General features: G+C 54.5%; 8 protein-coding genes, 1 long non-coding RNA gene and 1 pseudogene across 15 annotated transcripts in view; 6 read left to right on the plus strand and 4 right to left on the minus strand.

Moving 5' to 3' along the window:
• Positions 1-354: 354 nt before the first annotated feature.
• TFR2 (transferrin receptor 2) lies at positions 355-13,738 on the minus strand. Its single transcript, XM_082644865.1, has 19 exons — positions 13,390-13,738; positions 12,812-12,872; positions 12,317-12,569; positions 12,030-12,216; positions 9,010-9,150; positions 8,819-8,930; positions 8,594-8,716; positions 8,082-8,198; positions 7,814-7,953; positions 7,283-7,446; positions 6,475-6,594; positions 5,970-6,052; positions 5,827-5,890; positions 5,671-5,738; positions 5,512-5,588; positions 5,332-5,416; positions 5,016-5,243; positions 4,523-4,663; positions 355-1,113 (listed from the first exon to the last, which is right to left on the minus strand). The coding sequence occupies exons 1-19, from the start codon at positions 13,407-13,409 to the stop codon at positions 832-834; spliced, it is 2,466 nt and encodes an 821-aa protein (XP_082500991.1). The 5' UTR covers positions 13,410-13,738; the 3' UTR covers positions 355-831.
• A 478-nt stretch (positions 13,739-14,216) lies between these two features.
• On the plus strand, positions 14,217-16,216 carry LOC309816947. Its single transcript, XR_014296077.1, has 3 exons — positions 14,217-14,293; positions 14,402-14,483; positions 16,175-16,216. It is a non-coding gene; the product is annotated as an uncharacterized lncRNA (long non-coding RNA).
• On the minus strand, positions 14,287-26,894 carry ACTL6B (actin like 6B; the record flags this gene model as incomplete). Its single annotated transcript, XM_082644785.1, has 14 exons — positions 14,287-14,643; positions 17,720-17,806; positions 18,016-18,111; positions 18,207-18,287; positions 18,385-18,499; positions 18,618-18,679; positions 18,832-18,921; positions 19,610-19,716; positions 19,782-19,876; positions 20,539-20,636; positions 25,581-25,681; positions 25,986-26,151; positions 26,346-26,422; positions 26,870-26,894. 14 exons carry the CDS (start codon positions 26,892-26,894, stop codon positions 14,563-14,565), a joined length of 1,281 nt encoding a protein of 426 aa, XP_082500911.1. The 3' UTR covers positions 14,287-14,562.
• A 7,917-nt stretch (positions 26,895-34,811) lies between these two features.
• GNB2 (G protein subunit beta 2) lies at positions 34,812-40,045 on the plus strand. The gene is made up of 10 exons (XM_082645594.1): positions 34,812-34,967; positions 37,224-37,369; positions 37,584-37,622; positions 37,739-37,845; positions 38,156-38,219; positions 38,303-38,465; positions 38,560-38,626; positions 38,967-39,168; positions 39,271-39,487; positions 39,567-40,045. Exons 2-10 carry the CDS (start codon positions 37,313-37,315, stop codon positions 39,671-39,673), a joined length of 1,023 nt encoding a protein of 340 aa, XP_082501720.1. The 5' UTR covers positions 34,812-34,967; positions 37,224-37,312; the 3' UTR covers positions 39,674-40,045.
• Positions 40,046-40,178: 133 nt separating this feature from the next.
• On the minus strand, positions 40,179-56,008 carry GIGYF1 (GRB10 interacting GYF protein 1). Of its 4 annotated transcripts, none has more exons than XM_082645593.1 (28): positions 55,920-56,008; positions 52,242-52,375; positions 51,220-51,315; positions 49,681-50,805; positions 49,326-49,435; positions 49,103-49,232; positions 48,907-49,002; positions 48,654-48,765; positions 48,433-48,541; positions 48,048-48,088; positions 47,660-47,830; positions 47,173-47,426; positions 46,935-47,043; positions 46,331-46,468; positions 46,021-46,121; positions 45,634-45,805; positions 45,350-45,516; positions 45,131-45,231; positions 44,931-45,047; positions 44,697-44,797; positions 44,484-44,566; positions 44,241-44,390; positions 43,935-44,162; positions 43,507-43,688; positions 43,250-43,410; positions 43,001-43,164; positions 42,784-42,913; positions 40,179-42,694 (listed from the first exon to the last, which is right to left on the minus strand). In XM_082645593.1, exons 5-28 carry the CDS (start codon positions 49,358-49,360, stop codon positions 42,642-42,644), a joined length of 3,105 nt encoding a protein of 1,034 aa, XP_082501719.1. In that variant the 5' UTR covers positions 49,361-49,435; positions 49,681-50,805; positions 51,220-51,315; positions 52,242-52,375; positions 55,920-56,008; the 3' UTR covers positions 40,179-42,641. The 4 variants fall into 4 exon arrangements, with proteins under 4 accessions (XP_082501719.1, XP_082501718.1, XP_082501717.1 ...); XM_082645592.1 differs by having other exon boundaries at positions 43,507-43,691; XM_082645591.1 differs by having other exon boundaries at positions 42,784-43,164.
• Positions 56,009-56,270: 262 nt separating this feature from the next.
• POP7 (POP7 homolog, ribonuclease P/MRP subunit) lies at positions 56,271-66,416 on the plus strand. 3 transcript variants are annotated; one of them, XM_082645597.1, is made up of 2 exons: positions 56,271-56,470; positions 65,734-66,416. In XM_082645597.1, the coding sequence occupies exon 2, from the start codon at positions 65,744-65,746 to the stop codon at positions 66,164-66,166; it is 423 nt and encodes a 140-aa protein (XP_082501723.1). In that variant the 5' UTR covers positions 56,271-56,470; positions 65,734-65,743; the 3' UTR covers positions 66,167-66,416. The 3 variants fall into 3 exon arrangements, with proteins under 3 accessions (XP_082501723.1, XP_082501722.1, XP_082501721.1); XM_082645596.1 differs by lacking the exon at positions 56,271-56,470 and adding an exon at positions 65,266-65,483; XM_082645595.1 differs by lacking the exon at positions 56,271-56,470 and adding an exon at positions 65,266-65,479.
• On the plus strand, positions 57,875-61,717 carry LOC309817355 (small ribosomal subunit protein uS2-like; annotated as a pseudogene). The gene is made up of 2 exons (XR_014296211.1): positions 57,875-58,383; positions 60,740-61,717. The product of XR_014296211.1 is annotated as a small ribosomal subunit protein uS2-like (transcript).
• Positions 66,417-76,044: 9,628 nt separating the features above from the next.
• Positions 76,045-77,811, plus strand: EPO (erythropoietin; the record flags this gene model as incomplete). The annotated part of the gene is made up of 5 exons (XM_082644512.1): positions 76,045-76,057; positions 76,608-76,750; positions 76,989-77,075; positions 77,324-77,503; positions 77,653-77,811. 5 exons carry the CDS (start codon positions 76,045-76,047, stop codon positions 77,809-77,811), a joined length of 582 nt encoding a protein of 193 aa, XP_082500638.1.
• An 11,476-nt stretch (positions 77,812-89,287) lies between these two features.
• On the plus strand, positions 89,288-120,521 carry ZAN (zonadhesin; the record flags this gene model as incomplete). The annotated part of the gene is given in 51 exon segments (XM_082644513.1): positions 89,288-89,462; positions 89,940-90,086; positions 90,228-90,499; positions 90,678-90,765; positions 91,547-91,699; positions 93,838-94,002; positions 94,338-94,429; positions 94,613-94,691; positions 94,784-94,920; positions 94,922-94,931; positions 95,466-95,737; positions 96,047-96,098; positions 96,323-96,367; positions 96,842-97,265; positions 98,164-98,344; positions 100,603-100,744; positions 100,906-101,022; positions 101,507-101,631; positions 101,827-101,972; positions 102,630-102,773; positions 103,148-103,255; positions 103,371-103,540; positions 104,396-104,598; positions 105,823-105,964; positions 106,258-106,505; positions 106,707-106,887; positions 107,157-107,268; positions 107,575-107,626; positions 107,628-107,670; positions 107,967-108,143; positions 109,282-109,490; positions 109,756-109,900; positions 110,210-110,434; positions 110,437-110,453; positions 110,541-110,705; positions 110,847-110,971; positions 111,316-111,611; positions 114,389-114,600; positions 115,115-115,276; positions 115,597-115,842; positions 116,361-116,490; positions 116,684-116,727; positions 116,731-116,858; positions 117,170-117,343; positions 117,638-117,774; positions 118,178-118,377; positions 118,483-118,621; positions 119,151-119,291; positions 120,149-120,248; positions 120,352-120,389; positions 120,481-120,521. Coding segments are annotated over 51 exon segments (7,476 nt in total).
• Positions 120,522-122,759: 2,238 nt separating this feature from the next.
• Positions 122,760-136,778, minus strand: part of EPHB4 (EPH receptor B4) — a 16,390-nt gene continuing 2,371 nt past the window's right edge. The window contains exons 2-17 of the mRNA XM_082600654.1: positions 135,851-135,921; positions 135,309-135,596; positions 134,218-134,614; positions 133,036-133,191; positions 132,520-132,852; positions 132,042-132,166; positions 131,368-131,533; positions 129,971-130,073; positions 129,711-129,775; positions 129,490-129,603; positions 129,119-129,366; positions 126,330-126,545; positions 125,869-126,018; positions 125,262-125,455; positions 124,913-125,068; positions 122,760-123,819 (exon numbers count right to left, since the gene is read on the minus strand). Coding sequence (XP_082456780.1) covers positions 123,690-123,819; positions 124,913-125,068; positions 125,262-125,455; positions 125,869-126,018; positions 126,330-126,545; positions 129,119-129,366; positions 129,490-129,603; positions 129,711-129,775; positions 129,971-130,073; positions 131,368-131,533; positions 132,042-132,166; positions 132,520-132,852; positions 133,036-133,191; positions 134,218-134,614; positions 135,309-135,596; positions 135,851-135,921 — 2,912 coding nt within the window. The 3' untranslated portion in view covers positions 122,760-123,689. The remainder of the gene's footprint in view (positions 123,820-124,912; positions 125,069-125,261; positions 125,456-125,868; positions 126,019-126,329; positions 126,546-129,118; positions 129,367-129,489; positions 129,604-129,710; positions 129,776-129,970; positions 130,074-131,367; positions 131,534-132,041; positions 132,167-132,519; positions 132,853-133,035; positions 133,192-134,217; positions 134,615-135,308; positions 135,597-135,850; positions 135,922-136,778) is intronic.

A 136,778-nucleotide genomic window follows, 5' to 3' on the forward strand; every position in this document is an offset into this window, starting at 1 on the left:
GGACCACCAGGGAAATCTTGCTTTTTGAACAAGAGGCCCCACATTTTCATTTCGTACCAGGCCTTGCAAATTATGTAGCCGTCCCTGGTCCCAGGAGAAGGTACAGAGCCAGCCCCCCCCGCCCCCCCCGCCCCCCCCCGCCCCGCCGTGGTGGTCTTTGGAGAAGGGCCTTCCTTATTTCCTCAGGCAGTTTTCTTAGTTCCTTAGGTAACAGGAACAGCTCCTTTCCCCATGGAGACAGCATTCCCACTTGCATCCTCTCTGGCCCCTTCTGCCTAACCCTTCCCTAGCTCTCAAGGGAGGGATGACTGGGTGAGGTGAGGGTGAGGAAGATGCATAAAAGTGCCTGTAAACAACAGATGCCACAGGTGGTTTATTGAGGTTCAAACACCAGCCCCTCCCACTGCAGGACATGGGTTGGCCATAAAGTTATGGTCCCAGCGGATCTTTCCCACCAAGAAGGCTGGCCAGGTTCCAGGGCCTAGGAAACCTTCCAGAGTGGTCTCTAGCTGTAGAGGGGGGACCCTGCTCCCGAAGAGGAAGGGGCTGTGATTGACAGAGCAGATGCTGCTCCCTGATTACCTGACAGTATGACCATCCCATTATGGAAGGCACTGCTCACCTACTCCTACGTTGCAGGGCCTGGGGTGTGTGGGTGTCTGCGTTGGCGTCATTACTGGGGCCCTTGGAGGTACGGTAAGGGCTAAAAATGAGTCAGTAATGGGAGGTGGTGCACAGGCATCTCGGTCACCCAGAAATCACTCGAAGGGAGAGCAGGCGCTCTCGGCAGGGGGCAGGGGCATGTGCCCCGCCCCCACCAGCCCACGGGCCTCAGAAGTTGTTATCGATGTTCCAGACGTCCCCGCTCAGCGCGTTGGCTGCCCCCTGCAGCGTCCAGGTGAGCAGGGCCAGCTGGCGCCGGAAGCGGCTCTCCTGGAAGCCCAGGCCCCGCGCCACCTGGGCCTCCTCCCCAAGGGCCCCGGGGCCACTCGAGCGCAGCAGCCGCACGTGGTCCAGCAGGGCACCCAGCGTGTGGTCTCCGCGACCCAGGAAGATGTGGCGGAACGGTGAGTCGGCCGCCGACACGTACTGGGACAGGAAGTAGAACTCCACCTGCGCCGAGAAGGGGATCAGGTTGGAGCCCGAACAGCAGTTCCAGACCAACCTTGGGACCTCATGCGCGCTTAATAAATATTGTTGGGCAGCCTCTTTAAGTCCCACCTCCCTTCGGCTACCCAATCAGGAATGGTCGTTCTGTAACGTCATCGGTAGTCAGGTAGGATGCGTCCTCCCACTGTGTTTTGGGTTGGATCCCTTTCTTTCTACCCCTTGAGCTTCCAAGCCTGCATCTTTCTTCTTCACCCATTCGCTTCCCTGCCCAAAGCCTCAAAGAACCGTCTATCGTCCTGCTGTTCCTCACCTCCCCATACCCCAGTCATTCCTGCCCACCTGCGTGAATGCCCACAACCCAGAGTCAAACGACAAGGGGACAGGCCAGCCCTAATGAAGTGCCTGACTCTGGGTCCTCACCCTCTTGACTCAGATGCTGTTGGTCTTTCCCGAGATGGCCGCGCTCCTAGCCCAGTTCTCCCACCTCTCTGCCAGCCTCTCCGGTTCCTTCTGCTCCCACCTGTGGGCAGGCCCAGGGTTCGACCTCTACTTTCTCCTCTTCTCATTACCTACAATCCAATAGTTTTCAACCCTGGCTGCACATTAGAATCACTTGAGGAAGATTTTTAAATTACCATTGCATGGGTGCCACCCCAGCAGAATCAGAATCTCTAGGGGTGGTCTCACACACTCATGTCTTCTTAAGTCCTCCACCTTTCACTTAGAGAGCTCATCCACGCCCCTGGCTTCAACTGGGACCTCATGGGGACAATTGCCAAGTCTACTCCACAAATCATCGCCTGGAATCCTGTCCCCCAGTCTGCTGGACCTCCCCACTGGGGTAGGGGGTACCCAGCCACAGCCTCACACACATGTGGACACCAACTTCTTCCAAAAACTTGACCTTCGCACCCACTTTCCCTCATGAGCACCATGGCGTACCCCAAGTGCCAGGCTCTCAACCTCAAAGGTGAATAAGAGTTGGGTGTGGGCTTCCCTGGTGGGGCAGTGGTAGAGAGTCCGCCTGCCGATGCAGGGCACACGGGTTCGTGCCCTGGTCCAGGAAGATCCCACATGCCGCGGAGCGGCTGGGCCCGTGAGCCATGGTCGCTGAGCCATGGCTGCTGAGCCTGAGCGTCCGGAGCCTGTGCTCCTCAACAGAAGAGGCCACAACAGTGAGAGGCCTGCGTACCGCAAAAAAAAAAAAAAAAAAAAAAAGAGTTGGGTGGACACAGGGGCAGACTTTGGTTTCCAGTTTCTCTTTGGGGTCAGACTGCCTGGTCCTTAATTTCAGCTTCGCCACTTACTGTGTGATTTTGAATAAGTCACTTAGCCTCTCTGAGCCTCAGTTACTGTGTACAATAATAGCAAACTCACAGGATTTGGAGGAGTCCTACGGGAGAAAGTGAAGTAAAGCCTTAGCACGTGATAGCCCTCAATAAATGGCAGCTGCTATTATTCTTCTTCTCTTCCCTCAACACCCAGTCTGTCCATTTTTCCTTCCAAATGTCTCACATCAGTTCAATCCCCTCACCCACCCAGAGCTCAGCTATCACTAACTTTGTTCCCTTTTCAAGCTATTTACACTCTGGCCAAGTATTTCCTAAAATTCCACTTTGCCCACATCACCGGCCTGCTCAGAAACCTTCCAAATTTCCTTGATACACAGACCCCCAAAACCCAAACATCCTTTTATTTTTTTTTTTGCCTTGCCATGTGGCATGCAGGGATCTTAGTTCCCTGACCAGGGATCGAACCTGTGCCCCCTGCAGTGGAAGCGAGGAGTCTTAACCACTGGACCACCAGGGAAGCCCCAGAACCCAAAGTTCTTATACTGGCATTCAAGTCTCCCCATAGTTGATCCCTAACCCACTCCCCTCCGCTCCTCCACAGGGTTTCTGTTCTGGCTCTGCTGGTCTACACACTACTCCCAAGGAAAGCCAGGCCTACTGCACTGCCATGCCCTTATTCTTGGTGTCTCCATCCTGAAACATGCTCTTTTTGCGCCAACCCAAGTTCTGTCTGTTCCTCAAGACCCACATTATAGTCTAAAGCAGGGGTCAGCAAACATTTTTTGGAAAAAGCCAGATCGTAACTATTTTAGGCTTTGCAGGCCACACTGTTTCTGTTGCAACTACTCAACTTTGCTGCTGTAGCACACAAGCAGCCCCACAATAGGAAAATCAACGAGCATGGCTGTGTTAAAATAAAACTTCATTTACGAAAGCAGGTGGCAAGCCAAATTTGGCCTGCTGGCTAGTTTACCAGCCCCTGGGTTAGAACCACAAAGTTCCCTGGGTCTGGCGCAGCCCTGTTTGAGGTTCTGAAGCCCTGCATCTTTTACTCTCCAGCCCTGAGTCTGAATCGTGTCCCTTACACACAGATGCCCTTTATCCCTTGGGGGTCACATTGCAACTTCAGGGATAGGGTGAGGGGGGTGTCTTTTTTTGTCTCTAGAGTTTGGCACAGCAGGGGTTAAAGCAAGATCTGGGAATGAGAATGAATCGCCCATTCCAGGAGAAAGGAGCCAGGGCCAAAGAGCAAGATGGGTGGGCTTATGAACAGAAAGACGGTATGAATGATGCCAAGGGAAGCAGGCAGGGACACAACAGGAAAAAGGAGGGGGGAGAAAGAACAAGACCTTGCAAGGGCCAGACATATCATCCCGAAACTGCGCATGTGTACACTGCCAGGTCCCGGTTCACCCCACACTCACTGAGGATGGCCCTGCTTATCATTTTGCCCTATAGACTTTTCCCCTAGCCTACAGTCCCTACCCACCCATTTCCAGAGATCAAAGGGCTGCAGGGTTGAGTTCTTGGGGTAAGGAAATGGAAGGAAGAGGATGGGTTGGAACTGGAGCTGGGGTGCAGGTTGCAAAGTATTCAAAGCTAAGCAGGAGGGAATAATAATCTTGTATAACTTTCACATGTCACCTCCTCCAGGCAGCCTTTCTGGGTTTCATCCATCTCACCAGAAGTAAGAGAGCTCTCTACGCTCTGAATTGTTTACACCATTTGCACCTCCCAAGCCATAATCCTGTGCCTCTTAGACCATGGACCACCGTGGACATGCTTCTTCTCTCCAGAAGGGAGAGGAGGCGGTGGGGAACCGGAGGGGGCGCGGTTGTCCCAGTTCTGCCATTAGGTGGCCGGGAGACTGTGGCTAAGGGGCTGACCCTCCCTGTCTCATCACTTTTCGGGCCCGCCTCTGTGGTCGCTCCAGCTTGGCGGGTCTGTGAGCAAAGCACTGTGAGTCCAGGACTGGGAACGCCCCGAGGACAGGGACAAACGAAAGCGGAACGAGGGTAGGACAGCGCACTGGCGGAGAGCCGAGAGGAGGGGGGGCCCCGCCCCGCCGGAAGAGGGCGGGGCGGGGCGGCCGGCGACGGCCGGGCTGGGCGGGGCCTCACCCTCATAATGCGCACGTTGTACATGCGCGTCAGCCTCTCGTCGCTCTCCTCCGAGCTGTAGATCTCCTTCCGCAGCTTCTCGGCCGCCCGGATGTAGTCCCCCCGCGCCGAGTACACCCACTGGAGGGTCAGCCCGCGGGCCTGAGGGCGAAGGCGCGGGCTGGGGCCGGCGGCAGGGGCCATGACCCTGGCCTAGGGTGGGGGTCCAGGTGCTGGGGGACGGAGCTGGGACCCCGGGCCTGGCAGGAGTGAGGAGGTATAGGGGGACAGAATGCTTGGGGCAGAATGAAGGGAGAGAGAAGACATGTGCGGTTGGGCGGGTACCAGCTGGGTCCTAGGGCCTTAGTGACTGGGGCAGGAGTAAAGGGGCCAGGTTGCCAGAGGGGCCCTAGACCAAGGGGAGAGGGGCCAGATCCCCGGGTCCGGGCAGCACTTTAATGGAATATAGCACCCCCCACCGCCAGAAGCCGGGAGCAGGGTTGGCGTCTTGGACCTTGAGGTCCCCGGAGAACTCATTGAGGCTGCCGATGTGCCTGAGGACCACATCCCCATAGCGGCCGAAGTCGAGGGGCAGCAGGTGATCGTGGCTGAGCCGGATGAGGAGCTGCCCGGCGAGCTGGGCCACAGCCTGGGCCACGGCAGGCAGGCGGCCCCGCAGTACCCTGTGCAGGTTCTCATAGGTGTCGTCCTTCGTATGCAGGAACGGGTACACCGGGCCATCCTGCCGGGACAGGGCGGAGGCTGGCACGCGGGCACAGTGCAAACAGGCCCAGGGGCTGCTGCTCTGGGGCAGGGCCCGGAAGTCTCACCTCCATGAAGGAGAACTCAACGGCAGGGACCCCTGCAAAGGCCGTGAAGGAATAGGCACTGCTGTCCATGGGCAGCGGCCGGATCCTGGGGATGGGCAGGTTGGAGCGCTGTGTGGGTTCAGGGTCCCCCCACATATCCCCCCCCCCAGCTCTCTTCCCTCTCCTCCCTGCCCAACTTACACCTCAGCTTCCCAGCTGTGATTGTTGAACACCACCTGCTCGAAGAGGGTCTGCCCACTGCGGTTAGGAGAGTCCACCTGGGGGCAGGTTGGGGGGCACCAGTCAGGCTCTGGCGGCCACCAGCTTCCCTTCATCCCCCACTCCTGGCCAGGCTCTTGCCTGCTTTAGGATGTTCTCAATGAGGCTGATCAGAAGGGGGCTGGTCTTGGCGTGGAACTTGTCATCCCCTGCGGAGAGGGATGCCGGGCTCAAGGCTTGGCCCGGAGGGCAGGGTGCACCGGAGGGGGCCCAGGTGGTGGCACTGCCCCTGCTCACCCAGCACTGCGTTGTCCAGGCTCACATAGACTACGGCTTTGAGGTGCAGCACGCTGAGGTAGCCCTGTGGGTGAGGGATGTGGAGTATGAAATCCCCCTGCCTCTCCCCACTGCCTGACTACCTGCCCAGGACCCCAGGTTACCTCCAGCCACTCCATGGAGCCCACACTCCCAAAGTCACCACCATCCCAGCTGATGAAGAGAAGACTTCTGCGGGGCCGGAAGCCTGGGGGCGGGGGGGGGGTGGGGGAAGGAGGGAGGATGGGCTTGGCTGGGGGCCAGGCAAAGACCCACCTTTTGTCTTCCTCTGTCCTGGTCCCCTGGGGTCTCTCCTTCCCTCCCATCAAGCCACCATCCCAGCCCATCTCACCTGGGTCTGCCCTGACTCAGCTGTATCAGTGATGGGGATTGCTTACATAGGGAATCTCCTGCTTAATCTTCACTCAGACATGGACTTTCATGTTTAAATGAGGAAATGGAGGTGAAGTGACTTGCCCAGGGCCACACAGCCAGGACATGGAGGAGCCAGGTTTGGAGCCCAGGTCTCAGTGGCCACCCTCCAGCCTGTGCTCGTAACTGCCTCTCTGCCCTGTCCTAGCTCAGACCACAACCCCAGCTGCCCGGCCCAGGCCCAGGCCCTGACCTTACCATTGCTCACCATGGAGGAAAAGGTCCGCACCAGCTCCAGCAGTATGGCGGTCCCCACGGCGGACTTGGCTGCTCCTGGGCCCCATGCATCCCTCTGGGCCCCAATGACAACATAGTGATCTGGGGGAGGGGATGTTGGGGCCCACCTCTTACATGGGCAGAACCCAGAGGCTTCTCCCTCGACCCTGGGAGGGTCCATTTCTCCAGGACCCTCACATCTCTGCAGCCTCAGCCCTGCAATCCCTGCTGCCCCTAAAGAGAGCGCCTCTCCTCCCCTTGGCCCTTCCTGGGTGTGCTGCTCCCTCTTCACATTGCCTGGGGTCATTCTGGGCTCCATTACCTCCCTGATTGGGGTGCTCCCTCTGTTCACCAAGTCCTGACAGGTTTCAAATCTCTCTCTAACCCTTCCCACTCACACTCCCACCACCAGCATCCTCATGTGAGCCTCATCACAGGCCTCCCTGTGCCTCTTCCTTCAGCGCTTCTAGGTACCACACTCTTTGGCTCAAGAACCCACTTTGATTCCCCACTGTTATCCACAACAAGTTATGCTTGAAAGGCTCATCTATCTAGTCTGACCTCCCTTTCATGCTGTAACATCACCCAACTTACGCTTGCTCACCTCTGGTGCTAGGGGACTCACTACTGTGCAGAACTGCCCATTCTGTGTTGGGACAGCTTCAACCGTGAGGTCTCCTCACTGCCACCCCCCTCAGTTCCAGCCCATCCCCAACTTGCCAGCCTCCCTCCCTGCTAACCCCAGCTCCCCCGCTGCAGGGTGTGGGTGATGCTGGATAAGCAAGCACACCTGGCTCTGAGCGGCCCTCGATGCAGCCAAAGATGTTGCTGATGGGGGTGGAGGCCCTGTGGTTGTTGACCCCTAGGTGCAGGCCTGGCCCAGGGCCCAGGCGATAGGGGGAGACTGGGAGGTGCCCCTGCCATTCCTGGGGGGCCACAGGGCCTTCAAGCTTCCTGGGGAGGGGTAGAGCAGAAAGGGTTAGAAGTGGCAGAGAGTCCCAGGCTATGGAAGAGTCCAAAGCCCCCGCTTCACTCTTTCTCTCCCTCCCACCCTCTGGCTCCAGCTCTCTGCATCTGTACTCTGCCTGAGGGGCCAGTGCAGCCAGGCCTGCCTTGGACAGTTGTGCAGGTTGTGTCCTGCTCAAGAGTGCCCAGCAGAGGTGGGTGTGATATACAGCTGGAGCTCCACTCACCAAATGGCAAGAGGCCATGCCCACCCAGAAGAGCCACCTTGTTCTAGTTCACCCAAAGGCACCTTATGGGCTAGCTGCAGCCAACCTCTCCCTGCCTCCTCCCCTCCTGGTCCCCACATGGCCCCCACCTCAGTAGGAGGGAGGCAGTGTCCGCGCTGATGGGCTGGGCTGGGATGGTGGGGAGGCCCGAGGACTGGACCGGAGGGAACTGGGTTTGATTGAAGGAAGGGAAGCCAGGTGTGTAGGGGTCTCCCGTTCCCAGGTGCACCTGTGGGGAGAGGGTTGCCCACGCTGAAACTGTGAGCCGGACTCCCCAGAATAGGGCGCCAGCCTCATCCTAGGCAGGTCTGCAGCCCTGGGACCACAGGAAGGCACTACTGGCTCCCCGAGACTCACATGTCCATACACAGCCCGGTGGCTGGACAGGCTGAGCTTGTGTGGGCCCTGGGAGAAGTCTGCTGGGTCCGGGTATATGAGCACTCCTTGGGCCCCAAAGTCCTGGGCACTGGCCACCTGGGGAAGGGAGGTGGCTAAAGGACCCCTTCTCCCAGAGCAAACGGATTTATAAAGGCTGAAGGAGCAAGTAAAAGTGGAATGGCACGGCCTCTGATCTGCAGCTGTGGATCCACAGAGAGGCTGGGGGCACCCCCTGGACCTCGCCTTCTGCCCTCCCGCAGTGCCTCGGCAGCCCCCAAACCTCACTGTACCCCACATTCCCTCCCGTTTCTGTTCCCCACCCCAACCTCCTGATTTTGTTCCCTGCCCACGGTTTCTTACGACCCATTTGGTTCTTCCTTTTCTCTCTGTGACCGCCTCCTAGACGCTTCCTATTTGCTGCCAGCCGATCCCCGGACTCCCCAGCCGGCACCCTCCCCGCTCCGCCCCAACCCGCATCCAGGGACCCTCACCTTCTGGGCAAAGTTGATCACCCCCAAGCGCACCAGCAGGAGGCGCCCCTTCGGCTCCACGCCCCGGGCCCGCAGGTCCTGCAGGTCCTCCGGCCGCCCGTAGTGGGCGTACACCAGCTCTCCCTGGGGAGGGGAGGATGGGGAGGACAGTGAGGCGCGCCCCTGCCCCACCGCCAGGGAAAGCGTACGCTGCCCCATCCTGGGGAGCGGGCAGAAGGTGCTCACCGTGGCGTTACCCGTGGCGCTGTAGGGGCAGTAAACGTCCGGGTCCTCCAGTGGCAGCTGCTCCCCATGCTTCCCGGCGGCATCCACCCAGTGCAGGGCATTGGGGTGAGCCCTGAGGAGCGGGGGTGGTGAGCGACCCACCCACAGGCCGCCCACCCCTCTCGCCCCCCAACCCCACCCCCTGCACTCACGGGTCCGGGAACTGCAGCCCCACGTAGTGTGTGTCCATCCACACGTGGTCCAGCTTCTGGCGCAAGAGCACTGCGCGGAGGTCCTGAACCAGGGCTGCCATCCCGGCCGAGCCGGCTACCCTTTCCCGAAGGCTGGTTTGCCTGCGCAGGGAGAGGGGGGATGGGGGCGCGGGAGGAGAGAGGGGCAGGGACTTCTGGGGACCTGGAGGAGAGGGCGGGACGGGGAAGGATGCCAGAGGTGTGGGGTGGCCCCAGCTCCGGGCAGTGAGGGGCTCTTAAGGCTCTCCTGCCATCACTACCAGAGTTGTGCTGGAGGGTCTCCAGGGCCTCCTTCTGCTTAAACCTCAGCTTCTGATAGCCAGGGGTCCTGTCCACTGCCCCTTAGGTTCTTCACAGGTCAGGCCAAAGTCATCAGTCTACCTACTGTCCCCTCCACACATACACTGGCCTGTGCTTTGCCCCAGGCATGAAAACACTTTTCTTCCAGAGGGCTAGCTAGGCAGAGGTGAGGGGCCCTGCATCTCTCTCATCCTCCAGCTGGGCCTAATGGAGACACCTTACACCAAGGTTGCCGGTGGAATCTGGGGTCACTTGTCTGGTTGGAGACTTCACCCTGTCTTCTTCCACAGTCACCACCTAACTAGCCAGCCTGCTGTCACTGGAACTCTCCCTGATCTTCCATCTCACCTGTGCCAGCATGGCCCCTGCATGGCCTCTCTCTCAACCAGCTCCACCTGTGCTCTTTCCATGGCAAATAAACTTCCCTTCTCAGCATCATCACCGAATACCCCTTCTACCTTTTGCCTTGGCAGAAACCTGGCTGTCCCTTGGGAGGCTAGGTCTCCTTTGGGACATGTGAAAAAGGCAGCTCAGGCTCTCATACCACCCAGGCCCAGAGAGAAGGTGTGATTCTGGTTCCACTGTTCACATTTCTGACCATGAAACTCTCTTCCGTCAAAGTCCGTGTCATCCAGCAGTCCCACCCTCTGTCCTTCCTCGCTGCTGTTATCTTTTAGCCAATTGGTCACTTATCCACTTTCAGTGAAGACTTTGGCACCTGGCCAGCCACTTCCCAGGCCACATCCTGGATCTTGTCCCCAGAACTCCATCTCTGGAATACTGATCCAATTTACTGAACACCTAAGTGCTAGGCATGGTGGTAGGTGCTGGAGACTGCAAGATAAATAGGACACAGTTTATCATATAAATCTTAAAAGTTCCAGAATCTCACTCCCTGACCAGAGCTTTTCATGTTGGAACTCACTCCCTTAGGCTCACTATACCTGTTCTTCAACCCCACGGAGCACTCCACACTGTCCAATTTCTCCATGTCTATCAGCTCCTCCCTGGTTTCCCTTCCTTCCCCAACCAACCTAGAGTCATACATCACGTCATTGCCCGCTCCCTCTCACTGCTCCCGTCTTGCCTCCCTGCCCTTTGATGGCATCCACAGTGCCACCCCCCACCCCCTAGATCTGTCAAACCATCCACTTGCTCAGGCTGTACCCAGACTACTAAGTGTTGCTCAACGGAAAAAACAACACAACAAAGAACACCATGCATGTAGGGACTTCCCTGGTGGTGCAGTGATTGGGAATCCACCTGCCAATGCAGGGGACACGGGTTCAAGCCCTGGTCCAGGAAGATTCCACATGCCGCAGAGCAACTGAGCCCATGCGTCACAGCTACTGAGCCCACACGCCACAACTACTGAAGCCCATGTGCCTAGAGCCTGTGCTCCACAACAAGAGAAGCCACTGCAATGAGAAGCCCGCGCACCACAATGAAGAGTAGCCCCTGCTCGCTGCAACTAGAGAAAGCCCACGCGCAGCAATGAAGACCCAACGCAGCCAAAAATAAACAAATTAATTAATTTAAAAACCAAACCAAAACAAAAAAACATGTTGTTGATGCCACAGATTCAAGCAAAATGGATCCAGCAGTGTATCAACAAATAATAATACACTTCGATCAAGTTTATGTTGATCTCATCAAGACAAGGAAATCTATTAATACAAATGACTACATAAACGTTAAAGAAGAAAAATCATGTGATCATATCAATACATTCTGGAAAAATATTTGAAAAAAAATTGATTCTTGTTCCTCCTTTCCTGATCATTAAAAAGAAAGGGAAAAAGTCTCAGTAAGTTAGGAATAGAAGGAAACTTCCTTAATTTGCTTTTAAAAACCTAACTGGGGGAATTCCCTGGCGGTCACTGCTGAGGGCCTGGGTTCAAAAAAAAAAAAAAGCAACAATGCGACAATGACAAAGTATTAGAAAAACATTCCTATGAAAGTTAGGAACTAGGCAAGGATATTTACTATCTCATTACCTAAATTCATGTCCTCTCCAATGCAATATGAAATGAAAAAGACATAAAAGATATATGCATTGGAAAAGAAGCTGTGCGTCTCACTAAATATAGGTTATATAATTTTCTACTTAGGAAACCCAGGAAAATCCACTGAAGAAATGATTCCTGACCTCTTCTCTGGACCTACCCGGGCAGCTCCATCCCAGTAGGAAAAGGTGACCTCAGCAGGACAAAAGAAACGCTAGCCTGCTCACGCTGGGCTGGCAGACCCCCCAGATTGGGGGATGGTCTTTGCCCACACATGCATTTGCTTCTTTTTCTGATTCCCTAAGTCCCCCCTTCTCAGAGCCCCCCAGAGCTCCCCACTGCCACAGGTCACAACCCCAGCTCCAAAAAAAAAAAAAAATACAAACCCCAGCTCCTCAATGTGGCATTCAAGCCTTTTCTGGGTCCGTCCCACTTCATATGTGGACGCTGGAGCCCTCTGTGCTCAACCAGGCAGCTCCCCCAGCTTCCAAACGTGTCATCTGCTGCCCTCCCTCCCCTCAGCCCCAAATGCCTTCTATCCTTCCCAGGACCACTGAACAGGGAGGCCAGGGCGGCAGGTGGAAGGACTCAGGGTCCCGGGTGAAGAGGAAGGGAGGCTGAGTCTGAGCAGATGATGGGTTTTGAGGGCCTGGAATGGGACCGGCGGATCCTCACCTGATGGTATCTTCCAGACGCCCCTCCCCCAGGTGTCGCAGAAACATGGCCTGGAGGTCGCTCCAGTACAATGTGCCCTGGTGGGAGTCCGGGCCCAGCTCATGGTTCATGTCCTCGCTGACCACCATCACGTCATCCCCACATGCCTGGCAGGACCCCCGGAAGACCACGTAGCCCAGGAGAAAGGCTGGCGGGTGGCAAGATGGAGATTCTCCTTGTGCCCCTCTCTGGACCCCAGATATCCCCCCCAGCCCACACCCTCCACTGGGGGTGGGGATGCCTCTCACCCCCAGTGAAGATCAGTAGGGCTGTCAGGACCAGGTAGAGGGTGGCTCTTCGTCCTGCTGCTGCCCAGAGTCTGGGGTTTTGCCGAGCTGGTCGAGAGCCCAGGGGCTCGGGGCCCCTCAGCTCCATGGGGAAGAAGTGGGCTGGTGGCTCGGTCCCCTCCTCCCTGTCTTCCTCTTCCTCCTCCAGGGGCCCCTGCTGGGGGCCCTCCACACGCTTGTAGATGGTCTGAGAGGGTCCTGGGGACAACCTTTGCTGTAGGGGCGTGGTGGACATGAAATAGGGGAAAGAGGCCTGGAGGATGGGGAAGAATCTGGCAATAACAGGGTCAGTGACTTCGGGGTGCTATGAGCACAAGGCAGGGGAGAGGGTCCCAAGAAGCAGGCTGGAGGGGAGAGTAGGAGGTAGGGAAGGGGAGGGGCCAGCCTTGGGGTTTGGGAGGGGACTGAGGACCTGGAGAGAAAGCCTAAGGGTCTCCCAACCCCACTCTATCTTACCGCTCTCTGGAGTAGACCCCAAAGCCGCTCCATGCTCGTGCCCCCTCCTGAGCCCTGCAGTCTGTCCCCCACCCCCAGTGATAAACCGTTTGTGGGAGCCCCAAGAGGCCCCTTATCAGCCCTGGCAGGCGGCCTGAGCCCAGGCCCTTCTCTGCCTCCCCCGTCCCAGGGTGGGGGCACAGTCCGGGCTTCAGTTCAGCCTTCCAGACACAGCCCCCAGCCCAGGCTAGAGGATGAGGGGCTGTGCCCTCCCCTGCCAATCCCTCCGCAGTCCCACTCCTGCCCTCTTCTTGCAAAACAATCAATTTTTTGGCCTTGGGGCAGACTTTGGCCTCTAGTTCCCGTCAAGGCTGGGGGAGGAGGGCTGATGGCTGGGGAAGGCGGAGATATGGATGCCCCCTCCACCCTCCTGCTTCCTCCCCTCCCAATGTCCTTGGGGACCCCTTCCTAAGCTCCCAACCATGAACACCTCTGCCCCTTCGTCATCTGGCTTGCAGGCTCCCCAATACCCAAGCCCTGTAACACATTAGCTGCCCTCCCAGTGGGATCCCTAGCTGAAGGGGCCACAGTGGTATGACCTGGGGTTTGGTCTGGCCATGTGGGTGTCTGTCCCATTGGAATCAGGCTGCAAGGGGGGTCCAGGCTCCTGCTGGCTGCTGGGGAGGGAGGTGTATGGGTGGGAGCACAAGGTCAGGCAGGACCGGTGAGTGCTCCAGGATGGGGATCCTGCCTGAAGTCAGGGATCTGTGGGTCAAGGCCCACCAGGCATCAGTGGAAAGAATCCTGGCCAAGGCATGGGCAGAGCTAGGTAATGTTGGACAAGTCATGCTCCTCCCTAGGCACCTGTGCCTCTTTGGTTACCAAAGGACTTGGACCACACGGGTTTCTATCTCTTTGGGGTCTGGGGACCTCAGAACACAGGCACAAACTACTAAGTTTTACCTACAGTTTCAGGCCGGGGGCAAGGAGCTCTGGAATGGAAGGGCTCAAGGGCCCGGTGTCGGGGTCTTCCTGGGAGACCTCAGTTCCTACCCAAGTTGGGAGAGAAGTTCTGAGCTGCTGGGGCGTACCGGTGCCACATTCCCTGCCCCACTCTTGTCACCGCCTAGCGCCCCGGAAAAGACAGCGCAGTCCCGGCTCACCTGAGCTGTGGGTCCAGGGGTGCTTAAGTGCGGCCTCTCGGGCGGCCCGAGGCCCCGCCCACCCAAGGTCCCACCTCCGGCCCCGCCCAGGCCCCGCCTCTGGGGCGGCTCCTCGGCTCCGCCCCGCCCCTACCGCCGCATCCTCTCTCCGGCTCCCACTTCCCGCCGCAACTCAGCTCCTCGCTGGGCGCCTAATTGAGCCACTCTTCCGAGTTCTCGCTGCGTGATCCTCCCTGGATTGCGGCCCCTTTGAAGCCTGAGGCATCCGTGGCTCCTACGGCTCTGCCCCCGCCCGCAGACCTTGCCCTGGCGTCCACCGTGCGATTCCGAATGGGTATAGGTGTGGTCCTCCCTTCTCCTCTCTCCAGACCCCTGCCCCCACTGCCCACCCCCAAAGAGGCCAACTTTTTTTTTTTTTCTTAAAACATTTTTACTCCTTTCAACCCAGAAACATCGAGGACGAGTGGGGAAGGGAAGAAAAGCGGGCGCTGGGAGCGTTGGGGGCTTCGATCTGCGCTGGCGGAGCAGAGGTGGGGGAAACCATCTCCTTGCTTTCGCGTTCCCTCCCCCACCGCTGCAGGCGGGCCTGTGGACGGGGAGCGGGCGCCCTCAGGGGCACTTCCGCTCCACACACTGCTTCCCGCCCTCCTCATATTCCTGCTTGGAGATCCACATTTGCTGGAAAGTGCCCTGGGTCGGAGTGGGGCGACATCGGCGGTCAGGGAAGCCCTGGAGAGAGGAAGAAGCGCCTCCCCACACGCCTCCCGCGCAGGCTCGACCCCTCGGAACCTCCTCCTCTCAAGCCCACAGCCCTCCCGCAGCCACCAACTTGCCCCATCTTCCTGTCCCCTCCTTCGTATTCAGAGGGCGAATACCCGCTTCATATCGTTCAATCCACGATTCATTCATTCAACAAGTATTTATTGAGCACCAGTCTGCCCGGGGCCCAGCGCTGTTCTCGAGCTGGGAGGTGGAGCTTACAGCCCCAGGCCAGCCAACCGGCGCCCCAACACTCCACATCCCTTCTCCACCAGATACCCTATCACTCTGTCAGGCCTTCCAAACACGCCAAGTCGCCCTCCTTCCCCCCAAAAATCTTTCCTCCTCCCTCCCCACCATTCCGACACCACCTAACATCAGGATATCAGGATATTAGGATGTCGTCACTTTGGCGCCCCACCTCCACCCTCCCGCTGAAACAAGCGCCTTGAGGGTCTCCAGCCCTGGCATTTCAGACTGCACCCTCTCTGTGGTTGTCCTGCCTCTGCCTGAAAGTTAGTATGTGTGTCCCTGCTTCTGTCCCTTGGCGTGTCCAGGAAGAACACACCTTCCTGGACCAGGTCATTCCCCTCCCTTCTGCTCACGTGCCAAAGCCCCACCCTTCCCACCATCTCTGGTTTCCAGTGCAGATCTCCGCGCTGAGTTCCAGACCCAAATACAGTAAGCCCCCTACATACCAACGAGTTTCCTTCTGAGAGCATGTTCTTAAGTCCAATTTGTTCCTAAGTCTAACAAAGTTAGCCTAGGTACCCAACTAACACAATCGGCTATGTAGTACTGTACTTTAATAGGTTTATAATACTTTCCCCACAAGTATATTATGTCTGCTGAAATAAATATAGGTACTAGAGATCCAAAGAAATCATAAAGACCACACACAATACTGAACGCAGTTTTAACAAATGTGGTCACAGTGAAGTAACTGGATTAAAAAAGATGATATCTGATTTTTATCTATCATTCTAGTATCTATAATATCTAATGTACATTCCCATTCAAAATTCTTCAGAGTGAAATTATTTTATGGGCTTGAAATATAATTTTTAAAGAAATGTTTTATTCTAAGGTTGCATATTCTAAGAAGTTCTGCACTGGTACCAATGAAATGAACACTTCTATTTTTTACTAGTACTGTACTACTGTACTCTATACAGTACTGTAAACTGCACAAAAGCAAATCACTTGTGGAGGATGCACGCATGTGACAATGTACGCCAGACACGTGAACTAACTATGTGATTGGACATGCGAACATTCGCATCTTTGAAAGTTCAAAACCCGAAGGTTCGTAAGTAGGGGACTTACTGTACTCAGCTGTCTTTGGACACCTCCTCCTCAGTGTCCCCTGGGACCTCACCCTCAACATGTCCACAACTGTGTTCACTATCTTCGCCCACACCTGCCCCAAACTTGCTTCTCTGGTCTTTCTCACCTTCTACAGTTGCCCTGTCCAAATCCAGTGGCCATTCGCTACATGGAACACTTGAAATGGAGCTATTGAGCACTCGAAATGTGGCTAGTCCGAAATGAGATATGCTCCACATGTCGAATATATACCGGATACTGAAGACTAAATCCAGAGAAAAGAATGTAAAACATCTTAACTTTTATATTGATGACATATTGAAATGATAATACTTTGGATATATTGCATTAAATACGATATATTCTTAAAACTTAATTTCACGTGTTTCTTTGGACTCTTTTTAAATATGGCTACTAAAAATTTTTTAATGACATATGTGGCTCACATTACATTCCTCTTGGACAGCACTGCCAGGAGCTAGCATCCTGGGCCTCGTCCTTGAACCGGTTCCCTCTTACCTCGCGTATCCAAACAGTGTCCACATTCTGTCAGTCAGACCTCTGATAAGCTTTCAATTCCACCCCCTGATATCTGCTCCGCCATCAAACGCAGGTCACAGTGGAGACCACAGCAGCCCTCTCCAATCCACTCTCTGCTCTGCAGCCCAAGTGAGCTCACTCAACTCAGATCTCACAGCATCTGCCCACTGCCTTTGGCCTTGCCTGGCTCCCCCCAGGAGCCAAGCACCCTCTCTCCCACTTTGCCTCATATGTCCTCACTCACTCTTTCATCTCAGCTTGAGTGCCCCTTAGAGGCCCTTCATGACCCCTGAACGAGATCAAGTCTTCCTTTGAAGGAACACCCCACACTTTGTGATGACCTCCTGTTTAATCGTCTCGGCTTCCACACTGTTCCCATGCACAGAGGCGGGGTCTAGGTCAGGCTGTCTGTCCACTTCAGGTGCACTGGAGGCCCTCAACAACTGTGTGACTGACACACTCTCAGCCCTGAGCTAACTTCAGGGGTTCAGTCTCCTGTCACTCTGACCATTGTTACTGTCTCCTTGGGGGCACCCACTCTAGTGGATATCTTCCTTGTCCTGTCATGGCCCTGCTGTCCCCCTCTGTGTGGCTGACACCTGCCCCCCCAGATGCAGTTTGCATCTTCACCTCTCGCTCAGCGTCTTGCCTCTACCCCAGCAGCTGGTCCAGACTGAACTCCCCACCTACCGCCCCAGAACCAACCTGCCAGCCTCCTTCTGTTTGCCCCTTGCTCACCACCCCATCCCCACCGCTACCCATTCCACGACTCCAGGACAATAGGAAGAACCTCCTGGCAAGGTCCCCTCACATCCAGCTCATACCCTGATCCCCAAAGACTCATGTCTGACATAACCTTCCCAAGCATGCCTGTGGCCATCACATCACCTTGCCCCAAACCTTCAGGGTCTCACCCCGGCACACAGGACCACCACAATCTCATCCCAGCCAACCTCTCCGGCTTCCTGTCCTCCACTCCCTGATTTGTGTCCTGATATAGGATCCACCTTTCTGGGAGCACTGACTGCCCTTTCATAAATGTTTGTTGAATGAATGAATGAGGAGGCAGGCAAGGCGATGGGGGCTGTCTGGATCTGCCCTTCCCCACATTCAGCGCTAGGCCAGGCCCCTCCCCTCTCACCAGTGAGGCCAGGATGGAGCCCCCGATCCAGGGGCTGAACTTGCGCTCCATGGTGCTGTTGCTGGCGATGAGCTTCAGTCTCATGCTCTGGGGAGAAAGAGGGGCTGCGGGAAGCAGACACCTGGCTTCTGGGAAGGGGCAGGGCTGGGGGTAGGGAAGACTGGGAAGCCACAGCAGGAAGGGGCCACTCTGGCGGCCAGAATGTTTGCTTGATGTGTGGGAAGGAGGAAGGACTTGGTCCTGAAGGGCTGAGCCAGGACTGGAGTCCAGGGCCCTGGCCAGGGGTGGGTTCCTACCGGTGGAGTCTTCTGGGAAAGCTCTCGATTGAGCCTGTCAGTGAAGCCCTGGAGCAGCGTGTTCCCACCAGTGACAATGACACTGCCGTACAGGCCCTGAGAGCAGGGAGGAGGCGTGAGCAGTCACGGGACAGTGCCCCCCCACCAGCTTCTCCTGGGCCCCTCTGCCAAGACTCAGGCTTGGGCCTCACCGGGCGAATGTCAATGTCGCACATGCCGATGCTGGTGGTCACCACGTGGCCCACACCTAACATGGTGTTCCCCGAAAGGCCCTGCAGAGAAAGGTGACTGGTCCCCTCTCCCAGACCTTTGTGATCCTTCCCAGCTTCTCCCACACCCCAGGATCCAGGGCCCTCCACCCAGCCCCACCTTGACATTGGAAGGATCAAACAGGCCCTCAGGGATGCGGAGTCGCTCCGCACCATAGTCTGTGTTGTAGCCATTGGGCATCTCGTAGTGCACTGTGGGCATCTGCGCAGCCACCCTGCCCAGGAAGGAGCAAGACTCTGCTTGGGGGTGCTCCCAAAAGACCAGAGGTCCCCCCTGAGCTCCAGGCCTGCCCCCTTTCCCCACCCCCACCCCCAGCCATGAGCTGCACTTACTGCTCATCGTAGGGAGAGTCTGAGACCTGCAGCACGGAGGCCTGGAAGTCCTGGATCACCTCCTGAGAACCCAGGGAGGTGGTGAGGGCTGGGTTCCCACCTCAGGCCCCACCCCACCCTGCCTGCAGGGCCTCTGTCCCTCCCCGCGGCTCGTGGCAGGGGACTAGGAGGTGGGGGGGTGCGGGGGTTTTGCGGGATTTCTCCAGCGCCTCACATTGCACATGTAGTTATGCCAGGACTTGGAAACCTGGGGTAACTTCTCCTTCTTCTTCCAGTTTGGGGGGGCGCCCTCCCGTACGGGCTCCTGTGGGGACACAGCCTGTGAGCACCCTACCCCATCCCACACTGGCCCAGCCCACCCTGACCACACCTGCCAGCTCTGCAGCTAACGGGCACTGGGTTCTCTGCTCTGTTGCCCAGAAAAGGTGTTTCTCCCCCTTCCCTGTTAGAGGAGAGAGAACGGGGAGAGCCCATCCCCACAGATGCCATGTGTGCAGCGGGTACAGCTGATCTGAAAGGCTTTGGTCAGAGAACATTGAGGGCCTGGGGAATCCAGTAGGCGGCCAGACCTTAAGGAAACAGCCTTTTACGGATCCATGTTCCACGTGGGGGTCCCTTGCATGCAGTGTCTCATTTAACACTCACGGCAGCCCTACGTGCTGTTATTCCATTTTACAGGGGAGGAAACTGAGGCTTGGGAGCTTCAGTCTCATGCTCTAGGTCACACAGCTCTTCTGTGGCAGAAGCAGACCTTGAACCTGGGTCTACTGGACACCAGAACCCACCACACTGACCCTCACATACGCATTCTGCTGGCAGTTGGCTGTGGGACCTCGGCCATATCCCTCAGCCTGTCCAGATCTCTGATGCCTCAACTGCAAACTGAGGGCTGAGGGTCCTTCTGGGGCCTGGCTGCTCCCCACCCTGATATCTGATGGGTCAGTGGGTCGACAGTCATAGGGTCAGTGCCCAGGACATCCCAGAGGCTCCACCTTGGCTGCGATCATGTAAGGCGGGATGATGTCAATTGCCATTTCCTGGAAGAGCTCTCGGCACTGCATGGAGATGAAGTCCCCTGCCAGGGGCGACTTGACAATGCCTGGAAAGGAGGGGGTGTCAGGGCCTGGTCCCTCAAGGCACCCCCGACCCCTGCCGAGGCCCCACCTTGCTGCAGGACGTAGCCATCGTGCACTGGAATGGCCGTGGTGTGGGTGGCCCCACTGTCCAGCACCAGACCTGTGGAGCGTCCATTTGCAAAGCTGGTGTGGGATGGGTAGGTCAAAGAGACAGCAGCAGCACGAGGGGGCTGGGGCCCGAGTCTGGCCTGGTCACTCTGTTCTTTCCCGGATCCAGCCATTCCCAGTCTGCAAATCTCTCCTTCTAGTTTGTGACCCATCTGCTAGAGAAAGGCAGCTGAGACCCTTGTCACTTTTTTCTTGTCTGAATCACACTCTCTTCCTCTCTTCCTTCGTTTTGAGCTCCCAGCCTCTCTTTAGGTTTAGTTCTATGTCCCATGGGCTCTCTGAAATTAGGGGCTATATCGCCCCACTGCCTAGCATAGGGTTCAATGCAAGGCAGATCCTTAAATAAAATAAATGCTGATTGGCTGTTTGGGAAGGGAACAAACACCTCAGTGTCATATACCCTTCCCTCCTCCCTCCAGCCCCAGCCCCTGCTGTCTACTTGTCCCTACTCTCAATGCTCAGCCTGATCCAAGGAATGGGAAAGGGCCACTGAGCTGGCCACCCCAAGGTCCAAGGCACTTAGCCCCCAGGGGCCCTCTGTACTAATGGGGCTCAGGGGGCTGTCTGCCCATCCAGGATATTACTCTCCATAGAATTAGGCCCAGCCTCCAGCTCAGAACGCCACACACCCCACCCTGACCCTCCACTCTGGCAGAGTAGCTTAACCCAGTGGATACGCAGTAAGCACAGCTGTCTTGCACAAGAAGAAGGCAGGAATGTTGTACTGCTCGAACATCAGCTCTGTCAGCTTCTCCCGCTTGGCCCGTGTGTTCCACTGAGGAGAAAGTGCAAGAGGGGAAGATTCAGGAAGGGAAAAGCACCGATCCATGTACATACCCGCCACCCCAACACGTATCTTGCGCTGAGGACAGAGGTCAGGTCCCCTGACCCTCATAGGTCTTCAGAATGTGAGAACTATAAAGAACTTTAAAGATCACAATTCAAACTCAACTGAAGAAAACAAAACTCAGAGAGGGAAACTGGCCAAGATCACACAGAAAGCTCTTGGTAGAGCTGGGTCTAGAGTCACAGTCTCTTGACTCGTAGCCCAGTGCTCTTCATTGTGCAATACACACTTCAGCACCCCCACCCCCAGCCGCCAGTACATCCCTCTTCCTCACTCTAATCATCTCAGAGGCAAGAAAGCTGAGGAAGAAGATTGCTGGGTAAAAATGTTGGACTGAATACAAACATCTACTTTTATTCCCTCCCAAGATCCCAGCAAAACTATAATAGAGGGAGGAATTAATTTAAAAAACAGCAATAAAAAAACCCCAAACTCACAAAAGCCAACAGGCACATAAAAAGATGCTCAGGGCTTCCCTGGTGGCGCAGTGGTTGAGAGTCCGCCTGCCGATGCAGGGGACACGGGTTTGTGCCCCGGTCCGGGAAGATCCCACATGCCGCGGAGCGGCTAGGCCCGTGAGCCATGGACACTAAGCCTGCACATCTGGAGCCTGTGCTCCACAACAGGAGAGGCCACAACAGTGAGAGGCCCGCGTACTGCAAAAAAATAATAATAATAAAAATTTAAAAGATGGTCAATATTTTTGGCCATTAGGGAAATGCAAATCAAAAGTACAATGAGATTCCACTTCACACCCACTAGGGTGGTGATAATAATTTAAAAACAAGACAAAACGACAAAACAGAAAATAACAAGTGTTGGAAAGGATGTGGAGAAATCAGAACCCTTGTCCATTGCTGTTGGGAAGGTTATATGGCTCAGCTGTAGAAAATGGTTGGCAGTTCCTCAAAAAATTAACACAGAATTATCACATGCCCCAGCAATTTCACTCCTAGTTATATACCCAATGGAATTGCAAACAGGTACTCAAACAAATCCCTGTACACAGCTGCCCACAGCAGCACTATTCACAACAGCCAAGGTGGAAATAACTCAAATGTCCATCAGCAGATGAACGGAAAAACAAATTGTGGTATATCCATACAATGGATTATCACTCAGTCAGCTACAACATAAATTAACCTCGAAAGCATTATGCTAAGTGAAATAATACAGACATAAAAAGTCACATACTGTATGATTCCATTTATATGAATGATCCAGAATAGATCTATCCATAGAGACAGAAAGCCAATTGATGGTTGCCAAGGGCTGGGGGCAGGGGGAGTGGAGAGAAACTGCTAAATGAAAATGGGTTTTCTTTGGGGGTGATGAAAATGTTTTGAAACTAGATAGAGGTGATGGTTGCAGAATATTGTGAATGTATTAAATGCCACTGAATTTTTAACTTAAAAAAGGTTAATTTTATGTCATGTGAATTTTACCTGAGAGAGAGACAGAGAGGCATAAACCCTTAAAGCTTGAGAAGAATAAGAAATGAGAAAACAGCAACAAATTTTTGAAGGTTGGAAATCAGTTAGGTGAGCAGTAACTGACTTAACAGATTCAAGAATGCTGACTCCTAAACTGGTAGTGGAAAAAGCCAACAACAGCCTGTGTTAAATGGCAGAATCCTCACAGGGATTGGGAATTGGTAGTTTCAGGTACCTCTGGAAGTGGAAGGAAAGGGGAAATAAAATAAGATTGCTTAAAGCTATTCAAGTAACAGATCCCTAAACTCTCATCCTAATTCCATGTCACTAGGCTATTGCCCACTCCAACCTCAGCAGAAGAGTGGAAGTTTATTCTCTGGAGAGAGTAGAACTGAGGGTCTCTGAACTGGTGGGACACTTGTCACTGTTGGGAGTGAGGACACTATACTTAAAAGAGGGGAATTAAGTGATGTCATGCATATTGAATGCTGATAACATCAGCCCTATTTGCTCACTTGGCTTCCAAAAAGGGGTTGGGCAGTCCTGTCTTCAGGTTGGAAGTCTTCCCTGTGAGTTACATCAAAGATCTAAAGATGCAACATCCCAGTCAGACCATCCTATAATAAAGACTGCAGTCAGCAAGTCCCCCTGCGCAATCAGCTTTTTAGTCCCCCATTCCTAAACAGATGCAGACAAGCAAGGATTTGTGGAAATCTGAGAAAAACCTAGGAAATGAGATAAAGACTCCCAAGAAAGGGCAGGGAAAAAAAGCAACTTGGAAGAATAAGTATACAAGGAGATGAAAACTTCCAAAGACAAAACTAATAATATCCCTATGAGGTAACAAGTAATATTGTACCCATGAAATAAGAATAGGATGCTCTAAAAAGTAACATTCATGCAATAATAAAGACCTCCCGGGAAATAAAAATACAGGAGCAGGAATGAATTAAAAACTCAACAGAAGAGGTGAAAAACAAATTGAGGGAATATCTTGGAAATTACAGGAAAAAGATAAAGAGATGGAAAATATAACAGAAAAGATGAGAACATTAGGAGACCAGTTCAGGAGGTACAAAATCCAAATAACAGGACTTCTCAAAAGAGAGAACAGAGAAAATTGAAAGAAATAAATCATCAAATAAGTAATTAAAATTTTTTCACTGAGTTGAAAGACATAGGTTTCCAAAATAAAGCGACACATTGGGTGTCCAGAGCCACAGACAAAAATAAACCCATATAATATTGTGAAATTGTAAAACACTGAGGACAAAGTGAAAATTTTATAAACTCTAAGAAACAAAAATAAGTTATACCAAAGGATCAGGAAATAAATGTTTTTGGCCTTCTTGATGGTAACAGTAGATGCTAGAAGACACTGGAGAAGTGCCTTCAAGATTACAAAGAAAAATGATTTCCAACCTGGAGTGTTATACCTTGCTAAACTATCAATCCAAGGTTAGACATGCAAGGTCTCAAAAATGTTACTTCTTATGACCTTTCTAAGGCAGTTAGTGGAAGATGTACCCCATGAAAACAAGGAAGAAAATCAAGAAAAGGAGTCATGGGATACAGGAAACAGGACTTCTAATACAGGAGAGGGGCAAAGTGTTTCCTTAAGATGATGGTGAAGGGAGATGTCAGGATGATAGCTACATCTTCTGCGTAGAAGGTAACTAGTCCAAAGCAGAGCAGGTCAGTGGGCTCCTGAGGAGACTTCTTGAAGATGAAATTGATAGAACACCTTAAGGAATTAATGTCTTGAGAAAAGATACAGATAACTGATGAATAATTTAGGGCCACATTATTAAGTAGATAGAAAAACTAAGGAAAACAGAACCAAGACAATTTTCAGTGCTAGAGAAAACAAAAAGTTGCACAGGAAAGGAAAATAAACCACAGTTTATTGCCTGGTTCAGGTCTGATTAGCATACATAATAATAAGAGTGTAAATACTGAATATTGATCTTTAAAAAAACCCAAAACCCTAAACTACAACTGTACTTTAGGTAAGAAATAAGAAATGTGTGTGGTGTGGGCTGGGGAGGAAAGAGAGCCAAATGCTCATTTTCTATAGTGGGAAATCCACAGATAATGTTTAAAGCTTAAAAATTCACAATCAGGGCTTCCCTGGTGGCGCAGTGGTTGAGAGTCCGCCTGCCGATGCAGGGGACACGGGTTCGTGCCCCAGTCCGGGAAGATCCCACATGCTGTGGAGCAGCTGGGCCCGTGAGCCATGGCCGCTGAGCCTGTGCGTCCGGAGCCTGTGCTCCGCAATGGGAGAGGCCACAGCAGTGAGAGGCCCGCGTACCGCAAAAAAAAAAAAAAAAATTCACAATCAGCCATTTAAGTGTGATATTTAGAGATATGAAAGGTAATGATGGGACTTCCTGGTGGTCCAGTGGTAAAGAATCTGCCTTACAATGCAGGGCACATGGGGTCGATCCCTGGTCTTGGAACGAAGATCCCACATGCTGCAGGGCAACCAAGCACACGCACCTCAACTAGAGAGCCCATGCACCCTGGAGCCTGCATGCTACAACGAGAGAGAAAAAATACGCACACCACAACTAGAGAGAACCTGTGGGCCACAACGAAGAGCCCGTGCCGCAATGAAAGATCCAGCATGCCGCAACTAAGATCTGACGCAGCCAAAAAAATAAATAAATAAAATAAACAGGGGCTTCCCTGATGGCACAGTGGTTAAGAATCCGCCTGCCAATGCAGGGGACACAGGTTCAAGCCCTGGTCCGGGAAGATCCCACATGCCACGGAGCAACTAAGCCCGTGCGCCACAACTACTGAGCCTGCACTCTAGAACCCACGAGCCACAACTACTGAGCCCACGCACCTAGAGCCTACACTCTGCAACAAGAAAAGTCACCGCCAGAAGCCTGAGCACAGCAACAGAGAGTAGCCCTCACTCACTGCAACTAGAGAAAGCCTGCGCGCAGCAACAAAGACCCAACGCAGCCATAAATAAATTAATTAATTAATTAATTAAGAAATAATAATAAATAAATATTTTTTAAAAAGGTAATAGCAAAAAAAAAAAAGCTAAAAGAGAGAAGAGCAATTGCTTCTGGAAAAGGGGCAATAGAAGGAGGAGGCTATGAATGGCATTTTTTTTCTTAACATACTTTATAAAACAAATTGATTCTTTACATGTATATATAATATTGACAAAGAATGTAAGTAAAAGGTCATAAAAGGACTTGGGGTGGTGGGGCAGTGTATAAGGTTGACTGGGGGAAGGGCAAGTGGATAGAGCTGGAGGAAAGAGGGAGGCATGGAGACTAAACCAGGGAGGAAGGAAAGTGGTTGAAGATGATGGAGTTGGAAGGAAAGTTTGAAAAGCAAAGTGGAGTGAGTGATGGCTTGAGGAGAGAGGTGAATGGTGGGCCCCAGGGCTTGACTAGCAGCTGGATGAGGCACTTACCGGGGCCTCGGACATGAGCACTGGGTGCAGATTTGGCTCAGACTTGACGTGTTTGCTGTAGGTGTGATCCAGGATCGCACGGAAGCACTCCCAGTCCTCGACTGGGGCCAGGAGACCAGTGGAGAGATGAGGGTGGGCAGGCAGGAGTCCAGGGACAGGAAGGAAAGGAAGGAGGGAAGGAAAATCCGGGAGAGGGGAAATAAGACAAGCTCCAGTGGAAGTCCCCCCTTCCCAGGAATCTGGCGGCCCCTGGTTAGGAACCAGGCAGCTGTGGGAAGAAGTGAGGGCATCCCTGGGACTTGGGCCGCTGCAAGGAAGACTCTATGGATGTGGGGTGCTGTGCCCCAGGTTGTTGGGTGTGGGCTCTGAGTCTGTGTCAGGAGGCAGTGGGTGGGGGCCCCGTACTCATGCCATTCTTGAGGGGTGACATGACCTCCGCTCCATCCCGAGGCACGTGGAGGGCATTGGTGTCGATGTGAAAGATCTTCCCTTTCTTCTCCTTCTCCCCCTCCAACTCCAGCCCGCCCCCTTCCTCCGCGGCCAGCAGCCCCACTGTGGTGGGGAAGTCAGCCTGGAGGGGGGCATGGGTGGAGAGAAATCAATCTCTTGCCCCGTTCCAGGCCCATGGCAGGGCCCTCAGCCCACCCCTGGGTTTACTCCCTCATTCCCACTCAGCAAAGCTTCTCTCTGGGCTCCGAGAGCCCTGGATCACTGAGAACCCTGGAGGGGAGCACTAGGTTTTGGGGAGGGGGCTGGAAGGCTCACCTTGGGGCAGTCCTCCCCAGCGTACCCAGCGCGGACTGAGAAGGAGCCAATGTCAAAGACCAGCGCCCCCACCTCATCTGTGCGGGGAGACAGACTTGTGAGGGGATCTCTCCCAAACTCTCTCCTCTTGGATTGTTCCGAAAGGAGGTCAGGGCAGAGCCACCTTCAACGTCGGATGGTGCGGGTGGGAGCTCGGCCAACAGTTTAGGGTCCTGAGAGTGGGGGTCGAGACTCCAAAGTCCCTTTCTGCTCAGTGGCCGTTTTCAGGCCACTCTCCTTGCTGGGCTGGGGGCCGGGCGGTGGTGGGTTGAATGGTAGAGAGGTTGGGCCCGGTGCGCGCGAACGTCCGGGGGCGGGGGTCGAAGGTGGGAGTGGCGCAGGACACAAACCAGGGGCTAGACCTGCTCGAGCGCCGAGGTGCCAGGCCCCAGGGTGCCCAGAGCTTGGGTCTCGCGGGTTCGGGGCGCTGGGATTCGGGCGAGGCCGCGCCAGGCTGGAGAGCCCGAAGCCCGAGGCTCGCTCACCTCCGCCGTAGACGCCCCCGCTCATAGTGCCCTCTCAGCGCTGCTCGCGGCCCGTGGGCGGCGGCGGGATCAGCACCGAGGCTGCCGGACAGCTCCCGGGACCCCGGGAGGGGCGGGGCGCGGGGCGGCCAATCGGGAGGCCAGGTTCCCCGCCCCCAACGGCGCCGCCGATAGGCTGAGAAGCCAGACAATAACCCGTCAGGGGGCCGCTGCTTTAAAGGGGCAGACACCTCAACCTTAGGCGCCGGGGAGGGGATTAGCAAGGACCTCGAGGCCGGCCCTAAGGGATAGGCTGGCAGAGAGCAGGAGTACGCAAGAGATGGAGACCTTGTCCATTCGGAGACTGTAGGGTGACTGACGGGGCCCCTGCTCCCTTACTTTTTAAAATGGGGTCTAGAAAAGGGCGCCATCGTCTCCGAGACGCGTCCATTCTCAGGCTCCTGAGCAAGGTTCTGCCATACCCAGGACTGCATGAAATCACTGGGAGAGGAAGGGAAGGGAAGGAGAGGGAGAGGTACGGGAAGGGGTTGTCTCCATTTTCTCCCTGTTTCTTGCCACCCTTGTCTTTCTGATGGTCCCTCTTTTCCTCACTGGTCCTCTGGTGCCTGGGCCTTATACATACACACGTTTATGCACATGTACACACGTTCACACATGGCACTCAGCTAACCCAGCTTTTGTTTCCTTTCCCTCTCCCTCTCTTTTCATCTGTTCTTCTCAGGAGTTATTTATCAAGCAAGTAGATTTTCCCCTCATAGGCTCCTAGGTCCTTCTTGGCTCCTGGCATGAGGCCATCTCCACAGCAGTTTTGAAAGAGAAGGTGAAGGAGTGGCTCTGACAGCCTGGCTCAGCTGAGAGACTCTTATGTGAGCATATGGGTAGGTGTGTGCCTGTACGTATGTGAGTGTGTCAGCATTCGTGTGCATATGCTTATGTGCATGTGTTGGGGGCACTCCCACCTACTTGTTTAGGGGTGGGGGGCAATAAGACCAGAGATAGCATTGGAAGAGGGTTCTGTGTGATGGCCGGCCGAATGCCCCTGAAGGTTCTCAGCTCATCAGATACTCATTCTGTAAGGGACTCCACCCTTCCTTAGCCAAAGGACAGATGGTTTGAGCTGGCTCATCCGTTACCCACTGGCGACAGTGGCATTTCACATGCCCAGGGTTGGTTCTGAGCCCAGGCCTGGCTCCCCAGACTGGAGGCTTCAGTGGGAGGGGTGAGCTGATTCAGGAGTTGGGAAACAGAAATATCCCAGAGTGAGCCTAGGTCAGTCATTGTCCTCTATAAATTGAGGCCTGGATGAATTGGAACAGCCCCTTAACCTCTCAGCACCTCATTTCTTCATCTTTCAAAATGCTGAGGTGAGAATTAAAGGAGAACACTGGAGGGGAAAGTGATTCTGTTCACGGTCTGCACCTCTCCTTTTTGTGGACATTGAATAATGTTGCTTCACTTCCCTTGTAAATTCACCTTGCCAATTCCCACTATCCCCTCCCCCATCCCAGTCAGGATCTCAGATTCAGAAACTACCCCAGTCAGGGGAAACCTTACTGATCACAGATACAACTCCTAGATTTTATAGGGATTTCCCCAGATAGAGGCAGGGCCCTGTCTTGGGTCACACAGCCCACAGGGGCAGAGCCAGGACTAGAACTCACATCTCTCATCAGCCAGTTGACAGATGACCTTGTTTCATAACACCTCTGTGTCCCTCTGCAAGCTTCACTGTCCCCATTTGTAGGACAGCTGGTGGTGAGGACTCAATCTGATGCCAGAATCAAGTTCCTGGCTAAGAGCTGGGCACACAGGGCTATTCAGCAAACACTGGGTCTTAAGAAAATCCCTAGGGCATTTTTGAGGCTTTAATATTATTATCCATTTATTCATAGAAATCTGTAGTCTATCTGATAAAATGACTTTTCCACTCATGGTTGGTAGAAAAGCTAAAGTCAGCAAACTACCAACTAGACCTGATTTACCGCCCAGTCAACTGTGGCCAATTTCCATTTGTCATAGGATCTGACATGATATTCTATTGCATGATGGAAGTGGTTAAGGTAAAGTTTATTAATATATTTCATTCATCCATTCATTGATTCAACAAACATCTTTTATGCCTACGGTGTGCCAGGCATTGTACAAGGTATGGGAATACTAAGGTGCATAAGATATATCCCTGCTGTCAAGGAGTCTTGGTGCAGTGGGGAGCTCAGACATGCATGAAAGTGGGATGAAATGGAGGCCCAGAGGAGGAAGGGGCTACCTGTCTCTGAGAGTCCAGGGAGGCTTCTAAAAGTGAAGTTTGAATTGTGAAGGATAAATAGGGGTCACTGGTGAACAAGGTGGGAAAGGTCTTCCACCGAGAGAACAGTGTGAGCAAAGGTCCATACGTGGAAATAGGAGAGTTGGAGATGAGCTGGTGGCAGAGACCGGCGTCAGAGGAAGATGAAACTAGAAAAATAGTCAAAGACTGACTCGTTGGGCTTCCCTGGTGGTGCAGTGGTTGAGAGTCTGCCTGCCGATGCAGGGGACACAGGTTGGTGCCCCCATCCGGGAAGATCCCACATGCCGCGGAGTGGCTGAGCCCTGTGAGCCATGGCCGCTGAGCCTGCACGTCCGGAGCCTGTGCTCCGCAATGGGAGAGGCCACAACAGTGAGAGGCCCGTGTACCGCAAAAAAAAAAAAAAAAAAAGACTGACTCATTTATGCCTGAACGCTGTTTTTACTTAGCAAACATCTGCTATGTGCCAGGCACTGTATAAATGCTTTACAAATATTAAGTAATTTAGTCCTCATAATGACCTGATCATCATCCCCATTTTGCAAGGGAAACAGAAGCATGGAGAGGTAAATGACTGGCCCAAGTTCACTCAGCTGGTAAGGGACAGCTGAGATTTGAACTGTGGCATGTGAAGAGTATTGGTCCTGGGGAAAATGTTGCCATACTTCTATTCATTTCATAGATGTTCTCCAGGTGCCTGATAGGCATTGGGAATAAAATGGCTCATATAACTTGATGTGACTCTCACTGAGTTTAATGTCTATTTTAGAAGATGGATGATTAAACAATTAGCTCAATAAAGTCATCTGGAGGTTCTCACACTGGCCAAACCTGAGCACCTGGTTATGACATTGAAGGTGGTAAGACCATGACCCCCAGACCCCACACCTTGGATAGGATTTGGCATCTTGTTTGGGTCTATTCATTGCTTGGTGAGCTCTCACCCAGACCTCTTCCAGACAAGCCAAGTGCCCTGGCTTCCCAGGGAGCCCCTAGTGCAGGTGGCAAGTGCCCAGAAAGAAAGCCCAGTAAAGACTGCAACAGGCACGGAGCCAGCACTGCAGTGGGGCACAAACAGTGATGTAGTTAGGGAAGCAATATTTAAACTAAGACTGAGAAAATGAAAAATTTCCCAGCTGACAGGAAGTAGAATTGGAATGTGGGGGTGGAAGGCATTCTTAATAGAGGGGAAAAGACCCAGCCTCTGTGTCTTGCAAAGAAGTTTGGCCCTTCTCATGGAGTCAGTGGGGAACTCCTGCATGGTTTTGAACAGCAAAGTTATACGATCCAACTTGCATTTTAGAAAGATACCTTCTGGCAGCTATTTGGTAGGTTGATTAGAGAGGGACTATCCTGAAAGACCAGGAAATAGGCAAGAACCAAGGTAATAGCAGCTGGCGTACAGTAGAACGGATAGATTTAAGCAATATTGGAGAGGTAGCACTGACAAGATGTATTCACTGATGACGTAGACTGCTAGCCTTACATCAATAGCCATCTCCCTCCTTTCTTTTCTTTTTTTTTAAATAAGTTTATTTTATTTATTTTTGGCTGCATTGGGTTTTTGTTGCTGCGCACGGGCTTTCTCTAGTTGTGGCGAGTGGGGGCTACTCTTCATTGTGGTGCGCGGACTTCTCATTGCAGTGGCTTCTCTTACTGTGGAGCAGGGGCCCTAGGCGCGTAGGCTTCAGTAGTTGTGGCTCGCAGGCTCTACAGCACAGGCTCAGTAGTTGCAGCGCACAGGCTTAGTTGCTCCGCGGCATGTGGGATCTTCCCAGACCAGGGACTGAACCTACGTCCCCTGCATTGGCAGCAGATTCTTAACCACTGTACCACCAGGGAAGTCCCCCTTCTTTCTTTATGAGCAATGTTTTAACTGGGTATATGGCTACAGACTACATTTCCCAGCCTTCCTTGCATCTGGCCAACTTCTGAATAGAAGTTAGTGGTGTCCTTAAACAGGAAAGAACTTGTGCTTCCATGCCACACCCCCTCCCAAGTGATGGATTCAGATACAATAGTGGGAAATACCTGGGCCACACTGGACACAGAGATGGAAGCCACAGGTTGAGGATGGCTGAGATGCCCCACAGTCCTGGAGGATCTATTCTGGGGTTGTCACTTAAGCCACTGAATTTTGGGGACTCTTTGTTCTAGCAGCTTGGACTATAGCCTAACTAACTGACCATCTTTTGGATATGGGGAATGAGGGGGTGAGAAGCTCCTGGGCAGATCGTGGTGCTGTTAACTGGGCCAAAAGATTCAGAGGAGAAGTAGGGTTGGGTAGGATGGGGTGGGGTGGAAGAGGATTACTTTAATTTTGAATATGTTGAATGTGAGACATCTGTAAACAGTGATGTGCAGTCACTGTTTTAACAACTCTTCGGGGAAGGGGAATTTCGATCTGAAGCATTTGCTGACTTCCATGGTGTAAATACTCTCACCACAACGATTACAAGTTACTACTATCAACATGACATCATTGAACAAGGAGTTGGGAAGAGAGGTATACAGTGGCCTCTTGTGAGCTGGTCCAAGCTAGCACGAGCTGACTCCAGTGCACCACTGTCCATGAACATCCAGGTGGAGATGTTCAGTCTGAAGTTGGACAGACACCAAGTCTGCACATGGAGACAGAGATCTGAGAGTGATGAGCAATTAAGGGGTAATAAAAGTCCCAGTAGTGATTGGAGTCACCAGTGAATAACATGAAGAGTGAGAGGAGGAGGCTAAAGCTGGGATCCTGAGAAAATCAGTGTTTACAGAGTGTCCTGAAGAGGAGGAGAAGGCTGAGGAGAAGCCTGAGAAAGAACAGTCAGAGGGAGGAGGAAGTGTCCCATGACCCACCAGGGCCAGGTTTTCCACATGTGCTCCAGGGCTTCTGCCTTTTCAGAGAGATTGTTCATCCTCTGGTCATCCCCTCCCTGTCTCTATCTTCACCTCTCTCTCCTCTCTGTCCTTCTCATTATTATCTTTTTTAAAAAATAAACAAGGTTTTAATTTTTTTAAATAAATTTATTTATTTATTTTTGGCTGCATTGGGTTTTTGTTGCTGCACGCGGGCTTTCTCTAGTTGTGGCGAGTGGGGGCTACTCTTAGTTGTGGTGTGTGGGCTTCTCATTGCAGTGGCTTCTCTTGTTGCGGAGCACGGGCTCTAGGCACAGGGTCTCAGCAGTTGTGGCTCACGGGCTCTAGAGCACAGGCTCAGTAGTTGTGCCGCGTGGGTTTAGTTGCTCCACGGCATGTGGGATCTTCCCAGACCAGGGCTTGAACCCGTGTCCCCTGCATTGGCAGGCAGATTCTTAACCACTGTGCCACCAGGGAAGCCCTTCTCATTGTTATCTAAACAAGCTCCAGGAGCTCCCATCAAAACACAAATTTCTTTACTCCACAGTCTCCTCCCATTGCCTCCCCACCTTTCTATACCCCCTCCCAGCCAAGATTCCCAAAGCCTTGACCACCTTGGTCGTCTCCACCACCTCATTTCTCACTTGCCCTCAGCCCACTGCAAGCAAAGCATCCATTGCAAATGCTCCAGACCAAGCCAGCAGCAGCCTCCACGGTAGTCAATCCTATGCCCTCTTTCCAGTCCAGCCTTGTTGCACCTCTCTGCAGCATTCAGCAGAGTTTACCATTCCTTTTTTGGAACAGAATTTTCCAAAAATTCTGTTGGGTTCCAGAATTCCATGTTCTCCTGATTTTCTTCTTAGCTCTCTGGCTTCTCCTTTGGCAGCCTGTTCTCCTCTGCCTGACCTTTAAATGTTGGAGTTCCTCAGGGCTTGGTCTTAGGCCATCTTGTCTTTTCCCTGAACCTCTTTATGATTTCATCTGCTCTAAAATGCCACTCATTCTCAAGGCTCTATTCCAACCCAGACTCGTGCTGAACCCCAGACCTGCTTCGACAGCCACTACTGAGCATTCTGCCTTGAACCTCTCCTAGGCACCTCAAGCTTAACACGTCCCAACTTAAAACTCTTGATCTTCTTCCCCAAATATATCCCCTTCCAACTGCTCTGCTCTCAGTAAATGGCACTTCCAAGCTTCCAGTACTAATAGTTATTTCCATGGTTGTCTACCATCTGTCTCCTCTGTAGATTGTAAGCTCCCTGCAGCCAGAGGAGGGTGCACAAATTCGAGGTTGTATCACCAGGGCCTATGACAGTGCCTGATACATCTTTGGGACTCAATAAATATTTGCTGATTGAGTTAAAACAAGGAAGCATATTAGCACAGAACCCAAGTGAGAGGAAGCAGTGTCAGATGCCCTATAGAGATTAACAAAATTAGGTTCTAGTCATCGGCTGCTAGTTTTCTAAATGACTTTAGGGAAGTCACTTCGTCCATCTGTAGATTGAAACTGAAGTAAATATAAGGTCCCTTCCAAATCCTAATTGACATCTCTTATCTACTGTTAATATATCACTGAATTGGTGAGTGCACATACATGGAATTTGTGCTTAAGTAAGAATGACTTTTTTTCTTATTTTCTTTAAAAATTGGTGCTTTGACGGGAATTCCCTGGCGGTCCAGTGGGTTAGGACTCAGTGCTTTCACTGCTGGGGCTCGGGTTTAATTCCTGGTTGGGGAACTAAGATCTGCACCACCCCCCCAAAAAATTGGTGCTTTGAAAACTATTTGTAATGCCTTCAACAGAGGTTACATGAAAAGTGTCTGTTTTGATACTTTTACTTTTAAATTTCATGAGGACTCAAAGGCTATTCATTGACTTGAACTTACCAAAACATTTTCACTATCTGTGGGGATCTCATAACAATCCAAGGTGACTTGCAGGGCAGTTAGCTATCAACAGTCTCATTTTGTAAATGTGGAAGCTGAGGCTTATACTTACATTCTCATCCCTTTAGAGGGACGGTCCAGGGGTTCATCAAGATGCTAGCACTGCACACAGTAAAGTCGATAAAGCTGCCCTGGTTCATATCTTAACTCTGCAGTCCTAGGAATCTGTTTCCACTACTATAAAATGGGAACAGTGCCAGTACTTAACTTCATAATATTGTCGTGAGCATTAAATAAGTATGGAAATCAATAAATATGAGTTGTTATTACGGTGTCATGCAGCCCTGTAAAGAGTTCTACAAAAGCCCACTGAGCAACGTGGGGGCACTGACTGGGCAGGACTTTTCTCACAGCACACCTGAGTTCCCAGGGGCCGGAGCTGCCCCCACTCCTTCCTGCTCGCGTACCTTCGGCATCGCTGCCCTTTCCTCTACAGCGCTGAGGCCTGCGGGCTAGCCCTGCGCGGGTCAGGATCTCTCTAACTCCGCCCCCTAAGTCGGGGCGTGGCCTCACATGCAGGGGGCGGAGCCAGGACGAGAACTGGGGCGTCGAACTCCCCTTCCCAGTCTGGAGCCGCCCAATCCGGGAGGGTAGGTCACGTGATCATCCAGCGGTTTCACCCTCCCCTATGCCGGTACCATCTCTGCCAGTCCCGGGGGAGATGTCTTGCGCCTTTTGGGGAAGCAAAGCATCTGTTTTGGTCCGTTTTGCGTGGAAATAGTGTGGAGTAATATCTTTGATATGACAGGGTCAATATTTGCCCCTTAGGTGGTATTTTCCCTTCCGGGCTCCCCCCACTAAGTAGTTGGTATCGCCCAGCCGGGCCCTGGGCGCGGCGGCGACGGCCGCGTCACTGGCGGGCGAGATCCCTCCGCTCTAGGGAGAGCAGAGCTGGACGGTGAGTTGCGGAGACTGAGGAAATCCATCCGCGTCGCCGCCGCTGCCGCCTCCGCCGCGGAGGAAGACAGGACCTCCCGCGCTCCTCTAGCGACCCTTCGCAGAGTCCCACCGCCACAGGTACCTCCGCTGATAAAAGGAGTCCTCATCCCCCCCAGCCCCAAATTCCCATGGGGGAACCTCTCTTCTGTCTGTCTCCCCGGTCTGGCCTCTCGGGAGCGGACGTAACTCTCCAGACCTCCCCTCCCTTTTTCTGGTCCCGTCGCTCCCAAACCCGGAAGGGAAACTGGGGGACCCTCGCCTCCAATAACGCACGCTCTCGCTGCACCATCGGGGTTATTTTGCCTGACCCCAGATCCCAGGCCAGCCCCACCTACCTCTTGTTCCCTGAGAAGTTGGGGGTCTAAATTCGGGGATTCCTCTAGGCCCCGCCCCGCCCCCTTTCCCCACCTCTACCACCCCCTTGCCTGCCCCTGGGTAGCACCCCTCGTGTCCTCCCATTTCGCACCCCCGCCGGCATTCGCCTTGCAAAACTCCAGAATCCTCAGAGAGGCAGGCAGGGCCGCGAGGCTACCTTTCTCCTCGTCTCCACCTCGATTTGGGGTCTGCCCGTGTTTTCTGGCCCCATTACCCTAGACCGGAGACCTCGGCACCCTATTCCCTTTAGTACTCCTAACCCCACGCTTAGCTCCCCTGCGCCCCCCCCCCCCGCCTAGCTTTCATTTGGGCAAAATGGAGGTCGTGGGGGCCGGAGGACCAGGCCCACTGCGCTTCGCAGCGCGGCACCGGCCCGCGCCATCCAGCTGCCAGATCCGGGAACCCTCCCTTGTCCCTTCCCCTTCTCCCCGCTAGACCCGCGGAGGTGGTTGCACCCTCATTTCTCCGTGATACCCCCGGCTGCTGTATGCCCAGAACCCGGGGCCGCCTAGGGGGCCGTGGAGAGTGATGGGGATTGAGGTCTGGGAGCGTCGCCCCCGCCCCCAGCGGCTTCCTCCCGGCCTGCTTCCTTCTGCCCCGGGCGTCTGGCGTTGCCGCCCCGCCTGGGCTGCCGGCAGCTGGAAGGAAGGGGCTTTGTCCGGAGCTGGGGAAGTGGGGTGGGGGGCTTTGCCCCCTCCCTTTTTTGGAGGGGCGTCCTCTGGCACTGGCGTAGAAAAGCTGAACAGGGGGGAAATGTCAGTGGGGAAAAGGAACGCCCAGGGTACGGGGGAAGTGGGAGCAGGATGGGGGACGCCTGGGTGGGCAGAGTGCATTGTGCATGGCCAGATCACACAGGTGTCTAAAGGGGAGGGGGGGCAGGACTCCGGGCCCTGGAGCGGAGCCAGCCAGGCCCCTGGGGCCCCGGCGCGGAGCCCGCGGGCTGAGCTCTTGGGGAGCCGGGCCGCCTGGGGCCGCCCGCTCGCCCGCCCGCCGGCACCTGGGAGACAGCAGCTCCGCGCCTCGGGGCCCGGGACCTCTCTTTGGAGCCCTAATTACTCGAGAGCGGCTCCCACGGGCTTCCTGCGGGCGCGCCGGAGCGGGCGGCCTAGCCGCTGGAGGAAGCAGCGGCTTGGGACTGGCTACCTCGCCACCCTCGCCTCCACCCGCCGCGGGCGGCTAATGGGGCGCAGCCGTCCCAGGGATAATCCGGGGTGAGCCGTCCCGAACCTATTAGTGCCCAATCGGCTTTTCCCAAATCCTGTAAACAGCCACCCTGGCTGGTTCTGGGGAGGGGCGGGAGGCTGGGTCGGGCGGGGGCGATGGGGCCGGGGGTGGGGTCATCCACCCTACAGGTCTCAGCCGTGGATGCGGTTGCCTCGGCAACCGGGCTAGGGTGGGGGCACTTCACCAATGAGGTGCTCTCAGTCCGGGTGACGGTTGCCTAGGCAACCCCACGAACAGCCCAGCTTTCCCCTCTGGTCTCCCCCACCCCCACTCGAAGCTGGGGATGTGTGTGTGGAGGGTGTGCGGTGTATGGGGGTGAATTTAAAGAGGCACCGTCCCTTTTAAAATTAGGTGCTAGGAGGGCGGTGTCTCTGCGGGCCGGGGAGGACGCCCGGTCTGTTTTCGAAGGGACTCTCCCCGCCCCTTCCCGCACCCCAGTTCCTGCCGCGGGTGTCCCGCCCGGGCTGCTGTCCGAGGGAGGAGTTTCCCCTGCGCTTCCTCTTGAGCTTCCCGCTCCGTTTCCGGGGGGCGGGAGGAAGATTGGGGAAGTCAGCTGTTCCCCGGCTACGTCTCTCCCGTGCCAGAGGCCCGTGCTCTGTCCGGGGGACCGCGGCCACCGCTGGCGCCCCCTCCCCCTCCGACCGGTACTTACCCCTTCCGGGCCGCGCGTCAACCCCGCCTTCCCCCCTTCTTCCCCGGCGGCCTTGGGCCTGACGTCAGCCCTGCATCCCCCAGGCCTCGGGCCAGCGGCGAGGAGCTGCCTCCCCCAGCCCCCGTCCCGCGGCCCCCAGCCGCCCCCAACCCCGCCCCACGGGCCCGGCGCCATGAGTGAGCTGGAGCAACTGAGACAGGAGGCTGAGCAGCTCCGGAACCAGATCCGGGTGAGGGCCTGGCTGCCGGGCTGGGGCGGCTGAGCGGGCAGGGCCGGGTGGCTTGTGTGCACCGGGCCAGGGGAGGGGTTTGTGTGTGGGTGGTGGTGGGGTACCCTAATATCCTCCTGTCTCATCCTCTCCATTCCCCTGTTTCCTGTTGTCTTTCTTCTCCTCCTGTCTTCTCTTCGTGTTTCTCTCTGAATGGCTCTGCCGTCTCTTATAGGATGCCCGAAAAGCATGTGGGGATTCAACACTGACCCAGGTGAGATGAATCCAGGGCTGGACTTGGGTTTAGGGAAGGAGCACGGGTTGGAAGCATACTTCTCAGAGGGCCCTGCCGCCTGAACCTTCCTGAGCCCATTCTGCCTCCACCTCCAGATCACAGCTGGGCTGGACCCAGTGGGGAGAATCCAAATGAGGACACGGAGGACCCTCCGTGGGCACCTGGCAAAAATCTACGCCATGCACTGGGGGACAGACTCAAGGTGGGTGCGGCTGGGGCTGTGTGCTGAGCTGTCGTGTTTGCTTTGGGCTGAGTTTATGGCAGGTAGGGTGGGCAGGGGTAGCCTTGCACATCTGGTGCCAGAAACAGGATGCCCCTGTTGCCAAGTCTGTTTGGGAAGCCCATGACTCCCAGACATCCCCAGGGGATGGGAAACAGGGCCATACTGACAGGAACTTCTCAGCTGCTGCCGGGAGTTGTCTCCCACCGGATGGGAGAGGGGGAAGGGTGTCCTGCCTCCAGAGGGGGCTTCCCACCCTGACCCCTCTGCATCTCCATCCACTCTCCGACAGGCTGCTGGTCAGTGCCTCCCAGGACGGGAAGCTCATCATCTGGGACAGCTACACCACCAACAAGGTAGAGGTGGCACCTGAGGCCGGACGGGGCTGGGCTGCAGGCCCTGGCTGGCTCTGACCCTGGGCACTGCCCCTCATCCATAGGTCCATGCCATCCCGCTGCGCTCCTCCTGGGTCATGACCTGTGCCTACGCACCCTCAGGAAACTTTGTGGCCTGTGGGGGATTGGACAACATCTGCTCCATCTACAGCCTCAAGACCCGTGAGGGCAATGTCAGGGTCAGCCGGGAGCTGCCTGGCCACACTGGTGAGAGGCGCCTGGCAAGGCACAGGCACTGTTGCGGGGTGAGGGGCTGCACTGCCCTCCCTTAAAGACCCGGCTGACCAGCCCCTTTCCCCAGGGTACCTGTCATGCTGCCGCTTCCTGGATGACAACCAAATCATCACCAGCTCTGGGGACACCACCTGGTGAGGCCCTGCCAGGGCTAGGCAGTTGGGACTCACCTACACTTCCTGCCAGGGGAGGGAGCACCGCCTCAGTGCTCAGGGGGTAGTCCCCACCCTGCACAAGCACCGGCAGAGCCCCTGTTCTGAACACTCAGCCTTTTGCTCTGGTGGCAGGAAGGAGGGGGAAGTGGGGGACCCCTCCTCACCTGGGACAGGAGCAGGCTTCTGTCACCCAGCGGCTCCCGGTGCCCCTTGTGTGGAGGCTTCACTGGGCCTGGGCTCACAGGGTGGAGGGGGAGGGGAGAGGGAGTCTGTCCTGCACCCGTCTCTGATCCATTCTTTCTTCCTGTCACCCCTCCAGTGCCCTGTGGGACATTGAGACAGGCCAGCAGACAGTGGGTTTTGCTGGACACAGTGGGGATGTGATGTCCCTGTCACTGGCCCCCGATGGCCGCACCTTTGTGTCAGGTGCCTGTGACGCCTCCATCAAGTTGTGGGACGTGCGGGATTCTATGTGCCGACAGACCTTCATCGGCCACGAATCCGACATCAATGCCGTGGCTGTAAGTTCTGGGGCGAGCTGGGCTGGCCCATCTTCGCCAGGCTCCCGGCCTGGCCCTGCCCTGCCCTGCCCCCTCATCCCACTCTGGTCTTGTGTCCTGCAGTTCTTCCCCAACGGCTATGCCTTCACCACGGGCTCTGACGACGCCACGTGCCGCCTCTTTGACCTGCGGGCCGACCAGGAGCTCCTCATGTATTCCCATGACAACATCATCTGCGGCATCACCTCTGTTGCCTTCTCGCGCAGCGGCAGGCTGTTGCTCGCTGGCTACGACGACTTCAATTGCAACATCTGGGATGCCATGAAGGGCGACCGTGCAGGTGAGAGCTGGGAGCTGAGCAGGGGGTGGGCGGGGACAGGGAAACGAGGCTGGAGTTCTGACGTCCCCCTCCGTCCCAGGTGTCCTCGCAGGCCACGACAACCGAGTGAGCTGCCTTGGGGTCACTGACGATGGCATGGCTGTGGCCACAGGCTCCTGGGACTCCTTCCTCAAGATCTGGAACTAACAGCCCCGACCCCAGCTGGGCCCAGGCTAGGAGGGGCCCTGCCCATGCCCACACTACAGGTCGGGAGCTCGGGGGCTGGGTGCACACCGAGCCTCCCTCCTCGGGCCGCGGGGCCTCGGGTCCCTGCTCCCCTACCCAGGTTTGGTTCCTCCCGGGGCCCCCACTGTGGAGATTAAGATGGGAATAGAATGGGGGAAGAGGAGGGGCAGAAAGCCCTCATCCTTTTGCTGCCCTGGGGTCAGGGCCTCATCCCTCTGGAGGGCCAGAGGCAGGAGGTGGAAACTCCAGGGGCTGGCTTTTTTAAAACTGGTTTTATTTTAATTTTTATTATATTTTCAGTTTTTCCATAAAGGAACCAATTCCAACTCTGTACCTGGTCTCTACCCTTGCTTGTGTCTTCCTCGCTCTGGATATCTGTCCCCAGCGGCAGACTGGCTGGGGGGACGTGGGGCTCCAAGTAGTGGGGTGGGGACTACCACTCCTCCTCGGCCGGAAGCGGAGTCACAGGTGGGAGGACCTTCTCTGGCCCGCAGGTCGCAGGTGTTCCACACACACAGCCCTCCCATTTCTAGCCTGGCCTGGTTAGGCTGGCTGACCACAGCCGCCCCCTGCCTGTGGCTCTTTCAGTTCCCAACATCCCTTCCCCAAGAAACAACTCGGACGCAGAAGGGGAGAACACACACCAAGTTTTATTGGGGGGAAGCGGAGTATTTACAGAGGCAGGTAGACGAGAAGGGAGTCACACAGGTTGGGGAGATGGTGGGTACAAGGCAGACAAGGATACAGAATGACCCCTGCACCCACCCTAACCCCAGGAAGGGCGGGGGAGCAGCTGGGGCCCAGGAAGACGGGCTGGGAAAGGACAGCAAGGGGCCTGAGTCCCTGGGCTGGGGGGCTCAGGGGCTTGTAAACATTGACCACTCTCAGAAGGGGATGGGGGTGGGAGAGGGCTCCCCCTACACTTCCTCACAGGGTTAAGGCCTCTCCAGGCTCAAGGGCCCCCTAAATTCAAAGTCTCTTTAGCTGGGGGGGGTAGGGGAAGGAAGAGACGGGGAAGAGTGTCATCCCCCCTCCCCCTGCATTGGCTGCGGCAGGGGTGGGGGCAGTTACATTCAGTCACAACAGTACTCCCCCAACACCTCTAATGCCGCCAAATACTGGCTCGAGGAAAGGGGGAGCTGGGGGGCCAGCAGCAGCAAGACATTTCCCCCTGGCCCATCACCCCCTTATTGCTTTAGAGAGAATATTGTCTTTTCACGGACGCTAACACTGTTGAAACCAGGGAGAAGCAGGTGGAGGGGGCCACTCCACCCCCGAGGCCAGCTTTATCCCCCAACACTGACCCAGTTGCCACTTTGGTGCAAAAAAAAAAAAAAAAAAAAAAAAAAAAGTTAAAAAAATCATCTCTCTGGGGATAGATGGGGAAAGAAAACTGGGGCCACTCCCCATTTCCCCAGGGCAGGAAGGATAAATACATTCATGGAGGGGAGGCAGTGGCAGAATCTTGCCCTAATACTGCACTCTGAGCAATGAGGTCCACGGGAGAAGTTAAATGAGAAATCCAAAAGATACAACTTTAAAAAAAAAAAACAAAAAAAAACCCAAATGGAGACAAACCCAGGTAGGTGATTGGGAATAAGTTGGTGAAGGGCAGCCTACCCCCGACCCAGGAGAGACAGACACTCCCATTCTTGACACCCCACCCTACCCAACATTTAAAAACATGAAGGGAGCAGGGAGGGGAGAGGCCGCTTGCTCCTCTCCCATTTGGTCAATGGAGGGGTCAGGGCCGAGCTGGGTGGTCCATATCCCACACAGCTGGCTGCAGGTGGGGGGCTCCCTTCTAACAGCCCCGCACTGCAACCAGAAGCCCCAAGCGGCCCACTCCCGTGGCCTCCTCGGCCCCTCGCCTACCCCCTTCACAGGAGGAGCAACAGTCATTAAGTGGCGCCTCTCTCCAGCTCCTGGAGGAACTGCTCCGCCCCCACCTCTCTCTCTCTCGGGTTGAGGCAGCGGGCGCAGCAGGGGCTCGTGGCCCAGAGAATACATTCATGTGGCAAGGCAGGGAGCTGGGACTTTCAGCTTCACACCCAGGCCGGCCCCGCGAATGGCAGCGGAGGGAGAAGCCCCTCACCAGGGCCAGAATGGAAGTTCTGCCGGTCTGACAGCCAGATGAGGTTGGCACTGCCGGCCCTCTCCCATCCACCCTGTCAGCTGGCGCAGGGTGGCAGCCTGGGGCACTGAGGCGGCCTGGCCCATTTGTGCAACTTTCCCCAGAAGCAGCAAAGCCAAGGGGCTACTTTGGCCCCCACCTCAGACGCCTCTGCCACAGTCACAGCAACAAGGGAGCCGTTCACAGCGGGTCCGGCCGGCGGGGCTGAGGGGGCCTCGCTGTGCAAACTGCTGGCACCCCAGCTTCCAGTTACCCCAGTGGCCCACCGTGTGGGGCAGGGAGGGTAAGTGCAGCCTCGGGGGCCAGGCAGGACAGGTCCGTGGGGCCTGTGTCCCCACTGCCCCAAAATAACAGTGTGTTTTTAATTTCAGTCTCCTAACCATTTTTTTTGTTTGTTTTTCTTTTTTCTTAAAAAAAAAAAAGAAAAAAAAAAAAAACGAAACAAAAACCTCTGTGGATCTTCCACTGTTGCTCCCCCTATCCCCAAAAGGGAAAGGGAGTGCTTAGAGTCTACTTCTTAACAATTTTTTTTTGTCTCTCCTAATGTTTTCTTCAATGTTGTTTAAAATTAAAAACAAAAACAAAACAAAACAAAAAAACCCTTCCCCCCAATCTGTAAAGTGCCTCGTGGTGGGTGAGTTAAGGTGCATCGTGTGGTTTGTAACAAGTGCTGGGGACCCTGCCCCTGCTTCCTCCTATGCTCCTCGTGGGGAGCCTGCAGGCCGGGGACCCAGGGGTCCAAGCCACTGCTGCTGCCCCTGGCCTATAGCCCAGGGTGCTGGTGGGACGGGCTGGTCAGTAGTCATCCACGCTCTCGATCTCACCAGAAGGTCCATGCAGGGAGTACCCTGAAGCCAGGGGAAGCTGGGTTTGAGCTCACCCACCCAGGCTCCTGCCCAGTGCTGAGCAAGGAGCCTCCTCCCCACTCCAAACTCACCCAAGATGCTGGGGTCCGAGTGCAGCATCAGCGCCCGCCTCTTGGCCTTGCTGCCCTCCCCAGAGCCGAGTTTGGTGCTGTGGTTGGTCTGAAAGGCTGTCTGCAGGGAGCCACTGCTTAGCCATGCCTCCTGCAAAGCAGCGGAGAGGGAGGGAGGGCGGTCAGGGGAGCACTGGGCACCCTCACTGCCTCTGGCCAGGGCTCTGTGAAACCTCACCTGCTGCTGCTGCCGCTGCTGGCTGGCCTTCTGCTTAGCCCTCCGCTCCAGGAATTGTTTGGCAAATTCTTTGGCTTCCAGCGTGTCCCCCAGGCAGGAACGGATATAGTCATGGACGTCGTAGGGGGATTCCACCTCCTTGAGGATCGCTACAGCCATGGGCACTGAGGGGCAGGATGGGGCTGTCAGAGCCCACCTGATGTGTGTCTGGAACCCCCAGCCCGGCCTCCCGGGGAAAGCCGCCTGTACCGTCCAGGCTGCCCGTGGTGCTCAGCGTGTGCAGCATCTGCTCACACCACTGGGTGAAGCCATCCTGGGGCCGAGGGATGCCCTGGAGCAGCTTCAGCAGCTTCTCTTCCTCCTCCGTCTTTTTGCGCACAGGCCGACCTGACAGGTGGCTGTACGAGTCACTGAGTAGGACGGAGGTGAATCAGAGACAAAGACAGCAATGGGCTCAGGGGTCCCGCATCCTTCCACCCCCCAGGCCCGCAGGCCCCAGTACCCACCTGAGAGAGGGGCTGCTGCGGCTGTTCTTCAGGCCCAGGCTGCGGGCCAGGCTCCCGCTGCTCTTGAGGGTGTCCTCCCAGAGCCCCAGGCCGCTGCTGCCCCCACTCTTGTCGGGCCCGCCCCACAGCGGCCCAGCCTCAGACACCCACTGGTTCAGGGGGGTGGCGCCCAGGCCCCCGAGCTGCTACAGAGGGCAGTAAGTCAGGGCGGCCCAGGCCGGGACACACACACTCAAGAACGCTGAGTGGGAGGTTCGTTCAGGTGGCAGGGGGGGCGGGTGAGGTGAGGGCCTCACAGAAGAGAGCGCCTCCAGGGTCACATGGGGACCGGTGTGCCCTCCACCCCGGGTCACCCCGGGAGCTGACCGGATGGGGTTCCCGAGGGCCCCAAGGTGCCAGCCAGCAGGGGCCAGGGGCAGCCTGCTCACCACACGGTGGTTGGGAGCCTGGGCCCGCGAAGACTCCCGAGGCGGGGGCTGCTTATGCATCTGCCGCTCGCCCTCCAGCTGCAGCTCCAGCAGCGTCTTCATGGACAGGCCCTGCTTGGCCAGGCCGGCCCACAGCGGGGGCGGGGAACTGGGCGCAGGAGGCACGGGGACGGCAGCCACCGCCTGCTGCTGCTGGAGCAGCTTCAGCAGGAGCTCCTGCTGCCGCACCTGAGGCAGAGACGCGGTGAGGGCCGGCGGGCACCCCCGCGTGGCCCGGGCAGGACGCGCGCTCGGCCGGGCCCCCACCTGCTTGCGCCGAAACAGCTCCTCTTCTTCCTGCCGCCGCTTCTGCTCCTCCTGCTGCTGCTGCTGCTGCTGGCGGCGCTTCTCCTCTCGGCGCTTGCGCTCCTCCTCCTCCCGCTTCGCCCTGAGCTCCACTTCTCTGCGCTCCTGGAACTGCAGCGGTCGACATCGGACCTGACGTCAGGCCTTCCCTGCCATGGCCTGGTCCCCGACACCAGAGGATTCCAGCCCCAGATGCCCACTCACTTTATGCTGCAGCTGGAGATGTTCTAGAATTGGACCCTGAGTCGAAGAGTTAATTGGTATGTCCCAAAGACTGGCCTCACCGCCTGCAGGGAGCAAGGGCAGCTGCAGGAGGGAGCTCAGGCCTCAGGGTACCCACCCGCCTGCGACTGTTGGGGACAGGGAGGGGACTTCAGGACTCAGGACGGGCTGGGCGGGCAGTGGCTGGCCACACACCTGACTGTGATGAGGCTGAGGTATGTATGTCCCAGAGGGGGCCCGAGTCTGGCACTGACAGGGACCGGTTCATCGTCGGGAGCAAGTTCTGGTCCCCACCCCTGGGGAGCGAAGCACCAACGCTCAGCACCCTACAGCCATCTCCAGCCCGCACACACCCCGCCCCCCGCCACGACCCGAGGGCTGTGCGCGCAGCCACGGGAAGACAGAGCGAGGACGGAGCATCCCACACACCTGGGGGGCTTGAGAGCTTGGAGCTGCTGCAGAAATGCGGTGAGCTGCTGCTGCGGCGGCGGCGGCAGGTCCCCCAGAGCCGCCTTTTCCCGGAGCGCACACTGCGGGAGCTGGCGGCTGCCGAGAGTGCGCGGGCATGAGGTGGGCCGGCCACAGGGCCAGCACGGCCCTACTGACAAGCCCTGCCAGGCCCCCCATACCTGCCGACCAGCTGCAGAAACTGCTGGTGCTGCAGCTGCTGGTACAGGGCGGCTGCCGCCAGCTCCTGCTGCTTCTTCAGCCGCTCCTGGTCCATGTTTCCCTGAGTGAGGGCCAGAGAGTTCCGGCGGCTCTGACCTTGGCTTGCTCTGCAGCACCCACTGCCATCCGCCAGGCTCCCACCTCCCGTCCCTGCTCTGTGCAAAGGGGGGTATGCTCACCAGCAGTGGGGGTGGTGAGGGCCCAGGGGCAAAGGGCACACGACCCCACATCTTGATCACCTCACCCAACGGCTGGAAGCCCTCATCACAGCCCCGCTTCACAAGCAGGGCCATGGAGAAATAGCCCGCCTGGAACCACTCTGCCATCTCCTGTGTCGTGAAGGGGCCTGGGCCAAGGGAAGGGGGCTGCGGTCAGAAAGGTGCGCCAGAGGAGCCCTTGATGAGAATGGTGCTGTCCCCACGCCCCAGCAGCCCCTCCTGCATGCCCTGCTTCCCACGGACACCTTGGATCTCCCCCTGCGGGTCCTTGTAGAACCACTTCCGGGCCGCGCCATGGCTGAGGGGGAGGGCGGTGGCAGCTGCAGAGTGGCGCAGGCCCTGGGCCTGGATGGCCGCTGTGAACTGCTCCTCCTCCAGGGAGCTGTCCTGCAGGGAGGCCACGAGCTTCTCCGCCTCCTGGGAACCCAGGGAGAGAGGGGAAGGCTCAACCGGCCAAGCCCAGCAACATCAGACGGGGCTGGGGCTAAGGTGGGGTGGGGTCAAGAGAGCAGGTCCTAACACAGCAGGACCGATGGGGAAAAGTCTGGAACCGGGGCAACAACAGACGGAATAAAGACTCTCTGTCCCCCCAGAGGGGAGGATCCCCAGAGCCTTCTCAGGCCCCCTCACACCTGCTGCAGGTGCTTCAAGCCTTCATCATCTTCCAGATCTCCAGGTGGGCCAGGGGGTGAACCCACCCCAGGACTCAGCTGCACTGCCCTCATATCGTCTCCTAGAAGGAGCAAAGAAGGGAAGGTGGAATGGGTGAGTCCAGAGAAGGGGGCAAGACAGTCCCCCTTCTACCACCCTTATTCCAGAAAAGTCAGCGCTAACTCTGGCCCCCCCACAAACACTCCTTGCACCTCCTTCCCACAGGGAAGGGGAGCATCTTCCCCACCAGCCCCAGGCTCCAGGGAAAGGGTGGCCCTGCCCTCTGGCTACCTTCAGCTGCTGGCAGGTCTTTCTCCATAGCATCATCGCCTTCCCCGTTACCTCCCCAGAGTGGGCCCAAGCTGGGCAGTGGGGATGGGGAGCTGGACTTCTCCTCCTGAGGAGGCAGTGGGGTCAGCTCCTTCCCACCTGAAAGGGAAGGGTAATTACCAGAATTCAAAACCAAAGAGCCAGAAGGCCTTAAAAATGGTTTAGGACAAACCCTCCATTTGTGGCCAGAAGGGCCTCTGGGTATTGAGTCCACCCACGTATCTTTGGTCAACACAACTAAGGTTCGGTGAACTGACACCACAAACCCCACTTTGCACACTTCCTCTTTTGCCCCTTCGGTAATGGACACGCATCCATATCACCGTCCAGGGCTGTACACACAATACCACTGGTTTAATACTGTGTTCAACAAGATTCAAGGGACTGTTGAAAGTCATTTTGATTCTGCTTTGATTTTTATCTGACCCTTGGCCTTTTGGACACAGCCCTGCTGTTTCCAGGCTCCTCCCCACACTGTGTCGGCACCTGCCTCCCTCCGTGCTGCCCGCAGACCCCGCTTGCTCGAGGCTGCAGGCGTCCTCCTTGCCCCACCGCGCAGGCTCACCCGCCTCAGGCCCCTCCTCGTCCAGCCCTTCGGAAGGTTCTTCCTCCTCTTCCTCCAGACCCTGGAAGTCGAGCTCCTGCTCCTCAGGAATGGGCTCCTTGGGGCCCTTCTGCACAGGTTAGGGGATATGACAGGGAGGTGAACGGCAGATGAAAAAAGGGTGGAGTGAGAGGACCCCCTCGGGGCAGGTTCCCACCAACCTCTAAGAAAAGTCTCCCCCTCGCCGCCTCGCAGATACCTTGAGAGGCAAGAAGGCCCCGGAGGCATCGAAGGTGCCCATTTCTTCATCCTCATCGTCCAGACACCACTCCGGGAGCCCATCCTTGTCATCATCAAAGCCGTCAGGCCCTCGGCACCTCCGGAGGTGAGAGCTGCCCCCACCACCCCTCCCCTCCTCTTCACCACACCCTCCTCGATCCCCTCGCAAATCAAATTCAAACTTGCGACGCCGGTCCCCATGTTCCCGCCAGCCAGCAGAGCGGGGGCCGCCATCTGGGCAGGAAAAGTCAGAGAAGGAGAATCGGTATCCCAGTCAAGCCAGAGTCCCCACTCTTCTGCCGCCCACCGGGACCCCCGGCCCGGAACAACTGGCACTTCCGGGACTGCATTCCCACCCGCCCCACTCCAGAACTCTCTGCTCCCTCTGCCTGGCCGCAGGTGCCCACCCTCACAGGAAGTTCTCGCCGCCCGCCACCCCCACAGCGCCCACCTGGCCCCAATCTCACCAGGGCTGGCAGAGCGCCAGCGGTCGCCATCTCGCCGGGGTCCTGCCCCAAGTCTCCAGCTGCCTTCCTCCTCTTCCTCTTGTTCCTCTCGGAGAGAACGCCAGTTCTCGCTATCTGAGCGGGCATGCTCCTTCCTCGGGCCAGCCCCTCCCTCATCAAACCCGGATCGCGCTTGGGAGCAGGGGAAGACACAGTCAGCGGGCGGCGGCCATGGACCCTGCAAGACTCTTACTATACACCTTGCTGGGAAAGAGGAGCCCAGCTCCGGGCCCTCCTGCCCCTACCACCTCCCCCAGGAAACATCCCCCAACCGGGGCCACCCAATTCAGTCCTCCCCCACCTCTTAACGACCTCAGGGCCTGGCCACCACCCTTGCCACTCTCCATACCTCCATCCCTCCTAGCCGACTTCTCAAACCGCCTCTCGCTTCTGTGGGAGGGACAGGTGTGGGTCAGAGGACACTTCCGGGTCAGAGGACAGTTCCATCCCCAACCTGCAGGATCTCTGCTCACCTTGTCTATTCTGCCCTGAGAGGTGCAGGAGGTGGGGGGGGGACGGCGGGGGGCTTGGAAGGAAGCCCAAGGGCGTGCCCAGAGAATCGGAAGGAAAAGGGCAGGGTCATAGGGGGTCAGAGAGCACAGAGAGAGCTCTCTGACCAGGGCTGATCTGGTGGGTCTCCTGGTGCCCTCTGATGACAAAGACCCAAGCCTCCCTCCATGAGACCCTGGGCCCCTCTCTGCTCTGCCTCTATGCCACCTTCTCCCAGCCTGCACCTGTCATCCCAGCTCTGGCTACGCTGGATCTCCCGGGGGTTTCGGCCAAAGGCCCCATCGCCTTCTTCAATGCTTCTTTGGTAAAAGCAACTGTCACCGCGGCCGCGGCCTGGAGAAGAAATGAGGTGTGCATGGGAAACCTGCCGGCTCACCCCTCCAAGTCCTCAAGACCGCGAATCCCACCGCTGCCCGCCCCAGAACACGCCATCACCCCCCTCTACCTCGGCTCCGCGTGCTGCCCCTGCCACGGGAGGCGCCACCTAGTGGGGGACCAGCCCCTTTCCCCATCAGCCTCAGCACAGCCACACTGTTCACTGACAGGGAGAAGTTTCTCTGAGGAGGGAGCCAGGGGTGGGAGTGAGGACCCAGGCACCTGACCGCTCCCACCCCATCCACAACCACAACTCCACCACCTGCCTTCCCAACTCCAGCCCCTCCATGGTGGAGACGCGGCACCCGCCGGCAGGGCCCCACCTGCTCCTCCTCAGTCAGAGGCTCCAGCGCCAGGGGCTGCAGCGGCTCCTCCTGCAGCACCGCAGCAAACTCCTTGTCTTGCAGCTCATCGGGGACCTGTCAACCGGGGCAGGAGGTATCACATGCTCCTGGGCCCTCTCCACTGGCCAAGGCCAAGCGGGCAACTGGGCCACACCCCACCCCCGCCCACCCCTACCTTGCTCTCCTTGACATAGAGGGCCAGCATCTCCTCTCGCCCGTAGCGATAGTCAGCCAGCTTGTATTTGGGCATGGCGGGGGATGGGGGTGGGGAGGCCACACTGCCACCACTAGAAAGGGCCCTCAGCCTGCAGAAAGGGCACGAGAAGGAGAGAGACAGAAATCTGAGCAGCCCTGTCCTTCCCGGCTTCTCTGCACCACCCAAAGCACACCTGACTCACCACTCAGGCCCAAAGTTGAGGGTCTCTGCTGCCATTGTGGAGCTGGGTGTGTCCTAGAGGTCGAGGGGATGAGCAGGGGAGGGGGTACCTGGTGTTCACTCTCCAAACACCTGTGGAGACGTGGGGGACACTGGGCCTTAGAGACAGCACACCCGGAGAGCCCGAGAGGATGAGGACTAGGTGGGTACAGTAATGGGCTCTATAAGGACTCGCCTAAGCCAGCCACGTGCCACTCACACCATGAGTTAACCAAAGAGTCAAGGTGGAGGAAGGCCTGGGGGAGGGAAGGAAAACAGGCAGCCAGAACCCCTTCCAGCTTCTGCAGGGGGATGCCCTCCCTCTGGCCCAGACTCACCTGGCAGCCTTGCCCAGGGAAGCAGGTAGGGCAGGAGTCGGGCTCTCTCCAGGCAAGGGCCTGTGCTGGAGTGAACCAGGGTCCCCAGGCAACTGGATGTTGGTCTGACCAGAGCAGTGCCCAGGGAGGGACCTTCACATCTGGGAAAGATCCTTATTGAGGGGCGAAGAGAAGTGGGGTTAAATTAATGGTCAGACAGACCTCCCTGCCTCCAGCCCTCCTTCATCTTGCATAATGAGAAGGCCCACAGCTGCCTGGAGGCTGCTGGTTATGGAGCACAGGGGACCCCAGGCCCTGCTCCTCCTCATCACTGCCCTCCACTTATCAGGCCTCTCCAGCAGTCAGTTCACTCGGCAGAACCCGGCGGAGGTGCTGGGGGGTGGCAGGGAATGCCAGGCACCTCCCGACAGCTCAGCACTCTCGCCAAGTGGCCCAGCATTCAGTTAAGGGGTGCCTGAGGTACACGTGGATGTTTAGGACAAAGATAAAACACACACACAAACAAGCAAAAAACCCACTGGAGTCCCAAATGTTTTAGAGAGAGAAAAGGCCAGTTATTAAGAGGGTTAGAAGTTTATCTGGCAGCAAAATTACCTCTCCCCTGAAAACACTCAGGTCTGGCCGCTTGGCAGCTAGAATCCAGAGACTCAGTTTGGGGAGAGACCCAGTACAAGGGGAGCGGGGGCTATTCCAGAGCCCGAGGTGGGGCGCGCTGAAGGCCGCGGCCGGCCACTCCAGCCAGCGTGCCCAGGGCTCACTCACCAGGCCGGAGTCTACACCGAGGCCCGGTCCCTGGGATCGGAAGAGCCCGATCGCAAGGACAGAGGGCTAAGGAGGGAACGACGTTACCGTGATACAAGCTAGGAAGAAGGCTCCCTCACCACAAAGCAGGAATAAGGTCAGAGTTACTGAGGCTGACAGAAGCGGTTGTGGTGGCAGCAGCGACCCGTCCCTCTAAGGAACAGCGGAGGCGGCTCTCAGGAGGTGGCGCATCCCTGGTGGTGCCAAGCAGAGGGGGGGAGGGCAGGGTCTCAGGGAGCCGTGCAAGGGCTTCCCTCACTGGCTGGGGCGGAGGCGGGACCGGAGCACCTCCACCGTTCCCATCGACTCCAAGACTCCACAACTCTGGGAAGGAAGGAAGAAGAAGGGTTTCCACCAAAGGGGCCAGGGGAAAGCGGCTCTCCTCCACAGCTGCAGCCCAGAACACGGAGCAAACTCCACGACAGACATGGGACCCACTCCCAGAATCCCAGCATCCTAGGGTGAAATGCAGCTTGAGAGACCATCCAGAGCAGGGCTGACCTCCCCCAGCACGGGTGTCTCTTCTACAACAGCCTCAGCTGGCCATTTCTGGAGCTGGAGCACGCCACAGCCCACACGGCCGTCAGAGAAGACAGGCCTGTTGAAAAGCTCTGTCTGTTACTGAATTCGAGTAGGCCTCCCAGAACAGCAGAGTCCGGTTAGTTCTGTCTATGCTACAACCCTTATGTAATTTGGCCAACGAATGACTCTTGAAAACATTAGCTAAATAAAACATACCAGTCACGGAAGAACAAATATTGGATGATTCCTCTCACGTGAGATTACCAGGGGAGTCAAATTCAGAGAAACAGAGTAGAACAGTGGGTGCCAGGGCTGGGGGGACAAGGAGAGTGGGGAGTTGTTTAACGGGGACAGTTTCAGCTGAAATGGGGCAGATGAAAAAGTTCTGGGGATGAGGTGGATGGCTGCACAACAACGTGATGAATGTATTTAACGCTGCAGAATTGTATCCTTAAAAATAGCTAGGGTGGGGGCTTCCCTGGTGGCCCAGTGGTTAAGAATTCACCTGCTAATGCAGGGGACACGGGTTCAAGCCCTGGTCTGGGAAGATCCCACATGCTGCGGAGCAACTAAGCCCGTGAGCCACAACTACTGAGCCTGCGCTCTAGAGCCTGCGAGCCACAACTACTGAGCCCACATGCCACAACTACTGAAGCCCACGTGCTTAGAGCCCGTGCTCCACAACAAGAGAAGCCACCGCAATAAGAAGCCCGCACGCCACAATGAAGAGTAGCCCCCGCTTGCTGCAACTAGAGAAAGCCCGCGCGCAGCAACAAAGACCCAATGCAGCCAAAAACAAATAAATAAAAATAATTTTTAAAAAACAGCTAAAATGGTATATGTTATATTTGACCATTTTTAAAAGGCTTGTGGGGGGGCTTCCCTGGCAGTCCAGTGGTTAGGACTCCATGCTTCCAATGCAGGGGGCGCAGGTTTGATCCCTAGTCTGGGAACTAGGATCCCACATGCCGCGTGGTGCGGCCAAAAAATAAAAATAATAAAATAAACATGACTGGTTAAAAAAAAAAAAAAAAAAGGCTTAGGAGAAAAAGAAGACATTTGAGGCTAGCTATCACATATTAAGTCTTCATCACTCCAAGAAAACAAACTCAGGAGAGGCTGTTCTGAGCCTCTTCCAGGCCACCCCAGAAGAGTCCCATCCTAGACGGATGGGACAAAGAGTCCTGCGAGCATGGAAAGCTGCTGCGGGGTGAGAGGACAGAAAGGGGACAACTCACCCTCCCACCCCTCCAGGCAGTGGCAAAGGCGGCTGGCCGCCGGGCGCTTCCCACTTCAGCCGTCGCCCCTCTGTCCTGGTTGCAAGGAGTGAACTGAGAAAAAGCGCTGGCTCCCGGAGTGAGAAGCAGGGAAACTGCGGAGGCGAGAGAGACAGGCAATCAGGCGAGAGGAAGTGGAGGAGCGGCCGGTGAGAAAGGTCAAGCGTCCGGGCGGGCCCAGCCAGGGGAGGCCTGGCTCCCAGAAGCCGGTGGCTGCCTGGCCCTCCAACTACGGGCAGCACACACGCGCCCCACCGTTTCTAGCTCCAAACAGGCGTGCGTCTTTCCCACGTGCTTCGTCAAAGCCACCGCTTCTCAACTGGGGGCAACTCTGCTCCCCAGGCCACATCCGGCAATATCGGGGGACATTTGTGGAAGGTGTGACTGGGAAATGCTACTGGCATCCAGTGAGCAGAGGCCAGGGTTGCTGCTAAACATCCTACGCTGCACCGGACAGCCCTCACCGCAAAGAGTTATCTGGGCCCAGATTACCAACAGGGGCACAGTTAAGAAACCCGCCTGTGCACCGCAGGCAGAAGGTAACCATGCCTATTGTCTGTTTATGGGGAAAAATGTAAGACAAGAGAAACCAAATTTACTCCAGCTCATTCCTGCCTCTGAAGAGCAAGGAAATCATTCCCTAATTACACTGAGAGAAATCTGCAATCCTGCCAGGAGGGAAATCCTCGGGAAAAGAATAGATTAAACAAAATTGTCCTAAGTCTGTCACAAACTTTGAAAGCCCAGCATTTGGATCCCCTTCCAGTGAAGGAAAGAGCAGGAGGTGGCAGGCAGCGGACGGAGACAGCATCCCTCCCTGGCTACCTGACCTAAGGGTGGTGTGCTTAGCCCCCACCTCTCAGCATCTGTCTGCCTCATCTATCCACACCCTGCCCCCTTCTCCTTCTCAAGCCTCAGCATACCCTCACTCCCCGAGCACCTGAATTACTGCTCTTAAAAGACTGCCCCCTGCCGGAGTCCAAGGGAGAGGACACACACTGGTCCTGGGTGCTCACAACAGGCTTGAGGGAACACGAGGGGAGCCTGTTCTCTGGGGTTCAGAACTCGCAGGAGAAGGAAAAAATCCAGAGAATAGGCAGTCCCAGTACACACTAAGTTAAGAACGTTATTTCCTCATTCCATCACCGCGAAAATTAGCCCCAATCCAGAGCAACGTGCTTTGGCACAGGAAGGTACCACTATTAACAGACGTAGGATACCAAATTCCCCAACATTTGAGCAACCACCCAGCCCCAAGCCTGTTGGAGGTGACTCTGCCCTTTCTCAGGATGGAAAGATTCTCCATGCGGGGTAGGAGAACTCTTGAGACTTAAAAAGAGGTGCAAGCCCATGTTCTTCCCAGCTGGTCAGTTTTCCCAGCTCTGCCCTCTGAGCCATCATAACAAAGCCCCGCGGCATGTCTAGTTAACAGTTTTCAAAACACTTTCACACTTTACCTCATTTGATCCCTTCTTGCCCACTTGCCCAGTCTTGGGCTCCACGCAGAGAAAACAAGGAAGGGAGGCTGCAGCTGCCCTGACAGGAGATGCTGACGTCTCTGACACCCTACCTGAGACTGGAAAAGGGGCACATGTGCGGCAAGAACCACCCCAAACTCACAAGCACACTTTGTGAGTTTTAAACCATTTTTAATTTCTCGTTAGAATTTTTAAAATCCTTCCCATAGGGCCTCCCTGGTGGCGCAGTGGTTGAGAGTCCGCCTGCCGATGCAGGGGATGCGGGTTCGTGCCCCGGTCTGGGAGGATCCCACGTGCCGCGGAGCGGCTGGGCCCGTGAGCCATGGCCGCTGAGCCTGTGCGTCCGGAGCCTGTGCTCCGCAACGGGAGAGGCCACAACAGTGAGAGGCCCGCGTACAGCAAAAAAAAAAAAAAAATCCTTCCCATAGGGACTTCCCTGGCTGTCCCGTGGTTAAGACTTCACCTTCCAATGCAGGGGCTGTGGGTTCGATCCCTGGTTGGGGAGCTAAGATCCCACATACCTCGCGGCCAAAAAACCAAAACATAAAAACAAAAGAAAACAAAAAACACAGAAGCAATACTGTAACAAATTCAATAAAGACTTGAAAAATGGCCCACATCAAAAAAAAAAAAAAAAAAAAAAACCAAAAAAAAGATCCTTCCTGTAGCCACTTCTTCTCACCTCCTCTGCTCTAAAGTGGGCCTTTTTTTTTTTTTTCCTATCCCAAACTCCAACTACAGATGTAAAAGCCAGGGCAAACTGGGGTCCTTTAATCCATCAAACCACAGACAACACTGACACATCTGCTGTCTGAGAAAGACAGGCCAGGAGTCTAAGAACAGAACTCACTTGACTGTAATCACCATGTGGGACCCCTCGAGGTCCCTGGTCCCCGCCATGGCAGCCACACAAAGCCCAGATCTGTTCCAGCCCTGCCCAATGACACACTAGACCTACCATCTAGGAAATAAAACTGAGGCTGGGGTGAGGGTTGGTGGCCTGGGACTGCACAGGGAACGGTACCGATGAAGGACCAGAGAGCAAACTCCCACACTGTGAGAAGCTAAGGGGACCAGCCTGTTGGTACCCAAGGTGTTTCAGATACAAAGCCAAGGGGCGGGGGCTAAATTGCAACCGCGTGTCAGCTCTTGGGCAGCAGAAAGGCTGTGGAGGCTGATTTCTGGAAAAGCAGCAATGAGAAGCAAGAGGGGAGTGAGACTGGGGTGGGTGGATGAAAGAGCTGGCCAACAAGTACTGGTTGAGCGTCTATCCCCGGGGCTAGGCCCGGCCCTATGATGGACCAGACCTGTATGCTCACTGGGAATTTTAGTAATGGCTGGGAAAGACATGCGAGATGAGGGTCTTTTTAAAGTTAACTTGGAAAAAAAAAAAAAAGGCCAAGTGTGAGGGGCCATGACTGGGGAGCTGCTGAATCAGGGGAGATGGGCTGGGAAGGGCCCAGCCTGGCGACAGGACAGACTAAGGTGTATCACACGGCCGGGCAACCGGGAGGAAGAAGACCCCAATGACCAAGCACTAATGTCGCTCGCTGAAAGGAAATTTAGGCGAAGACCCAGGCGAAGTGCTGTGGTTAAGAGGAGAGGCTTCCACGTTAGCCAAAAGTCTCGGAAAGCTTGGACTTTAAGACCCGCCGGGCCCAGCTCATGCCGATAAGAAACCAGAGGCGCGTTGGTGGATATCTCCGGGGAGAACCGGGCATTAGGGTCCTGGGCCCCCGGGCGGAGGATGCGGGCAGGAGTAGGTGGGGGGCCTGGGCCGGGCTTCCGAGGGCCAGAGAGCTACCGTTAGGAGCGCGGGGGTGGGAAGGAGGCGGGCCGGCCCGGGAGGACGGCGTGCCCTTCAGGGAGGGGGCGCCAGGTGCGGGGGCGCGGGCGGCCGCCCCCGGGAGGGAGCCGGCCTCCCTCCGGGCGGCGCGGGGGCCCGGCCCGCGCCGGGGGAGGGTCAAGCGGGGAGGGCCGGAGGGCGGGCACACCGGGCGTCGGGGGCGGCGGCCTCGGGAGGAGACAGGGGAGGGTCCGTGCCGGCGGCCCGCGCTCCCGCTTTGGCTCTGCAGGCTCCGCGCGGCCGCCTCGGCGTCGGGGGCGGGCCTGGCCCGGGGCCGGGCGCGGGCCGGGGTCCGCGGGGCCGCCGGGCGCTTACCGCGGCGGGCGGGCGGCGCGAGGCTCCGGTCCCGGGGCGTTGGCGACGCGCGGAGGGCCGGGGGGCGGCGGCGGCGGGGGAGGGGGCGCTGGCGCTCCCGCGGCGGCCGCTCCTCTCTGTTTGTGTTTGTAGCAAGATGGCTGCCCGCCTCGCACCACGTGACGCGGACGCGGGGCCGCGGGGCCGCCCCCTCCGCCCCCGCCGCGGCCGCCGCCACCGCCACTGCCCCCCTTTGCTACTTCGGCCCGCTCCGACCCGCACGGCCAAGCGCGCTCCTAGCGTGCCCGGCGGGCGCGGCCCGGATGCCCGCCGCCCCCGACCCCCCCCCGCCCGGCACGTGACCCGGGAGCCCGGTGCCTCACGTGACACAGCCTGCTGCGGGCCGGGGGTGGTGGTGAGGGTGTCCCCGGGGTGCTCCCCGGCTGCCTCCCCGCACGTGATGCGCGACCATCGCGACGAAGGCCGCCGCTAGCGGCATCGCCCGCCTCCCGGACGGTCGGCTTCCTCCGGGAAGCCCGCCTGGATTGAAGGAGACCACGTACAACCCAGAGGTGTGTTCGTCAGACATCCCCGGGGTATATGAAATAAACGAGGAACCTAATGGTTTAGAAACAGTCCGAGGCAGCACTGGCTGGTGAGACCTGGAGTTTCTCTCTGGCTCCGCCACCGACTAGACCCCTAGACCTCGGGGGTGAAGGAGTCGACGCTGTCGGGCCTCAGTTTCTGTTTTATAGTAAGGTATTGATGCTCTGCTCCGCCCCACCCCCGGCCCCCATTCCACTCCCTTCCGGAGTGCTGGAAGAATTAAAATAGGTGAGTGTGAAAGGCTTCGGAAAGAGAGAAACTACTATGCAAATGTGAGAAGTAGATTGACACCGCCTTTGTTTAAAAAGGGGGTTTTCAAGAATGACTTTTCCGATTCCCTGAACTTTTTAGGATGAAAAAGTCTTGTGTGTGTTTTCACCGTCTTCTTTGGAAGTTATGCCAGAATGTATACTCTATTTCCCAGCTTCCTAAAACAGCCGTTACCAAAAACAATATAATCCTCAGGACAGGGAAGGGTAAATTCAGACTTGGAACTTGAGTCCTCTGTGTTTCGCCAAAACGGAGCGCCGACCTCCGGAGCTACCAGGAAGGCCCTTTGTTCTTGCACAGAGCACACCCCAGGTTTCTATGCACTTATAGTTTTCGTGTCTGCTTTTTTAAAAACAGTTCCCTTATCTTTCTTGCAGTCAGGATTCCTGCCTCAGTGTAGTCAGTGAAGCTGCTTGTTCACAGGCTGGAAAATGCAATTGTTTAAAGCGAGGGCTTATGTGCTGGTTCCATCCCATACTGACCGTGGCCTTGGGCAACTTTAGTCATCTCTGAGTCTCTGGATTGTATGGTAAAGCACTTAACACAGTGCTTGGTATAGGGCAGGCACTCCACAAATGTTAGCTAGTGGGGCCTTCTGGGTCCACAATATTCACATTGCTAACTGTATGAAAATGTATCAACAGAATCCAATCTCCTATCAAGTTCTTCTCCTAGAACAAAGTTCTCAAGTTTATGACAGCTGGTTTTTCTTACTCCAAAGCTTTTGTTGTTGCTTTTCCTCCCCCCCCCCCAACTTTCCTAGATTGTGTCCTACCCTCTGAATAAGGTCTTAGCCTTTTGGCCTGTTTTAATGATTAATTAGCAAATGTGAGATTGTAAATTATGGTGGAGAAATGGGACAGGGGAAAAGGGGGAAATCCCTGTGAAGGGGAAGCAGTCAGGGACAGTGGTGGCCTGTGCTGAGCAGGAAGGAAGGGCAGGATTTGGGTAGATTTAAGAAAAGTGAGCATCAGCTTTAGAATAGTGACAAGCCAGGCTGATGAGAGAAGAGGACCTGGATTGCTAGTTGGATGAGAAGTGAAGTGAAACTTAAGTTGAGGGCTTCGAATGCTATCATGAAAATGTTTTTGATTGGACAGTAGTACCTACCTACCTACCAGATGCTTTGTGTCAGGAAGAGCACGCTGGACTCCAAGGTAGAAGATTGGAGTGATTGATGGATCACCCTGGGTTTCCTGTATACCGTCTTGTGATCCTGGCCAAGTAATCTGCCCCAGCCGTAAAGTGAGAATGCGTTTGCTGCTGATGACACTGTGGAAATTGAATTGTATAAGCACCCTCTTTGAGAAAGGAAACAAATCAGAACTGTGACTCTCCCGTACAAAATTAAAGAAAAAATTTGAATGAAGAAAATCACTTGGACCTAAGATATTTTTGTTTATTCAGGTTTATTCAAGACTATGCTGTAAAATATCTTGGTCTGTGTTATTTTCAATGTGGAAGCTTTCGAACTAAACAAAGAGATGTAGTTAGATGATTTATCGAGATGAAAGGGAAGTCTCAAGTAAGAGTAAACAGCCAAACTCTCTGCCTTTTTTTCTAATGGCAGATTCCCCTGCAGAGTTTTCCTTCGATGGAATGCAAAATGGTAAGGACCATCTTAGTATCAAATCAGGGTATTACAATGCTTGGCTTCACCCACCTAAATTGCGAACCTTTTTCTGTATGTTAAAGTTTGGAAAACATTTTAAATATCATGAAAAGACACACAGCCTGAGTAATGGAGTGATAGCTCATAAACTGTGCTTATTGTTAATTATCAGACAGAATGGGCCTTACAATTAATTTATTGCATTCAGATTTACTTTCCTCCATGAGCTAAGTTCTTTGGTCAATCAGTGTAAATGCTCGTCAAGTCACCAATGCAAAATCACCACATTGCTAAATCCACTGGTTTGTTATCTTATGTGGCCTATCAGCAGCATATGACACAGCTGGTCACTACCTCCTCCAAGAAATGCTTTCTTCACCTGGCCTCCAGATCACCCTATCCCTTTGTTTTCCTCCTACCTCATCAGCTGCTCCTTCTGCATTCTTTGCTGGTTCCCTCCTACTTCCCTATCTCCCAGGGCTCAGACCTTCCAGACCTCTCCATTGTAACAGGAGGGACTGCACAGGATCTGAGCCCAACTGCTAGACATTACTGCCTCACCTTAGCCATTGTGTCCTTTGGAAAACCTTGGATCCCCCCAAGGTCATTGGCTGTACCTCCTTGAGGATCCACTGAACCCTATACATGCTCCATGCTGAGCAGTGGTCACACTGTCTTGCTCATCTTGTTTGCCTTCCACAAGAAACTCTGAGCTGCTCAGCACAGTATTGTTCTAGGATGTATCTATATCTAGTCTTCCAGCAGCCTAATGGGTCTCCTTGATCCAACTTTTATTGCTGGTATGGATGTACCACACTTTAACCAGTCACCCATTGAAAGACACATGGGTTGTTTCCTGTCTGGGGCTTTTACAAACACTGCTATTACAAAAACTGCTATGGACATTTGTGTACGAGTTTGTAAATTCCCATGTGTGCTCTTGCTGGGTCATATGGTGAGTGTATGTTTAATTTTAGAAGAAACTGCCAAACTATTTTCCAGAGTGGCTGGACCATTGAAAATTTCCACAAACAGTGTATGAGAGATCCAATTTCTCTGCATTCTCCTAAACACTTAGTATTGTCAAAATTTTTAATTTTAGACATTCTAATAGGTGGGTAGTGGCATCTCATCATGGTTTTAATTGCATTTCCATAATGGCTGTGTTGAACATCTTCTGGGCTTATTTGTCATCCTTATACCCTCTTTGCTAAAGAACCCTCTGTTCAAGACTTTTGCCCATTTTCTAATTGTTTTTGTTTGTTTGGTTTTGGGTTTTTTTGGCTGCGCCGGGTCTTAGTTGCAGCACTCCGGATCTTCGTTGTGGCATGCAGGATCTTTCAGTTGGAGCATGCGAACTCTTAGTTGCAGCATGTGGGATCTAGTTCCCTGACCAGGGATGGAACCCGGGCCCACTGCATTGGGAGCACAGAGTCTTAGCCTCTGGACCACCAGGGAAGCCCGTAATTGAGTTTAGAGAGTTCTTTATCTATTCTGGATACAAGTCCATTGTTGGATATGTGATTTGCAGGTATTTTCTCCCAGTCTGTGGCTGGGTGGTTTTTCACAGAGTAAAAGTTTTTAATTTTGATGAAGTACAGTTTATCAATTTTTTTCTTTCTTTTTTTAAAGCATATATTACTTTTCACATATTTATTTATTTTTGGCTGCGTTGGGTCTTCGTTGCTGTGCATGGGCTTTCTCCAGTTGTGGCAAACGGGGGCCACTCTTTGCTGCAGTGCGTGGGCCTCTCATTGCAACGGCCTCTCATGCTGTGGAGCACGGGCTCCAGGCACGCCGGGCCCCAGTAGTTGTGGCACGTGGGCTCAGCAGCTGTGGCTCACAGGCTCTAGAGCGCAGGCTCAGCAGCCATGGCACACGGGCTCAGCTGCTCCACGGCATGCGGGATCCTCCCGGACCAGGGCTCGAACCCATGTCCCCTGCACTAGCAAGTGGACTCCCAACCACTGTGCCACCAGGGAAGTCCCCAACTTTTTCTTTAATGGATCGTGCCTTTGGAGTTGTATCTAAGAACTCTTTACCTGACCCTATGTCATGAAGACTTTTTTTCCTATATTTCTTCTAAAAGTTTTATAATTTTCCATTTTATGTTTAGATCTACCATCCATTTTGTGTTAATTTTTTGCATAGGGCTGAGGTTCAGTTCTTTGCCTATTTATTCAGTTGTTTTAGCACCACTTGCTGAAAAGACTCATTCTTTCCCCGTTCAGCTGCTTTTGCACCTTTGCCAAAAATCAGCTGGCTGGCTTTTCCGCGCCAGCCAGACAGGGGTCCGTACGGCGTTGTTCTGGATTCCCATCGTAACTTAAAGGGAAACTTTCACAATTTCCAGAGCCCTTGATGTCCTGCAAATGAAGGAGGAGGATGTCCTCAAATTCCTTGCAGCAGGAACCCACTTAGGTGGCACCAACCTTGACTTCCAAATGGAACAGTACACCTACAAAAGGCAAAGTGATGACATCTACATAATAAACTTGAAAAGAACCTGGGAGAAGCTTCTGCTGGCAGCTAATGCCACTGTTGCCATTGAAAACCCAGCTGATGTCAGTGTCATATCCTCCAGGAATACTGGCCAGTGAGCTGGGCTGAAGTTTGCTGCTGCCGCTGGAGCCACTCCTATTGCTGGCCGCTTCACTCCTGGAACCTTCACTAACCAGATCCAGGCAGCCTTCCAGGAACCAAGACTTCCGGTGGTTACTGATCCCAGGGCTGACCACCTGCCTCTCCCAGAGGCCTCTTACGTTAACCTGCCTACCATTGCTCAGTGTAACGCAGACTCTCCTCTGCGATAATGTGGACATTGCCATCCCATACAACAACAAGGGAGCTCGCTCAGTGGGTCTGATGTGGTGGATGCTTGCCCCGGGAAGTTCTGCGCATGCGTGGCACCATCTCCCGTGAACACCCATGGGAGGTCATGCCTGATCTCTACTTCTACAGAGATCCTGAAGAAATTGAAAAGGACGAGCAGGCAGCAGCTGAGAAGGCTGTGACCAAGGAGGAATTTCAGGATGAATGGATTGCTCCAGCTCCTGAGTTCCCTGCTACTCAGCAGGAGGTGGTGGACTGGTCTGAAGGTGTGCAGGTGCCCTCTCTGCCTCTTCAGCAGTTCCTCACTGGAGACTGGAGTGCTCAGCCTGCCACTGAACACTGGTCTGCAGCTCCCACTGCTCAGGCCGCTGAGTGGGTAGGAACAAGCACTGAGTGGTCTTAATCAGTTCTTCCACAAACTCTTAAAATGGAAATAGGTTGACGGAAAATAAACAGTTTCTTAAAAAAAAAAATCAGCTGGCTGTACTTGTGTGAATCTATTTCTAGGTTCTCTGTTCCATTTTATTGATTTTTGTATCTGTCCCTTGGCAGATGTCACACTGTCTTGATATTGTGTTTACACAGTAAGTCTTAAAATCAGGTGGTGTGATTCCAACTTTTTGTTTTTCAAAATTGCTTTAACTTCTCTTGCCTTGCCGTATAAATTTTACAATAAACTTATTTACATCTATAAAACTTCTTGCTGGGATTTTCACAGGAATTGCATTAAATTTGGAGAGAATTGACATCTATACTATGTTGACTATTTCAATACGTGGACACGGTATATCTCTCCATTAATTTAGATCTTTGATTAGCATTTTGTAGTTTTAAGCAGAGTTTGTACATGTTTTGTTACATTTATACTTAAATATTTTTCGCTCCCCCTCCTTTCCTCCTCCCCCTTCCCCTCTCTCTCTGGAGTGATTGTAAATGATTTTAAATTTTGGATTCCAGTTGTTTATTGGCAGTATATAGAAATACAATTCATTTTTTTTTAACTTTTTTTTTTTTTTGGCTGCCTTGGGTCTTCGTTGCTGCTCACGGGCTTTCTCTAGTTGCGGCGCTCGGGGGCTACTCTTCGTTGCAGTGCGCGGGCTTCTCATTGCAGTGGCTTCTTCTGTTGCGGAGCACGGGCTCTAGGCGCGCAAGCTTCAGTAGTTGTGGCTCGCGGGTTCTAGAGCGCAGGCTCAATAGTTGTGGTGCACGGCCTTAGTTGCTCCGTGGCATGTGGGATCTTTCCAGACCAGGGCTCGGACCCGTGTCCCCTGCATTGGCAGGCGGATTCTCAACCACTGCGCCACCAGGGAAGCCCTACAATTGATTTTTGTATGTTAATCTTGTATCCTGCAAACTTACTAATAAGCTAATTTATTAATTATATGTTTTTTTGTAGATTCCTTGGGACTTTTTATGTATATACAACCATGTCATCTGCAAATAGAGACAGTTTTTTTTCTTCCTTTACAATCTTTTCTTTGCCTTATTGCACTGGCTGGGACTTCCAACAATGAGAGTGGTGAGAGACGACATCCTTCCCTTGTTCTTGATTTTAAGAGAAAGGTGTCCAGTCTTACACCATTAAGTATGCTGGGAAGCTGTAGTTTTTTTTGTAGATGCTCTTTACCAGGTTGAGGAAGTTCCTTCCATTCTCTTTTTGCTAAGAGCTCTTATCATAAATGGGTACTAAATTATGTTAAGTGGTTTTTCTGTATCAATTGACATGATCATATGTGTTTTTTTCTTTAACTTGTTAATACGGTAGATAATACTGATTGGTTTTCTTATACTGAACCAGTCCTGCATCTTTGGAATAAACTCTACTTGGTTGTGGTATATCATTCTTTTTATATACTGCTGGATTCAGTTGCTAACATTTTGTTGAAAATTTTTGCGTTGTTCATGAGAGGTATCCATCTGTGATTTTTCTTCTTTTGTATTATCTTTGTCTGGTTTTGGCCTCATAAAATTAATTAGGAAATGTACCTTCCTCTTCTGTTTTCTGGAAGAGATTGTGTAGAATTTGTGTTACTTCCTTTTTTTTTTTTTTTTTTTGGTAGAATTCACCAGTAAAACCGTGTGGACCTAGATATTTCTTGTTCTAACGTTTTTTTTTTTTTTAACTATGAATTTAATTACCTTAATAGTTACAGAGTTATTCAGATGATCTATTTCACCTTGGGTTAGTTTGGTAGTTTGTTTTCTAGGAGCTGGTCCATTTTATCTAAGTTGTGGAATTTATGTCTGTAGAGTTGTTTGTGTTGTTCTCCAAGTATAATTTAATGTTTATGGGATCTTTAGTGCTATCCCCTCTTTCATTTCTTATAATAATTTGAGTCTTCTTTTTCTTGTTCTCTCTTTTTTGTCAGTCTCGCTAGAGGTCAATTTTATTGACTTTTTCAAAGAACCAGCTCCTGGTTTGAGTTTTTTTATTGTTTTTCTGTGTTCAGTTTCATTGATATTTGCTCTTTATTATTTTCTCCCACCTTCTCCCTTTGGCTTTACTTTTTCTAGTTCCTTGAGGTGGAAGCTTAGGTTATGCTTCCATTCTTTTAAAAATACTGTTCAGGGTTTTCCAGAATACTCCTTGCTTCCCTGAAGAATTCCTGTTTGTCCATCAAAACTCTGTTCAGATGTCACTTCTGAGATGGAGTAAGGTTGTAGCCAGCATTTCCTCTTCAACCCCAAATAACCCCCCAAACTTGTAAGAATCTGAAGCTAAAAGAACCACAGGATTTAAGTGGTGCTGGGAGAGAAGTTCTCAGGAGCCTGGCCTCTTTCCAACCTCCAGTCAAATGTTGTCGGACTCTACCCCAGGCAACTAGAGAGAGGTGTGGGGGGGCGGTGTGCATAAAAATGCCAGCTCAGGGACTTCCCTGGTGGTCCAGTGGTTAAGACTCCTCGCTCCCAATGCAGGGCACCCGGGTTCCATACCCGGTCAGGGAACTAGATCCCACATGCTGCAACTAAGAGCCCGCATGCCACAACTAAGACGCAGCACGGCCAAATAAATAAATTTTTTAAATTAAAAAAAACCGGCTAACTCACGTGTAGGCTTACAGTTTGTAAGGTTATATTGGGTTTTGCAACTCAGTAGCAAGACAGGAGTTCTCATCCCCATTTGAGTGATGAGGGAACTGAGGTCCTCACTGCAGGTCTAACTCATTTTCAAATGGAACTCTACAGAAGCTAAACCAATCTGGGCTGAAAACCTCTTCCCACTGGCCTTGGGGAGCCACCAATCCCCAGGTGTTGCCCTGCACTTTCCCGCCAGGGGGCGCACGTCCGTACTCCCAGGTGGCGGGCAGTGACCGAAGAGCTGGTGGCGGGTGGGGGTGGTGGAGGGGTCCGAGTGGGTCAGGGGGCCCCAGGGGAGCTGTGAAGGCTGGACCTGCAGCTTATAGCTCGCGTCCCCAGGCGCTGGCCTGGGAGGTCAGCCCTGCCAGACGCAGGGAAGAAGGACGGGTCCCCGTGAACTGCAGAGGAGTCCCGGAGAGCTGTCCTCCGCCAAGGGCCGGGCCTCACCACTCGTTACCCGCCCTCGGTCTTTGGGCAACAGGAACCTTGGGCGGGAGGTCAGTTCTGCCAACTCTGCCACAGCTCCTCTGACCCGAGGAACTGCGATGGACGCGAGAGTGCAGACTTGACTTCAGACCCCTTCGCGATCACGTTCTATGGAACTCGCCGCCCTCCCTGCTATCTTTGGAAGACCCTTACCCCCAAATCCTCTACGTCCCTACAATAGCCTCCACTCCTCCCTTCTCCCCTTCGGGACACCTCCGCGAACCGGGGACTCGGATTGGCCCAGGAAAGCTGAACTCCCCTTCCCAGATCCTTCCCAGATCCTCCCCAGCTCCGACTTGGTACACGCCTCCCGCCTCTGCGCCCCGCCTGGGAGGAGTACACGTGGTAGATCCCATCACCCCCGGAAGCCTCGCGTTACTCAAATACATCGCGCGGTTTTGCGAGCTCTCCGGAAAGGGGCGGGGAGAACGGAGGCCAGGAAGGCGATTCGTGGACCCCGCGGGCTTGGCTGCAGGGGACGAGCGCGCGTGCGCACTCGGCACCCTTTTCAGGAGCCAGGGGCCGGCTGGGTTTTATCACTCGAGCGTTCCGGCGGCGTTCACCTTTCCTTCTCTTCCCTTCTTGGGGCCTGGGGGTCGCGGGCAGCGCCCTATATTCCGGCCGGTCGGCGCAACGCTTGAGTGCCCTGGCAGGGGAGCGGGCCGCGGCGCGTGGAGAGCACTGTGGACCGGAGAGAGTAGGCGCGGAAGAGCTGGGGAAAGGGGGCGGTGGAGGGGCCTGGAGGTTGGGGGCGATGTGATGAATGAGTAGGAACTGGGGGTGGGCTAGATGCGGGAGGTTGAGGTGAGTGGAAGGGGACTGAGGGTGGAAGGGAATAGAGGCGTCGAGTGCGCCTTCTCCCGGCTTCACCCTTTGGGCAGGAAACGGGATGGGAAAGGAAGCGTTGGTCGCTAGTCACCCCTGGCTGATCTCGTCTCTTCCTCGTGCCAGGGCACACAGCATGGCCGAAAACCGAGAGTCCCGCGGAGCCGTTGAGGCTGAGCTGGACCCGGTGGAGTACACCCTGCGGAAGCGGCTCCCCCACCGCCTGCCCCGGAGGCCCAATGACATTTATGTCAACATGAAGACTGACTTTAAGGCCCAGCTGGCCCGCTGCCAGAAACTGCTGGATGGAGGGGCTCGGGGTCAGAACGCATGCAGTGAGATCTACATCCACGGCTTGGGCCTGGCCATCAACCGCGCCATCAACATTGCCCTACAGCTGCAGGCTGGCAGCTTCGGGTCCTTGCAGGTGGCTGCCAATACCTCCACCGTGGAGCTTGTCGATGAACTGGAACCAGAGATTGATACGCGAGAGCCGCTGACCCGGATCCGCAACAACTCGGCCATCCACATCCGTGTCTTCAGGGTCACACCCAAGTGATTGAGATGAGGCTGGCCCACCTTATCCACCCACCCCCGTACAGCTAGGCTCAGATGTGGCTCTTCTTGTACTGAGTACTGTTATGGACCTTCTTCCAGAGCCATGTAGGAAAAACCCTGTCCCCTTGCAGCCCAGAGGACTCTGAATTGAGAGGGCAAATACTGTCTTTTGTTGGGCCCAAGCAGTGGGGCCTCCTGAATCTTTGTGGTCTGTAACCATTGTCGTATACAATAAAAAGTATCAAGTTGTGTTGGTGCCCGGCCACCGCGCTGCACTGCCTCTCCCCTGTGTAAATTCTGGAAAGGAGAGTAGGAAAGACCTTTCAAGGATTTAGGTACAGTAGGGGAACCCCAGTGTTTCCTGCCTTCACAGAAAGAGCATAAATTGTACTACGGACACTGCAACCTAAAACTTTAGCACAGTGCAGGAGCCTGACAATTCCAATGTTTGCTTTAAAATATTTCATCCTCACAGAAGAAGGCAGGGCAGATAAAGTATATACTCTCACCTGCTGGAGTGCAGCTGGGGTGTAGTTGTATGCTAGGAAAGCATCAGGTTCTCTCCTGGCGGTTCCCAGGCACAGGAAGGGTGAGGGTTTAAGGGTGAAGAAGGCAAAGATGGGGGCCTCCTTTGTATCAGTCTGTGGTAGGGACTGAGACACTGCTTCATTTGATTCCTGGTCCTGTGGGGCCCAAATTGTTCTAAACAGCTATGGTCCAGAGCCCTTCAGACCCTTGTGGCTGGGCTGTTCTAAGCAGGAAAGGATAGCCTTCCCTTTGAATTACTGGGCACACAGGTCATAAGTACTTTTTTGTTTGGATATTTGTAGGAGGATCTGGTTTTTCATGTTTATCAAGTCACCTAAAGCAATTTTTATCAAAGTGGGTGGTGACCCATATGTTGGTCTTGAAATCAATTTACTGGGTCAAAGCTTTTTAAAAAGCAAGTAAAAAAAAAAAGTACAACTTCAATGATAACATTTTGTTGACACTTTCAGTTACAGATGTGTATACAGACACATGTGCTAGTTATGACATCAGTTTTACGGTTGGGCGTCAATTTTACTGTTGGGCGAGGTCACAGGAGTTTGAAAACCTTTGATCTAAAGGTTAGTAATAGAATTTGAAGGCAGTTTGGTTTGGGGTTCTGAAAATTAGCCTTCTTGTTTAACAAAACCTCTCCCTCTGGCTTGAGTATTCCTGTTGATGAGGGATTCATGCTGCGGAAGTGACTGCCAGCCACTCAGGAAAGTGAACTCCTTACAGAAGGACTAGTGCTTCATTCTAACAACTAAATACATGCTGAGTGCCTACTGTGAGCCAAGGCCTGGGCTGGGCCCTGGGGATACAAAGATGGGTATGAAATGGCCCCTGCATTCAAGGAGTTCACCACTTAGTTGGGAAGGTGGCTATACTAATTTTTTGTGAAATGAGTAAGATGTGTTATGTAAGAAGTAAGAATAGCCATGATACAGAAGTGTGGAGAAGGAAATGGCTAACTTCCTGGTGAGGTCTCAGATGGTTCCACCTTTTGACCTGGGTTTTGAAGGATGAATAGGAGCTTGCCAGGCAGAAGAGAGGGGAGAGGGCATATCAGACAGGGCTCAGCATGCACAAAGGGGATTCATGAACAAGCAGGGTGTGTTCTGGGACTGGAGGGTCACTTGGGCAGCTAGAAAGTAGGAAGCACTGGGCAGATTTGAGGGAGACAAGGCTGGAGGCGTTTCTATCAGGTACCCCTTATTCCCCCCACCCCAATTTCCCTATCAGCCTTTTTTTTTCTTCTAATTAATTTATTTTTGGCCCACCGTGCGCAGGCTTTCTCTAGTTGCGGCGAGTGGGGACTACTCTTCGTTGCGGTGCGCCGGCTTCTCATTGTGGTGGCTTCTCTTGTGGAGCATGGGCTCCAGGTGCGCAGGCTTCAGTAGTTGTGGCTCGCGGGCTCAGTAGTTGTGGGGTGCCGGTTTTAGAGCACAGGCTCAGTAGTTGTGGTGCACGGGCTTAGTTGCTCTGCAGCATGTGGGATCTTCCCGGAACAGGGCTCAAACCCGTGTCCTCTGCATTGGCAGCCGGATTCTTAACCACTGCGCCGCCAGCGAAGTCCCTCCTTATCAGCCTTGACTGCAAGACTCCCTTGTCCAGGAGCCCCCAGTAACGGAGTGGGGAGCCGGCAGGGAGCTGGAGGGAACTATGTGTGTCCCTGCACGTATGTGCTCCGCTCTCTGCTCCTGGCCTGGGCCCAGCCGAGGTGGTGGCAGCCGCCCTTTTGCATTTGGTTTGTTTTGGCAGCTACAACTCCCAGCTTATTTATTTGTTGTTTCTACTCTGAGTTCTCTCACTGCTTGCCAGTGGGGCTTCCCTCAGTGGCAGGTCTGCAGAAACAGCCCCTAATCATTGCCACCGAAGGAAGAAGGGGTGTGAGGGCAGGTAGGGGTTGTGGGGAAAGCTCCTGCATCTGGAGTCCATGCGTGGTGGACGGGGCAGGGAGCTCTGCATTCCTTCTGCAGGGAGGCCAGTGCCGGCCTCTGCTTCCCTCCCTCTTTGGTTCTCTGAAGTGTCTTCCATCACAGCTTGGGAGGTGATGGGGGTAGAAGGGGTGTGCCTTCTACCAGGTGCAGTTTCCCTCCCTTCCTTTTGCTCAACCACTATGGAGCCCACAAAGAGTGCGAAATGACCTCCTACTTCAAAAACAGATCCCCAGAGGCCAGATTGGAAATGCTTGTCTTGGAGGTGAGTGTAGACCTTTTCTCATCATCTGTAGTATTATTGAGCATCCACTGGTTGTATGGAATCTGTGTTAGGCGCCAGGTCTGCCTGGAGAGGTATAAACTCCTGGTTCTCTAAAAACTAATAGGAAAAAGGACAGATAGATGTAAAAAGACAAATCATTTACATAGTGCTTGGAGTTGTCCTAGCATTAGTAAGGGCTCAAAAAATAGTAAGGGCTACTATTGTTAGCTTGAGCCATTTTGCTAAGGAATGGTTTGAGCCTCTTCATGGGGATGGGGAGAGGGGAAGGAAGGTGATTTGTGTGTGTTTGGTTTACAAGGTTGGGTTATTAGTCCTGTCGGCTTTTACTTTGGTGGCACGCGTGGCAGGGAAGAAGGGAGGCCCTCAGAGCACATGAACTGGTTTGGATGGGCGGATGATCCTTCTAGGTGAGTTCCCAGTGCTTGGTCAGGAGTTGGGGGAACAAACCCTGGAGCCTATAGGGAAGTTGGACTAGAGGCATGTGTCAAATGTAGTTCCTTAGGGAAGGGATATCCCGCTACACAGATCTGGGGGTGAGGCAAATGTTATCCCACCAAGAGAGAAGTCTGTGAAAATGACCACTTATGACTCCATCTTCCTAATGACATTATGGGTGCTTTTTAATCGATGTGTTTTGGTTTAGCCATATTTTCTAGTTGGTCAGTGATCCTGTATTGTTTTTGTAATAAGAAAACGTTATTTATTTTACAAAGCCTGTTCCTTTGGTCTGTTCCCTAGGTGGGGTGATCTGGGGAGTTCCTTATCAAACTGCTGAGATAACTTCAAGGAGAAGAAGCGATTCCATTGCTCAATCCAGTAACTAATAAATATCTGACAGATGAATGGATGCATGCATGCATGCACAGGAGGACAGCTTGTTATTGGCTACCCTATAACAAGTCTCTGCTCCCTTAGAAACACCAAATATCTTTCACTGGAAGTGTGCAAGCAGAGGGTGGAAGTTCACCTTCATGGGATGTCCTAGGTCCCTTCCAGCTCAGAGTCTATGAATCTTGTTTGCTGCAAGAAAAATATGCTTTCCTGAAAGTACTAAAATTATTTGCTGGTTGATAAAATAAGACATGAACAGAAGGTCTTGCTTATATACAGATCAGAGGATGCCTCTGTCAAGCAATCGGTTCTCGTAACTCATTGGTTATCAGTGAACCATGAACAATTTGGGAAAATATTTGCTAAACTTGGAGGTTTAAGAGTATGTCTAAGGCTTCTATAAACTACCTTGAGTAGATCTTGGCCTATGTTCCTCCAAGTAGGAAGAGCCTAAAGAGTTCATGCAGGGTTCCCCTGGTGGCACAGTGGTTAAGAACCCGCCTGCCAATGCAGGGGACTTGGGTTTGAGACCTGGTCTGGGAAGATCCCACATGCCGCGGAGCAGCTAAGCCTATGTGCCACAACTACTGAGCCTGCGCTCTAGAGCCCGCAAGCCACAACTACTGAAGCCCACGTGCCTGGAGCCCATACTCCTCAACAAGAGAAGCCACTGCAATGAGAAGCCCGTGCACAGCAATGAAGAGCAGCCCCCACTCGCCTCAACCAGAGAAAAGCCCACGCGCAGCAACGAAGACCCAATGCAGCCAAAAATAAAATAAATTTAAAAAAAAAAGAGTTCATGCAAAATCCTTAAGCCCCATGTTAACAAAATGAAACTTTTGTGTTCACGACTGCACCCCTGCAAAGATCTTACATGGGAGAAAAACATTACTCTCGTTGATATTGCCAGTAGTGTTTTAAGTTAGGATTTTCTAGTTTTATTTTTGCATGGACAGGAAAGCTGCTCTGACCAACTTAGCAACTCTGTCTTCTGATAAAGGATGGGTGCCATGGGAAGAAGCTTGGGAATATTCAGCCATACTTGTGAGCAAGAGATCCTAAGATGGGGCTGACACTTCATAGAAACCTAACCTGGGGAAGTGTTTCTGGATCCCAAGGTGGAGGTCTTGGTGCTTTGGGCGCCCTCCTTCAAGGACTCAAGCACTGGAGGAGAGGCAAGAGACAAGTAACCAAGGAAGCTGGCCTGGTAATGCTTCAGGCCTCATTCAGTCCAAGGTCCTTTGGACTTCTCCGGGCCTCCCTTGGGAGGAGACCCATGTTAATGGGACAAGAAACCCATGTTAATGGGACAAGAAACCCCTGTTTGGCCCCAGGCTTTGAATAAACTAAGTGTGAGACTTGTCTTGATATCTGTGTCTTAACCCCCGCCACCCCCCAGCTCCCACAGTGATACCATTTCACTCAGTTTTGTTCAGTGGCAAGTTTCTCCAAAGAGCAGTGGATGTGTACACCTGGCGGTACCCCCATCCACACCCCACTATCCCCATGACCTTTACCAGTGAGTTGCTTGGTAAAGGTACAACACCAGAGATAAGGTATCATGAACCCATGCCCAGCTCCCCAGAGGGAACAGTGGAGAACGCTGGAGGAGGGCTGACGAATATGCTGGTAGATTTGGTCTCCAGGCCTCCAAAGCGAGGACAAATAGCAGCCACAGTAAAGCAGAGGGTGCCGTGATAATAGCTAGCATTTATTGATTACCCCGTGCTGGGCATTACATAATCAATCACACTACAACCCTGGCAAGCGATTACTATAGTTTTTTACCATCCCCAGGCTCAGACATAAAGTCACTTGTCCACGTCAGGTGCTAGTGGCAGAGCTCAGGCCACCAATCTGGGCTCCCTTGTTTGCCAGACAAGCCCCATTAGCCTGCTGAAGCCACAGAGCTGCTCGCTGAGAACAGAAACCCAGATGTCTGGTTCTACTGGCTACTTTGTGGCCAAGCAGAACTTCCCTCAGTTTCTCCAAAGTGACCTTCGCACAGGACTTCCTTTTGCCGTCTGGCAGGAATCCCTTCTCCAAGTCCTCACTCCCTTCCCAGTTCCCCAAGCGCCAGGAAGCCCTCCCCCACCGCACCCTCCAAGGTCCCGGCCACCTCACTTCCCAGCACAGAAGGTCTTTTGGGCTGCTGGCTGAACTCCCGAGCCCAGCTGAGAAGCCACTGCTTGGAAAGGAGGAGGGAGGAGAAGTCCAGAGGCCCCCCTCGTCCCCAACACGACTCCAGGCAGCTGGGACTTCGTGCTGCCTGGGGGTCTGCGACAGCTCAGGGGGCTATAAATTTGCTTCTTGGATTTTCAGTCTGAATTGGCTGCCAGGAAGACTCCATGGAACAGAGCCTGCCTCCACCCCCGCCATCCTCTGGTTCAGAGCCCCGCCTCGGGGGGCTGCCTGCTCAGGAAGTAGATGGAGGCCTCTCAGGCCCCCACGAACCCAGAGCTAGGTTGTCCAGGCATGGCTCCAGCAAGCATTCAGAGGATGAGTAGCTCACTTCCTCCCTCTAGGTCTCCATTCTCTGGCTGAGGTGCCTGGAGTGGAGTGACCACACAATGCAAACCACACTTGAGGGATGACCATAAACAGGCAATATGCTGGGTGCCCAGTGGCACCAAGGTGCACAAGACCTGCCTACACTGTCCTTTGCCCTCTCCTCCGGTTAACAGAGCACCTGTGCTGCGTGACTCCAGAGAGTACCGTTCTCACCGGGGTCGATATGAATGGCGCCCCCTGGAGTTGTGCAGTGCTCAACCTTGACAGCTGTACATGGTGGCCCGGCCAGGAAAGGCCTAAGACGTGTACATAAAGGATGGCAGCCCAGAGCAGGGAGGCAGCTTCCTGCTGAGGTATCAGGGAAGGCTTCGTAGAGGAGGTAATGCTTGGGTCTGGGCTTTGAGAGCCATATTGGGAGGGGGAGGGTGATCCAGGTGGAAGGCACATAGTGAGTGAAGGGCAGGAAGCAGCAAACCATCTAACTGAGCTCATGTGATGCAGGAGAGTGGAAGTGAGCAAAGTGGGAGAAAAAGCTGGAAAGGTAGGTGGATGGCAGAGCACAGAGGGTCTTAGTTCAGAGGCAACCAGGAGCCACTGCAGGCTCCTGCTCTGGGGAATGCCATGAACGAGCTATTCAGTGGGAAAGTTACTCTAGTGGCAGGGTTGGGGATAACTGGAGGGGATGGTGCGGAGACCCTCCGTGGTGGTCCTGGCACTGGTCCAGCCCCGTGCCAGAGAAATACAAACAGGCAGATGGAGGGGGCACTGGCAGGGGGGTGGTGGGCATCGGAGGGAGAGCCCTGGGTAGCTTCCTGCTCCTCAGGGACCCCTGCTGTCAAGGCTGGCTGGATGGACCCTGCTGGGCAGTATCCACAAGCACCTGGGTTGAAGTTGGCTCCTAAACCAGCCTCTGCCCTCTTGGTAGGATTACTACAGCTTAGGGATTGGATGTAGGGTGAGCTGAGATCCTCTCCTCTGCCCTCTCTCCCAGACTGCAATCGCAGCTCTCTCTCCCAAAGCCCCAGCGGATGAGCCAGCGTCACCCCTGTCCAGCAGGCCCCAGCAGCTAGGGGCTGGTGCTCAGGGCCCATCTCCCTTTCTCAAAGGCAGGGGCCTGGGGACCTCTGACAAGCTGGTGTGAGGGGAGAAGCAGGTCCCACAGCCCGAATGGCTCCTCCTCTCCTCCGGCTGTGTCTACTGCCCCCCCCACCCCATCTGTCCCCGGCTCCCTCTCCATGGTCAGGTCAGGGCAGTGACGCAGGAGTCAGGGGACCCAGAGAGCAGAGGCTGGGGGGTGTGTGGTGGGTCGGGACAGAATGCATGTGCGGACGTGTGTGGACGTGAGTGTGCGTGTGCTTGTCCCACAGCTGGGATCTTGTCCCAGAGCTGGGCTCTGAGGCCCAAGTGGGGTTGGGAGGCTGCCTGGGTGCTGAGGAGGAAACGGGGACCAGAGGACGTAGTGAGGTGTGCAGAGCCACAGCAGCCAGCACACCAGGTTCGGGGAGGACCCCGAGAGCAGGGAGCAGAGGGCAGGGGAGCAAGTTGGGCCCTCATTAGTTCCCGCAAGCCTCTGCCTCCCCACCCCTTGCATTCATCTTTCTGAACCCCTCTTTGATCAGGCTCTTCCCCCGACCGCTTATCTCCTTCCCTCACCTCTGTCACCTTCTCAGCAGGCATCCCTGCCTGCTTCATCAAAAATCGCCAGGGCTTCCCTGGTGGCGCAGCGGTTGAGAGTCCGCCTGGACACAGGTGCGTGCCCTGGTCCGGGAAGATCCCACATGCCGCGGAGCGGCTGGGCTCGTGAGCCATGGCCACTGAGCCTGCGCGTCCGGAGCCTGTGCTCCGCAACGGGAGAGGCCACAACAGTGAGAGGCCCACGTACTGCAAAAAAAAAAAAGAAAAAAGAAAAAAAGAAAATTGCCACCTCCTCCAACACTCCTGGGCCTTTTTAGTTCTTTTAGCCATTGGAGCGCCTCTATCTTTTATTGATTTTCTGTGTTTATCATCCATCTCTCCACTAGAATGTCAGCTCCACCAGGGCAGGCATTCTTGTCTGTTTCATTCACTGCTCTATCCCCAGGTCCCTGGCCAAGAGTAGGTACTCTTATATGTATATTTCTTGAATGAATGAATGAATGAATGAATGAATGAATACTTCCCACTTTTTCCAAACAAAATCCAAATTCTTCAGAGGGGCATTCAAGGCCCTTCACAACCTGACCTCTCCCTAACCGGCACCCTAGTCTGATCTCCACCTCTCCCCCCACTTCACCCCAACACACCTGACCCACCAAGCACTTGACTGGACCGGCCTCTGCACCCACCTCACATCTTTTCCCATTGAAATCTTACCCACCCTTCAAGGCTGAGCTTGTTGTCACCTCCTGCCGCAAATCTTCCTTGATTTCCCAGCTAGAGGTGAGCTCCCCCTCTTCCAAACTCTCACAGCTCGGATCTGCTCACTCCAGTCCTCATGCACAGTTCCGTGTCCCCACCTTATCTCTATTGTAAACTACAAACTCCAGGAGGCAGGACTTAGGGCTCAAGACATCTTTTTGTCCTGAAAAGTTCTTAGTCAATTGTCTTGCACAAAGAAGGCACTGAACGCATGAATAAAGTATCTCTAATATCATGGGACTGGGGAGGGAGTGAATGAACGTATAAATAACCGCCGGTATTTGTAGGACTTCCCTGTCTTTTATGAAAGCTGCATGAGCTGGGACTGGTGCTTTCATGAGGCCCATTTGACAGGTGAGAGCACTGAGGCTCAGGGACTCAGGCCACTTTCCAAGGTTTGATAGGCCAGCTAGCCTTGGACTCCTGCTCCTGGGATCTTCCCCCCCACCCCCCCACCCCCCGCCTCAAGGCTTCCTAGAAGCCACAAAGGCTTAGCTGCAAATCCCAAGTGCCATCACTCTGGGGGGTCACTCTATTTCAGAGTTCTTAAGAATTTTACCATGCAGACTAACCTAAAAGTTCAATTTCTGGGTTTTCAGGGTCCTCAAAAGTGAGGAGTGGGGGTGAAGACCCCCTCAGATTTCTTGCTTTGTGCGCCCCCATTAAATTTCTCAACAAGAACACTGGTTTCTAGAACAAGAACTAGGATCGTAAGAAGGAGACCACTGACTTGCCCCGCCACACCTTCCGGGCTTCCAGCCCCAGCTGCCTCACAAGAACCCAGACAGTCCCAGCTTTGAGTCCCCGCCCAAGACTGGGACGCCCCCTTCCCTGGGGGGACGTGGGGGTCCCCAGCCTTTCCCAGAATGGCACTGCTCTCGCAGCGCAGCCTTCTGCCCGTCCCGCTGCGCGCACCCAGCCGCCCCTCCCGGGACCCTGGGGTCCGACGACTGGCAGCCCCGCGCCCCGCACCCGCCCCTGCGGCAGCTCGGCTCCCGCCCCGGCGAGCCCCCGACCCAGGCGTCCTGCCCCCGGCTCTGACCCCTCCGGGTCCCCCTCCCGCGACCCCTCACGCACACAGCCTCCCCCCCCCAACCCCCCACACGCACGCACACAGCTGATAACAGCCCCGACCCCCGGCCGCCGCCGCAGTTCCCCGGGCCAACAGTCCCCGGGCCAACCCCGGCCGGCCGCCTCGCCGCGCCGTCCTCCGGACCCTGGCCCCGGGCCCTGCGCGCTCTGCCCCGACCCCGGCTCGGCGCCCCGGACGGCGGCCCCCTCCTTCGGGCGGCGGGGTGGCTCTGCCCCGCCGAGCTTCCCGGGATGCGGGCCCCCGGCGCGGGCACCCGCCGAGCCGCAGGTCGCTGAGGGGCTGGGCGAGGCGCGGAGATGGGGGTGCGCGGTGAGTACTCCCGACCGCGGGAGCGCCCGCCCGCCCGGCCCCTGTTTGAGGAGGAATTTACCGCTGGGGCTGTTGGCCCCAGGGTGGCCGGGTTCAAGGACCTGCGACTTGCCAAGGACCCCGGAAGGGCAAGGGGGGTGGGGCAGCCTTCACCTGCCGGCCGGGCTGGGAGAGTCCCCGGGAAAGTCGGAATCTGAGCTGGAGACGCGGTGGAGGATTGGGGGTCCAGGGAGAAGAGGGGCGGCTATGTGGGTGACGAGGAAGCTGATACCTGGGTCTGGGAGCAACAACTCGGATCTGCGAGAGGGGAAGCCTCTGTCACACCGGGATTGAAGTTTGGCCGGGAGAAGTGGATGCCGGTAGCTGGGGGGTGGGGTGTGCACGCGGCCACGGGATTGAATGAAGGCAAAGGAGGCAGAGCCTGAGCGCTCGCAAGGTTCGGGTCGGGAGGCTCGCGGGGGCAGAGCAGCGGGATGGGTGAAGTGCACGTCCAGACCACCCCTTCTCCCGCAAGTCCCAGCCTCACACTCAGCCCGGCTCTCTCTCCTAGAATGTCCTGCCCTGCTTCTTCTGCTGTCCTTGCTGCTGCTTCCTCTGGGCCTCCCAGCCCTGGGCGCCCCCCCACGCCTCATCTGTGACAGCCGAGTCCTGGAGAGGTACATCCTGGAGGCCAGGGAGGCCGAAAATGCCACGGTGAGGCCCCCACCCCAGGACCTTCCACAGAACTCACCCTCAGGGGTCCAGGGTCTCCCCCAAGATCCAGGAACCTGGACTCCACCCTGGCACTTGGTTCAGGGGTGGAAGCGGGGAGCCAGAGCCCCCAGTAAAAGTAATGAGTGGTAGTCCCCAGTGCACACCTGGAAGCTAGGTAAGGGGCAAAGCCAGCAGGACCCCCTGGGGCCCCTGACTCCAGGCTTGTGGTGCATTTCAGATGGGCTGTGCTGAAGGCTGCAGCTTCAGTGAGAACATCACTGTCCCAGACACCAAGGTTAACTTCTATGCCTGGAAGAGGATGGAGGTGAGTTCATTTTTTCCTTCCTCTTGGGGAGTCTCATTTTGGGAACTCCTAGGGCAGGAAGGAGAATGATAGAGAGAGAGAAGAAACAGAGCAGCAAAGATGAGGGCTGAATGGAATATGTTCATTCATTTATTCATTTGTTCATTCATTCATTCATTCAACAAAACTTCTGTTTGCTTGGGGCTGCTGAGAGGGAGGAGGGCGGGACTGGCTTGGGCCAGCTCACTCCAAGTCTCTGCTCCCTTTAGGTCCAGCAGCAGGCTGTTGAAGTCTGGCAGGGCCTGGCCCTGCTCTCAGAAGCCATCCTGCAGGGCCAGGCCCTGTTGGCCAACTCGTCCCAGCCATCCGAGGCCCTGCAGCTGCACGTGGACAAAGCTGTCAGCGGCCTGCGAAGCCTCACCTCCCTGCTTCGGGCGCTGGGAGCCCAGGTACGTGTAGGCCCCTCCCTCGCACTTGTGTTTGCCCTTTCTGTAAAATGGGAGAAGGGCCCTGCCAAGGAATCCCTGCTGCAATTCTGTCCCAAATTCCGTCTCCTGACGGGGTCCCCACTGGTAACCTTCTGTTCTCTCCTTGGCAGAAGGGAGCCGTCCCCCTTCCAGACGCAGCCTCCTCTGCAGCCCCCCTCCGAACATTCACTGTTGATACTTTGTGCAAACTTTTCCGAATCTACTCCAATTTCCTGCGGGGAAAGCTGACGCTGTACACAGGGGAGGCCTGCAGGAGAGGGGACAGGTGACCCGGTGCTCCCACCCCGGGCACGTCCACCACCTCGCTCACCACCACTGCCTGTGCCATGCCTTCTGCACCTCCACTCCCAACCCCTGTCGATGGGCCATCAGCTCAGCGCCAGACTGTCCCACGGACACTCCAGGGCCAGCAGTGATATCTCAGGGGCTAGAGGAACTGTTCAGAGCTCAACTCAGATCTAAGGATGTCACAGGGCCAGCCTGAGTCTCCAAAGCAGGAGGAATTCAGAGAGTTCAACTTAAACTTGGGGACAGCGCCATGCTGGGGAGACACTGATACTCATCTCAGTGCCTTGCAGAACCGTGATGCTGCGTGATGCTGGGACAAGCTGGAGGGCAAATAATTCCTTTTGCACCTAGCAAGCAGGGACAGGATGGACTGGAGAATTTAGGGGGCAAGCCATGAATTCTCCGGGTCTCACGGGGACTCCGTGACAGCAGAGCCCGCTGGATAAGGAGGGTGGTGGGAGCCGTGAAGATGGGATGGGGGCTGGCTCCTGGCTCTCACTGGGTCCAAGTTTTGTGTATTTTTCAATCTCACTGGCAAGAACTGAAACCGCAACCTGGCTCTTGGCTTTTCTGTTTTCCCGGGAGACCCCTACTTCCCTGGCTCTGCCCCCATCCTGGCAGCAGGCAGCAGGTCCGGAAAACCAGAGGTGGAGGGGGCCGGGCCCTACGTGCTGCCTCTCATGGCCTGTCTGACCTCTTGACCCCACTGGGCCTGAGGCCACAAGCTCTGCCCACACTGGTCAATAAGGTGGCTCCATTCAAGGCTAGTCCTCAGTAGGCAGCTGCCATCTGGCCCAGGATGTCTTTTTTTTTTTTTTTTTGGCTGAATCGCACGGCTTGTGGGATCTTAGTTCCCCAACCAGGGATGGAACCTGGGCCCCGGCAGTGAGAGCACAGAGTCCTAACCACTGGACCGCCAGGGAAGTCCCCAGGATGATGTCTTTAGTGAGCCTCAGCTGCTGGCAAGGACACAGGAGCCCGGAGGAGGGGCCCCTTTGGGGGCTGATGGCAGCTGCCAATGCTGCCTGCTGGCCCCGTATTATTTTCTGCCTCTTCTCTGTGGCCTCTTCTTCTAATGCCACAACCCCAGCATCAGCCTTTGCCATCTCAGCATACAAGCCCCTTCTAAATCCAGTGGAACTTTCCTTGCCTGGGGATGGTTACCATGAATGCTCTACCCTGAAACTTGCCAAAGGGGCAGTAGTAGATTGGGGTACAGTGGGGACCAACTTCCCAGACAGCCATCTTGTTGACCAATCACTCTGCCCAGAGCTACTGCAGGTAGTTCACTTATATGACCTCATTTTATTCCTCACACAGCCCTGGGAGAATGTCACTGCAGTCATTCCCATGGTACTGATGAAGAAGTAAAATACCTTGCCCAAGGCCAAGATGACAGGAATCCCCCATCCTCCCAGCACTCACCCCCTTCCCTCTTGTGCTTATTTCTGCCACATAAGCCCTCCCAGCTCCCGTGGGATGGGGGACACGGGACAAACTCACTCAAACTCCACACTTGATCCCTACTTGCTTCTTTCTTTCTTTCTTTTTTTTTTTTTTTTGGCCACACCGCATGCGGGACCTTAGTCCCCCAACCAGGGATCTAACCCGTGTCCCCTGCAGTGGAAGCACAGAGTCTTAACCACTGGACCGCCAGGGAATTCCTACTTCTAATTTTACCCTTTCCCCTGACAATCAATTTCAAATTCCTTCCCAGAAATAATGTTTCAACTGCAAAGTAACGCCCAAGAGAGACCTGTGCAGACAGCAAAAGCTGTCACAGAACTGTGCGGGAACCCCCGATCCTGGCCATTATCGTACATGGTGGGGGGATTGGTCTTTCACTTATATCACAAAACGGAGAAGTCAGCCTGCACCCCGGCAAATATGCACAAGGCAGGGAATGTTTTGCAATCTACGGCAGGAAGAATATGGGCAGGTTGCGGGGCTGCAGGGTATTTGCCAAGTATATGTGTGTGAGAGGGTAGGGGTGAACTTGTGGTGGGAGGAGTCAGCCAAGGGCAGGACCCAAGGAGAATTTTCACTCTGGCCAACACTGCTTCTGGGCTACAGTGCCCTCTTCAGGCCTTCTTGGGAAATGCTAGAGTAATCTACAAGCTATAGAACCCTGAGGACTCTGACCTTGGGCATTTCGATAAAAATTCGTGTTATGATTTCCACACATGCCATCCGGTTCTTGCTCCACCGCTGTGAATCAGGAAAGAAGGAATCTCTCTTTCTCTCTGGCAAAACTGAAGCTAAGAGAGTTGTCCTGAAGCCCAGGGAATCCAGCTAGTAAGTTACAGCTGGGACCTAAACTTGAGATTTAGGACTCATAACCCCAAAGTCCTGTCCACCTTTCAGCCTGATGTGCTGCCTAAACATCCCCTGGATCTTTTTTCCTCCTGACCTTATTCCTCGACTTTGTTTCAGACTTCTTACTGCTTTCAATTAAAGAAAAAAAAAAAAGAGTTAACGGAACCTAAGTATATGACCTGGGTCAGGTGTGATGGGCGGGTAAGTTAAGAACATAATTTTAAAACATACTTTAGTAAAGCAATTATAATTCAATAAAGATGTTAAACAAAAAAATTAAATCACTCTTTCGACTATAGGACTTCTCACAGACTTTAGTGTGCTAGCGTGCTTGATAAATCTCTAAGGAAGGAATAGGGTTTCCTATTTCATGAACTTCTAGACAGGAGTCCTTTTCTTTTTCGTGGAACATCTTGCAGGACAGATGGAACAGTTTTAGAAACTCTGATTTAGTAAATAAAAGAAATATTTTAAAAAAACCAAAAGAAACATACTCTATTCCACATTTATGGAATGCCTACTGTGTTCCAGCCTTTGCACTAAATGCTAGGAAACTTGGAAAGACGGTCTGTGCCACTCACAGCCCACTGTCCTCCTAGAGCGGGCAGTCCCCTGGTGGCAAAAAGACGGGTGCTCATGAATGTAGGCATAGACATAGCCAGCTTGGCATGTGACTGAGTCCTGAGAGGTGGGGGGCCGAGAGGCCTGGATGGGAAGAACCTGGTGACACCCACAGTCCCTGCGAAGAGACACAGATATGCAAGGAGGGTGTTGCCAGATTTCCCAGGTTCTTCAAGTGCGGGCCAGGGGTGTAAAGTTTCTTCTGCACTACTGTCATGGTGGTTAAGAACCTATTAATCTCTGGTACTTACACGATCTGCTCTGATTCTCACCATCACTCCATGAAAAAAGGAGGATAGTAGGCATCATCCTCTTTTGTCAGACTGGGAAACTAAAACTAAGTTCCTCCAGGTAAGTGACCAAGCCAGCTCTTCTGACTTCCGGGTGGGACAGGAGCCAGCTCAGCCCGGTTCTGAGTCAGCGGGTTACATAACTGTTTCATGGAGATGCATTCTGTTTGTAGAGTGCTTTGCTGATTTCCAAGGTGCTTTCCCGGGCAGTCTCACATTTGTTCTCCTAACCCCATGAGGAAGGCAGAGACAGGAGAGGATCCCCATCTTGCAGAGGAGGAAACCGAGATCCGGAGAGATTATGAATGGGTCTGGCCCAGGTCGTAAGACACTGAGAGCAAGCGTCAGGACCAGGAGCCAGGCTCTCGGACTCTGGGTCCCTCTTCTACTAGAAGCAAGGATCATGGCGAGAAGAGAAAGCAGAGGGAGTGGACAGATGGGAGGAAACAGCTTCAGTCAGAGAGGCATGAGATCCATCCATTTCTTGCTACCAACTCTTTCCGGCTCCACCCCCTGCCCCTGGTGCCCACTTCCTCCCTGGAAAGGCAGAAAGTGCCTGTCACCCTCCCCACCACCAAACCTCCCAGCACTGGGGCCCACCTCATCTGCCTCCTGCAGCGCCAGCTCCCACCTTGACTGCAGCCTCTTGGCTTTGGGTACCACCGGCCTGAACGCTCTTCCTGGGCCTGAGCATCAGGCTGACCAATGCATCCGCCTGACCCCAGCCTCCAGGCCACCTGGGATTCTCCTGGAACTACTCAGTCTACTGGTCTCCCACAGTAGGTGATTGTTGTTAGAGCTGAGTTAGCTAAATGAGGCCTCTCAGACACTGGAATCTAGGCTGAATGTTAACTACATTATTTCCAGCTAGTCAAGGCTCATTCCTCTTAAAATTCCATCATAAAACTGTGACATTATAAAAGATTATTGGCAACAGAAAAACAGAGAGCAGGATGGTTTCCCAGCCTATGTGAGCCGTGCCCAAATGTCTATATCCCTCCTCGATTCTAAAAAATGAGTTATTAAAAAAATTATACCACCCACACACAATTTCTGGTTTTTAAAAAACCTTAGCTGTGCTGGTCTCTCCATCTTACAGATGAGAAAACTGAAGCCCAGAGGAGATGAGCAAAGTGTCCAAGGACACACAGGGAAGCCAGGACTGGCTGCAGTTTCCTGGAGTGATTCCCAGGTTCTTCCACATCCCAGGGTCCCTCACACCTATTCCTGCCAGTCTTGTCAGGTGACAAAGCCTCTGGGGTCTTGCCCGTTCAGGACTCCCCAAAAGGCAGAGCCCGTGGTTCCCTCCCACACCACATTCCTTCCTGTCCTGCCTGAGCACCAACCCCCCCCCCCCAGACAGGCTGGAAGCTGTGACCGTCCAGCTCTGCGGCACCAGAGGGAGGTCAGCAAGAGCAGCCCTCAGAGGACTTATTGCCTAACCTGGGGGGCTGGGGATCAATTGGCTTCTGCTGCTCTTCCCTGGGTTAACCCTTTCCTGGCTTTGTCTCTCTGTTGAATGCTCTCTTAACCTGCTCTGGAGGAAGGGGAGATCGGGGTTTGGGCTGGGCATCCTTTACACCCCCAGCTTTGATATAAAGGGGCAGAGGGTCTCTCTTTTTTGGGATTGACCCCTGCGTGGGCTCTGTTGGTACTCACTTGGGCAGAAGGAGTCCCCAGGACTCCGAAGGGGGTTGGGACTTCCTGCTCCAACACCTGGGGCATGACAGCACCGGCCCCTCCCTGACAGCTCATGAGAATGGCTGGCCCAGGCAACCCTGTCACATGTCAGGGGCCAAGGCCAGGCACACTGGGCACAGATTTGATAGTAGGGACGGGGGCTGCCAAAGTAAAGGGAATGAAACTGAAGATTTCTAGGAACACCTGGGCGTGGGATACAGGAACTCTGGATTCACGATAGTTCAGCTTGCTGCCAGGCCAGCCCACCAGCCAAGATACAGCCATGAGCAAGCGTCAGTGCTGTTTTTAAAAAGCGGCAAAACCACCCTCTTAGCTGCATTCTCATGTAGACTTGCTATTGATGAAACTGATAAAGGCAGATCTGCTCTGGCTGGGATGGGACCCCGCCCCCATTTGGATGCACTTCAGGGAACCATGGGACTTGGCAGGACACCACGTAGGGACCATGCCCTTCTGCTGGGCAATTGACATCAGTTCTCTAGAGCTCAGTTTCCACATGCGGAAAATGAGGACAAGAATTTTGTGATGAAGAGAACATGAGATTGGCACATGAAACAGGCACATGAAAATATGCTCAACATAGCTAATTATTAGAGAAATGCACATCAAAATTACAATGAGGTATCACCTCACACTGGTCAGAATGGCCATCATCAAAAAAATCTACAAATAGCAAATGCTGGAGAGGATGGGGGAACACTGTTGGTGGGAATGCAAACTGGTGCAGCCACTATGGAAAACAGTATGGAGGTTCCTCAAAAAACTAAAAATAGAATTGCTGTATGATCTAGCAACCCCACTCCTGGGCATATATCTGGACAAAACTATAATTCAAAAAGATACATGCACTCCTATGTTCACAGCAGCATTATTCACAATAGCCAAGACATGGAAAGCACTTAAATGTCCACTGACTGATGAATGAATAAAGAAGATGTGGTACATATATACAATGGAATACTACTCAGCCATAAAAAAGAATGAAATAATGCCACTTGCAGCAACATGGATGGACCTAGAGATTATCATGCCAAGTGAAGTAAGTCAGAAGGAGAAAGACAGGGACTTCCCTGGTGGTCCAGTGGTTAAGACTCCAAGGCAGGGGGACTGGGTTCAATCTCTGGTCAGGGAACTAGATCCTGCATGCTGCAACTAAAAGATCCCACATGCCGCAACTAAAGACCCGGCACAGCTAAATAAATAAATATTTTTTAAAAAGAAAGAAAGGCAAATACCATGTGATATCATTTATAAGTAGAATCTAAAATTTGACACAAATGAACTTATCTATGAAACAAAAACGAATGAAACAGACTCACAGATATAGAGAACAGACTTGTGGTTTCCAAGGGGGAGGGGGCTGGGGGAGGAATAGAGTGGGAGTTTGGAAGTAGCAGATGCAAACTATTATATATAGGATGGATAAACAACAAGGTCCTACCGTACAGCACAGGGAACTATATTCAATAGCCTGTGAAAAACCATAATGGAAAAGAATACGAAAAAGGATATATATATGTACAACTGAATCACTTTGCTGTACAGCAGAAATTAACACATTGTAAATCAACTATACTTCAATAAAATACATTTTTTTTTAAAAGAGGGAGAACATGAGATTCAGTTAGGTGAGCCGGCAAGAATTGCTGATTCCGACTCCTGGAAAGCTCTCGATCCGCTTGCATCCCCACTCCCGCTACCTTGACATCAGCGTCCATCGGCCCCTCCCATCTCTCACCTTCCACAACCTCCTCTCCCGTCTCCCTAGCTCTGCCCAGCCCCTCCTTGATCCATATCCACCTGGGGATGCTGGAGTAGCCTTTTGAAAATGCAAGTGGAATCAAGTCACCCTCACTGCTTCAAAACTTTTGGTGGCTCCACAAAGCTATGGCATTCAAGGTCCTCCAAGACAGGGCCCCTGCCTACACACACACACACACACACACACACACACACACACACACACACACACACACACACACATGCTCAGCTATCTTCCAAGTGTCATGCTCCCTCTAATCTTGAACATTCCCTCTTCCTGGAATGTGCCTTCCCAACTTCTTTGCCTAGTTACCATCTCTTGGTATTTTTTTTTTGGCCACACCACGTGGCATGGGGGATCTTAGTTCCCAACCAGGGATCGAACCTACGCCCCCTGCAGCGGAAGCTCAGCGTCTTAACCACTGGACCACCAGGGAAGTCCCTCTTGATACTTCAGAAAGCCCCTCAGGTGTCACCTCTTGCCAAAAGCCTTCCCTAACCAGCTCCCTTCCCTTCCTGTCATCAGTGACCTGAGTCACGGATTCCTTTTCCACGCTCCACTCCGTAGCAAAGCACTTATCTGCCCAGCCCCAGGAATGCACATTGATACAACTGTCAAGCCTGGCAGAAGGTGGGAAGGGGTGGGCGGCGGAAAGAGGGCTAGCGTTGGCAGGGCTGGGAGGTAGGGACTTGCTGGCTGTGGGCAGTACCAGCAGGGAGCTCACCTGGGAGGGGCACTCCTGTGACCTTCTTGCCACCAGAACCTTCTCCATTCACCTCCTACTTCACAGATAAAACAGAAGCTGCTAAATGTGCATCGGCCTGGTGCATCCCTCCACCACCCCCCATCACAGAGCTGGCTTGCCCCTCCTGCTGTTTTCCTTCTGGACTCTTCCCACCCACCTTCCCATGAGTATTTACACAGGCTCAAACTTCTCTTATTTTGAAAAGACCTTACCTCGTCCTAACTTCGGCACCTGCCCTCCGAGTCTCCTCTAGGTGGCCAAACAGCCCCAAAACGCTGTCCCCTCCTGGTGGGATTCCTTCTTCAACTTCTGGTCCCTCCTTGAACCCTCCAGTCTGATTTTCTCCCAACCAGGCCCCTCAAATGGCGTTCACTAAGGTCCCTATAATGAACCACATCTGTTACACAGGAAGGCCTGGAAACATCCTTGTCGTGTGCATAAGTATGCAGAATGCACCTCCTCCCGGAGGGAACCATCATGAACAGCTGTCTGTGTGTCCTAGTTCCATCTCTACACCTCTACTCAAAACACGTGCATATGAAATCAACACAACATTGTAAATCAACTATATCTCAGTAAAAAAAAAAAAACACATACATAAACATATACCTTTGTTTGGGGAGTTTACATTAATGGAATCATACTATAATTTTTTTTTCCTGTGACTCACCTCTTTCACTTAATAATACATCCAGATGCTCTTTCCACTATCAGAATATATGATCTACCATGATTCCTTTTTTCCTTTAGTCAGGAATGAACTTTAATAAACAGTATCATAATATTAATATTTTTATGTTATTTTTTAAATTGTGGTAAAATATACAGAACATGAAATTTATTTTCTTAACTGCTTTTAAGAGTACGGTTCTGGGCTTCCCTGGTGGTGCAGTGGTTGAGAGTCCGCCTGCCGATGCAGGGGACACGAGTTCGTGTCCCGGTCCGGGAGGATCCCACATGCTGCGGAGCGGCTGGGCCCGTGAGCCATGGCCGCTGAGCCTGCGCGTCGGAGCCTGTGCTCCGTAACGGGAGGGGCCACAACAGTGAGAGGCCCGCGTACCGCAAAAAAAAAAAAAAAAAAAAAAAAGAGTACGGTTCTGCAGCATTAAGTACATTCATATTGTGCAACCACTACCAGTGTCCATCTCCAGAACTTGTTCATCTTCCCAAAGTGAAACTCTGTCCCCATGAAACACTAACTCCCCATTCCCCTTTCTCCGGGGCACCCTCCATTCTACCTTCTGTCTCTATGAGTTTGACTACCTTAGATACCTCATATAAATAGAATCATGCAGTATTTGTCCTTCTGTGACTGGCTTATTTCATTAGCATAATGTGCTCAAGGTGCATCCAGGTTGTATCAGGTATTCCCTTCCTTTTCAAGGCTAGTATTCCATCGTATGTATAGACCACACTTTGTTTATCCAGTCGTCTGTCTATGGGCCCTTGGGTTGCTGTCACCTTTTGGCTATTTTGATAATGCCGCCATAAACATGGGTGTACAAGTATCTGTTCAAATCCCTGCTTTCAATCCTTTTGGGCATATACCCAGAAGTGGAATTGCTGGGCAATATGGTCATTCTACTGTCCAGTTTTTGAGGAGTGCCATTCTTTTTAATACCTGTATAATATTCCTTCGTATAAATAATATTCCTTGAATACGATCCAAACACACATCTCCTGGCAAACATTTAGGTAACCTCGATTTCTTTTCCTATTGTAAACGATGCTGCAATTAATGTCTTTAAGGTATGTACATCTTTGTGAAAATACGCACGTATTTCTGTGGGAAGACTCCTACAAAGGTAATGCTGGGTCAAAGATAAGCACATTTGAAAGTTAAATGGTCATTGTCAAATTATCTTCTAAGACGTTTTCACCAACTTGCAGTCTTAGCATCAATGTATTTGTGTCCACCTGCATCCTGGCCAACACTCAATGCTTCAATCTTTTAAGTTGTTGTCAACATGAAAGTTGTAGTTTTGATTAGCATTTCCCTTCTTATAACAGAAGCAGAACATGCTTAAATTTTTTAATTAATATTTATTTATTTATTTTTATTTGGTTGTGTCAGGTCTTACTTGTGGCTTGCTGTCTCTTTAGTTGCCGCATGTGGGCTCCTTAATTGTGGTTCACCTGCTCCTTAGTTGTGGCATGCAAACTCTTAGTTGTGGCATGCATGTGGGATCTAGTTCCCTGACCAGGGATCAAACCTGGGCCCCCTACATTGGGAGGGTGGAGTCTTAACCACTGCACCACCAGGGAAGTCCCAGAAGCACAACATCTTTTCCAACGTTTACTGGCTGCTTGTAGGTCTTCCTCTGTGACTTGTCTTTTTCAATTCTTTGCCAAGAAGCATTTTCAGTCCTCACTTTACTCCATCTTTCCGTCGCCTTCGACACTGTTGCTAGCTATAGAACTTTAGGTTTGAAATGGTTTTCTGTTGGAATTCTGCAGACAATGTTCCACTGCCTCATAGAATCCATGGTTGCTATTGAGAAGTCCCATGTCACGCTGATTCCTGATCCTTAGTATGTGACCTGCTTTCTTCTGTCTGAAAGTGTTTAGGATCTTCTCTTCAGCCCTGATGTTCTGAAATTTCATGACATGCCTTCCATGGGTCTCTTTGCCTTCATCGTACCAGACCCCTTTTAATCAAGAGACTCATACATCTGTTCTGGGAAATCTGTGGTTTTTCTTAAGTAACTTCTTTTCCTTGTTCTTTCCTTTTTGAGCTCTTCTGGTTGAATGTTAGGCTTCCTGGACCAACCCTCCAAGTCTCTCTCTTCTTTCTTTCTTTCCTTCTCTCTTGCTCTCATTTTTATTTCTCTTGATTTCAATGTATAACTCTTCTACTGGCTTTTAAATTTCAGCCCTCATAGTTTTCATTTCCCAGAGCTTTCTTGTGTTCTCTGTCCAGTTTTCATGGCATCCTCAGGAGGATGCCAAGCGAGGAGGGGCGGGGGTATAAGGTGGCCTGGGCCCCTCACTCTGCCTTCCTCCTCTCCTCTGAGAGCTGCCTCTGAGGTCCTGCATGGCTCCTCCAGTCTGGACTCTGATGCTGCTGCTGGGGGCTGCCTGGGGCCAGGGCCACATGCCTGCCCCTGCCCGGTAAGCTGGGCTCAGGGGGCAGCTGAGGGTGGCTCTGAGGAAGAGCGAGGGGCAAAGCTGGAAGGGGCAAGCGGGCTAGCGATGAAGGGCACAGCCCTGGGAAGGAAGGCGGGAGCCTGATGGGTGTGAGAAGGATGTTGAACAGGAGTGGGTGGAGCCCCGCAGCCCACAAGCCTGGACCTGAGACGTGTGAGCAGCTCAGTGGGAGCAGGACAGAGCTGAAGTGCGAGGACAGAGGAAGGAGGTGCAGAGCTGGGGAGACAGGTCTGAGGATGGCAGGGGAGGAGAGAGAGGTCGGGCCCTCAGAAAACGGACAAAACCCAGAGCAGACCCAGCGGACAGGGAGACAGCAAGTAGGAAGCAGCAAGAAATGATGGGTGGCTTGGTGTCCTGGAGCTTGTTTGAGGGGATTTGAACGAGCAGGACTTGAATTACTAAAACAAGGGGCTGTTCTACATGGCCCACACCACCTGGAAAAGGGCAGCTGGCTTCTCTGTGGAATTTGTAAGGTGTTGCTCATTGTGTGTTCAGTTGGGGCAATACCATCCCTGACACCTACCTGGCAACATGGGGCCCATACAGTCCCTACTCTGTGGGGAAAACTTGGGCTATAGCACAGGAAGACCTCGACGTGAAGGAAGGAGATTGCTCAGGTTCCAATGCTTAGGCGCTGCGTGAGAATTCCTATACAAAGAAACTGGTACAAAGAAACTGGTTCTTTCGCATGCAAGAGAACCCCGTGTGACATCCAGGGCATAGAGGGGTGGAGGGACCAGTGGGGATGTGGGGAGCTTGGAGGGGAGATGCTTTCTAGGAGACAGATGACAACTTAAGGTGAGAAGGCTGTGAGTGACCTTTTTGAAAACCTTCAAGTAAATACATGTCACTGCATACACGCTGATTGATACAATATGGATAAAAAGAAAGGAACAGTCCTCCAGAAAGCTCACAATCCTGGAGGCTTAACAGTTCTTGGTAATGACAAGGATCACATTTTTTTTTTTTTTCTCTCTGTCTCCAAATCAATGCCAAGGAAAGAGAAGCCTCTGGATTGGAAGCCCGTCTCTCGCAGCTCGAGGGAAAACTGTGAGTTGGAACCCAGGGCTGCTCAGTCCCTCCCAGGGGTGGCCACCCCAGGTGCCCTCAGGCAGGGTGATGACATAAATATGTAAGAAATGTGTGAAGGGCGGCCCTCAGAGGATGGAGGGTGGAGGGAGCCAGGGAGGAGCAGAGTATGAGTCCCTCCTGAAAGATCCACATTCAAATGAACAATGGAATGGATGTTGCCCAGACAAGCCTGCCTGCCTGGGACCTCTGTTTGCAACCCCTGACCTAGTCATTCTGCCCCTCGCCGACCCCAGCCCTGAATTTCTCCTAAGAGAAGACTTATTTCTCAGCTTCTCTTTCCCAAGTCTCTGCTCTGGACCCTAAATCTTAGTGGCCACCTTGCAACCCGGCTCTGCTTCCCTCCCCCCACCTCCTACCCCCCCAGCCCCATTGGCTCTGCAGCCGACCCCCTCCCCTCTGCCCTCTCCTGGCCTCACAGTGGCCCTTTCTTCCCAGCCGTTCTCACCCAGTGTGATTTTGAGGATGACTCCAGACCCCTCTGTGATTGGAGCCAAGTGTCCAAAGATGACAGGGCCTGGACTCGGGCCAGTGAGCCCTCCCCCACCAGCAGCACCGCGCCCCCCGGCGGGTATCCCAATGGAGGTGAGGAAGCCAAAGGTTTAGGGAGGCACCTGGGAGGTGGACGCTGGCGGATCTGGGCGCAGGGAGGCGGCCGGAAGTGATACCTGGGCTCTGGGAAGGTGGGGGGCAGGGCCTCGCCACCCCTGGCTCTGCCTCCCCCAGAGGGCTACTACCTGCACGTGGACTCCAACACCTTCCCCCCGGGCGGGGTGGCCCGCCTGCGCAGCCCCCCCATATGGGAGCAAGGCCCCCTCTGCGTGCGCTTCGCCTACTACATGTTCGGGCTGTCGTGGGGCGCCCAGCTCAAGTTGCTGTCGACCACGGGCCCCAAGGGCAAGGGCCCCAACGTGCTCTGGAAACACAGGAGCACCCAGAGCCCCTCCTGGATACCCACCGCCATCACGGTGCCCATCGGGCGCATCCTGCCCAGTCAGGTGAGGCCGAAGGCACAGCCTGGGGTCCCAGTGGGAATCTGGCTGTGGGGAGTCCAGGAGGGGCTGGGCTGGGACAAGGAGGGGGCATGGGGGCTGGGCCACCTGAATTCAGGCGGGAAAGTGGGAGCCCGAGGCAAATGGGGCTCACAGCGTGGATGATCCCTCCTCCCTCCCGCAGCTGACATTTGAAGGAATCAGGGGCAGCACGGCTTATCTGGACATCGCTCTGGATGCCATCTCTATACGTCGGGGCTCCTGCAATCGGGGTGAGCCCCCGCCCCTCCTCTTCTTTCTCCCCACGCCTGTACATCTGCCCAGGTGGCAGGAGTAACTCAGGGACCATGACCCTGGTTTCTTCCAGAGTTGGGGCGACTTGCTTCCCTTTACTTCCACAACCCACACCTTTGACCCCTGAAGCAACCACATCTAAAGAGAGGTTCTCCTGGAACACAAAATTGTGGTGACACCTGTCCTAGAGTGACCAGCCATTCTGATTTGCCCTGGGCGGTCCCTCTTTTAGCACGAAAGTGCTGCATCGCAGGAAACCCCTCACTCTTTGGCAAACCTGGACATTTGGTCAACCTGGCTGTTACCCCAGATCCATCCAGAATTAGCACTCTAGGCTGATGTTAGAGATTTGAGGGGAACGAATTCAAGGGAAGGAACATTCCAGAAGCTGCATGCAAGGAGCCAACACTTACTGAGCACAGGAACTGTGCTAGACGCTCCCGCGCGTGGTGCAACTTACAACAGGCAACTGCTGTAGTTCCCAGTTTATCGATGGGGAAACTGAGGTTTGGGCAGCCTAAGTAATCCGTGCCAGGAACACAGCCACTGGGGAGCAGGACCATATCTGCCTCGCAAGCCAGCCATGGCTCACATTAGGACTCAAGGGTTCTGACTCCAGACTGAGGCATAGTTTTCTTTTTTTTAATTTTTATCTTATATTGGAGTATAGTTGATTAATAATGTTGTGTTTGAGGCATACTTTTCTGAGCTGCCTCCCCTTAGAAAAAGCTAAATCCTTCCTCTTTTCTTTTCCCTCAGTCTGCATGATGCAAACGTGCAGTTTTGACACTCCAAATGATCTCTGTGGCTGGAGCTGGATCCCGACGGCCTCTGGGGCCAAGTGGGTCCAGAAAAAGGGGTCAACAGGGGTGCTGAACGTGGGGCCTGAGGATGACTTCTCTAGCCCTGGTAGTGAGTAATGGCCATGCTTCTTCCGTCCTTTGACTCTCTGAGCTTCTAGTGAACTTTGCGGGAGTTTACGATGTTTGCCTGACCACCCTACAATAACTCTCTTGGGATGGCCTGGGGCGAACGTCAGCAACCCCAGACCTCCATCAGCTTAAGTTACAGGACAGAAAACAGATTCTAAGCACCCAGCCAGCTTCCCCCACTGCCACCCCAAAAGCCCTATACCCGGTAGACCCAACACAGCCAACTCCTCACCTCTTTTCCCTGGCACCCTTCCTTCTTCATTCATCCAACAAATATTTATTGAGCACCTACAGTATGCCAAGTCCCAGGCCCTTGAGATGCATCAGCTTACAAAACAGACAGAGGACGGTGGGGGACAAGGAGGAGACAGTTCCTGAAACGATAAAGAAGTAAATTATATAAGCTTTCAGATGACCAGTGCTATCAGGAAAAAAAAAAAAAGTTGAACAAAGTAAGGGGATCGGGAGAGCAGGGTAGGGTGGGTTGTAAGTTTTAAATAGGGTGGTCAGAGTAGATCTCAGACAGGTCACATTTGAGCACAAACTTTTAGGAGGTGAGGGAGTGAGGCATGAAATTATCATCGAGGGGAAGAACATTCTAAACAGAGGGGCCAGCCATGCAAAGACCCTGAGGTAGCAGTGGGTTGGGGGGTGGGTGTTGAAGTGCAGCAAGGAGCCACGTGGCTGGGATGGAGAGAATGAGCTCAGAAGGGTCCTAGGAGGGGCAGACCATTGTCAGGACTGATTGTGGCTTATATTCTATGTGGATGGGGAGCCTTTGCAGGACTTGGAGCAGAGGAGTGACCTTATCTGACTTAACGTTTAAAAGGATCACCTGGGGCTTCCCTGGTGGCGCAGTGGTTGAGAGTCCGCCTGCCGATGCAGGGGACACGGGTTCGTGCTCCGGTCCGGGAAGATCCCACATGCCGCAGAGTGGCTGGGCCCGTGAGCCATGGCCCCGGAGCCTGCGCATCCGGAGCCTGTGCATCCGGAGCCTGTGCTCCGCAATGGGAGAGGCCACAACAGTGAGAGGCCCGTGTACCGCAAAAAAAAAAAAAAAAAAAAGGATCACCTGGGTATTTTTGTACGAGAATCCACTGAAGGGACGGGGCAAGGACAGAGGCCATTCTTCTCCATCCTTCCCTCCCCCCAAATCCTTGCTCTCCTTCCTCTGATCTTTCCTGCTGCCTGAGGTTTGCTTTCTAGAAAGACCTGGTGAAAACCCCACCCCACGTTCATTCTAAGCCCCTGGAGAGCAGGGCAGGGCCAGCCCATCTCTGCATCCCCCTTACTATTTAGCACCAAATCCCGTGCCCAGCAGTTTCAGTAAATGTTGCTGGGTTTGTTTGTTTTTTCCATTTTCTCTCTCTTCCTTTTTCCACCTTGCTCCCTTCCTTACGTTTTTCCATCTTTCCTCTTTTTCTCCCGCATCTCCTTTTCCATTTCTCAGACGTCCCAGTATCGACACTTGTTGCGTTCTTTCACCATTTTACTCTTTCCTTCCTTCTCTGTTGGCTCCTTTCTTTTCTCTAGCAGTTCTGCTCACTCCCTCCTCTTCAGCCGTCTTCTCTCCCTTCAGAAGCCCACCTTTCCGGGCTTCACTCTCCAGGCAGAACCCCGTGGGGCGTCCGGCACGTGCGTGCGCGCGGTCGGAGGCCTCTTTAATTCCCCCCTCCTTCCCACGGCTACCAGTTGCGTCACGGAGCGAGGTCCAGGCTGATTGGCTGCGTGAGCTGGCGGCAGGGGGCAGGAGATCCCTGCGGGTCAGCATCAGATCGGGACTGTCACTACTTTGCGTGAATCAGCTGTGTCCAGTGGGTTAAGAAAAGGAAGAGGATGTGACTGTGAGGGGACCTCAAAAGTCTGAATCCAAAGGACAGGATTCTGGCTGCTTCTGAGAGGATGCCGCGTTTCCTGGGCGGCGACCGCGTCCTCACCCAGACCTGCCAAGCACTTCTGGAAGGAACCAAGGCCTCAGCCAGTCGTGTGATGGGTTTAGGCCCATCTCAGCGCTGGCTGATCCTAGGCAACTGTTAGGGCTCCCCAGGGCCAGGCTCCCTGCCCTCGCAGCCCCTATCCCTGTGCCACCCCCCACCTTACTGGCCTTTTCCTTCCCAGGTGGCTTCTACATGCTCCTGGACCCCAAGAATGCAAAACCAAGGCAGAGATCTGCCCTCCTGAGCCCTCTGATCCAGTCCTTCGGCTGCCTGAGCCTGTCCTTTCACTACACCCTACATGGCCAGTCTCCTGGCGCAGCCCTCATGGTCTATGCTTCTGTCTTGGGTGAGAGTGACAACGTCATGGCATTTACACTGTCCTGAGGCTCTTCTCCCAGGGTTGGGTTGACGAGGAAACGTGGGGGCATCTCTCGGGGTCTAGGGAAATCTGGGATACTTGCAAGATGATTCTGCGGAGTGGAATTTGGGAGCGGAAGGCACAGGGTTCTGGAAAAATAGATAAAAACGCCAGGAGAGTGAGAGAGAGAAGGACGTGCTTGCACGTGGGGGAGGGAATCCACTCCAAGTGGTCCCCCTGCTACTCATCCTTCTGAGTATAAGTTTGAAGTCATTTTCCAACCCCCGTCATCTCACTGCTCTCTTGGGTTCCTTCCATTGTAGGCAGCATCCGGAAACACACACTCTTTTCAGGACAACCCGGACCCAACTGGCAGCCTGTTTCTGTCAATTACACAGGCCAGGGACAGATTCAGGTACAGAGGAGCAAGAGGTCAGGTCTCCTTGGACCTGGGAGGCGCACCTGTTATTGACAAGGATTGAAGTTCTGGGCCCTGGAAGCCAGGTGCCTGGGTCCCTGAAGAGAGTAAAATCAAATGGAGGGGGCTGAACATTTGGGCTGTTTCCTCACGCCCGGCCCCTTCTCCCTCTCTCTTCAGTTCACTGTGGTGGGTGTGTTTGGAAAGATCCCAGAGCCAGTGGTGGTGGTGGATGCAATCAGCATTGCTCCCTGCGGGGGTGAGAGCAGCTCTGAGAATGGGGGTTGGGGATGGGGGAGGAATAGAGAGCATTGGCCCAGATTTCTCACATCTCCCATTTTGATCCCCCAGAGAGCTTTCCTCAGTGTGACTTTGAAGATGAGGCCCATCCCTTCTGTGACTGGGTCCAGGCATTACAGGATGGCGGACACTGGACCCAGGGAAGTGAAAACACGCTCATCCAGGGTACAGGCCCCTTGGGAGCCTCCCCTTAATGGAGGTGAGGAGATGGAGGACCCCTCAAGCCAACGAGCTACTGAATCTGCTCCGAGCTAGGGGGTGGACTGGTGTGATTGACGCAAGATGTAGGTGGTGAGGATCAGCCAGCGGGTGTTTACTGGGAAGTCGCCATGGGGCCAGAGCTGTGGAGGCGACAGAGGTAGAGTGAGTTGAGGATTCTCGTGGTTCTGGGGTCACTTGAAACCCCCAGAAGATCCAGGTATAGTGCTTCATTGAGCCCAAGGCCTCAAAATCCACTGGGTCATTTTCAGTCAAGACATTTACTGGTGCAGCCAACAAAGGAATCTGGGTTGCTGGCTTGGTTTTCCCTTTCTTTCTGATCCTGCCTTCTTCAGTTAGAAGTCTAAAATGAGCAGAGAAAAAAACAAAACAAACAAACAAAATACCCACTGCAATGTGGGGAGTTGGGGTGTTTGCATCAAATCCCCATTTGGAAAGCAAGATGTCGCTCAAGAAAGCACCAGACTTGTCCTCTGGAGGTTTCTCACCTTGCCTGTTCCCTTCTTTTGCCCAGAGGGTCACTTTGTCTACCTTGAGGCTGACAAGTTCTCCCAGGCAGGCCAGTCTTTCAGACCGGTGAGCCGGACCTTCTGTGCCCCGGGTGCGATCTGTGTGGAGTTTACCTACCACATGTATGGCCTCGGAAACGGCACGAAGCTCAGGCTTCTGCTGGGGAGCCCTGCGGACAGTTCCCCAACTTCTCTCTGGGAACGAGTTGGGTCTCAAAGCGCTGATTGGCTGAACGACTCCATCACCGTCCCTTCGGGACATCAGCAGCCCATGCAGGTGAGAGACAGAGAGAGTCGCTCTTTAAGTGTCACTGTGAGGCCAGGTGAGGGGCACATAACACCTGGGATCAGGGAGCACAACCAGGGCTGAGAGGATGGGACACTGGAAAAACAGCAGAGCAGAGGGCACTCTGTGTTCCCTGTGAGGCTCTCTGGCTCCTGGAAGGGGTCCAGGCCCCCTTTGCACTGTTGAGGCCAGAACAAGGCAACATCTTAGCAGAGGACAGACCCTCTGCCTGGAGAGTCACTGAGTTGACGGGGATTCACTTTCATTTCTCTCTTGCTCCTTTCTCCCTCGTACCTTCAGCTGATGTTTGAGGCCGAGAGGGGCCCCAGCACCGCCTTCATTGTTGCTCTGGGTTTCATCTTTTTTTTTTTTTTTTTTTTTTTTTTCTTTTTGCGGTATGCGGGCCTCTCACTGCTGTGGCCTCTCCCGTTGCGGAGCACAGGCTCCGGATGCGCAGGCCCAGCGGCCATGGCTCACGGGCCCAGCCGCTCCGCGGCATATGGGATCCTCCCAGACCGGGGCACGAACCCGCATCCCCTGCATCGGCAGGCGGACTCTCAACCACTGCGCCACCAGGGAGGCCCCTGGGTTTCATCTTGATCAGTCACGGGACCTGTCAAGGTAAGACAAAACCCCAGGTCCCAGAAAGGGGGCCGTGCTCCAGGATGACCATCTCTCAGGCTTCTCTGCGTGAGCTGCTTAAAATGCAAGTCCTCTTTTGTGCTCAAGTCCTCACGCAGCTTTGTCGTCTATATTCTGCCCACCTGTACCTTCCCAGCCCCATCAGAATGCTTGCTTGAGTGAATGTGACTTTGATGCCGTGGATTTCTGTGGTCAGACCCCTTACCTAGTGAATGGTGATCCTGAAGGGAAGGCCGATATCCTATTTGTTATTTGTTTCCTGTACCCGGCGCAAGATCAGTCATATGTTAGGAACGGTGTTTGTCAGTGTTACCTGAGTGGAGGCTGGGGCGGGGAGGAGAAGGAGAGGTGTGAATGAGTTACTGCTTTGAGCGCACCCATTCCAATTAGATGTGAGTCAAGGGGGTGGTGGTACGATTCTGACTAAACTCCAGGGATTTATTTTCTTTGCAGGACCTGCATCAGTAGCGCCTCCTTCCAAACCTCCCATTACCTGCACTGGCCCTCCTGAAACCCCTGTCTGCACAGAGAAATCTGTGGCCCCTGAGGAAACACCCACCGTCCCCACTGAAATATCCACCATCCCCACAGAGAAACCTGTGGCCCCCACAGAAAAACCGACTGTCCCTAGTGAAATATCCACGGTCCCCACAGAAAAACCCATGGTCCCCACTGAAAGGACCACCATCCCCACGGAAAGGACCACCATCCCCACGGAAAAACCCACGGTCCCCACTGAAAGGCCCACAGTTCCCACGACACCCCAGCCCAGCCAAACTCTTGTACGCACCTGGCCAACAGCTTTCATGATGCCAAGTACCTCCATGACCACTGTGACCCCGGCCACCACTGCAACCCTGAGACCTACTCCAGCTTTGTGGTGGAGTATCGGACAAAGAGCTGAAAGTCAGAGACAGTGATGAGGAGAGAGGGCTGGGGAAACGGATGCTTCCAGTAGGAAACTGCAGTCTCAGAGGAGAGAGGAACCAGACACGATGACTTTAGAGGGAATGATGAGAGTGACCCTGAGTGAGAGGGCCGGAGGGGGGCATGGGGGAGTGGGAGTTGTTGGGAACCAAGTGCTAGACTTAACTATTGCTTTTTTTTAATTGAGATATAATTCACTGCCGTAAAAATTCATCCTTTCAAAGTGTACGATTTGGTGGTTTTAACATATTCACAAGACTGTGCAGCCATCCTCACTTTTCCATTTCAGGGTATATATATATATATATTTTTTGCGGTACGCAGGCATCTCACTGCTGTGGCCTCTCCCGTTGTGGAGCACAGGCTCCGGATGCGCAGGCTCAGCAGCCATGGCTCACGGGCCCAGCCGCTCCGCGGTCTGTGGGATCCTCCCGGACCGGGGCACGAACCCGTGTCCCCCGCATCGGCAGGTGGACTCTCAACCACTGCGCCACCAGGGAAGCCCCATTTCAAGACATTTGCATCACCCCATAAAGAAAGCCTGTACCCGTTAGCGGTCACTCCCATTCCCCCCACCCCCCAGCCCCTGGCAACCACGAATCTGCTTTCTGTCTGTTCGGTACATTTCATACCGTGGAGCCATATAATCGGTGGTCGCTTGTGACTGGCTTCTTTTTTCTCGGCATATGTTGTTGTCAAGGTTCATCCAGATTGTAGTTTGTGTCAGGACTTCCTTTGAATGGCTGAATAACATGGGCCTCCTTCTTCAAGAAGAACGGGAGTGGGAGGTAGAGGGGAGACAGGAGGAAAGCCGGGGGCTTGACGGAGGCTGTTTTCCCCTCAGTGAGCTGCCCGCCGAACGCCCACTACGAGCGCTGCGCCTGCCCAGCATCCTGCCAGAGCCCCACGCCCAACTGTGGGCTCCTTTGCAAGCCCGGCTGTGTCTGTGATCCTGGCTTTCTGTTCAGCGACTCCTGCTGCATCAATGCCTCTTCCTGCAATTGCTTCTACAATGACAATTACTATAAGGTGAGACCCTAGGATGCCCAGATCCTCTGAGGGAGACTGCGAGCTGAAAACCTGGGGTCCAGCGCCACCTGCTCCCCAGGTGACATGAATTTGGATCCATGGGACATTCCCAAGGGGTCAGCTCTCCGGCAGCTGTGACACGGTGGTGGAGTCATTCATTCGGTGTGTGGTTTTTTTGCCTTAATTTTATTAATTTTTTTCTTGGCCACGCCACACGGCATGTGGGATCTTAGTTCCCTGACCAGGGATTGAACCTGTGCCCCTTGCAGTGGAAGTGCAAGAGTCTTGACCACTGGTCCACCAGGGAAGTCCCTCGGCTCTGTTCACACAATAAATACTTGTTAAGCACCTGCTTTGGCCCAGCCTGACACTAGGCTGTGTGGAAGATCCTGTCAGCCCGTGGCCCTGTCCTCGGTGCTCCTGGCAGCTTTGATATTTCTGTATTTCTCCATCCTGCACTGGCAGGCATGATGCATTTGACCATAGACCAGCCAGGTGGTGCAGGGCCCTTATCTCCATCCTGAGGAAAGTCAGGGGTCCCTGAGTATACAGAGAGCCCTGGACACTGAGTGAGTTCAGGCATTTTCAGGGCAGAATGAGGCATTCCAGAACCTTCTTCCAAAGGAACTTGCAAATTTTGATAGGCTACGTCAAAGGAGAGGAGATACTGTTCTTGTCTCTCCTAATTGATGCCCATCCCCATCCCCCCGGGAGATTCTGGTGGAGCACACACAGGCTCTGTCCAAAAGGGATGACGTGCAAACCTCACACAGCATTAACTTGTCCTAATAGTCACATTAAAAAAAAAAAAAAACCACAAGGAGGGAATTCCCTGGCAGCCCAGTGGTTAGGACTTCACACTCTCACTGCTGAGGGCCCGGGTTCAATCCCTGCTTGGGGAACTAAGATCCCGCAAGCCGCGAGTGAGGCCAAAAAACAAAGAAAAGAAAAAGTACAAGGAAACAGGTTAAGTTAACTCCAGTCATCTACCTGTTTTAGCATGTAATCAATGGTTATCAATGAGATCATTTATGTACCTTTTTTTTTTCTTACTAAGTCTTCAAAATCCAGTGTGTATTTTACACTTACAGCCTATGTCAATTTGCACCAGCCACATCTCAAGAGCTCAGTGGCATGTGACTGATGGCCATTGTATTGGACAGAGCCGCCCAAGAGTCAGGCCAATCTGAGCTCAAATCACCACTCCGCCACTCGTTTGCAGAGTGACCCTGGGCGAGGTTCTTTCTTGACTTCTTCAAATCTGTTCCCATATCTATAAAATGGGCACAACAAGATTTTCTACCTCATTAGGTTGTTGTGAAGGTGAGATTAGATCCTGACACAGAGCAATTACTTAATACATGCTCATTGTTATTGTTAGCAATTTATGGTAAATATATGTGACCTGTAAATTAAAAGTTCAGTCAGCTATTCATTTAGCATCCAGTTCCTCTTCTCAGCTCCGGCGTTCTCCCCATGGGGCGTCCGAGTTTCTTGCTTGCCTCTTCGGGGGCCCCTTCCTCCTCCAGCCCTCTTGACCCGTCTCCCGGGCGTCCCTGCGTCAGTGTTGGGAGTAGCTTCAGCTGCAGCCCGGGTAGAACTATCTGTCACAAGCATCAGTACCAAGCATCTCTTCCCTCTGCCCCGGGAGACACATATGAACTTATTGTATGATCACTTATGCATTCAATAAATGTTTATTGGGTACCTTCAACCCTCTCGGCATTGGGGTCACCACGAATAGGGCATGTCCTTGCTCTCCTAATGCTGTCAGATTCCGGGGGGCACATAGGATGTTGGTTTGTTCTTTCATTCGGTAAGTATTTATTAAATGAGAACTCTTTGCCAGGCACTGTGCTACGTGTTGGGGCTGAGATAGTGAGTAAAGATAGACATGGTCCCTCGCAGGGGTGCTTATCAAATAATCACAAAGATGAATATAATAGTGCAATTGTGGTAAGTCCTGGGAAGGAAAGGTACCCAGAGGTAGTCAAGGAGGTCTGGAGAGTCTTCCTGAGAAGGTAGCAACCCTTGAGCTGAACTCTGCTAGTTGCACAGGAATGGGTTAGAGAGAGGGAGAGGGACACGTTCCAGCACAGCATGTGCAAAGGGCCTGGGTTGAGCAGGAATATGTGGTAGGCGATGAGGAGAGGAGTCTGAGCAAGGTGAGGTCTGCAGGAGGAGAGGGGACTACAGCACGGGATGACAGAGTCTGCCCAGGAGCTACGGCCTCATGACTCCGGCCCCCTTGCCCTCAGCCAGGGACAGGGTGGTTCAGCCCCAACTGCACAGAACGTTGCCGCTGCCAGCCTGGCAGTCGGACGGAGTGCCAGCCCTATAAGTGCGGGACACATACAGTGTGCCAGCTGAAGAATGGCCAGTACGGATGCCACCCCTATGGTGAGACCCTCCCCTCAGGCTATTCCCACGTGGGTGTGACACCAGGGTCCCCATCCCTCCCTCGACCAGGGGAGCCCGGGCAGGCCACTGGGTGGGTGAGGTGGGCCCTGGGGCCTGGCCTGGTGAACCAGCTTCACATGTCCCCGGTGTCCCCTCGGCAGGCACTGCCACCTGCTTCATTTACGGAGACCCTCATTACTTCACCTTCGACGGGAGGCACTTTAACTTCATGAGCAAATGCACCTACATCCTGGCCCAACCCTGTGGCAACTCGACAGGTAGGACCCTGGAGATGCCCCCCCACAGCCTGGGCGTGGGGTCTGAGATCAGAAGAGCTGGGCATGGGGTGCACTGGCCGGCAGAAAAGGTCCAGAGCCGCTGGCAGGGGCAAGACGGGAGCAAGGCCGGTGGTAGAGCAAGGGATGACACGTCCATCCCCAAGCAGGACTTTGTGAGGACCAGACTATGGGGGAAATGCGGGTTAGGACTCCTCTCTGTATCCGTCACTCCCTTGGCTGGCTTGGACTAGGGCGTGCCTGGCAGAGGAGGCCCCTGTCCCCTGGGGGGACAGATTCGCGGCACAGCCCCACGCTGTTCTGGACAATGCCCCACTCCTGCCCCTCTTGAACCGTAGAGCCGCCAGCTCTGTGGCCCTTTATCCTCGCGGGGCGCAGGGCCGGTTGGGGGTGGCACCCTCAGTGGGTGCTCAGAAATGCTTCTGGAATGAGCCCCTGGGAGCTCTCCACCCCTCTCCCTGCCCAGAGCCATTCTTCAGGCTGATGGTGAAGAATGAGGAGCGAGGACAGGAGGGCGTGTCCTGCCTGAGCAAGGTCTACGTGACTCTGCCCGAAACCACCATCACCCTGCTCAAGGGCAGACACACGCTGGTGAGTCCGTTCTCCACTCAGCCCTGCCGGGCTGCTGGCCTTGGCTGTGGCCTTGTCCCGCCCAGCTCCTCCAGAGCATTCCACGTGGAGCAGAAGAGGTCATTAGCGTGGCGGTGGGGATCTGGGAGTCTGCTGGGGGTCCTCCTTGACCCCCGGATCTGTCTCTCTGTCTCCTCTCTCGGCCCCTCCTTCCAGGTTGGGGGTCAGCGAGTCACCCTCCCAGCCATACCTTCTAAAGGCATCTTCCTGACTCCAAGTGGGCGATTTGTGCAGCTGCAGACGGCATTCGGTCTGCGGGTGAGATGGGATGGTGACCAGCAGCTGTCTGTGAGAGTGCCCAGGTGAGGGGGCGACCCAGCGAGGCAGCTACCACTCCTCCCACTCTGCCCCTCCCTCTCCCGGGACCCTCCCATCCCCGGCCCCTGCCATCCCAGGCGCTAATTCTCAGTCATGGGTAGGAGACACCTAGCTCAATGGGCAGGCCTCCCTTTGGTTGAGGAGGGGGAGGAAATGGTTTCAGGGCAGTGTGATAGTAGCAGGATATATACACAAGGCTTTGGGAATGTTCTAGAAGGAGTTGCTGATGAGTCGTGGGAGCCTTCAGAAGAGTGGTCCCTTGACTGCAGTCTTCAAGGATGAGTAGCTCCCCAGCTGGCCAAAGAAGGGAAAGAAAGACTATAGAAATAGTGAACAGTCATTGCGAGGGAAAAAGTAGAATGTCTTAGGGGCTGCAAGAAGTTTGTTATGGCTGGAGATGAAGTGTGAGCAGAAGAGGACGAGGGGAGACGTCAAGATGGCTCGAGAGTGAGAGCTTGAGGTCCTTGCGCGCCTGGCGCCTGGCGTGGAACCCTTGTTCCGAGCCTGCACCTCTTCATCCTCCACCGGCCTCGTGCCAGTGGCCTCCGCGACTCATCCCCTCTCTGCTGTAGTCCCTCAGATGCTGGAGGCCCCTTCTCTCCACTAACGCCTCCTCCTCCCCTCCCACCGGCCCCCCGCAGCACCTACTCCAGCAAACTCTGCGGTTTCTGTGGCAACTATGATGGCGACAGTAGCAACGACAACCGAAAGCCGGATGGCAGACCAGCGCGAGATGAGACGGAGCTGGGTAGCAGCTGGCAGGCCTCGGAGGATGAGGATCAGGAGTGAGGACCTCCCCGTCTCCGTCTCCGCCCTCCTGCTCCTTTGCCCCTTCGAGGAACTAAGAACCCCGACTGGCATCACCCCTTTTCTCCTCTCTCCTCTGCTGCACACCCCCACGTCTTGTCATTCTTCTCCCCGCTCCCGTTCCCAGCAGAGTTCATTGCCACCACGTTCACCCCCAGCCCCACCATCCGTCAGTCGTCCCCAGGCGATTCTGGGAAGCCCCGCCTCTTGCTCGCCCGGCTCCAAGTTTTCCCACCTCTTGGTATTCAGATATTCTCCACTAGGGGATGCCGAGAGCCGGGAGACTGCTGGGGCGGTGTGGGCATGGAGGTGAGCCTCGGTCCTTAGGGCGTTTGGGGTGGGTCTCTTCCAGGTGCCAGGAAAACCAGGCATCTCCCCCATCTTGCGACACTGCCTTGAAGAACACTGTGTCGGGGCCAGAGTTCTGTGGACGGCTCACGGTCGCTCACGGAGCTTTTGAGTATGTGCAGGGGCGGGCGGTGGCCAGGAAGGGCCATAGGGGGGGACCAGGTCCTCCGTGGCAGGAGGCGGGAAGTTCTCCCCCTCATTCCTTCTGACCTGGCCTCTCTCCTCAGGGCCTGCCTGCCTCACCTCAGGGCCTCTTCCTTCTTTGACAACTGCATGTTTGACATGTGTAATTTCCAGGGGCTGCAGCAGATGCTGTGTGCCCACATGTCGGCCTTGACTGAGACCTGCCAGGATGCTGGCTATGTGGTGAAGCCCTGGAGGGGACCCCAGTTCTGCCGTGAGTTGTACCAAGATGAAGGGCCCCTTCTTTCAGACGCAGACGCGGTGGAGGGCCGGCGGCATCTGAGAGTGGTGGCACAGGCTGGGCAACGCCCTGGTGGAACCCCTTTGCCTCCACACTAGGACAGGGAAATCTGCAGAGTCAGAAACATGCACTGAGAAAATCACATGATCACCTGCAAACTCAGAAAGCCTTCCCAGGGTTTGCTCCCAGCTGTGGATTTTCCAGGCAGCATTTTCATCCTGGATCCAGCTTGGTTTTGTTACCTCTGATTTGGGCCCTGACTACACTTTGACCTCTTTTTGCTCTATTAAAGTCTTAATTAAAGCTCTTTGGGGGAAAAAAAAAGAAAGAAAGAAAGAAAGAAAGCTTTCCCAGCTACCTGAAGGTATGGGTATGCAGAGCAATGCATATGTGTGTAAATGCACACCCATGTCGAGGGATGCACACGTAAAATACACAAAATGTGCATACAGTACAGACTGGTGGGTGGGATGGCGCGTCATGACGGCCCCACAGCTCCTGGTCATGGCCCAGCCCTCTGGGGAGCCTGCTTTGGGGCCTTGATGGGGCCACATGGGTTCCCTCTGCTCCCCTCCACCCTACACAGCAGTGCTGCTGAGGCTTCTGGGTCAGTCTGCTCCCGTGGTCCTGCCTCTTGGCAGTTCCCTGCAGGCCCCCTTCCAGGCCCAGGACGTGGAAGCTGAGCTCCTCGGTGGTTTCTACCAGTCACTGTCTTCTTCTCAAGATAGGGCGAAAGCCTCTAGCCACCGGCCTTCTGAACTCTGGGCTGGGAGCTACCTCTTTCCTCTTTTCCCCATCCCGCCTCACCTGTGCTCCCCCCTCTGCCAGCACTGGCCTGTCCACCCAACAGCCGATACACACTGTGTGCCAAGCTGTGCCCCGACACCTGCCATTCCGAGTTCTCGGGCATGGCCTGCCAGAACCGCTGTGTGGAGGGCTGCGAGTGCGACCCGGGCTTCATCCTCAGCGGTCTCCAGTGCGTCCCCAGGTCCGAATGTGGCTGCCTTGACCCCACGGCCGGCTACTTCAAGGTGAGCTGCTGGGGCTGGGCATCTCTCAGCCCTGCAGCCAGAAGGCACTCATTCCAGCTCTAAAGTCTACGGCCAGCTTGTGGGCAGGAGAGAAAAGGCGGAGGGCGGGGTGGCGGGGGTGGTGGGGGTGGCAGGGGGGCGGCGGGGGGGGCGAGGGGGGAGGGCAGGCTGGGATTAAGGAACTTCGGGCTTAGGTCTAATTTTCCTTTTTCTTTCTTCAGTTCTAGTACTTTTCATCCCTGCAGACCGGGATGGAGTCATAGCGCAGTTATTTCCCACGCTGCCCAGCAGAGCCTGGGACCCCTAGTTCTCTCCCCTCCTATCTTCCCTGCCCGTCACATCCCTGAGTCACTTTCCCGGTTTCTCATCCTCTGAAGGCCCAGGCATGTCTGCATCTCACCTGTACTCTTTCTCTCCTACTGAGGGTCCCTTTCTCTGCTGAAGGATTTCAGCTGCTACCTGGGCCCCATCTTCACCATCTTCTCAGAGGCAGCACTTGGAGCTAGACTCTCATCCGTGAAACTTCTCTCTCTCTTCCTTTGCCTGTCCCTCACCCAAGGCCTGGGGATGACACTGACGTCCATCCCAGCGCGCACCCACTTGGCTCTCCCTGCTTGGTGCCGCATTCCAGGCTGGCCCACGGGACTCTCCTCGTCTGCGCTTTGCTCTCTCAGCTTCACCTTGTTTCCAGCCCTTCCCCGCGGCTCTGCCTCCCAGGCACTATGCCTGTTAGCCACCTTCACCTCCTTTGGGGCCCTGTTGAAATGCTGCTTCTTCCTTAAAGCCCTCCTGAGAAGCATCTCTAAACTCTCGTGGTGAGTGCGGATTGTCTGTGTCAATGGCACGAAACTCTCCCTGGGTGCCCTGATTATCGTGCCCTGATTATCGTCTTTGGGTGCAGAGTGTGCTGGACCACGTGATCTATCTGTTTACATGTCGACTGCCCTCTCTGGACTGTGAGTTCTGTCAGGGCAGGGACCTCATCCATCCAGCTCATTACTGAATCCCTGACGCCTGGCACAAGGCAGATGATAACTGTCTGTTGAACTAGTGAACAAACAAACAGTGGAGTGACTGAACGAGTGAGCGGATGCCAGAGTTTTGCAACTAAGCCTGGAGCTTTGGGATGACATGAATGCCTTCCTGGTGAGCAGGTCAGTGGTCTGAGTAGCAGTTAATAGATCAGGGGATAATTTATTTTCCTTCCTTCGGTCCGTCCGCCAGGTAGGGGAGCGGTGGTTCAAGCCAGGCTGCAGACAGCTCTGCATCTGTGAGGGCAGCAACAGAACTCGCTGTGTGCAGTGGAGGTGCCAGTCCCAGGAGGTGTGTGGTCGGCAGGATGGCATCTATGGCTGCCATGCTCAAGGTGAGTAGTCGAAAGAAGGTGAGCATGGGGGCTGCCCATGTGACCTTGAGCAAAGGCATGGTCCTGTCCTAAAGCAGAGAGCTGGAGCATAACCAGGGGGCTGGAAGGCAATTGCCCAGAGCCAAAGCAGGGTCTTCAAGGACCCAGAGAGTGAGGCTGGGGCAGTCCCTGACCTTGACCTCTCCAAGTCACACCGACCACCCCGATGAGCCATGGGTACCTTTCCAATGTGGACTTGCCAAGATGGCAGCTCAGGGTCAGTGCCTCTCTGAACGCCATCTCCTCCTGCCCAGGGTCCGCTACCTGCACTGTCTCAGGGGACCCCCATTACCTGACATTTGACGGAGCCCTGCACCACTTCATGGGCACCTGCACCTACACCCTGACCCAGCCTTGTTGGTTGAGGTCCCCAGAGAGTTACTTCGTCGTGAGTGCCACCAACGAGTTCCGCGGCGGAAACTTGGAGGCCTCCTATGTCAAAACCGTCCAAGTGCAGGTCTTCAACCTCAGAATCTCCATGATCAAAGGCCGCAAGGTCATGGTGCGTGCCTGCGCTGGCCTCCCCGGCCCCACCCGAAGCCCATGCTGCCCGCGTCTCCTTGCCTGCAGGCCCACCTGTCTGGCAGATGCAGCCCGCATTTCTGAGACACACCCGCCACCCCCCTCCTACTCCCTGGTCTTGGCCCCGTTGTTGTCCTTGTCCCAGGCACCTTTCCCTACAGTGTCCTCCCTGCCTCTGTAGCTGGACGGTCGCCGGGTGGCCCTGCCCATGTGGCCTGCACAAGGCCGGGTGAACGTGAGGTCCAGTGGCTCCTTTATCCTCCTCTACACGGACTTTGGGCTTCAAGTTCGCTATGACGGGAACCACCTGGTGGAAGTGACCGTGCCCTCCTCCTATGCTGGCCGGCTCTGCGGGATGTGTGGTGAGTTCCTAGGGCACCTGCAGGTGAAGCCGGGGTAATGGGCTGGAGCCTATCCCGGTCCTGCTCATCCACACATCTGATTAGGCGTCCTTGGTGCTTGTCGACCTCTTACTTGGTTGAAGGTGTCTCGTGCGCTAGGATAGGCATGAAGGGAAGCCGAAGATGAAGGAAGAGAAAGGGCTCATCTTGGTTGGTTGCGTGAAGAGGGAGGGATGCTTCTTGGTCCTGGGGCTGAGGTCAAGGCCTCTGCTGACTGCTCCGTCCTTCAGGGAACTTCAACAACAACAGCCTAGACGACAATCTGCAGCCTGATAAAAGGCCTGCAGTCAGCTCTGTGCACCTGGGGGCCTCCTGGAAGCTAAATGAGTTATCTGAACCTGGGTGAGCCGGAACGGGGGAGGCGGGGAGCTGGACCAGGGGAGGAGGCTCGGCGGGCAGCCTGGAGGTGTTCCCTGTGCGTCCCCAATCTTTCCTGGAGTTGATGACTGATCTGTCTCTTGGGAAGTCCACCCTGAGATCTAACCTTTTGCTTTCCTGCTGCATCTGCTGACCTTACTACTTGAGGCCATCACTGTTCTCCTCTCCCGTCCTTATTCCCCTCGCTGTTTCCCTCTCCACTTTTGCTTTGGCTTTTGGAAAGCTTCCTCCAATCCTAAACTCCTGTCCTTTCCCCTCCTCCTCTGTCAGCTGCTTTGCTGCGGGTGGCAAGCCCCCCAGGTGCCTGGAGAAGAAAGTGACGGGAGGCCTGGAATAAGAACTGTGATATCTTAATGAACCCTCAGGGTAAGCCACACAGGGGGCCCCTTTTTGCTCCCCGGGGGCAGGAGACAGAGGAGGGGCACTGAGCAGGGAGGGAGGAAGGGTGAGACAGGAAGTAGTGGCCCTCAAGAGGCAGGCAGAGGGAATGCAGAGGCAGTGGTCACCTGGGAACGCTGACGGATCTGTGGGGTTTTTTGCATCTCAGGCAGTAGGTTCTCAATAATTACGGGGTTTGATGGAAATGGATGTTGAATTTGCCCCAGAGCAGCCGCGTGGTTCTGCTCCCTCCCCAGGCTTAGTCTCACCTACGTTTCATCCAGGACCCTACTCCCATTGCCACGGGGTGGTGGCCCCGCACTCCAGCTTCACCAGTTGCGTGTACAGCCAGTGTGGGACCAAGGGCGACGCCTTGACCCTGTGCCGCTCCCTGCAGGCGTATGCGTCCCTGTGCGCCCGCGCAGGCCAGGCCCTCGCCTGGCGGAACACCACCTTCTGCCGTGAGTGACCTGACAGCCAGGAGGAGTCCCCGGAGCCCTGCCCTCTCTTCCTCTCCCTAAATTCTGCTCCTTCACTCTTCCCTTCGGAGCCCGGCCCCCAGGCCCCACGTGGGACCCTCCTTTGTTCCCGTCTCCCCAGTCTCTCTGAGCCCAGCTCCCATCCTCTACTTGTCTCCCTCTTCTGGGAGCCTCCATCCGATTCTCACTTCACCAAAAAATTCTGATCTCCCAGGAATTCCCTGGTGGTCCAGTGGTTAGGACTCTGCCCTTCCACTGCAAGGAGCACTGGTTTGATCCCTGGTTCAAATCCCACATGTCATGGGGCGTGGCCCAAAAAAAAAAGTTCTGATCTCATTTGGTTACTGCCTCCTTCCCTTCTTCCCTGGGCCAGCTCTGTGACCTTTCTTCTTTCCCAGAAATGCTTTTTTTTTTTTAATTGTAGTAAAACATACAGAACATAAAAATTACCATTGTGACAATTTTTAAGTGTCCAGTGGCATTAAGCACATTCACCTTGTTGTGCAACCATCACCACCATCGCCCCCAGAACTTTTTCATCTTCCCAAACTGAAACTCTGTCCGCATGAAACACTGTAAGTCCCCATCCCCTCCCCCAGCCCCTGGCAACCACCATCTACTCTCTGTGTTTGTGAATTCGACGACTCTAGGGACCTCATCTAAGTGGAATCACACGGTATTCGTCTTTTCGTGACTCGCTTATTTCACTTAGCATTATATCCCCAGGGTTCACCATGTTGTAGCAAGTGCCAGAATTTCCTTCTTTTTAAGACTGAATCACATTCCGTTGTATGATTGGACCCCATTTTGTTTATCCATTCGTTTGATGGACATTCCCAGGAACTCTTTTTTTTTTTAAAGATTTTTTTGATATGGACCATTTTTAAAGTCTTTATTGAATTTGTTACAGTATTGTTCCTGTTTTATGTTTTTGATTTTTTGGACTCGAGGCATGTGGGATCTTAGCTCCCCAACCAGGGATGAAACCCATACCTCCTGCAGTGGAAGGCGAAGTCTTAACCACTGGACCGCCAGGGAATTCCCTCCCAGGAACTCCTGATGCCCCAAGATCAGAGAGCTGGAAATCACTCTTCCTTCCTAAACACCGATTTCTTCTTAGCTCTGAACTGCCCACTGGGCAGCAGCTACGGCATCTGTGCCAACCCCTGCCCCGCCACCTGCCTCAGCCTGAGCACTCCATCATGCTGCCCGTCCTCGCTGCCCTGTGCCGAGGGCTGTGAGTGCCAGAAAGGCCACATCCCGAGTGGGACCTCCTGTGTGCCCCTCAGCCAGTGTGGCTGCACCAGCCAGAGGGGCTCCTACCACCCAGTGAGAGGCCAGACCACAGGGGGTGCCCTGCCCTTCCCAGCTCCCCAAGTTTGGGGGCCAGAGGGCTCAGAGCCTGCAAAGGGGTAGGGTGGGCCAGTGCTGGGGGCTGGGGGGCAAATCCAGAAGCCAAGAGCCTGAGGAAGGCTAGCGATGGAGACGGGCAGCCAAGGGCAGCGAGCCTCATGGGGGCCCTGGGGTGCGGGTGGCTCCGACCACCTCTGGCTTCCAAGTTTCTATCGGCTCCAGTGATGCCTGCGCCCCACAGGTCGGGGAGAGCTGGTACACGGACAACACCTGCTCCAGGCTCTGCACCTGCTCCGCTCACAACAACATCTCCTGCCTCCAGACCGCCTGCAAGCCTGGCCAGATGTGCGGGTCCCAGGATGGGCTGATACGGTGCTGGGCGGCAGGTAGGTCTCCACTGAGCGTGGAGGAGGACCTTCAGCCACCAAGACGAACTCTCCCCAACTCCTCCTCTGTCAAGAAGGGCTCCTCGGGGTTCACTCATGGTTCCCTGTGGCAGCCGTGGACTTAGACGGGATAGTATAAGTCTCTCCCTGGCCGAATGACACCTGCCCCACCTCCTCGTGTCTTGACTCTTTTCTTTGTCTCCTTCCCTTCTGAGGCTCCCTCTCCTCCCATCCTTTCCTTGAGGCAGGGGAGAAGGCCTGTTCTTGCTAGAGGCTGGACCACTCCTCAGCCACCTGTCTGTCCTCCAGGGATGGGAGAGTGCCGCATCTGCGACATGTCCCACTACGTAAGCTTCGATGGCAGTTACCATGCGGTCAGGGGCACCTGCACTTACGTCTTGGTGAAAATATGCCACTCCACCATGGACCTGCCTTTCTTCAAGATCAGTGGCAAGAATGGGAAGCGGAAAGACCAACCCCACACTTTCTACCTCCGCCAGGTCCACGTGGGCATCTTTAATACCCTGGTCACCCTGAGAAGGACCAAGTGCTGGTGAGCGAGGCAGGCGGGGAGGACATGGGCTCTGGGGACGGGGCTCTGGTCCTTCTTCCTGCTCACGGGTCCTGCCCTCCTCTGTAGATCAATGGCACACGGGTCACCCTCCCGGCGACCACCCAGATCCGGGGAGTCAAAGTCATTTCCAGGGACGGCTACACCGTGCTCACCATCAACACTGGGGTGCAAGTCAAGTTTGACGGCAGTGGCTTCCTAGAGGTCGAAATCCCCAAAGCCTATTATGAAAAGGTGAGGAAAACACCTGGGTCTCTTCGTAGGGGAGTCAGCCTGCAGGGACGGGGGTGCCTTTCTCTTTAAGGGGATGCCAACAAAAAATGCCCTCTGCCATCCCTGGCACTGAGGATCCCTCGATCCCCTCTGCCCACCCAGACCTGCGGCATGTGTGGAAACTTCAACGGTGAGGAAGAAGACGAACTATTGATGTCTAATGACGAACTAGCTCTGGATGACATCATGTATGTGGATAGTTGGCAAGACAAGGAGATCGACCCAAAGTAATTGTCCCTGAAGAATCTCTGCCTTTGCATAGGAACACGAGTTGGGATTCTAGACTGTATGGCCCACCTGGGATGGGAAGACCAGAGTGGTCCTTTGTGCATGTAATTTGACAGGTGATGGCGTCTGGGTCCCAGGAACCTATATGGGGAAACGAGAAAGTCTTCCTGTCTTGGCTTCAAAACGTGGGAGGAGACCGAGGCCACGTGGAAGGCTGGCCAGAGCCCAGGCCAGCTTCCCGGTGAAGACAGGAGGGGTCTTCAGGGTGTGCTTTGGGAGCACCAAGTCATTATCGTAGATGAGGCAGTGGCTGTCCCTGTGATGATGCCCTTTCCCTTCCCAGTTGCCAAGAAGATGACAAGAAGACTGAAGCAGAACCTCAGGAGAAGCCAAATACAAACTGCCGGGCAGCTGACCTGGCAAGAGCCCAGGAGCAATGCCAGGCGGCTTTTCAGGCTCCAGCCTGGGCGAAGTGTGCCACCCGCGTGATTCTCAGTCCCTTCTTTCTCAGATGTACCCACAGCCTCTGTGAGTTTGGAGGTCTCAACCATGCCCTCTGCCAGTCTCTACAAGCCTTCGGGGCCGCCTGCCAGGCCCAGGGGATCAAGCCTCCGATATGGAGAAACAGCAGCTTCTGCCGTGAGTGTGTCCTCAGGCCGCCCCCAAACTGCTCCCAAGCCCTCTTTCCGTCTGTGTATTGCTGAAAGCTCCCCCATTCTCCGTTTCAGTTGTTCCCAACCTGTTTCTGACCTCATTTTCTCTGATGTGGACCATTGACAGCAAGCTCTTAGCTGGTGCCCCATACCACCAGGACCGCATGGGCTGCTTGTCAGCAGCTCCTTTCCAAAAGAAATGTGATCATGTTAGGCCCCTTCACGGCTGTTGCCTGCAAGTCCAAGCTCCTCTCTGAGATGTTTGAGAGACCCTGAAAGCTGTGCCCCTCCCCCAGCCCCCTTTCCTGTGCGCCAGCATCACCTGCATCAAACCATCCCGTTCCCCACACAGGCCTCGCTTTCCCACGCCCCTCCCTGCCCTTATACATACCACGCCCTGCACCCGAAAGGTTTTCTTCTCCCCTCCTGGCAGACTCTGAGGCATCCTCCTCTAGCTCTTTCCTTTAAAAACAGTTTTTAAAATCATTATTCACATACCATATTCTTCCACCCTTTAAAAGTATACAATTTACTGATTTTCAGGATCTTCACAAAGTTGTACAACCAGCACCGCTATCTAATTCCAGAACCTTTTATTTTTATTTATTTATTTAGGCTGTGCCGGGTCTTAGTTGCGGCAGGCGTGTGGGTTCTAGTTCCCTGACCAGGGATCGAACCCCGGGCCCCCGGCATTGGGAGTGCAGAGTCTTACCCACTGGACCACCAGGGAGGTCCCCAAGAACACTTTAAATTTTAAAACAGTGATTACGGTGTTTTTCCTATGTGATGCATTCCTATGGTTCAAAAACTTTGAAAGTATTAAAAGATTCCCAGTGAAAAGTCTCCCTCTCGCCCTGACCCCAGGGGCCCAGGTCCCAGCCTGCTCTTTTCAGTGTCTGAGTATTTTTCCAGAAGTCTTTTATTTCTGCACATACAGACAAATACAAATTTATTTTCTGTATTTTCTTACAAACAGGAGACAGGACACCGTAGTTTGCACTTTGTTTTTTTTGACTTGACAAACTAGCTTGGCGGTCCTTCCGTGTCAGATATGTAAAGAGTATCCTCATTCTCTTTTGCAGCTGCGTCGTAATTCATTTATCATAATTTATGTAACTAGTCTTCTAGCGATGGACTTTCTAGTTGTTTCCAGTCTTTTGCTATTGCAAACAGTGCTGCAGGGATAACCTCATGCAGATACAATTCTCTACGTGTGTGTCTCTTATCTGTAGGATAAATTTGTAGACCTGGAATTGTTGGATCAAGGATTGTGTGGATTTGTGCTTTTGAGAGATGTTGCCAAATGGCCTTCCATAGGGGTTGAGGAATTTACATTCCCACCAGCAACATACGAAAGTGCCCATTTCCCCACAGACTGGCCAACACACAGCATTATCGTGCTTTTGGATTTTTGCCTATCTGATATGTGAAAGATAAAAAGAGTCTTAATTTGTATTTTTCCTATTATGAATGAAGTTGTGCATTCTTTCATATGTTCAGGAGCAATATGGATTTCCCTTTCTGTGATTTCTTCATACCCATTCACCATTTTTTCCACTGGTTTGTTGGTCTTTGTTGAAATGTCCTTTGTCTACTACAGAGAGTAGCCCTTCATTAGTGTCATGAGTTACAAAAATTTTTTCCAGGTCTCTTTTTTCATCTTTCACTCTTTTTTACCATGCAGAAAAAAAAAAAAAAAAAAAAAAAATATATATATATATGTATTTGTGAGGTCAAATATAATAGTCTTTGTTTTATGGCTTCTGTAGTTTGAGCCTTAGTTACAAACGGCTTCCCCACTCTGAAGTTAAAAAAGAATTTGCCTATGTTTCGCTCTAGTGTTTGTATGGTTTCTTTTTTTTTTTATATTTAAATGTTTGATCCATGGGGATTTATCCTGGTGTGTAGGATGAGAACAGAATCAACTTTGTGTTTATTTTTTCCCAGTATTATTAAATGACCAGTCTCTCTTTTTCCACTGACTCAGATGCCATGATTTATATTAAATTCCCACACGTATTTGGATCCCTCTCTGGGCCTTTTTCTCCGCTTCCACTGCTCCATTTATCTTCATTTACTAGCAGCGCAATGCTGTGGTCATTGAGAGTTTAGACAGTGTTTAGATTTCTGGTAAGGACATACACTACCTACTGTTGTTTTTTTTCCAGTTTTTTTTTGTTTTGTTTTAGAATTTTCCCAGCTTTTCTGCTTTGTTTATATCCTCATTTCCACGTTAATATCATCTTGTCCTATTAAAAAACAGAACAAAATCCTGTTGGTGTATTTTTGGGGGATCGTATTAAATGTATAATTAGGGAGGGACTTCCTGGCAGTCCAGTGGTTAGGATTCTGTGCTTCCATGGGGGGCACAAGTTCGATCCCTGGTCGAGGAACTAAGATCCCATGTGGCGCATGGCGTGGCCAAAAAACTAAATAATAATAATAATTAAATTAACTTAGGGAGGACTGACATCTTCCCATTTGTGAACATTTCCATTTGTTTGCAACTACTTCTACTTAAAGGACTTTATTTAGCTCCTCCAGCACAGTGGATACTTCCCTGCCCTGTGCTCCTGTCACACCTCGTACACACACATGCCCGTAACATGCTTACTGACCAGATGCACCAGGGTCGCGCTGCTGCAGCTGCTGGCTGACCTCGGATCCCCACGCCGAGCGGGGAGAACCGTTCTTGCTCTTTTCTGTCCTCGGAGCCAGCACACAGCCCACGCTCAGTCAGTGTTCCCCCCGCCACCCCTCCAGCTCTGGACTGCTCCGCCCACAGTGTCTACACCACCTGCGTTCCCTCCTGCCCTCCTTCCTGCTGGGACCCGGAAGGCCAGTGCAAAGGCTCCAGAGTGCCCTCCACCTGCGAGGAGGGCTGTGTCTGTGAGCCCGGCTATGTGCTCAGTGGACAGCAGTGTGTGCCCAAGAGCCAGTGCAGCTGCAGGGACGCCCAGGGCAACTCCCTCCCTGTGAGTGGGGGCAGGAAGTAGGGGTGGGGGCAACACACCTTCAGGATGCCATGTTCTCCTTTCCTGTGCCTCTCTCGGCCTGGGCCACCCACGCCTCTACCGCTGGCCCTGGGTGTGAAGGCTGGTGATGGGGCAGGGTGGCCTCCTGCCAGGCCTGGGCTAGAGGGTACGTGGTTTGGGTTTGGGGACTGAGAAATGCAAACCACAGGGATGCAGCCAGTAGGGTGGCTTTGATTTGAATCCTGATGGTACCACTCACAAGTCAGGGGACCTCTGTGACCTCAGTTTCCTCATCTGTAAGATGGGTTCAGTACCTCCTGAGCAGCTTGTGTGAGACACACCGAGCACAATGCCTCTAGGGGGCGGTACAGGTCCATAAGGGTGCAGATGGCACCGGGACTGCCTCTGGCCGGAGCCAAGTGAGCCATCAGACTGTAGGCTTAGGCTGAAGTCCTGAAGGAAAGAGAGCTGGCCCTTCCCTTCTCACTCCCTGTTCTTCCTGCGGCGTCTGCAGGTGGGTAAGTCCTGGTTCTCCAGAGGCTGCTCCAAGAGGTGTGCCTGCAGAGCGGGCACCGTTCAGTGCTGGCCCTTCACCTGCCCCTTGGGCTCCCAGTGCCAGCCCAACGAGGACGGCAAAGACTACTGCGCACCCGAGACTAAGGGGGCCCTCGGGGAGGTGGAGCCAGAGGGGCCTGGGCTGGGGGCTCTGGAGAGGGAGGGACCCGGCGCGGGCAGGGGTGGGCCTAGGCTCTCAGGCTCTTACCAGCTCCCTGGTCGCCTGCGTGATCCTATCTGGGACCTGCTATCTTAAGGGCAAAAAGAGGGAACCAGACAAGGAGATCCTCTCAAGCTGGGAGAGGGAGAAAGTGGAAGATCAAGTCCACGGGGATCCCAGGGCTAAGAGGGAAGGTGACAGGAGGCCCCAGGCAGGTGAGGGGCTCTGGGGCAGTTACATCGCTCAGGGTGTCTTCTGGGTGTTGGCCCTTCTTTTCAGAGTCGGAGCAATGCACAATTTATGGGGACCCCAGTTACCACACATTTGATGGCCTCAGCTACCACTTCCCGGGCCGCATGTCCTACTTTCTGATCAAGACTTTGGACGTGCTCCCTGATGGGGTGGAGCCCTTGGTTGTGGAGGGCCGCAACAAGGTGTATCCGTCCTTCAAACCCATCTTCCTGCACGAAATCATCGTGATGGTCTACGGCTACACAGTCCAGCTCCAGACGGAACTGGGACTTGTAGTAAGAGCCAGGCCAGGCCGGGAGGGTCTGGGGAGGCAGGTCGGGCCATGGGAGGCCACCTGGAGCAGGTGAAGCCAGGACTCTGTGTTCCCTGGGAAGGTCCCAGCAGAGGCTGCCTGGTTTTGGAAATCAGAATCAGTGCCACACTCACCTCCTTGGGGGTTGGGGGGTGGGCAGAGGAGGGCAGTGGGATCACACACAAGGTGGGAGAGAGGCAGGGGGAGAGAGAGAAGGGAAGCTCACGCAGTGTGAGGGTGGAGCTGTGCTGAAGAAGTACAAGGGCAGTTGTACTGCCACCTGCCACCTGCCAGTTTCTTTGCAAGGAAGGGGCTGAGGCTCCAACAGGAGCAGACCTCAGGGAGGCCTTTGCCACTCAGGGTAGCAAAGCTTCCTGCGGTATCTTGTTCCCCGGAATGACGGCACCGAGAGGTTCCAACATGTGCAGAGAGACAGAGGCCAAAGCGGCAGAGGGTCACCTTGATTCAGGCCTCCGTGCCGCTCCTTTCTGCCTTCTCCAGGTCAACGGTCAGAAGATGGCCGTCCCCTACGAGCCCAACGACCAGCTGCGGGTCACCATGCGGGGCCATCGCCTGTATCTGATCACAGACTTTGAGCTGGTCATCAGCTTCAATGGAAAGAACAATGCAGGTACCTGAGCGTGGGGACCGGAGGGCCAAAGGGACATTCCAAAGATGGGGGTAGGGAAAACCGCATCTTGGGCCGAGCGTGGTAAAAGGACCTCTGCCTGGGAGTGGGGCCCCCGAGCTCCAGGGGAGGACCCAGGAGGGGTGGGAAGTGACGAGATGGGGAGTTTCGATTCTGGGCCCCCTTCCTACTGCAGTGATCTCCCTGCCCATCACGTACTGGGGGCTTGTGCGCGGCCTGTGAGGCAACTACGACCAGAACAAGAGGAATGATTTTATGCTGCCCAGCGGTGCCCTCACCCAGAACCTCCTTGTCTTTGGCAACAGTTGGGAGGTGAAGAAGACCAAGGGAGGCCTCCCCCGCTTCTCAAGGTGAAAGGGCTGGGGCTCTGAGCAGGGAGGCCCAGGCCCGGGGGTGGAGGGGCGATGAGTGACACCGTAGTATCTGTTTACACCCTGCTCAGCCCCATATCCTCAGCAGAGGAGTGAACCCCGAGGTCAAGGGCTCAGACTGGCCTGATTCTCCTAATCCCATCGTTTCTTTCCCCTCTCACTGACTGTGGGGCACCTGCCCTGTGGATCCCGGTCTGTGCCCGAGCCCTCCCCTCCCATCTCCTCGCCGGTTCTTCCTAAGTTCACAGCCATGGTGGGCCTCACCTGGCCCTTCACTATCTCTGCCCCAGGGAGGTACAAGAAGAGGAAGTGAAAGAAGAAGAGGCGTCAGGCTTTAATGTGTCAGAATGCAGCCCAGAGCAGCTGGAGCTCATCGAGCACACACGGGCGTGTAGGGTGCTGGTGGACCCCCAGGGCCCCTTCGCTGCCTGCCACCACCCTGTGGCCCCAGAACCCTTCCTGGAGTGAGTTGGGGACCCAGGACACGTGGGAATGGCCTTTCTCCAGGTCCTGGGGCCTGTTCTCTGATAGGCTCTCTGTTGGGCACAGTTCTCTCTCTGGCCTTGGTACCTTGTCTCACTCACACACACACACACACACACACACACACACACACACACACTCACACACACACACACACACACACACACACACACTCTTACACTGCCTGGTGGGGCTTCCAGGGCCTCTTCTGTGGGGCCAGGTCTCCTTGCCTCCCCCTCTCTGACAGCACCCAACTGTCCCTGCCATCCCCCCAGGCATGTGTCTGATCTGTGTGCCGCCCGGGACCCCAAAGAGCAGGACGAGCGACGTTGCCAGGTCCTCAGTGGGTACGCCATCATCTGCCAGGAGGCGGGCGCTGCCCCGGTCAGCTGGCGGAACCACACCCACTGCGGTGAAGCCCTGACTTCCCCAGCAGCAGACTCCTGACCTCCTCCCCCGCCCTGGCCATTTCCACCCTCTGCTCTGCTCTGAGCCCCCACCGGTACCCGCACCTTGGCTTCCTGCCTTGGTTCCCCCAGCCCTGAACTTTCCCCTTGTCAACGCCCTCCCGAGCTAACTCCTTCTGTGCCCTCACCCGAAGCCTCAGCCCCGTCACCCCGTCACCCCGGTGCCCATCCTCGCTCCACCTCATGCGCTGGTGTCACAGACAAAAAGACACGTAAATCTGGTCCACTCTTCTGGCTCCCCTGCCTCTACCAAGCTCTGTGCTCTGCTGGGTGACCTCGTTCCCCATACGTGGGGGGCCAGCCCCAGCGCAGCCACCTTCTATGACCCTGTGCCCTCTGTCCCCTCAGCCTTGCCGTGTCCAGCCAATACCGTCTATCAGAGCTGTATGACACCCTGCCCAGCCTCCTGTGCCACCCTGGCGGCTCCCAGGGACTGCAAGGGCCCCTGTGTGGAGGGCTGTGCCAGCCTCCCAGGCTACATCTACAGTGGTGCCCAGAGCCTCCCCCTGGCCCACTGCGGCTGCACCAACAATGACATCTACTACCAGGTCCGGGCTGGAAGTGGGAGGCCTCGGGAAAGCAGAGACGCACAAGGAGAGCCAGACTCTGGAGGTGAACCAGAACCCCACCTCCCGCCCCTTCTCCCTCTCCAGCAGGGTGACAGCTTCGTGACCGAGGATTGCTCCCAGCGCTGCACCTGTGCCAGCTCAGGGGTCCTGCTGTGTGAGCCCCTCAGCTGCAGCCCTGGGGAGATCTGCACCCTGGGCAACCTCACTAGTGGCTGCTTCCGAGGTGAGCCTGGACCGGCCCTTGGCTTCAAGCTGCACTCGTACCCTTGGGAGCGGGCTGGGGGTGGGGGTGAGGGTGGAGGTGTGCCTGGACCGAGGAGCACCTCCCAGGCCTGTGCCTGGTACTCCATCTCATCAGTGTCAGGAAGTTCGTGCCATGCGATCCCACTGTCTTTTTCGGGAGGGGCAAAGGCACAGGCCCTGCCTTCTCTGAGCCTCTGCTCTCTGCCGGGCACTGTGCTGGGCCCTTTGCCCAGCATTAGCTTCCCAGGATCTCCTTTAGTCCTTACTCACCACTTGGGGGTAAGCACAGCATCCCCACTTTATAGGTAAAGAAAATGGAGTTCAGAGAGGGTAAGCAGTTTCCCCAGAGCTCGGGGCGTGTAGAGCCAGGACTGGAAACCTGGCCAGCGGACCCTGGAGAGTCTCTGTCAGCTGCTGCTTTCTTCCCTGGCGTCCCAGCCCCCAGGCCCCTCTCCCTGGCTGTGGGTGTCCTCTCAGAACCCCCCTCCCAACCCCTTCCATCCTTGCAGACAGCCCGTGCCTACAGAACCCCTGTCAGAATGATGGTCAGTGCCGGGAGCAGGGAACCCACTTCACCTGTGAGTGTGAGCTTGGTTACGGGGGACACCTCTGCATGGAGCCTCGGGATGTGCCACCCCCCAAAAAGCCAGGCAAGAACTTCATCCCAGGCCCTGTATCCTCACAGCCCCTTCCCCACAAACAATGGCCGCAGAATTATCCCATATATATATTAACCTATAATATCTATTATAGATGTATAATAGATAGTATAGTATCCATGTCATATATTACTATATGAAATATAATAATATAATATTATAATATGATCCCTACAGATTAGCCGGATCAGTGTCCTCCAAGTATCTCAGAGTCCCTTTGCCCATCTCCTACCCACACACTCTGGAATCTTCTCTCTGATCCTGAGCTCCCCACTTCTGAGATCTGTATGCCTCACCCTGCTGTTATTCCCCTCTCTTGTGTCCCTCTGAGCCTCCAGTACCTTTTATTGGTATTCTCCATCCCAAACTGTAATTCTTGTGAGCCTCTGGGCCAGCCGTTCTCCAACTTTATCCTCGTGCCTGAGATCGGGGTGGAGCAGGGCTGTCTCCTTTACCTTGTTCATTCCGGGACCTGTCCCCAGAGATTTGGATTCAGTAGGTCTGGAGGGGGCCCCAGAGATCTGCACTTTTCACAAGCTCCCAGGTGACCGATGGAAGTGATGCCTGGGCTACTCTTTGAGAAGCACTGACCGACATAATACCCTGGACTCCAGGGGACCAACTGGATAAACATCCCCTTAGAAGGTTCATGAGAGTTCTGTGTCCAGAAGCAGGAGGGCAGTGCCAAGGCCTTGAAACCCCTGGGAGCAGCAGCCTCCTAGAGGGAGAACCAGCCACCAGGGATGTAGGGGATGTAGTCCCTCCAGGGTGGCAGCCAAAGACTGAAGGGGAGTGTCTCTGCCATCCCTTCCTATCCCACATCCCTATTTCTCTTCCCCACGCCCCAGAAGCCTCCAACTTTGTGGTCATCCTGTTGGGATTGCTGGTGCCTGTGCTGGTCATAGTGTCAGCAGTGACCAGAGAATGCATTTCCAGGAAGAGGAGGAGGTGAGTTTCAGGAAAGGGGAAGAGGAGGGGCGGCTGGTAGGAGAGCAAACATGGGGGGCGGGCGCTGACCTTCAAGCTGGTGTCTGTTCCCCACGCCCTCTAGGGAGAAAATGCACAGCCAGACCAGAGACAAGCTGCCAGGTACCGGTGAGCACCAGCCCCACCGTCCACAGCTTTGGCTCCGGGAAGTCGAGTCTGCCTCTAATACAAGGTTTTCTCGCTTTCTCCTCAGATTTTGCTCCAGAGCATGCCTTCAAAGTCGCTCAGTTTTGAGTTGTCCACAGAAGAAGGAGACATAAAATTATTTATTTTTGAGATGTAATTTGTACATGGTTCTGGTGGAGAAAGGCTCTGTGAGGGGGGTCTTGAGGGGAGAAGTAGGAGGGAGATGGGGTGTGAGGGTCTAGGGCTGGGGGCTCCACAGTGTCCAGAAGGAAGGGGAACAGAGGTCTGAGGAGGTGAGGGGCTGTCTGTCCCTTAGACAAAGCCACGTGAGGGTGGGCCACCCGCCCTCCGGCTTAGGGGATACAGGAGAAAAGATTTCACGCCAGGAATCCTCGTTCTTGGCGGACTTGGCCTCAGAGCTCCCCACCGGCAGGTAGTGAAAGGTGATCCTGAGGTTTTACATTTCTAACGATGAGACTAAGGCGCTGGGCAGAGGCTAAGGACTGGGAATGTGGCTTTTTCCAAAGGGTGAACCGGCCGGCCTGTGACCAAAAGGGCCTTGGGGTTCCTATGGTAACTGAGGGTGGAGTCTGAGGGCTGGCTTGGGAGGAGTTTGGAGCTCCATCCTATTAGGAGTGAGCAGCTCACCTCAGCCAAAGGCCAAAGTGCAAACACTCCCACCCTGACCCCTGTGCCTCGTGCCTCTCACCAGGCAGGTCCTGGGGGAAAGGGTGGGACATCCTGCTTGGGCTCTAAGAAGAAAAAGAAGGTTGTCAACTGGGGGCGCGCAGGATGTGGGACCCCCAAGGACAGGGGACGCCAAAACAGGCAGGACCCTGGGTTCTAGAGAGGAATCCTTATTCTGTGCTTGTCCTCCAAATGACCCCAGCAGCCACCTTCATGTAAGGAAGCAAGACCCAAGTTGGTTGGGGAAAGGGCCCCAAGGGAGGGGTGCCCCTGGCCAGGCCACCCTGCCCCTTAGCTGAGGGGAGCAGCTCACACTCTGGAGCTTGTGACAGGAAGGCTCAGGCATTCTGGAACTGGGCTGGATGTCACGGGGCTCCCAGCGGCATGCCTGCCCCCACTGAGCTCCCTTCTCCTGCGCTTTGACCCTTTGCCTCTCTGTTCTTCATCTATATCCTGCTCCCTTGATGTTGGTTCCTCCCCTCACCCAGCTAAAGTCTCCTTATCTAGCCTGGATGTCTGGTTGGCAGCGAAGGAGGTGGCCTGGACCAGCATCCTCGAGATAGACTTCCTCCTTCCAGAAGTAGTGGGACCCAGACCCCCGCTATCATCAGCAGGACGGACTCCCACCCACCCCCTTTTAGGGGTACAACACCTGGGCCATGTCATCGAGGGAGGGGACAGAGGATTCCAGAGTATTATACTCCCGAAGGCAGTTGAAGAGGCAGGAAATCAGGGACAGGATCACTGCCGGAGGCTTCCTGGGCTGGGAGAGGCAGAGATTGTGATTTGGGGTCCTGTACTGACCCCAACACGACAACAGGGGTCAGTTGAGATGCAGAAATGGCAGGGCTGCACCAGCTTGACAAACCTGACCAGGTCCAGGCCTCCCCCTGCAGTTGTCCCCTGGGGCGGGCAGGCTGGGAGACCAAAGATGCTGAGAAAGACTTCAGGGGATTGACCCCCATCCTCATCTCATCTTCCTGTTTGGGAGGGAGAAGTTAGGGGAAGATACTCAGGTGGTTTCCCCTCCCTTCCCAAGAGGCTGGGAGAACCTGCCTGGGCAGCATCTTGAAAGGGGGAATTGTCCTCCCAACCCAGCACACTGTCTGTACACGTGTGTGTGTGTGTGTGTGTGTGTACTTGTGGGGGGTCCACGTCCTCCACTCCAGCCTCTGCCCCTCCTCCACAGCCAATGCAGACACTCCCCCCACATTGCCTCTAAACCAACCCCAGCTGTCAACATCTGGCCCACATCTGTCTCTTTCATGTGACTGGACCTCCACCCGATTCCCCCCTCCCCCATTCAGGGAGCTGTAGGGCAGGGTTCTGAGCTCAAGGCCTCCCCTGCCTCACAAAGCCCCCTGCCAGGGCTAGGGAACCAGGGCAGGGGAGGGAGGGCAACCCCATCCCGGAGGTGCCCCAGGCTATTGGCAGAGCCATCTGGAGCCTTTAGAAGCAGCTGCTGATGACTCATCTTTCACTGCCCCCACCCTACCACCTCAAACACACCGTGGGGCTGGGAACCAAGCACCCAGCCCCGTCTCCAGATCTCCAACCCCTCTCAGCCTGGCTCAAAAGCTCCTTCACAGCAGTCCCCACCCTCCACAGAAGTCTATCCCCCCACCCAACCCCACCCCCAATCATCCCCAGAGCCAGGACACTTCCCATTTTCTTTTATTTATACAAAACAATTGTTTTAAATATAATTTAAGAACCCCTCCAAGCACCAGTGTCTGTCTCTTGTTTCTACCACCACTGCCCCCCACACCCCCTCATGGACACAGCTTAGGGGTACTTGGGGGGGCAGGGAAATGTCTGGGGTTGTGGCGTGACCAAGGCACTGTTCTGGAAACACACAACGATGGGTCCCTGTTTCAACTTGGGCAAAGGAGGCAATAAACAGGTCCCCTCTAACACAAAAAGTTACAAGGACGGTAAAAAAAAAAAAAAAAAAAGGGAAGGAAAAATAAGACCGAAAACAAAAAATAAAACTCAAAAACCTTCAATATGAAGGCAGCAGATGGGGAAAGGGCATTTACAAGGGAAAACCGAATTCGGTGGACAGCAGCAAGGTTGGCACATCCAAGTCCAATGATTTTGTCACTGGGCCATGACGCCCCTTCCTGCCTCACGACTCGCAGGCTAGTCCCCCCTTCTCTTTGGTCTGCAGGGTCGCTGCCCTTCAAGGTGAGGAGGGGCACCTGGGGGCTCTAATTGGGGATCAGAGGGAGGCCGTGGGGATTGTGCCCAACCACCCCCGGGATGTTGGCAGATTCCGGGCACTTCTTTTCCTCTGGTCAGACCCAATCCCGAGGGAAGGGCTCCCACACCCTCAGTTTGGGGTTCCCCGCTTGGGGAGCGTCAGATTTCTACACTCCCATACGGCAGAATCCCCAAATCCCCCAAATCCCGTCTCTCCAAATTGCCAGCTCCCCGCCCCCATGGGTTCAAAGTGCAATCCAGTGGGGCCCGGGGGTGGGAGCCTCTTGGGTCCCCACCCGATTCTGCCCCAGGAATAAGGGGAGCGGTGTCCCCAGCGTGGGAGTCCCTGCTGCTCCAGAGCTGGGGGGCTAGGCGAGGAGGCGCAGGTCAGTACTGGGGCGCTGGTGCTCCCGACCCTCCTGAGGCTCCAGGCTTGGCCTGGGACTTCATGTGCTGGACACTGGCCAGGATTTTTTTCTGATGCCCCGCCAGAGTGACTCCGATTCGGAGCAGGTCCCTGGGGAAGAACGAACAGCTAGGTGAGGCCACTGGGCTCCCGGGGCGGCTCTCCTACCGAAACCCCATCCTCGCCTCGGGATTGTCCGCCAATCAGAATGGCCGGCGGGGAAGGGGGCTGACGCTAATAGTTGCCAGTCAGTTTCCGGAGGATTTAGGAGCCGCCACAGTTCTGCGCAGCCGCAGTAAGGGGCGGGGCTAGGTACCCGCGGGGGTCCAGAAGCAGGAGGTGGGGCGGGCTGAGAGAGAGAGAGAGAGAGAGAGAGAGAGAGAGAAAAAGAGAAAGAAAGAGCTGGGTGGGTGGAGAGGAAGGGGCGGGAGAAGACAAAAACAAACTGCTCCCAGCCCCACCCTGATGCGGGGAGACAGGGATAAGGAAAAAAGATGAGGTGAGAAATGGAGGGCAAGAACTCGTGTCAGGGAACCCGTGTCAAGGCGAGGCTGGAGCAAGTCAGGGAGGAGGTGCCCAGATGTGGTGGGGCAGACTGGCCCGGGACCTGCCTTCCAGGGAGAGGAATGGCCTCCTGGACCCTCTGTGTCTCAATTTATATTCCTTCTATTTCTGTGATTCAAACCTGGGGCAAGAAGAGTCGTTGGGAGAGAAATGGAAAGGCAGAAAGGAGGACCAGGGAGAGGCCAGCTAGGGAAAACCAGTATTTGGGAGGCGTTGGAATCATAAAACCATTTAACATTAAAGCTGGAAACGACCTCCAAAACCTAGTCCAACCTTCTCCTTTTATGGGTGGGAAAACATCCAGAGTTGACACATCGTTAATGTGAGAGCAGGGTCTGGAATGCAGATAGATGCACAAAGATAGATACAGATTGCGAGGTGCGAGCGAGATGGCCCCGGGCTGAGATGGTGCAAGGGGGTGAGGCGGGCACAGATGACCGGGAAGAATCCTGGGGCTCTCAGCCGCTGCAGCTGTTACTGCTTTGGCAGGGGAGGGGCTTTAGAAAACAGAGTTGGCACCAGGAGTTGACCCCAAAGGCCCCTGCTGAAACTGTGGGCCTGATTCTGGTCCCCAGGCACCACCCCTCCTGGCTGCTTGGCCCTCAACACTCCCCCACCTCCATCTCCTGCCACGACTTACTCAGTGGAGATCTGGCTGACCAGCTCGAAGGAGCCAAACCCAGCGGCTGCAAAACTTTCTTCGTATCTTCCCATCTTGATGGCTCGAAGCCACTCACCCACAGAGCCAAAAGCTGAATAGTGAGGCTGCCGCTGATCCAGGAGGGGGTGCGAGGCCCTGGGAGGCAAGGATGGGGAGGACACACTGAGAACCAGCCTGTGTCAGGGTGCGGACGCAGAGCCCAGCCCTGGAGAGGTGGACAGGGACCATCCCACATACCACCAAAGGGACGGATACTTCTCGGGGGGAAGCGAGGTTCTCAGGGAATGGCAGAGTGCAGGAAAGAGGGCCCATCCTCTGGGGTCCTCACCCGCCATTCTCGCGGGCCACGATTTTGAGGCTGGCAGGGTTCCGGATCATCTTGTCGAGGGCACTGACCACCTGGGGGAAGCGGGGCCGCGCGTTCCGGTCTTTCTGCCAACAGTCCAGCATAAGCTGATGCAGGGAGGTGGGGCAGTCTGGGGGCGGGGGCAACCGGTAGTCCTGCTCAATGGCATTGATCACCTGGAACGACAGGCAGAAGCACTGGGTGAGGACGTCAGGGAAAACGAGGCTGCCAAAGGACCCCAGGGAAATGGCGACTCAACAGACGCTGGGATGGCTGCTACAGCCCCCCCAGAAGGGCAGATTTGGGGGGTGCTCCTGGCCAGGGCCGAGGCCACTGGCTGTGGCTCAACGTCCCAGAAACTCTTGAGCTATGATCCAGACATGTAACTTCCCAAGGCTGCCCTCCATCACTGTGTCCTTCTGCGACCAGATAGGCTGTATCGAACTCTTGGATACAGAGATCAGCTCCTCAGAGCGCCACCCTCACCACCTCAAGGACCAAGCAGTGATGAGCTGAGAACCAACTCCCCCCACCACCACCCATATCCCAAGAGAGAGGACGTTCCAGGAAAGCTTGGTAGGACACTTACATCCTGATTGCTCATATCCCAGTATGGCCGTTCCCCAAATGACATGACCTCCCACATCACAATCCCATAGCTCCAGGCATCACTGGCAGATGTGAACTTCCGGAACGCAATGGCCTCAGGGGCTGTCCATCGGATGGGAATCTTTCCTCCCTAAAGATGGGGGAGGAAAAGGTGAGCCAAGGGACTCACAGGACTCAGGCATTCTGCCTCCCACCTTTGCGTTTCCCCCAGCTCGGGCCCCCTTTCTTTCTGGGACCCAAACACCCAGCTCCCCAACTCTTGTTCTTTTCCTAGACACCCGGTAGCCAGGTTCCTTAAGCTGACCCCCATGCCCTGACAAGGTCTACTCTTACATCCTGTCTTGGACCAGAGCTGTCAATCCCTCAGCCTCCCAACTTTCCAACCTGCCCTGCTCACCTGGCCTTAAGAACCTAGCTCATATGCCTGTGTCCCAGCCTCACCAGAGAGCTCGTGTAGGTGGGATCAGAAGAATTCTCCTCCAGGAAGCGGGAGAGGCCAAAGTCTGAAACTTTGCAGACAAGGTTGCTGTTGACCAGGATGTTGCGGGCAGCCAGGTCTCGGTGGACGTAGCTCATCTCAGCAAGGTACCGCATGCCCGAAGCGATGCCCCGTAACATGCCCACGAGCTGGATGACGGTGAACTGGCCGTCGTTCAGCTGGAGATGGACATGGTGGGGGCATGGTTCGGACAGCTCACCCACCGCTACCCCTTTCTTCCATGTTCTAAACAGTATTTGTCCCTCCCAGACCCAACTCACAGACCCACCTGTAGGACAGGCCTGCTGACATCCCAGGTAAAGCACTCCCTTTCTTTTTTTTTAAAAAAAATTTATTTTTATTTATTTTATTATTTTTTGATTTTATTATTTGAAATCTATAGACGGTTTATTTTATTTTATTTTTTGGTCATGCATGCGGGATCTTAGTTCCCCGACCAGGTATCGAACCCGGGCCCCCTGCACTGGGAATGCGGAGTCTTAACCACTGGACCGCCAGGGAAGTCCCTCCCTCCTTTCTTTTACCCTGAGTTCTCTCAGCTCTTACTATGCTATCGTGACACAATGCTTAAAATTGTCCCACTTTCAAATATTCGCTTTCAGTCTCTCGTAATTAGATTATAAGGAGACATTTTAAGATTTCCTTCCACTTAACCTAGTACAGTGCTTTACATCCAGGAAATACTCAACAAATGCTTTTGATCTATGTTCTCTTTATTTGACAGCAACAGAGCACTGACAGTTACGAGTGTGCTCTGAAGCCACCCTTCTACAGGTGGAGATGCATGTGTTGGTGCTGATCCTCCCACAGTCTCACTCAGCCCTCCTGGACCAACTGTATGCAGGATGCAAGAGAACAGTGAGGAATTGGGTGTGGTCAGTGACCACAGCACCAAAACCAAGGTCTAAAGCCCGACCTTGAGCTTTATAGAGTTGGCTCTCACCAGGTAAGCCAACCAGTCACGGACAGTTAACTCAGCCCGTCTTCTGGGTTCAGCTAGCATGCAGGGGACCCTCGGCAGCCCTCCAGGGCCAGCAACACAGAGTTCAGAAACCGAATTCTGAATCCATCCTCCAAGCCTGCACCCACCCCACGCCTCACATCTCAGCTGGTGGACTCACTTCCAGACACTCAGGGTAGAGACCTCGGAGTCTCCCGCATCCATGGCTTACAAGTTCTGCTGGCTGTGCCTCCAAAACGCACCCCAAACCAGCCACTTCTGCGCATTCACTGCAGCCCCCATGGCCTGAATGATGCCAGTCTTCTCATTGGCTCCTATCCCTCAGCATCCATCAGAGAGATCTCCTTAAATCACCTCCCTCTCCTGCTGAAATGCTTCCCCTCAGACTTCTAATCACATCCAAATTTCTAAGGTCACGAGGCCCAGCCGCCAACCACAACGTGATCCACTATCACTCCTCTGCTGACCTGGTTCAGCTTCAACGGCCTTTCTGCTTCTTAAACAGGCTGGGATCCCGCCCACCCTGGGTTGCTACTCTCTGCCCCTGACACGCTTCCCCCCACCTTCTCATGGCTGGCTTTCTCATCTACCCAAACGTCATCTCTTCTAAGATAGACCCCCTTCCCTTTCCTGCAACCGGACAATGGAACAGACTCCCGTATCCACAAGGGAGGGTCAGGCCATCCTGGCACTACTCCAGGGTCTGCCTCAGCATCCCTCGTGCTGGGAGCCGGGTAGCCTGTGTCTCCTGATGCGGTGCCACGGGAAGTACACGGCTCCCCCTGATGTAGGCTGGCCACAGAAGTTTAATTTTGAACTTATCACAACATTAGACATTGCTTCCCTTACAGGAAACACAGAGAAACAAGCTAGATGACCCCACAAGGAAGAATCCGATAAATCCAGAAGATAAGACATTCAAGTGGACAAGTGGCCCAGCCCTTCAGTGTATCAGAACCCCAGCAAGGGACTGTCCTAGATGTAGAAAAGGCTCAAAACAATAAGCACAGGTGCAATGCTTGATCCTGAACTGGATGCTGGGACATTTTGGGGACAACTAGAGAACTATGAGTATCAAGTGGGCATTAGGTGATACCAAGGAATTGTTGTAATTCTGTTAAACGCAATGTTACTTTGCTATGTAGAAAAACGTTTTGGGGACTTCCCTGGTGGCCCAGTGGTTAAGACGCCACACTTCCACTGCAGGGGGAGCGGCTTCGATCCCCGGTCAGGGAAATTCCGCGTGCCGCGTGGAGCGGCCAAAAAAAGAGAAAGTTTTGTTTTTTTCCAGAAGATGCATGGTAAAGTTTAAAAAATAATAAAATTTCATACAATTTTGTTAAGGTAGCAAAAATGAGCTCTTCTCTCTCATTTCTATGATCCTGTTCAATTTTTTTCACATCTGAAATCACGTTTACTTTTTGTAAAACCTTGTTTGTACTTGTTAATCTTCAGTCTCCCCCATTATGCCACCAGCTCTCCAAGAGCAGAGGTGCTCACGGCTCTATCTCCCGAGGCCCAGTACAGGGGCTGGTACACAACGAGGCGCTCAGTAAATATTTGTCACGAGGACAGATGACAACCCCTCCATATCCCAGGGTCAGCCGGCCCCACAGGGAGACCAATCCCAGGACTCAACCTTCCTTGGTGGAGAATGAAGGGTAGAGGAGCGGTGATGCGGGACCCACTGTCTGTCCCGGGTTCTGAGCTCCTTGGCTGCACTGCGGGAGCACAGGGTGGATGCGGAAAGCTGGGAGCAGGGGGTCTCACCCTCAGGAAGGAGTCCAGGGCGCCGTTCTCCATGAACTCGGTGAGAATCATGACGGGCACGCTGTTGGTGACCACGCCCTCCAGGCGGATGATGTTGGGGTGCTCGAACTGGCCCATGATGGAGGCCTCGCTCAGGAACTCCCGCCGCTGCCGCTCCGTGTAGCCGCCCTTCAGGGTCTTGATGGCCACGCAGCTCTCCTTCTTCCCGGGGGCCTTTAGGCGCCCCCGGCACACCTCCCCAAACTCGCCTTCAGGAAGGAGGCCGAGGGTCAGCTCTCCTCCCCCGCCCCCCAACCCCCCACCCAGGTCCGGCCCTGCAGTCCCTCCCCCCACCCCACCCCAACCCGGGCACCCAGGCGTCTTCCTCTCACCTGCGCCAATCACCTCTTCAATCTTGACATAGGAGACATCGATCTCTTTTGCAAATTCCCTCACAGCCTCATTAGGGTCTTCGTAAGTGAAGGGGTCAATGTAGACCTTAGTACCTGAGGAATCACGCGGGGCTTGTCAGCCACCACTGCATTCAGATGCCCGGGTCCCTGGCTCACAGCTCTCACCCCAGCCCTATCTCCTCGAGGATGGGCCTACCCACCGTGCCCAATGAGATACTGTCCGTGTTTGTCTGAGTATTCAGCTTCTCTCCCGTTGCTCTGCTTCCTGTAGCCGATGGGAAAGAAGAGATAAACTGAGTCACACGTCTCGATGTTCCCAGAGGGGGAGGATGGGAATCAGAGAAGATTCCAGGTGAAAACAGGCTCCCGGGACATCAGGGGAGGCTTGCCCTGGAGCAAGAGGGCAGGTGGCCAGCTACACGGGGCTTCGCAGGGGCCTCCAGGTGCCCAGAGCCCTCACCTGAGGCAAAGGACAGCGATGACGATGACCACGAGGACCAGCACCACGCCCACGACCGCCGTGCCAGCAATCAGGGCCAGCTGCTCCCGCCAGCTCTCATGCTCTGGAGAAGAACTGGTGATCAGGGGGACCCGGCGGGCCCGTGGGCTCCACTCAAGTCCCTCAGGGCAAGCAAAGAAGTTTCCCAGCCTTGGTGGGTTTGATTTTGTTCTGTTATAAATACTGGTAACCACAAAAAGTCCCACTTGAACAGAAGGTTCCAAAGGCTAAAAATGAAAAGGTTCGTAGCCAAAAAGTGGAAATAACCCAAATGTCTATCAACGGACGCGTGGATAAATAAAATGGGCCACAGCCATTCAATGGAGTATTTTTCAGCCACGAGACGGAATGAAGTCCTGATATGTTCTACAACACGGATGAACCTTGAAAACGTTATGCCATGTAAAAGAAGAAGCCAGTCACAAAAGACCGTATTGTATGCCTGCATTTGTATGAAAGATCCAGAACAGGCAAACTACAGAGACAAAAAGTAGACTAGTGTTTGCCAGGGGCTGGGAGGTAATGGAAGAGTTATAAGCATCTCTTTTTGAGGTGCTGAAATGTTCTAAAATTAATTGTGGTGATGGTTGCACAACTCTGTGAATATATTATAAGTTAATGAATTATACATTTTATTTTTTTTACTTTAAAATTTATTTATTTTTATTTTTGGCTGTGTTGGGTCTTCGTTTCTGTGTGAGGGCTTTCTCTAGTTGTGGCAAGCAGGGACCACTCTTCATCGCGGTGCGCGCAGGCCTCTCACTATCGCGGCCTCTCTTGTTGCGGAGCACAGGCTCCAGACGCGCAGGCTCAGTAGTTGTGGCTCACGGGCCTGGTTGCTCCGCGGCATGTGGGATCCTCCCAGACCAGGGCTCGAACCCGTGTCCCCTGCATTAGCAGGCAGATTCTCAACCACTGTGCCACCAGGGAGGTCCATGAATTATACATTTTAAATGGGTGAATCATGGTGTATGAGTCATATCTCAATAAAATTGTTTAAAAAATTTCAAAGGTTTAGAAAACCACTGGGCCAGCATACAAAAACTATCAAAGTGTCACCTCAGTTAATCCTTGGAGCCCTGTGAGAGAGGCCTCATATTTCCATTTTTTTGGATGAGAGAGCTGGGGCTCAGGGGTCAAGTTTTTGCTAAAGGTCACGTAGCTGGAGAGCCGCTGAGCTGGCCTTCACACCCAGCTGTTGGTTTTGGTTTCTACATCTTAGCCCCAGGCCAAAATGCCTCGTGGTTGAGAGCAAGAGAAGCATGGGGCTGTGGCTTTGGGGGTCCTGAGGGCAGAGCCAAGGCCTCCCGCCTGGTGGGGTCAGCCAACCCCACCCGCATCCTGCTCCCCGGGCTCACCGTCCAGCTGGGTCTGGCTGTGGTGCTCCTGGCCGAAGGGCCCGTAGCCAGCCTCGGAGCGCGCCCGCACCTGGACCAGGTAGCTGGCTCCCCGCTTCAGTCCCCGCAGCTCTGCCCGGTTCTCCGATGTCTTCAGGAACCGCACACTGCTGGGGCCCTCTGCGCCCTGTTCAGGAGAGGGGACTGGCCGTGAGTCAGGGCCCCCAGATTCCACTGCTCTTTCTGCCTCCCCCTGCCCTGGGCCTCCGTCCCTAGCATCTCTGGCCTGCTGAGTGGCAGGTGAGGCCTTTGTGCTCACTTATGTATGCACTGTGCCTTGTGTTTTGCATTAATTATATCATTTAATCCTTGTAGCGCTTCTGTGGGATAGGTTCCATTATCCTAAGCAATTTTTGGGGGTGGGGAGGCCTCGCCGCGTGGCATGCGGGATCTTAGTTCCCCGACCAGGGATCGAACCCATGCCCCCTGCAATGGAAGCAGAGTCTTAACCACTGGACCACCAGGGAAGTCCTATCCTAAGCATTTTACAATGAGGATATTAAGCTCAGAGAGGCCAAGGGGTTGACACAAGGTCACTTAGCTAGGATGTGGCAGGTGACTGCAATTCAGGCGTCCTGGTCCCTGGAGCGGGTCCCACTGCCCACCCCCAACCCTGGGGCGGGGCCTGGTCTCACCTTCTCATGATACTTGACCTCGTAGTCCAGCACTGCCCCGCTGGGTGCCCGGGGAACAGCCCATGCCAGGCTCAAGCTGCTGGGTGATGACCGAGTCACCCTGATGTCGGACACTGGGGGCGGCACTGCGAGAGACAGACACCTTGGGGCCCTTGATCGTGGCAGGTCTGTCTCTCATCTTTCCCAGCTCCTCCTCTACTGGCCACACTTGTCTCGGTCCCCCAGCTGTTTCCGGAATTCCTTCTGGCTCTCTCTGCCCCGTCCTGAACTCTCCAGTCCACCTTTGCATCTTTCTAATTCTCTTTCTGCCTCTTGCCCCAAAGGCCTTGACCCACTCTATTTCCTGGGGATCCCACTCCCAGCTGCTGCCTTTTCCTCCTCAGGCCTTTAGACTGTCCATATCCCTCGCGAGCCTTTCCCACCAACACCTCTCCCATCCGACCACAGGCTGCCCCCTGCCCCAAGCCCCCAGTCTCACCCTCACGGTCAGTGGTGACATTCACAGCCTCAAATGGAACTGGCCCGCTGGCTAAGGAGGACACCCCGTTCACGGCGGTGACCTCGAAGGTATAGGTGAAGTCAGGACGCAACCCACGAATGGCCACCCAGGGCTCCACCAGGTCCCGGGGGCCGGGGTCGAAGGTCAGGTCTCCCCCGCAGGGCGTGCAGGAGCCGCCGGGGCGGCACTCCCGGCACCGGAGCGCATATGTGAGGTCCTCTCGGCCTCCCGACTCGAGGGGGGCGCTCCATTCCAGGCGAAGGGAGGAGCCGTTCAGGCGGGGAACCACGCTTCTCGGGGCGGACGGAGGGGCTGCAGGAGACCAGGACATCAGGCAGAGGCTGAGCAGACGGGCAGGGCACGGGCAGTGGGACAGACAGGCAGCCATACTGACGTCTTGTCTTGGCCGGGCACCAGGCCAGGGTCAAGAGGAGGAAGGTGTGGGAGGATGGGACTGGGGTCGGGGGTCCACCCCAGGGGTCACTGGCCACTTACTGGTACAGGGTGCACCTCGGGGGTCTGTGCGGGCCCGGAAGTACCCGATGCGACACTGGCAGACGGGTGAGCCAATGGTGTTGGAGTGGCTGTTGGCTGGGCACGGCTGGCAGGACCCCTCCCCAGATAGGGGCTTGAAGGTGCCCTGAGCACAGGCTGCGAGAAAGCGTCCATCAGAAACTTGCATCAGAGACATTCAGCAGTGGGGTGGGGGTGGGGGATGGGGACCAAAAAAAGGACATTCGGCAGCCATTAAAGTTGCGTGAGGTGCAAAAGGGAGAGCAGGCAGGGAGGAGCTCAGAAACCTCGCCTCTAAGAGGAGAAGACCTCCCTCCAGACCAGGGGTCGGAACCCTGACGTGTACCCCCGGCCACTGCATGGCAGCCTGGTGAAACCCAGACCCCTGCTCCGAGGAATGATTTTAAATGCACACCACAAAATACACAGATTACCAAGAAAACCAAATAACTGAAAATACAGTGATCAAAACATGAAGAAACTTTGCAACACAGCAATGTGTGTGTTTCTGTACTAACAAGATACAGCGGCAAGGCTGACAGGCAAGGAAATACTGAAGTCACGATGAGCGAAAAACAACATTTTGCCATTCTTGCATCATCTCTAATGGGCTGTGAAAACACCCAGGATTTGAATGGGGCCCAAGTCTCAGGTCCTGCTCGACCGCTGGGCCGTGGCTGACACTCCGTAAGAGGAGTGGCCAATTTCAGGTAAAGATGAGTGCAAAGAAATGGTCTTTTTTTTTCCCCTTCCACCAAAGTTCACAGATCCCCTACATTCTATCTACAAAACCCAGGTTAAGAAACTCTGCTCTGGAGAGAAGACTACGTGAGAATTCAATATCAGTAAATTAGACGAAACCATAATGAAAAAGACTACAGACCATGAAGCCTTTGTCCTCTGAGTCCAATAAGGTCCCCCAGCCCTGAGGACAGTCCCACAGCCCAGGAAGGAATTGGACATAGTTAGAAGAATGAGTGTGGGAATGATGGAGAGCTCAGAACTGTGCTGGGGGCCCTGAAAACACGCCCTCCAGTAACTGAGTGCCCAGGAGAATAAAGAACTTTTAAAATGGAAATTTAAGAAGTGGATCCAAGAGCAGGGTACCAGCCAGTGCCTCCTGCAGAGATGGGCAAGCTTTGTGGGGGAAGTGCTGGCCCTCACCTCGGCACCTGGTATTCCCCTCGGCGGCCTCAAACCCTGGAGCGCAGCTGCAGCCCGTGACCGGCTGCTCAGCCCACTGGCCATCCTCCCGGCAGTAGAGGCTCGGGCTGGGACCAGGGGCGGGCACGGCATCGGCCACGCAGCTCCCCGCCACGGGCACCACCAGCTCACGAGGCACGGTCTCCGGGAAGCAGGTGAGGTTCACAGTCAGCTGGGCGCACTTCTTATAGAAGAGGTGCAGGGACAGCAGGGCCATGCAGGCGCCCTGGTCCTGGAAGGCCAGATAGAAGCCGGCCTTGGTGAGCGGGCCCAGACGCAGTGTCTTGACGTTCACCTTCCCGGTGGCCTCGGCCCCGGGGCGCTTCCGGGTCAGGTGCTCAGCAGCCACTGTGTCCACCTGCCAGGTTGGGGAAGAGACTCACTGCCGCTGTCCTCCACTCCCCCAGGACCCCGCTGGACTGTCTTCTTCCCAGCTCACCCTCTCCCTGACCTGCCTGGCTCCTGTTCCAGAACCTTCTCTCCACCTTTCCCAACGTACGCTTTCCTGCAGGCCCCAACATTGTCCATTAACACCTGCCGAGCTCCTATGATGCATCCAGCCGCTGTCCTGCACCCCCTTTCTGTGCATTCACTCATCCTACAGACACTTATCAACACCTACTCTGTGCCAGGCCCCGGACTCCACGCCAAGGAAACAGAAATGAAGGAAACACTGATAAGCTAATGATAAATTAAAAGTATGATGAGTGCTACGGCAGGCGGGACCCCAGGGCAGGGAACATCAGCAAAGTCGTCCCAGGGGGCACCTCGGAGCTGGAAGTTACAAGACGAGGAGTTGGGTGGGAGAGGCAAAGAGAAGGCATTCTAGGGTGAGGCATCAGCTGGTGCAAAGGCAGGGGGCTGTAAAGGGGCGAAGTGTACTCAGAGAATGGAGAAGTGTAGGGAGACCCCAGCACACGGAGTAGAAAGGCTGTTCCACCTAGCAGACCACCGTCTTCCCTCCTCAGACCCGGCCTCTTGCTTCTAGCCCTCAGCACCTCTAGACCACAGGCCGGCCCCAGACCCCACCTTGGCCTGGGGCACCTGGGTACCTTGATGTAGGGGTTCTCCATCCAGGCTGGCGTGTGGGCTGTGGCTGTGTCCGCGTCGCTCTCAAAGTAGAAGACAGTGAAGGTCTCCTTGCAGGAGCGGCCAGCCCGTGGCAGGGAGAGGCACTCCAGCATGGTGAAGCGCAGCGTGGCGTACACGTGCACGGCGCCCCGGCGGGGCACCCAGCCCGTGCGCAGCCAGTGGGCCAGGCCCGGGGCGCGCTGCACGTCACACACCTCGTAGGTCCGGACACTGTGCTGCTCCTCATCCAGGCCGCTCAGCTCCTCCCACTGCGGGGAGAAGGGTGGTCAGCCTGGGGGTTGCTAAGTGGGTGGGTGAAGGTCAGTGCCATAAAGCCACGAGGGGCTGGGGGGACCCCTGGAGAGCAAGGGCTCAGAGGATACCTGCTTCGGCTGCTGCGATGGCTGTGTGTGGTGTGTGTGGGTGCGGTGTGGTATGGTGTGTGTGCGTGTGTGTGTGGCCTGGGAAGCAGGAGCACAGGTGGCCCCCCTCCCTCGGTTTCCCTCCAAGCCCCAGCTCTTACCTGTCCCTCCACCTGAGGGAATGTCACCCACTTCAGATCGGCAGTTTCCAATTTTGTGTTCAGTAGGGTCTCTAAGACAGACAGACAGACAGACAGAGTCAGTCAGCGCTTGGGAGAGACACCAGGAAGCCCAGATCCCTGGGAGCTGAGACAGACAGGCTGAGGAGGGGAGCAAGCCCTGCCCTCTGCCCCCCAAGCAAGCCCAGATTTCCAGCCTCTTTTCTGAGTGCCAGCCCCGCCCCTGACAGCTGACAGGCACTGAGCTGACCTCCGGGACTCCCAGATCTAGGCCTCTGTGAACTGCTGTGCCCCAGAGCAGAAGGGGAGACACAGATGCTAAAAGGGGAAAAAGGCAAACAGCTCAGAAAGGGCTAAACTAGAGCCCAGACCTGACCCTCACCCCGAGGTGGGATACAGGGACACCTCTCCCGCCAGGGCCTGCCTCAGCCTCTGCAGTCCGTTCACCGTCCCCACCCCCCTTCACACCAAACACCCCAGCCCTTCAGATCCTTGAAGGTGGTGCTGACCTCCTGAGGCCCAGCCCTGACCCCCCGTTCCCTCCCCACCGGCTAGCTGCCCTCGGAAGAGGAAGTGCTGGAGGCCAGGACGCTTGGGTTCCTGCCCTTGGCCCCTGTCTGCAGAGGCCTCACATCTGGATTTGGTTATGGGAAGGAAAAGGGGAGGAGATTTTAGGGGTGTGTGTATGGGGGGGTGAGCACACCTGGCTCTGCTCTGGCTTCTCTCTGGGGAGGGGCGGGGCGGGGCTCTGCTGGAAGGTGGGGATTAGGAGAAACTGCACAGTCCGCCCCGCCCCCCCTCCGGCTGAGGAGGGTGGGTAGGGGAATCCCCTCGGAGATTTGTGGGTGGGGTGCTGCAGGCCTGCCGTGGGAGGAGCCGAGAGAGGGCCCCCAGGGGAGCCAGCAGCACA

This window comes from Mesoplodon mirus, assembly GCF_964341445.2.
Source record: "Mesoplodon mirus genome assembly, chromosome: 15".
Classification (NCBI taxonomy): domain Eukaryota; kingdom Metazoa; phylum Chordata; class Mammalia; order Artiodactyla; family Ziphiidae; genus Mesoplodon; species Mesoplodon mirus.

Excerpts from the sequence above, each read along its gene's own strand:
- GIGYF1 (XM_082645590.1), bottom strand. The coding sequence starts at position 49,360 with ATGGCAGCAGAGACCCTCAACTTTGGGCCTGAGTG. Across the intron at positions 47,427-47,659 it reads CTGGCGCTCTGCCAGCCCTG|ATGGCGGCCCCCGCTCTGCT; the intron begins GTGAGATTGGGG and ends TTTCCTGCCCAG. Across the intron at positions 44,798-44,930 it reads CAAGCTCTCAAGCCCCCCAG|GGGTGGGGACCAGAACTTGC; the intron begins GTGTGTGGGATG and ends TTCGCTCCCCAG.
- TFR2 (XM_082644865.1), bottom strand. The coding sequence starts at position 13,409 with ATGGCCAGACCAAACCCCAG. Across the intron at positions 7,954-8,081 it reads ACCGGGCTGTGTATGGACAT|GTGCACCTGGGAACGGGAGA; the intron begins GTGAGTCTCGGG and ends CTCTCCCCACAG. Across the intron at positions 5,244-5,331 it reads TTGAGTTCTCCTTCATGGAG|GATGGCCCGGTGTACCCGTT; the intron begins GTGAGACTTCCG and ends CTGTCCCGGCAG.
- GNB2 (XM_082645594.1), top strand. The coding sequence starts at position 37,313 with ATGAGTGAGCTGGAGCAACTGAGACAGGAGGCTGAGCAGCTCCGGAAC. Across the intron at positions 38,627-38,966 it reads AGCTCTGGGGACACCACCTG|TGCCCTGTGGGACATTGAGA; the intron begins GTGAGGCCCTGC and ends TCACCCCTCCAG. Across the intron at positions 39,488-39,566 it reads CATGAAGGGCGACCGTGCAG|GTGTCCTCGCAGGCCACGAC; the intron begins GTGAGAGCTGGG and ends CCTCCGTCCCAG.
- POP7 (XM_082645597.1), top strand. The coding sequence starts at position 65,744 with ATGGCCGAAAACCGAGAGTCCCGCGGAGCCGTTGAGGCTGAGCTGGAC.